Below are 144,179 nucleotides of genomic sequence, written 5' to 3'. Positions count from 1 at the left end.
GAAAGTCACCATTCTGCAACCCGCAATGATTTTATAGGTATGAAAACTGTTCATTGAAGGCTGCCACCATCAGTAAAAGAGAGAACTGACAAAAGACAACATCTCCTAGGAATTAGTCTAAAAATAATATGGGTTGGTGCATAATTGTAGTTTTTACCATTAATTAATTTTGCACCAACCTAATAATAGTAAATAAAACAGAACGACAAAACCACAGAAACTTTGGCCTACAGCAATGTTCTCAACCAGGTGCAATTTTGTCTCCAGGAGACATCTGGCAATATCTGGAGACATTTTTTCACTGTCACAAATGGCGAGGTACTAATGGCATCTAGTGGGTAGAGGCCAGGAACGTTGCTAAACATCCTACACAGCACAGGAAGGCCACCCACAACCAAGAGTTATCAGAATCACTTAATTTTTAAAAATGTCAACAGTACTGAGATTAAGAAACCCTGACTCAGACCTATCAGTTTGCAGAAAATACAGAATACAAATGGTCATATTAAATAATACACTGTGGGTGCAATGAGCAAAATGTGAACCTAGGGAAACTGCAGGGCAAATGATCTGGTTCTAGAAAATGTGGCACATATACACCATGGAATACTATGCAGCCATAAAAAAGGAGGAGTTCGTGTCCTTTGTTAGGGATATGGATGCAGCTGGAAACCATCATTCTCAGCAAACTATCTCAAGAACAGAAAACCAAACACCGCATGTTCTCACTCATCGGTGGGAATTGAACATTGAGATCACTTGGACATGGGAAGGGGAACATCACACACTGGGGCTTATTGTGGGGAAGGGGGGGGTATGGGGGAGGGATAGCATTAGGAGATATACTTAATGTAAATGACGAGTTAATGGGTGCAGCACACCAACATGGTACTGGTATACATATGTAACAAACCTGCACGTTGTGCACATGTACCCTAGAACTTAAAGTATAATAAAAAAAAAAAAATTAGGAGAGAAGAAAAGAGAGAGGAGGTATGATTTTGTAACTTTAAGGTTTAATAACTGCCCTATTGGATTTCAGATTTGCATTCGGCCTGTAGCCCCTTTGTTTTGGCTATTTTTCCCATTTGGAATGGGTTTATTTCCCAATGCCTGTACCTCTGTATCTGGGAAGTAACTAAATTGCTTTCAGTTTTACAGGCTCATAGGCGGAAAAGACTTGCGTTGTCTCAGATGGGGCTTTGGACTTGAACTTTTGGGTTAATGCTGGGATGAGCAAAGACTGTGGGGACTGTTGGAAAGGCATGATTGTGTTTTGAAATGTGAGGGCATGAGATTTGGGAGAGACCAGGAATGGAATAATATGGTTTGGCTGTGTGCCCACAAATTTCATCTTGAATTGTAGTTCCCATATTCCCCACCATTATGCCATGATAATGTCATAGGAGGGAACTGGTGGGAGATAATTGAAACATGGGGGCGGTTACCCCCATGATGTTCTTGGGATAGTGAGTTCTCACAAGATCTGATGGTTTTATAAGGTGCATTTCCCCCTTTTCTCAGTACTTTTCCTTCCTATTGCCCTGAGAAGAAGGTACCTTTCTTCCCCTTGACCTTCTGCCATGATTGTACGTTTCCTGAGGCTTACCCAGCCATGCGAAAGTATAAGTCAATTAAACCTCTTTCCTTATAAATTACTCAGTCTTGGGTATTTCTTCATAGCAGCATGAAAATGGACTAATACAGGCAGAGAGGGAGAGACAGAGACAATCTATAGATTAATAAGGTTTTTGAGACATCACTAGATCATGATCTATGACTTTTATGCATTCTGATGCATAAAACCACACTGTAAGAGATAATATTAATGGAGTAATTGGGTACATTAGATGCTGGCTAGATACTTTATAATGTTAACAAATTATTTAATACATGACAATCGTGTGAATGTTTAAAAATATATAAATCCTATGTTTCAGAGATGACATTGAAACACTTAAGGATAAAATGATATGTCTGAAATTTTCCTGTAAATCCAGAGATGGGAGAAATAGTGTGTGTGTGTGTGTGTGTGTGTGTGTGTGTGTGTGTGTGTATATATATATAAAAAATTCATGAGTTGATAATTGTTGATACTAGATAATGGTTATCTGGGGATCATTAAAATATGTAGTGTTTGCAATTTCTGTAATATTTTAAAGAGCTATTGGAATAAAGTGATTATATCGCCATGTTGTAGTACAAAGCTCATAAAATAATTCATCCATTAATTTATCTTATTTATTTATATATTCAGTTGATCTAATTTACTAGAGGAAAACCTTTGGCTTTTGAGTCAAATAGCCTTGTATTTGAATTCCAGTTCTGTCATTTAGTATGTATCTTATGTGGGCAAATTTCTCTCTCCTATCATCAGTTTACTCTTTTCCAAAATGCCGGATTATATGGAGTTCCATTGTGTAATAGTTAACACACTAGACTCTGACAAAATGATGTATTATAATATCTAATGTTAATAGCAGTTATACTAGAAGTTATATATGAAAGTACCTAGCACATTGCTTGGTATAGAATAGGTATAGAATAAATAATTGCTAGTTTTATGACCGCAAACTTTTCAAGAAGCAAAGAAGTCAAGGTATTACCCTTAAAGCAATGTTTGCATGCTATTAAGTAGTTTGTTTGTCTTCACTGTATTATTTATTAAGGAAGTAGATTTTGTACTGACAAAATTGCCCTACGAATGATCAATAATACTAGAAACTCCTTTTAGTTGCATAGAACCACCCTTTCCAAGTCTGAATTTTCTTTGTAATTTATTCAGTGATTTGGTTTGACTCAGTAAAGCTGACTGTTTATGACTTCTACTGACCTTAAAATCCCTCAACTCTTCAGAGTGACTAATTATTGATTTTGTGTAAAGACTATTTAATTAAATAGATACCAAGAAGAGAGTGTTTCTGTATAGAGAGAAATGGCTGAAGGTGATTATTAAATCTGTTTGCCTTGTAGAATCTTGATAAAGTCATTGTTAATTTATATTTTCTTCCTTAGGACATACCTGTCTATTCACTTGACTCCTTTTCTGAGATTGTCACTCCATTGGGAGGATGCCTGTTTATTTGAGATGCCTGACATTTCTCAGAGTTGATTTGACATGAACACTAATAAAGCTCAATTACGGAAAGATTAATAATTCATCGAGAAAGGTCATATATGAGCAAATGACTTATGTTTTGATATTTGAGACTTATTTAGGTGGTTAAAATAAATTAGGCTGATCCGTGTCTGCCTGTACACAATACCATGATCAACTCAAACACTATTAAATGCTGCACATTCATATATATATATATATATATATATATATATATATATATGCTTTCATTAAAAACATTCAATGTTTTTATCCCATAAGCAAAATATTTATGGAATGTTTTTTGGATTCCAAGCACTGTGCTATGGTTTAGGATATTCTGGTGAATAAAACTCAGCGAGTGTCTTCTCTTAACGATTGTGCAGATGCATGGAAAGTGTGGTACAGTCAGAGAGCACATCGTGTAGGTGGTGAGGATACAACCCCAGGCAGAGTAGTGACCCAGAGAAGGAGCACACCTGGGGACTGATAATGTAAAACATCACTTTATGGGTCGGGTGCAGTGGCTCATGCCTGTAATCCCAGTACTTTGGGAGACCGAGGCAGGTGGATCACAAGGTCAGGAGTTCAAGACCAGCCTGATCAAGATGGTGAAACCCCATCTCTACTAAAAATATGAAAATTAGCTGGGCATGGCGGTGGGAGCCTATAATCCTAGCTACTTGGGAGGCTGAAGCAGAGAATTGCTTGAACCCAGGAGGTGGAGGTTGCAGTGAGCCAAGATTGTGCCACTGCACTCCAGCCTAGGTGACAAAGCAAGACTCCTTCTAAAAAAAAAAAAAAAAATTCACCTTGTGATAAAAACCCTCAACAAACTGGGTAGTGAGGAAGCATACATCAAAATAATGAAGGCCACATATTACAAACCCACAGCTAACTTTCACAATCACTGCAAAGTAAAAAAGTAAATTTTTTTTTTGTGGCTGAATAATATTCTATTGTGTATATATGCCACATTTTCTTTACCAATTCATCCACCGATGGGCACTTAGATTGATTCCATATTTTGGTTATTGGGAATACTGCTGCAATAAACATGGGAGTGCAGATATCTCTTCAATATGTTGATTTCCTTTCTTTTGGATATACACACAGTAGTGGAACTGCTGGGTCATATGGAAGTTCTGTTTTTAATTTTTTGAGGAACCTCCTTACCATTCTGCATAGTGGCTGTACTAAATTACATTCCCACCAACAGTGTATGTGGGTTCCCCTTATTCCACATCCTCACCAGTATCTGTTGTTGCCCGTCTTTTTGATACAGGCCATTTAACTGGAGTGATATGATATCTCATTATGGTTTTGGTTTGCATTTCTCTGATGATTAGTGATGTTGAGTGTTATTTCATATACTAATGGCCATTTGTACATTTGCTTTTTAGAAATGTCTATTCAGATCCGTGGCCTACTTTTATTCAGATTATTCATTTTATTGCTATTGAGTTATTTGAGCTCCTTATGTATTCCAGTTTTTAATTCCTTTTCAGGTGGATCACTTGCAAATATTTTCTTCAGTTCTGTGGGTTGCCAGTTCACTTTGTTGATTGTATGCTGTGCAGAAGCTTTTTAGCTTCACATATCCTGTTTCTCTATTTTTGCTTTTGTTGCTTGTGCTTCTGAGGTCTTACACAAAATTTTTGCCTAAGATATTTTCCGAAAGCTTTGTGCTACTAGTTTCCTATGTCCTGAGGTATTTTCCAAAAGCTTTATGGTATTAGTTTCATAATTTCAGGTCTCAGATGTAACACTTTTATCCATTTTTATTTGATTTTTGTATATGGTGAGAGATAGGTGTCCAGTTACATTCTTCTGCATATGGTTACCAAGTTTTCCTAGAAATATTTGTGGAAGAAATTATTGTCTTTCCATTTTTCTTTGTTTCAAAAAGTTTTTAATTTTCCGTCTTAATATCTTCATTGACCCCTTCACTGTTCAAGAGAAGGTTGCTTAATTTTCAGGTGTTGTGTAGTTTCTGGGTTTCCTCTTGTTATTAATTGCTAGTTTTATTCCATTGAGGTCAGAAAAGATAATTGGTAGGATGTCTACTTTTTTAAGTTTGTTGAAACATGTTTTGTGTCCTAAAGTATGGTCTGTTCTGTAGAATGGCCCATGCACTGATGAAAAGAATGTGTATTTTGCAGCTGCTGGGTAAAAAGCTTGATAAATGTCAGTTAAGCTTATCTGGTCCAGTCTGTAGAATAATTCCAAAGTCATGTTGGTTTGTCTAGATGATCTGTTCATTACTGAAAGAGGCATGTTGAAGTCCCCTATTATTGTTATATTGCAGTCTATTTCTCACTTTAGATCTATCAATGATTGCTATATACATTTGTGTGCTTTAGTGTTGGGTGCATGTATATTTATTATTGTTATATCTTCTTGCAGAATTGATCTCTTAATCATTGTATGATGACTTTCTTTTTCTCATCTTATAGTCTTGAACCTGTAGATTTTTTTCTAAGTATAGCTACTCATATTCTTTGTTTTCTACTTACGTGCAATATCTTTTTCACTTTCAGGGTATTTGTGTCTTTATAAGTGAAGTAGGTTTCTTGTAGACCCAGCTCATAGTTGGGTCTTACATTTTTATCCATTCAGACACTCTATGCCTTTTCATTGAAGGATTGTATTCATTTTCATTAAGTGTTATTATGGATACTAAAATCTTACTCCTTTGTTAATTATTTTCTGGTTATTTTGTAACTTTTCTATTCCTTCCTATCTTCCTTGTGGTTAAGTACTCTGGTGGTATATTTTAATTCCTTCTTTTTTATTTTTAGTGATTCTATTATAAGTTTTTGCATTGTGGTTACCATGAGGTTTGCAAAACCATTTCATAGATACAACAAGTATTTTTAAAGAAATGACAAATATTTTCCTTTTGTACGTTAGTGTTTTGTTTTGTTTTGTTGTTTCTTTCAGAATGAAGAACTCCTTTTAGCATTTCTTGGAAGATAGTTCCGGTAGTGGTCAATTGTCTCAACTTTTGTTTATCTGGGGAAGACTTCGTCATATTTAAAGGATAGCTTTGCTGGATTTTTGGATGGCAGTTTTGTTTTGTTTTTTTTTCTTTCAGCACTTTGAAAATATTGTCCCAGTCCCTCCTAGCTTGTCTGGCTTCTATTGAGAAGTCTGTTGCCAGATAAATTGGAGATCTTTTTAATGTTATTTTCCTCTTTTCTCTTACTGCTTTTAGAATATATTATTTGTCCTTGAGGTTCAAGAGTTTGATTATTTTATTCAAGAGGTGTAATTGGCTCATTTTTCTGTGGGTTGAACAAGCATAGAGTTGGCATCTGTTTGGCATCTGGGGAGGCCTCAGGAGCTCTTATTCATGGTGGAAAATGAAGCAGGAACAGGCATATCACATGACTACAGCACAATCAAGAGAGAGTAAAGGGGAAGATTCCACACACTTTTAAACAACTAGATCTCACAAGAACTCACTCACTATCATGAGGACAGCACCAAGCCTTATAGAAGGGATCTGGCCCCAAGACCTAAAGACCTCCCACCTACCTCCAACACTGGGGATTAAATCTCAACATGAGTTTTGAAGAGGGCATTCAAACTATGTTATTGGGTTAGTCTTATTGGGGTGAAATTTGTTTCTCCGACCTTACTGTACTTGAATATTTATCTCCTCAAGTTTTGGGAAGTTTTTTTTTTTTTTTAAAATAAGCTTTCTATTCCTTTCTCTTAACTTCTTTCTCAGATGTGATCTTTTCAGGCAATTTTTTTTTTTTTTTTTTTGTAGTGGGGATGGAGTCTCACTCTGTTGCCCAGGCTGGAGTGCAGCAGTGCAATCTCGGCTCACAGCAGCTTCCACCTCCAAGGTTCAAGTGATTCTCCTGCCTCAGCCTCTCAAGCAGCTGGGATCACAGGTATGCAGCACCACACCCAACTAATTTTTGTATTTTTAGTAGAGATGGGGTTTCACCATGTTGGCCAGGCTGGTCTTGAACTCCTGACCTCAACTGATCCTCCTGCCTCCGCCTCTCCAGGTGCTGGGATTACAGATATAAGCCACCACACCTAGCCTGAGGCAATTTTCCGTCTTGTAGTGAATCTCTTTCCTTCTCACTTTTTTTTTTCTCCTCTGTGTATTTTAAAATAGGCTATCTTTGAGCTCACTGATTCTTTGCTGGATCTATTTGGTTGTTGACAGTCCCTAATGAGTTTTCAATTCAGCAAATGTATTTTTCAGTTCCAAGATTTCTGGGTAAAATCTTTTTTATTATTTCAGTTTATTTGTTAAATTTCTCTGATAAATTTCTGAATTGCTTTACGTGTTGACTTGGAAAGCACTGAATTTCCTTAAAACTGCTATTTTGAATTATTGGTTAGAGAGCTCACATTTTGCCATCTCACTCAGGCTGGTCACTGATTCTTTGCTTTGTTTGAGGAGATCATGGTTTTCCTGCTTGCTGTTTTTTTTTTTGTTTGTTTGTTTGAGGAATGTCTGTCTTTGCATTGAGGGACTAATTATTCATTCCAGTCTGCTCTGACTGTTTTGTTTATTGGAAATATTTGCATAGAGAGTCTTTGTAGTTTACCTATTGAATATCCCTTTAATTTTTGTTTCTGCTCGCTCGCTCGCTCTCTTTGGCACTAGATGGCACCTTAAGCCCAGGTTTGTTTCAACTCTATTAAAATATCAGAATACTGCCTGTCCAGATTGGGGAAAGGTTCCTGAGAAGATATGACAGCAGTTTGGAAGAGTTGGCTAGAGGTTTGTGCCCAGGGGACCTGTGGAACCTACCCCCTACAATGCAGTGCTACTGCATAACCACTCTGATCTGAAATCTTGGGCTGAGTTACAGAGGAGAGATTCCAGGCCTGAGGCTGAGGGTAAGGATGGTAGTCTCACCTCCCTTCTGTCTCTGGCTATCATCAGGGATATTTCTCACGTAAGTTACTTGTGATGCTTCCGTGGCTTGAGGCACAGGAAACCCAAGACAGTGGGGAAGCAGGGTTGTCTATCTCAATCTCATTTATTTCATTGTAGAAACCATATATTATGGGAAAATTTTTCATGTGCTTGGTGCCAGGCAGATGGAGGGTGGGGTGTTGCGAATGAGGAAGTCTGATTCTTAGAGTTTGTACACTTCTTTGTGGCCCTGCGAATTGTTTCATCCTCATATTTGAGTTGGATATTGAGATATTGCTGCTGATAATCTCAGCACTGTGTGTGTGTGTGTATATATTCATTCCAATATACATATTTGCGTGTATATATAACATATAGTGTGTGTTATTGTGTGTGTGTATATATATATATGTACATATACAGATAGATAGATATAGATATATATTGGTATGTATATGAAGGTAAGGGGAGTGAAGCCAGCTTGCTTGATCCCACCATTTTAAACAGCACTGATTGTTTCTCTTTTGTGCTGCTTTGATTTAGCATAATGATTTCAAGAATTATTCCTCTTGTAGAATAAATCGTTACTTCCTTTCTTTGTATGGCTGAATAATATTCCATTGTATGGATGTATCACATTTTGTTATTTTTGTTTCAATTTATGAACAATTGAGTTATTTCCATTTTGGGGTATTTATGATTAATGGTGCCATGAGGATTCACATACAAGATTTTGTGTGGACATGAACATTCAGGTCTCTTGGGTATATATCTAAAAGTGAAATTGCTGCATCTTATGGTAATTTCTTTAACTAGTTGAGGAGCTGCCAGGCTGTTTTCCAAAGTAGCTGTGCCACTTTATAATTCTGTAATCAAAGTATGAGGGTTTCAATTTTACCACATTCTTGGTATTATTTGTAATTGTCTTTTTGTTTTAACCATCCTGTGGGTGTAAATTAGTATCTCATTTTGGTTTTGATATGCATTTTCCTATGGCTAATGATGTTCACTATCTTTTCATGTACTTATTGGCTATTAGCATATCTTCACTGGATATTGTGATTTTAAAAGCAATTTTAAATTTAGCAACTTATAACAAATCTTGGTCAACATACATTTTTACATATTGAATTTCATCACCATGAGATTTTTGTTTAAGACATAACTTATTAATGAATATTCTTCATCTTTCACTAGTGCTTGTGGGGAGCTGACATTTATTAAGAATAAGAAAAATAAAATAGAATTTAAAGACAGAGTTTTCTACTTTGACAATAATGAGAATATTTATTCTTTACACTTTATCAAGTTTAGCTGAGATAGTAGCATTGTATAATGATGGAAGAAAAACAAAAATAATTTTTGGCTCTTAATATTTTTCTCCCTTTAATTCACCTCTAGTAAACGCTTTTAAAAATGGAGGAATTTTAGGAAATAATCAAAAAAGTTTATGTTCATATTTGTCTACCCCCGTACATACTTAACAGCGTGTATTTTATTGAATAAACTATGAAAAATTTAAACAACAGAATAACAAAGATAATTATTTCATTCACAGAGCAAATGTTCTTTGGGTGTCCAGTAGTTAAAGATATTTGTATTAAGTACTTGGAAAGTAACAGTGAAAAATAAAAATGATACAATTAACATATATATATATGTTATATATATATTTATATGGTAAGATGTATAGAGTACATTGTAAGTGGAAAAATAAGTTTTAAAAATGAGTGTAACACCTGTATATTCTAAATATGTAACTAGATGTGAAGTTTATGTTTAATGTACCAGAGTATGAGTAGCATTCATTCATTGATGATAAATTATGGCTGGATTTTTTTCCTCATTTATAACATCAATTATATAAATATAAATTATAAAAATAAGTTTAAATTTAGGTAGATTTAAGTTTGAAGATATTAAATTGCTTCTTATCTGAAAAAATAAAGGTCATATCTGGATTATAGGGATAGTATAAATATCAAGTGGCATTTAAGGTAACTAAAAATTACCTAATAGTGTTTGTGCCAGCAAAAGTATTTAAGTGTGTATTCACATATAATTATCACTACAACTCTATGAGAAAAGAAAACCATCCTATATTTACAATAATTTATTGTAACAACTGTAAGTTCTTAGTCAAAGTCCCCAAGTTGGAAAGAGGCTTGATATTGACACAAACCCTAATGTTTGTCTTCGACGACTGTTTGGTTAAACTTCACCAAACCACAGTAAAAGCAAACTCTATTTGGGATCTAACGTAAATAATTCTTAAAGTGCTAACTGTGAAGCACTTATATGGTTGAGTGGTCACCAGTTTTTGTACCCTGTGTTCTCCTACACATAGTGTTGCCAGATGGGTAGAAATTAGCAATATTAAAACACCAGAGGCTTTTCACAAGAGGCCTTTTGTGCCTCCACTTAGTTCTTCCAAGAGTAGAGGCTGTCATGTACCTGAGCTCCGATGAGTTACTTTGCCAGCTGCAAGAGACTGACATATTTTAAAGGCATTGTTCCTGAGAAACCTAGGATATGATTTGAGAGGAAACTCTCTCTGTGCTTTCTCTCTAAACAGAAATCAGACAGAAGAGAGGGTTTTACCTTCCACAGAACTATACAAATATTGAAAGGTAATTTGTATTTGAATTTCATATCTCAAATATGAAATTCTGTTCTATTTTATTTTGTTTTTGTTGTCACAAAATAAAGTGAGGTGTTTTTTCATTCAGGTCCTCAGTTATCAACTTCAGTACGTTTTCTGTTGTTTTCTTAATCCTCCTATTTCTGCACTCAGTTTAGACAGAAAATGTCTAAAGTTTGATCTCCCAGCTCATTGAAACGGTTGAAAATTAAAGAATGTTATACTTTTATCTTCTATCATTCACATGTTTAAAGCTCTACCCGAGTTCTGATGTAGTGTACTCCATATGGATACTTTGTCATATGATGCACATAATCTGTTTTCATAACTAATTTATTCTCTTAATAGATTCAGTATTTTCTCCCTGTGTGTGAATGATAAAAGTATTTACCTTGATCACATTGCTACAGTTGGAAGAGCTTCTCTTAGGAACCTCTCTGGGAGGCTTATTATCAATAAGTTATGAATGTGAGTTCACCCTGAGTCTCTGACTCTCCAAGTCCCATTCTGTTGCTCTTTTCTGATAAGGTGATGAAATTCAGTTTCTTCTTGTTCCAAATTATTTTTTATTTATTAATGTAGACTCCCTATTGCAATCAAATCATAACCATTCTCTATACATAAGGCTCATCCATTCCCATATTCAAAACTACTCTCAACTCTTTCTTCCTATCATCGACTATTCTCCCTCTCCTCTTTGACCCATCCATATCCTAAGCAATTGATAAAGGTAAGTGCAATTCTTCCTTTGCAAAGCTACTTTTGACTACTGGAGTTCACAGAGCTGCTGTCTCTCCTGTGAATTACTAATCTCAAGGTTTCTTATACCTATTCAGACACAATTTTTCCACTATATAGTGACTGGAGTGATCTTTTAAAAAAAGTTATTGCGGTCATGTGACCATTGTTACTCCATATCATTCAATGACTTCCCACTGCATGTAGAAAAAATGCTAAAGTTCTTATCATAATCTACAAGACCGCTAAAATTTGACCCCGGCTTATGTCCCCATCTTTATCTTATTCCAGCTCTGTAACTCTCAATACATTCCAGCCACATTTACTCTATCAGTTATCTCTTACTACCTAACAAAATTACATAGAAGTAGCATCCTAAGGTAATGGTCATTTATTATTTCAGTTTCTGTGAGTCGGTAATCAAGATAGAGCTTAGCTGGGTTCTCTGCTGCAGAATCTCTCAGCCTGCAATCAACATTTTGGTTAAAACTCATCTGAAAGGGGTATCTTGATCAAGGAAGGATTTGCATTCAAGATTACATGGCTGTTGGGAGGAAGGAAGGAAAAAAGGGAGTGAGGGAGGGAAGGAGGGAGAGAAGGAAGGAAAGAAGGAATGAGAGACAAAGGAAAACGAAGGGAGAGGGAGAGGTAGAAAGGGAGCCGTAAAGAAACTTGTTATGACTCATTTACATTACAATAGTTCCCTCCTTATTCAGGACCCCTTGTGGATGCCTGAAGCCCAGATAGTATGGAACCCTATATGTACTGTGTTTTTTTCCCCAATAAATTCATACATATGGTAAAGTTTAATTTATAAATTAGGCACAGTAAAAGATTAACAACAATAATAAAATAGAACAATTATGACAATATACTGTAATGAAAATTATGAGAATTTGCTGTCTCTCTCTAAAAGTATCTTACTTGACTGTATTTACCTACCTTCAGGCCATAGTTGACAACAGGTAACAAACTGTGCTGTGAATAAGGGATGACTACTGCCTGTGTAATATAATAATTCTAATTTTTGTCATATCAGTATGATGATTCAACATGCTATAAGCCTAGAGTTAACTATCATCAAATTATGTATACTATTAATATTAATAACTATATTTAACTAACTTATTGAATATGTAATTTATTTCCAAAGGAACCAACATAAGTATTTTAATGTCTGGATAACCACATGATTCATTTAAATAATATTTACAGATATCATATCTATCCTCTGCTCCCACAAAACATATTGTCCATTAAATTACAATTAAGAATAGTTTAAGCATAGTTCTCTTTCTAGTATCCTTCCATTTGTGTTCTTTTATTCATTTTCCTTCATTCAATATTTTGTATGTCTTAATTAAAATAAGACATCTAAAGTCTAAAATCCTGTTTATTTTTAAATTAAATTTCAATTTTAATTATTTTTAGTATTTAATTTTTTTTTTTTTTTTTTTTTTTGAGACAGAGTCTTGCTCTGTCACCCAGGCTGGAGTGCAGTGGCCGGATCTCAGCTCACTACAAGCTCTGCCTCCCAGGTTTACGCCATTCTCCTGCCTCAGCCTCCCAAATAGCTGGGACTACAGGCGCCCGCCACCTCGCCCGGCTAGTTTTTTGTATTTTTAGTAGAGACGGGATTTCACCGTGTTAGCCAGGCTGGTCTCGATCTCCTGACCTCGTGATCCGCCCGTCTCGGCCTCCCAAAGTGCTGGGATTACAGGCTTGAGCCACCGTGCCCGGCCTAGTATTTAATTTTTATGGGTAGATGGTAGGTGTATTTATGGGGTTCATGATATATTTTGGTACAGGCATGCAGTGCATAATAGCACTTTCATGGAAAATTGGGTATCCATCCCCTCAAACATTTTTCCTTTGTGTTACAAACAATCCATTTATATTCTTTTAGCTATTTTAAAATGGACAATTAAATTATTATTGAGTATAGGCCCCCTGTTGTTCTATCAAATACTAGGTATTATTCATTCTTTCTATTTTTTTTAACCTATTAACCATCCCCACCTTGCCCTTATCCCCAACTGCCTTTACCAGCCTTTAGTAATCATCCTTCTATTTATCTCCATTAGTTCAATTATTGTGATTTTTGGAACCCAGAATTAAGTGAGAATATGTCATGTTTGTCTTTCTGTACCTGGCTTATTTCACTTAACAAAATGACCTCCAGTTCCATCTATATTGTTGCAAATGACAGGATCTCATTTTTTTTTAAAATGGCTGACTGGTACTCCATTGTGTATAAGTACCACATTTTCTTTATCCATTCATTTGTTGATAGACACTTAGGTTGCTTCCAAATCTTAGCTATGGTGAACAGTGGTGCAACAAACATGGAAGTGCAAATATCTCTTAGATATACTGATTTCCTTTGTTTTGGGTATATACCCAGCAGTGGGATTGCTAGATCACATGGTAACTCTATTTTTAGTTTTTTTCAGGAACCTTCAAACTGTTCTCCATGGTCATTGTACTGACTTCCATTCCCATCAACAGTGTTCAAGGTTTCCCTTTTCTCTACATACTCACCAGCTTTTGTTACTTTTTTATTTTTACAGAGTCTCACTCTGTCCCCCAGGCTGGAGTGCGATAGTGTGGTCTCAGCTCACTACAACCTCCACCACGTGGGTTCAAGCAATTCCCCTGCCTCAGCCTCCCCAGTAGCTGGGACTACAGGCACGCGTCACCACACCCGGTTAGGTTTTTGGATTTTAGAAGAGATGGGGTTTCACCATGATGGTCAAGCTGGTCTCGAACTCCTGACCTCGTGATCCACCTGCCTCAGCCTTCCAAAGTGCTGGGATTACAGGTGTGAGCCACTGCGTCTGGCCCAAAAGGCTTAAGTATTGCAGATTTTTAAAAATATTATTTATTTATTTTTTCAGCTTTTGTTATTACTTGACTTTTGGATATAAGCCATTTTAACTGAGGCAAGATGATATTTCATTGTAGTTTGCATTTGAATTTCTCTGATGATCAGTGATGTTGAGCACCTTTTCATATGCCTGTTTGCCATTTGTGTGTCTTCTTTTGAGAATATCTATTCAAATATTTTGTCCATTTTTAAATAGGATTACTGGAATTTTTCCTATAGAATTCTTTGAGTTCCTTATATATTCTGGTTATTGATCCCTTGTCAGATGGATGGTTTGCAAATATTTTCTCCCATTCAGTGAGTCATCTCTTCACTTTGTTGATTCTTTCCTTTGCTGTGCCAGAATCTTTTTAACTTGATGTAATCCCATTTGTCCATTTTTGCTTTGCTTGTCTGTGCTTGTGGGGAATTACTCAAGAAAATTTTGTTCAGACTAATGTCCTGAAAAGTTGCCTCAATGTTTTCTTATAGTAGTTTCATAGTTTGTGGTCTTATATTTAAGCTTTTATTTCATTTTGATTTTAGTTTTATATATGGCAAAATATCGGGAATTAGTTTCATTCTTCTGCATTGTGGATATTCAGTTTTCCCAGCACCATTTATTGAGGATATTGTCTTTTCCTCAGTGTATGTTCTTAGAACTTTCATCAAAATTGAGTTCACTGTAGGTTGTAGATTTGTTTCTGGGTTCTCTATTTTTTTTACATGTGTTTGTATGTCTATCCTTATGCCAGTATCATGCTGTTTTTGTTACTATAACTCAGTAGTATAATTTGGACATGATTCCTTGAATTTTGTTCTTTTTTTCGGGATGGCTTTGGCTATTCTGGGTCTTTTGTGATTCCATATAAATTTCATAGTCTTTTTTTTTTTCAATTTATGTGAAGAATGTCATTGGTATTTCAATAGGGATTGCATTGAATCCGTAGATTGCTTTGAGTAGTGTGGACATTTTAACAATATGAATTCTTCCAATCCGTGAATATAAAATATCTTTCCATTTTTTGTGTCCTTTTTAATTTCTTTCATCAGTGTTTTATAGTTTTCATTGTAGAAATATTTCACTTTTTGGTAAATTCCTGGGTGTTTAATTCCTGGGTATAAATTTAATTAATTTGTGACTATTGCAACTGGGATTACTGTTGCAATTTCCTTTTCAGATTGTTCACTGTTGGCATGTAGAAATGCTACTTACTTTTGTATGATTTTGTATCCTGCAACTTTACTGAATTGTTTATCAGTTTTAATTTTTTTGTAGAATCTTTAGGTTTTTCAGAATTTAAGATTATATCATCTGCAAACGAGGATAATTTGACTTCTTTCTTTCTAACTGGGATACCATTTATTTCATTCTCTTGTCTAACTGCTCTAGCTAAGACTTCTAGTACTATGCTGAATAACAGTCGTGAATGTGGGCATTCTTGTCATGTTCCAGATATAAGAGGAAATACTGTCAGTTTTTCCACATTCAGTTACATCTTAGTTGTGGGTCTGTCATATATGGCTTTATTATGCTGAGACATGATCTTTTTTTTTTTTTTTTTTTTTTTTGAGATGGAGTCTTGCTCTGTCACCCAGGCTGGAGTGCAGTGGCTGGATCTCAGCTCACTGCAAGCTCCGCCTCCCGGGTTCATGCCATTCTCCTGCCTCAGCCTCCCGAGTAGCTGGGACTACAGGCGCCTGCCACCACGCCCGGCTAAGTTTTTGTATTTTTTAGTAGAGACAGGGTTTCACCGTGTTAGCCAGGATGCTCTCGATCTCCTGACCTCGTGATCCACCCGCCTTGGCCTCCCAAAGCGCTGGGATTACAGGCATGAGCCACTGCACCCGGCTGACATGTACTTTCTATACCAACCTTTTTTTTTTTTTTTTTTTTTTTTTAATCATGAAGAGATACTGAACTTTATCAAATGCTTTCTCAACATCAGTTGAAATAATCATATGGACTTTGTCCATATGATTCGCTGGGATATATCCCAGTTGATGATGGTGAAAGAGCTTTCTGATGTATTGTTGGAAAAATTTATCTGATAAAATTTTGAATGCCTTCTGTAGGTTATCTTGAATTTCTATGAGTTTCTGCAAAACAGCTATTTTGAATTATCTGTCTGAAAGGTCATATATCCCTGTTTCTCCAGGATTTGTCCCTGCTGGCTTATTTAGTTTGGTGAGGTCATCATGTTTTCCTGGATTGCGTTGATGCTTGTAGATGTTCTTTGGTGTCTGGGCATTGAAGAGTTAGGTATTTATTGTAGTCTTCACAGTCTGGGCTTGCCTGTGCCTTTCTTACTTGGAAAGGTTTTCAAGGTATTCAAATGCACTTGTTCCCCAAGCCTAATAATGCTGCGACTTTGGCAGACTTGTAGAGGGTATCACCTTAGTGGTCTTGGATAAGATCTTAAAGAATTCTCTGGATTACCAGGCAGAGATTCTTGTCCTTTTCCCTTATTTTCTTCCAAACGTATGGAATGTCTGTCTGTCTCTGTCTGTCTGTCTGGCTCTCTCTTTCTTTCTTTCTCTCTCTGTGCTGATCCACTTGAAACGGGGGGTGTGGTGATGCAGCACCTCTGTGGCCACCACCACTGGGACTTTGCTGGGTCAGACCTAGAGCCAGTACAACACTGGGCCTTGCCTAAGGCCCTTTCTTGAGGGTGGTGAGCTCCCCCAAGCCCCAGTGATCAGAAATGCTGTCTGGGAGCCAGGGACTGGCGTCAAAAACCTCAGCAATTTACCTGATGTTCTCTTTTACTGCAGCTAAGCTGGCATACAAACCACAATATAAATTGCTTTCCACTCTTTCCTCTCCTTTCCATGGACACCAGAGCCTCATTCTGTGGCCATCTCCACCACTGGCCCATGGAAGGTTGGGGGGCCCACCAGGCTCCTACCTTAAGAACTACTGCCAGCTCTTAAATGCAAGAGGTCTTCAGTCAGTTTGCAAGGCCTGGAACTCACCTTTGAGAGCAGTGGACTCTCCCCTGGCCCAGTGTAGATGCAGAAATGCTGTCCAAAAGCCTATACCTAAACATGGGGACCTCAAGAGCCTGCTTATTGCTCTAACCCACTGTGGTCAAGCTAGTATTTAGCATGCAAGACAAAGTTCTCTGTAGTTTTTCCTCTGCTTTTCTCAAATAGAAGGAGACTTTAGCCACTACAGCCGGGAATGTACTGGATCTCCTCTGGAGCCAAGATATCTCAGAGCCCAAGGCCCATGCCATCCTCCCTGGGTATAGCTGGTGATGATTCAGGGCCCAAGGGCTCTTTAGTCAGTGACTGATGAATCCTGCCAAAATTGGGTCCTTCCTTTCAAAGCAGTGGGTTCCCTGTTGGCCCAGGATATGTCTAAAAATGTCATCCAAGAGCTAGGACCTGGAATGTGGGCCTCACAACTCGACCCAGTGTCCTATCCTGTGGCTGAGCTGGTATACAAGATGCAAGACCAAGTCCTTTTTACTCTTCACTCTGCTTTTCTTAAGCAGAAGGAAAGAGTCACTTTTATGGCTAAGAGCTGCACTACTTGGGGTTGGGGAAAGAATGGCGCAAGCCCTATCTTACCTGTGTCAGCTGGTGTCTCCCTAAGTCCCAGGCCACCCTAGTCTACTGGCTCTGGGCCCAGCTCATTTCTGAAGTTGTGGGAGGGACCCAGTGGAAGATGATTGAATTATGGGGTGGGTTTTTCCTGTGCTGTTGTGATAGAGGATAAGTCTCATAACATCTCATGGCTTTAAAAATGGGAGTTTGCTGCACAAGCTCTCTCTTTGCCTGCCGCCATCCACATAAGATGCGACTTGCTCCTCCATGCCATCTGCCGTGGTTGTGAGGCCTCTCCAGCTCTGTGAATCTGTGAGTCCCATTAAACCTCTTTCTTTTGCCCAGACTAAGGTATGTATCACAGCAGCGTAAAAACAGACTAATACCATCACATTGTACTTTAATATCTATATATATAGATAAAATATAGACCAAAAAGCAGACAATTAAAGTCTGCTTTATATATATAATATATATTTATATATTATTTATTTTATAATATAAAAATATTTATATATTTGTATATATTTATAAATAACTAAATATAAAAGTATATTTAAAATATATGAAAATATATATAAATGTATATTATATAAAAACTTATATAGTCTATATATGTCTATATATGTAGACAAAATACTCAATCCATATTTCCTTTTGTCTGCAAACTTTTAATATCTATTAGGTTTAATAGATATTAGGTTCTGTGTTTCACCAGGGAAAAATCACGATCCAAGAGGATATCACAGTCTTGCAATATAGTAGCCATTTAATAAATCTTGGTTGAAATTGGGCAAGAGTGTGTGTTTGTGTGTACGTTTATGCACATGCACCTGTGGGTATTAAAGTTCATCTGTTAAGTAATAAATTCTGGATAACTGGAAATTTAACAAGTGGAATACTATCGCTTTTATAGGAGGTGAAAATGACTTCCAAATATATAACTTTCTGAAGTATTGCTCATATATCCTATGTCTTTATATCTCCAAAAGAATATCAAAATTAGCATGTTAGAGGAAGAACCACCAATTTCCCCCTGAAGTGCTCCTCGTCCATCTGTCTCTGAATAAGAAAATGATGCTGTCATATAACCATAGGTCTCTTGTTGCCATTTCTCTGTCACTTACTCTACACCCAATTCATGAGCAGGTAGAAAACTCCACCTTTAAAACACATTTTATCCTTGTTTGTTTTTGTCTCTCTGTATTTGTCTCTGTATATTATTTCTCCCCATTTGGATTTTAAGCAACATAATATAAACCACCTTTATTACTTACCAAGTTTACTCAGTAACCTGGATATTATTCTGCTCAGGCTGCCATAACAGAATATCACCCAGTATGTGATATTCTGTTAAATCAACAGAAACTTATTTTCTCACAACTCTGAAGTCTCGACATCTAAGGTCAAGGTGCCAGGAAGGTTGGTTTCTGCAGAGACCTGGTGTCCTTGCTGCAGACGGCCACCTTCTCACTGTGTTCTCGTCCTCACACAGCCTTTCCTCTGTATGTTCCTGGCTTCTCGTGTGTCTTCTCCTCTCATATGTTCACCTTTCCTTTTGGATTAGAAGTCTACTCTTTTGCCCTTATTTAACCTTAGTTATCGTCTTAAAGGTCTTATCTCCAAATACAGTGACCTTGCCATTTAGAGCTTCAGTAGATCAAATGGGAAGGGGTACAGGTGTCACAATTCATTCCCTACAGCCTTGTAATATGGCTCCCTATTTTCATCTTTAACTCACGCAGCCCATTGTTCATTGGGCATACAGGTGATTTTCTTAAGACTTAATTAGATGATATTATTTTTTAATTAGGCCCTCCAGACTTTTCAATAACCCTTAAACTAAAACACTAATATCTTGGGCTGGCCTAGAAAGCCCATGTCACTTCTTCCTAACTCTCTAAATTCATCCTGGACTACTTTCTCCTTTATTCACAGACTTAACTCATCTTTGCCTCGGTGCTTTTCTAGTCTGGTCCCCATTTCCAAAGCTCTTCACCCAGACCTTTTGGTTTTCAAGTTTCAGCGTAAATATTACTGCTGCGCTTTTTCACCTCCTTATGTAAAGTGGATACAACCTTGTAGAATAGAAGCCATTCTGGCCATGTTTCAGATGGCACGTGATTTTATTTGTCGGCAAGCTGAGGACTGGATGATACAATCCTGAGAGGTAGTTTTCAACTTCAGAGTCAAATGTTTTCATATTGTTACCAAGAAAACAACTATTTCTGAATAGATGTTTCTATTCTGCTGAAATACATCCCATCTAAGTAACAGAAGGTAATTAGCAAAGAATCTAATCAGCAGCATTGCTTTAGTGCCCATCATTAAAAAGCTTAACTGTTGCACCATTTTTCTTTTCTGCTTTATGAAGAACTCATTTATGTACCATTTCAATGCTATTGTAATTGTGAGCGAGTTTTATGGGGGGATTAAATTACTGGCCTCAATTTTACAACACAAACATTACCTGGAGCCTTCTATAACCCAGTCACAGGAGAAAATGGAAAAAAAAAAAAAAACAGAAAATTATCATAAAAATACTGATGCTGGAACTGAACTTTGATGCTTATTGGTTAGATTGATCTGCGGCACCACATTAAGATTTCAAGTCATGTGTTATAACACATCCTTTTTATTTCAATGGCTTTTTTTTTTTTGCAACTGAATCTTCATAGCTATACACTAGGGAGGATGCATGCACCTTGAAAGACTGAATATTTAAAAGACACAAAATGTCAATTCGTAAATATTTGAGCATTTGGTTGACATCTCATTTCAAGAATAGAGTTGCCAAAACTGCTTTCACTAATGAAAAAAAAAAATCTCAAGTAAGTCACGTAGCTGGAGGCAACTGCAGTTATCTTTGTAGAGAAAGGTCAGTGTCTTAAGACGAATAAAATTCACTCAATAAATTATTTATTCTCAATTTTTTGTTGTAACTATATTAAATACATGTGCAAATCATGTGTTTCAGGGTTTTTTTTTTTTTTTTTTTTTTAAGAATGCAAAGGCAGACTTTTCTCAAGAGCTGCTGATTTCAATCTACTCAAACAAAACAAAAACAAAAGCAACACAAATCTTGCCCTTTCCCCATCAAGTATCATTTAATTTACAAGTTTAACTATTGTGGGCTACACATAGAATACTTTTTTCCACTGTCTTCGTATTTTTCTCTGTCTCTCCTTTCTATTTCTTTGTCTCTTTCTCTCATTCTTTCTCTCATTCTTTCTTTCTCTCATTCTTTTATTATTAGATTAGAAATAGATGTTGATGATAAAATACATCCTCAAATGTAGGACATAGTTTATTTCTCCATTTTATAATTTACATGTTATTTTGTTTTACATTCATTCTTAATGCAATCTTTTTAACCCATTTAGTCAGAAGTCACTGAGCCTATCTCTCAGTTGAGGAAATTAAGACTCAGAAAGGTTAAATGACTCATGCAAGACACACAAGCATTTAGTTATAAAACCAGTTTTGAAAGAATTTTTCTATGGGGACCTCCCAAATCAACTTGCAATAAAGACAAAATTGCCAGGTGAAATATAGATCCAGGAAAAACAAAATATTTGTCAATGATTACAGCTCACTTAGATGATAACTGTATGATAAATGCACTCATGGAAGAGAGTGAAGAGAGGATTTCTGAGACAGGGAATATAGTCTTCAAGGTGAGGAGAGGCAAGAGTGTGGATTCAGGAAAAGCAATTTCTGGGAATTAGCAGATATATTTGAATGAACCATAATATCCTTTTACTGCTTTGTGTGGACTTGACTTTATGGTATCAAATTCTTCCCTTGCAAAATCAAAGGGCTACAAGAAACAAGGGAATCTTGATTACTGGAAATGGTGAATGGGAAGGAATTGGCTGAGGAGATAGGCAGAATTCAGGTTTGGGAAGGCATACTTAAAAGTTCAGCAAGTTTTGTCTTCTAGAGATGCTGTTTGAAAGGGTCAGGGAGATTCAGAACTGCACACAATACTTCAAAAGTTTTACAATAGGGTGAGGCATTTCTCATTACTGAGGAGAGAAAGATTAAAGCAATTTCATAGAACAATTAAGGCATTACATTACTGAAATGCTAATGAAGTTAGCCAGTAAGTAATTCAGTATACAGTCTAGGATGGCTAATGTTTAGTTCCTTTTAAAAAGATATTGCTCTTTTCAACTGTGAATTTATGCGTTCACATACACATACACAAAAGCATGTACATTTTAGTATACCCTCACCTATTTTTTAAAAGATATCAAGTTAATAAATGCATAAATTAAGGCTAAGTAGAGACAAATTAAGTACTCTGTTAAAGAAGATGAAATTGTTAGCATATTCAAAGACTGTTGTTAAATATGAACATCAAGAGAAGAAAAGCAGAGATGAACTTTGTCAATGTAAGTATAAATCCAGAAGTTTAATTTCTAACAGGAGATAAATATGTTCCCTTGTAACTCTCGCAATGTGAATGGAGAATAACAGTCTAATTTATGAAGCTAGATTATCATTCCAAATTTAATCATTGCTATCTTTTTGCTTCCTATTCTGAAACCTGTCAAGTACTGAATGGAAAAGGTGAAGAATGAATACTAAGCACAAAGATGGTACTTTGGGAGCCAAAATGTAATACTTGCATTGTCATCTTTTTTTCTTTCTTTCTTTTCCAATGTGTTTACAACTGGCAGGGGTCGGTGAGGGAGTCAGGGGTAATCTGATAAAATAAGGCTGTCATTTAAGCTATATGTGCAAGGGATATATGGAATTCTGCTAATAACTTTGGGATTAGGACAGAAACTAAAGCCAATAATCACTTCCTTATTTTCTAAGGAAGTATTTGTAAAGTTAACTTATGAGTGTATCTGTATGCACTTCAACATCTTCCTGTGTGAGCGTTTCAATTCATCTAGCTATCCATCCATCTTCCCATCCATCAATCTATCCATCAATCCATCCACCTATCCATTAATTAATTCATTCATCCATCTATTTATTCCATTAGCATCTCTTCAATATCTGTTGTATTTTAGAAAATCTTTCGGGCACATTTCTTTAAATATGGTAGCAATTCAGGAAACTAGGTATTATGATCCTAATTTCAATGATGAAGAAGAAACTAATGGTTAAATAACCTAATTCTTAGCAGGACAGTTGGTAAATGACAGAGCCATAACTTAATCCTATTTATGTTTGTTTTTGTTGGTTTGTTTTTGTTCAACAAATACATTTTTTCTGGGGACAGCAACAATGCTAGGAGTTTGGCACCACACAGAGTTTGGGGTATTCATGGTTCCTAATCTTGTAGAGCTTGCTGTCTACTAGGCTTGTTTGGTGTCCAAATCTCTTCCCTTTCTATTGCTTGTTTTCTAAATGCAGCCAACAGATAATTAAAAAGACATCCACAGAATACCCATCCTGTGTATGGCACTAATACCGGAGCTAGAAAGAAATTATTTAGGCAGATAGGGTAAAAGAGACTTTGGTGGAATTTCCCTTTTTAACAAAAGGTAGTTCTCAAATCATTTCTTTTCTAACAAACAGAAGTCTGAAAAATTGAGCTGCAGACATAGATAAGCAAGCTGGAAGCTTATATGGGTAAATGCCAGCAGCTGTGCCAATAGAATAGGGCTACCTGAGGTCTGGGCATGTTCAACATGGAGACTCCATCTTCCCTTTTCTTTGTCAACCACATGTACAGTAAAGAAGCAGGCAACATGGCACCAGCCAGGTAGAGAACCCCATCTATGTAAATGGCACACCTGGTCCGAACAGAACAATCTTTTGTGCCCTATGTAAATCAGACACCACCTTCTCAAGCTCATCTATAAAATCCCTTGCATTCCACCGCCAAACCAGCCACCCATTTATCCACTACCCCTCTCTGCTGCAGAGAGCTCTTCTCTTTCGCCTGTTAAACTTCCGCTCTAAACCTCACTTTCTGTTTCCGCGTCCTAGCTTTCTGTGACCGTGGGAAAAGAAATCTCGGGTATTTACCTGAGACAACGACGTGGCTTCAGCTCCAGCTATGTTTCAGTTTCTATAGCACCCACATATCCCTGTCAACAAATCTACTTTACAGTGCACCCTGTTTTAAAAATAATAAAACAAAGATTTGTTTGCAAACAATATTATCAGGTGCAAGGGCAAGTATGTGTAGGGTCAAAGTATCTCAAAATTTGGAGCTTACACAAAGGTCATGGAGAAATCTGTGTTTATTTACCTTTCTCTATCCAAAGTAGGAAAGTGGGTACTTGACTTCCTTGTGAAGTTTCTACCACATAAATCAAAACACTCCAGGATTTTCTCTTGGTATAAAATTTAGTTGAGGCACAGTGAACAGAAAATGCATGCACTCACAAAGCTAGAAAAGATAAACATCCTTAAGACCATACTGACGTTTTCTTGCTCAGAGAGTTGCGCTATGAACCACATATATATCTTACAAAATGATATTAGATACAAAACTACACGCAAACTCATACTTGGGTAGAAGTAAAAGGAAGAAGAATAAAGGACTTTAGCATAATTGTTTCTTATGGGATAATCCTTCAGGTTAGACTAGATCTCATTTCCTACAGCCCATGTCTAGAGAGTTCCTAAAAAAACACACCAGCCCTGGGACTTAGAATAGCTTGCAATTAATTATCATAAAAATAATAATTGCAAACGAATAGTAATAATATGTCACAGTTAAACCATAAGACAGAAGTAAAAGGCATAAATATTTTACATTGTGGGGAGTTGGAGGATATTTTCATTTTTTTGAAAATATTTACAGAGAACAGTAGAATCATGCACAAAAGTGAATTAAAAGTGTGCAGAATGTACAAGGGTACAAAAAGGTGTAGATTAGGAAAAAAGATAAGAAGGATATACAGGTGGATGTAAAACTGGGAAATATGTAAGTGATTTCCTCTAGCTTTTCTTTCCATGACTAATTTCATGGCCATTGTTGACCTAACTCACCCTGAAAGACAACCAAGCAGTTTTCTCCATATTGCAGTAAGTTGGGAAAGGGAGATGTAAACTAAGGAATAATCAATTTAGGATTGTTTTTATATCCTGAGGATTCCTCTAGGAATACAGCTGAGAAAAAGAACTACCGAACTGTGGTTCTGTTACAATAAACAAAACAATGCATGCATATAATTTAGGGGAGGATGTAGAGATATGGGGAGTGCTTTAGACTGAATGTTTATTCCACCCCCCAGTTCATACACTGAAATGCTAACACCCAATGCAATGTTGTTATGTGATAGGACCTTTTGGAGGTGAGTAGCTCATTATTGCACAGCCTTTATGATTGTAATTAGTGCCATTATAAAAGCTCCAGAGAGCTCCCTTTTCCCTTTCACCATTTGAGGACAGTGAAAAGATGGCCATCTATGAACCAGAGAGAAGGTCCTCATCAGACACTGAGTCTGCTGACACCTTGTTCTTGGACTTCCGAGTCTCCAGAACTATGAGCAACAAATTTCTGTTGCTTATATGCCACCATTCTGTAGTATTTTGTTATAGAAGCCCAAACAGACTAAGGCAGGGAGATAATAAATTTGTCCGTCAAGAACTCACAATCCAGTAAAGCAAACTGGAACATGAGACATATTGTTCTAAGTGTCTCATTAAAGATATGAAGGTTAAAACTTTTAATGAAAGATCAGGAGAGAGGAAAATTTAATTTGAACTAGATAGGTCTGAGAATTGGAGTTGTAGGCAAAGAATTCAATCAACAGGTAGGAAAAAAACGTCATGGACATCGTTAACTTGTTGATGAAGCATATGTGGGTTCACAGAACATGTGGGATGCCCAATAACACAGTAGAAAAGTGCCATCAGTTTGGAAAAACAGATCTTGGGCTGATCAATGTCTTTGAGAGTTAGGAAAGCCACTGAGGGATTCTCAAACCTTCTATCTTAAATCTCATAAAGATTGGCTTAACAAAAGTGGGCAGAGTGTTTTGAAACTAGAATGTAAAATCCAGGGAGTCAGCCTGAGAAATTACTGAAATAGCTCAAGCAAGATATAGCAAAGATTTTTTTTTTTTTTTTTTTTTTTTTAATGAGACGGAGTCTTGCTCTGTCTCCCAGGCTGGAGTGCGGTGGCGGGATCTCAGCTTACTGCAAGCTCTGCCTCCTTGGTTCACGCCATTCTCCTGCCTCAGCTTCCCGAGTAGCTGGGACTACAGTCGCCCGCCACCACGCCAGGCTAATTTTTTGTATTTTTAGTAGAGGGGGTTTCACCATGTTAGCCAGAATGGTCTCGATCTCCTAACCTCGTGATCCGCCAGCCTCGGCCTCCCAAAGTTCTGGGATTAGAGGCATGAGCCACCGTGCCTGGCCAGCAAAGATTTTTTTTTTTTTTTTTTTTTTTTTTTTGTGGGCCAATATACTCACACATAAAAGTGCTCTTTATACATAATGTAAAAAGACTAGTCACAGTATGTGCTCAGTCATTAGAACTTCATTATGTCAAACTGCCAATGTCCTGATGACAAATTCACATGCATTGAAATCTGTATGGTGTGGAAAAATAGGACTTACATCAGTTGGAAAACAACTAGCAAAACAAAAAGAAATGCAGCATCAAAAACTGAATTCAGTTTGGCTATTTAAGTTCAAACATGGCTATTTTCTTTACTCTCTGCTTTCTATCTCTAAAAGCACCTGCCATAATGTTAAGTGTACATTTATTTTTTCTGCATAAGTGAAAAATTGACTTTTATCTTCCTTAGTGTAAAATGTTATGTACTCATGCATTAATATGACAACTGATGGGAAACAGAAACACTCATCCGGAGAGCTATTCAAAACCACCTTTGCCCACCCCGCAAAAAGGGCAATACCTTTGCTTTCCAGTGTTGATTTTCCAAAAAATAATGGCTTGTATTTCCAAAGATAGTTTGTACCTATCTATATTCTGCGTGTTCAGAACCTGAAGCTGATTTGTGATTTGGGGGAAATAATACGTAAGAAGGAAGACTGATTCCACTGCCATACGAGAATGCATTGATCTGAGTTCCCGTTTCATTTTGCTGGGCTCAGAAGATAAGGAATAATATACTTCAGAAATGGGTTTGGCTTAGGAGATCCTTCCCAAGGTTCTATACATCAGTACCAGTTCGTGGCCTGATAGGAACCAGGCTGCACAGCAGAATATGAGCGGAGGGTGAGCAAACAAAGCTTCAGCGTTATTTACAGCCGCTCCCCATCACTCACATTACCGCCGGAGTTCTGTTTTGTCAGATCGGCAGTGGCATTAAATTCTCATAGGAGCACGAACCCTACTGTGAACAGCACATGCAAGGATTCTAGGTTGCGTGCTCCTTATGAGAATCTAGCATCTGATGATCTGTCACTGTCACCCATCACCCCTAGATGGGACCATCTAGTTAAACAAGCTCAGGGCTCCCCTGATTCTATATGATGGTGAGTTTTATAACTATTTCATTATATATCACAATGTAATAATAATGGAAATAAAGTGCAAAATAAATGTAATGCACTTGAATCATCCAGAAACCATCCTCCCCAACCCCAGTCCATGCAAAAATTGTCTTCCATGAAACCAATACCTGGTGACAGAAAGCATCTATTAAATACACTCTGGGTTTAAAATGTGTTGTCACTGCTCAGAGTGCATCCCACATTCAGCCTATGCTCAATTAATTGCAAAATTTCAAGTGTGCTGTGTACAATTCTCTCTCATTTCTGCATCCTTGCATCATATTCCTATCACTGATTAGAATGTTCTTTCCCATGTCCATCTCCTTTCTATTGCTGGCTAACTTTTCCTTATTGTTTAAACCTCTATTCAATTGTCACTTCCTCTAGAAGAACTCCTCAAATTTCCAGGATGATATTGTCTTTTGGGTCATCAGAGTCCCTTGATCTTAAATCAATTGTAGCCTTATTGTTTTCCTATTAGAATTTACATCCTTGAGGTTAGGGATAAGGTATGTGTGTGTCTGGTGGGCAGGGGGCCATGAGAGAGAGAGAGAGAGAGGAGGTGGAGGAGAGACAAACTGTAGTTCATGGGAAGATTTTTATTCAAAGGGTACTCTGTCATTTTTAAAATTAAATAACTGAAAATAAATGTAATGGGATGCATGTAAACAAAGATCATTTACTCTGTGAGATCATTAATAGAAATTAAAGAAAGTGTTCATAAATCCAAAAATAAAAAAGTGGTCAGAAAAAAAATGAAGGTATAGTTATCATTCTTCTCATTAAAAAAATAAAAATAAAGGAAGAAAAAACAGGGAACTGCCAGACGTCCAGTTTTCAGACCGGCATGTAAGGAGCTTCAAAGTCACCAATCCATCCTAACCACAAGTAACAAGTTGGACAAACTGGAAAATCAGAATCTCTTTTTAGATCTCTCAGAAAGGTAAGGTCACAGGGCAAACCACTGGTCAAAAAATTGGACAGACAGGCAGGTGCAGAAAATCACAGTTTACCTGAGCAACAACCTCCTCGAGAATCAGTGCTGGGGTCGTAAAATTTGAGCTGTATTTGACACATTGCTGGAGGCTCAGTTTGGACAACTCTGAGAGTTAGAAACTCCAAGGGGGTCCAGTCATAGAGAGGCTCCTACATTATTGCAAATTTTACCACCCAGGAGCTCTTCTAGTTCCCCACAGTGAATATTAGAGAAAAATCTCTTGTGCTTCCAGCAGGGGGAAGAAAAAAGATGCCATTATGAAATATACCAGAGCTTTCTGATCTTACTTAACAAGGCCTTTCATCAGGAGAAACAAGGTTCGTCAGGGTCTAACTTTCTGGGGTTTTGTCAGAACCTAACCTAACTAAGGGAAGAAAAATAACCCCAGAATTTAGATTTATGTGGGGGAAAGAAAATACTCAACTCCAGCTCACTCCAATTATCTTGTCTTACCTAAGGTGATGAAAAACTGAGAAGCACTAGCAAAGTCCACAGGTTATAAACTATTGGAGTTCATAATCCTACAATTTAATCATAAGACTATAGAATGCTTCTACTCCCCAACACCTTACCACTACATAACTAAAGGCCTGTTTTCCAGATTTTCTTCTATCCAGAACGTTGTGTACACCTTTCAACAAAAAATTACAAGATATACTAAAGGGAAAATAACAGTTTGAAGAAGCTAAACGAACACCAGAACCAGAAGAAAATGTGGAAAGAATGTTGGCTTTATCAGACCAAGAATTCAAACAAAAGAAAACAAAAAAGTAGAATTACTAAGCTGAGGGCATTAATGGAAAAAGCAGACAGTGTGCAACAACAGATGGATAATGTAAGAAGAGGGAGAAAAATTTTAAGAAAATATCAAAAAATGCTGGAGATCTAAAATGCTGTAACTGAAATAAAGAACGTCTTTGATGCACTCATTAGTAGGTTTGATATGGCTGAGGAAACAATCTCTGAGCTGGAGGTTGTGTCAATAGAAACTTCACAAACTGAAAAAACAAAAAATAAAACTAAAAAGAAATCAGAAATCTCAGAAGTGGGATAATTACAAAAGGAATAACATATGCATAATGGGGATTACGGAAGGGAAATACAAACAAACCAAAAACAAACAGAATACTTGGAGCAATAATGACTGACTTTACATTATAGTGAGTTGTATAATTATTTCAAACTTTACCAAATTAATAACAGACACCAAACCACAAATCCAGGAAGTTCAGAGACCACCATGCAGAATAAATGCAAAAAGAAAAGACTTTACATCTAGGCATATATTATTAAAACTTCATAAATCACAGATGAAGAGAAAATCTTGAAAGAAGCTTGGTGTAGGTGCAGGAAGGAAAACCTTACCTATAGAGAAGTGAATATAAAAATTAGAAAGGATTTTTCCTTAGAAAACATGCAAATGACAAGAGTATAGAGTGAAATATCTAAACAGTTGAGAGGAAAATAAACAACTAGAAGTCTCTTTCTTGATACGATAATCTGTGAAGAATAATCTTCAAAAGTAAAAATAATAAAAGACTAAAAACTTGAGGAAATTTGTTTCCAGCAGACCTGCCTTGCAAGAAATGTTAAAGTCCTTCAGAGAGAAGAAAAATAATACAGGTCAGAAACTCAGATCTATATAAAGGAAAAAAGAGCATTAGTAAAAGTGAAGTTAAAATAAAGGGATTTTTTACATTCTTAATTGATCAAGGAGATAGATCAAGCAATAATTATTTGATTATGCATTTTTATATATACATATATATGCTTATGTTAAGTGAAATGAATGATATCGATGCAAAGGAGAGAAGAATGAAGAACATTATGTTGTGTTAAGTATTCACACTAGTGTTATTTGGAAGTAGAGATGAAAGAATGTATATTGCAAATTCTAGCGGGACCACTGAAAAATGCTGGAAAGAATAAGAATAATTGACATGCGAAATAGGAGAGAACTGAATAATATAACACGCTCACATAAAACCACAAAAAGTAGAAAAGTGTGGAAGACACAAAAAGGAAAAAAGAACAGGACAATAAATTAGGAAAGACTAGTAACATATGATAGATATTAACCCATCTACATCAATAATTAATTTAAACATCATGATCTAAATACCACAATTAAAAGATATAGATTGTCAGAGTGAATCAAAAAACAAGACTGAACTATATGTGGTCTGTAATAACCCCCCTTAAATATAAAAGCACATAAAGATTAAGACAATGGACAAGTATAACATGCTAACATTAATCAACAGAAAGTGGGAATAGTTAATGAATCTCAGACAGCACAGGAATCAGACTAAAGAAGGTTATCAAGTATAAAAGTGAGCATTACACAATGAGAAAGTGATCAATGCTCCAAGAATCCATGCAAATCCTTAATGTTGTATTCACCTAACAACAGAGCATCAAAATATGTGAAGCAAAAACTATTAACATTGTGAGGAAAAGTAGATAAATCCACAAATATAGTTGAAGATTTTAACACCCTCTCCCTTAGAAATGTATAGATTCACTAGGCAGAAAATCAGTAAACACATACTTGAACTCAAAAGCATTATCAGTTACCTAGATATAATTAAAACTGTTGACTACTTTATCCAATAACAGCAGATTACATATTACTATTAAGCTCACACAGAACACTCACCAAGATAGACCACATCCCGGGCCATAAAACACACCTTAACAAATGTAAGAGAATGGGAATCATATAATTCCTGCTCTCAGAACACAGTGGAATTAAACTTGAAATCAATAACAAAAAGATAGCTGGAGAATCCCCAAATACTCATAAACAGCAGAGTTCTAAATAACAATTTGTCAAAGAAGAAATCTCAACTGAAATTACAGCATGTTTTAAACCAAATGAAAATGAAAACACAATAAAGTTTGAGATATGCAGTGAAAGCATTGCTTAAAATAAAATTTATGACATTGAATACATATCTTAGAAAATAAGCAAATGAGATCTTAATCATCTAAGCTTTTGCCTTCAGAATATAGAAATGGCAGAGCAAACTAAATTCAAAGTAAGTTACATGAAAGAAAAAGAGCAGAAATATAACATAGAAAGTCAACAGAGAAGACTGACAAAAACAAAAACTGGTTTTTTAAAGATCAATAAAATCTGTAAGACTTGAGCCAGGCTAACTAAGAAAGTAAGAAAGAAAGTCTTACATTCCTAATATCTGTTGTGCATATAAATTAAGGCAATTATTATTTCCTACCCTCGATTCTTCACAACCTTCCAAGAAGAAAGGGATACTCTGAATAGACCTGAATCTATTTTAAAAATTGAATAAACAATAACTTTCCAAAACAGAAAGCACCAGGCCCAGATGTATTCACTGGTGAATTCTGTCAAACATTTAATGAAGAAATTATAGCAATTCTATGGAATATTATTCAATGCTAAAAAAATGAACTATCAAGCCATAAAATTATATAGAGGTAATTTAAATGCATATTACTAATTGAATAAAACCAATCTGAAAAGACTATATACTGCATGTTTGCAGCTACATGACATTCTAAAAAAAAAATAAAACGACAGAGATAGTGAAACGATTAGTGTTTGCTATGGGTTAAGGAGATGGAGGGATGCATAGGCAATACATGAAAGATTGAAAGCAATGAAATGATTCTGAAAGATACTAAAATTGTGGATAAACATCATTATATATTTGTCAAAATTCATGAAATGTACATCATCATCAGGAGTTAACCCTAATGTGATGGAGTTTGGGTGATAGTGATGTGTTGTTGTAGGTTTATCAATTATAACAAATGTACCACTCTGGTGGGGTGTATTGATAGAGAGAGGTTGTGTGCATGCATGAGGAGCTGGGGATATCATGGGAACTCTGTTCTTTCTGCTCAGTTTAGCAGTGAACCTAAACATTTCCTAAAAATAAAATTATTGGGGGAAAATAAAGACTGCCATTGTTGATTCCCAATTTCATATCCGGCAATATAAAGAAGCTCTTTCTACATATCATTTAATCTTCATACTTCTAAATATATCTATATATTATTGTTTTCATGTAAAAGATGAGATAACTGAGGAGTCATCTATCCATTTATTTACTCATAGTTTTATTCTTTCATTTTTTCCTATATGAATTGAACACCTACATTGTGAGTAGTAGCGGTAGCCATTGTAGACACAGCAAGAAAAAAAGAGAAAACGCTGACAAACTCACAAAGCTAACAATTTTAAAAGATAAAATGGCATTAAATGAGAAATTCTTCATTGCATTATTTTGTTACAATTATAAAAATTTCGAGGAAAAAGATATAGATCTCATCAGATCGCAACCGGTGGGTGGGATCATGGATAAGTTGGCCCTTTCGTGATCAGGTAACTTTTGTCCTGAGATCTGAAAGATAAGCAAACTTTTTTCAGGTTTAGATGAGAGAGTATGTGACATTCCATGCAAAAGAGTAATCCTTGCTGAAAACTGAAATGTTTCCTCCAGTACAGTGCATATTCTCTCAAAATTGGATATACCACCCCTAATTATCTACTTGATTTCCCCTAGCTTGAAATAAAACTCACTGTGTAAATGGGACTTTTCTTCACTCTATCATGCGCTTTCATTGTCGTTTCTAGATTGAAAGCACATGAGCATAATTATTTGGAAATTTAGGGGATTTTGTAAAAAGAATGAAATAACTGTTTTTCAAGGTTGTAGAGATGATTAAACATCATTAAGTGTCTGCAAACCTTTATTTCATTATCTAACACATAATAGGTATCTGATATATATCAGTGGTCATTTCTTTGTCGTTCATTATGGTTTAGATAATATAACTGCAAAATAAATGCAAGAAAAAAGATATCTGTGTTTCATCAGCTGGAAAGGTTTATTCTCCATTCTCTGATTGGCTTTTGTTTGAGAAGACATTTGGGGTGAGGACAGTAAAGAATGGCAAGCATACCATTACAAAGGTAGAGGAATATTTCAGAAACTTTACCTTAGTAAGGACTGAGTCACAACTACATGGTAAAAAATATCAAGTGGAGTTCTAATCAGTCTTCTTTAGGCATGTCAAAGAGTTGTCATGGCTGGACTTTAATTTCTCTAGCATCCAAGATAGACATCCTTCAAAGAGCAAGGAACTCAACACTGCACCAGTGTTAAGGGCACTGCAAAAGACTACTCAGTTTTAAATTTTTTGTTTTTTAGAGATGCAGTCTTGCTATGTTGCCAGGTTGATCTCAAACTCCTATGCTCCAGCAATCTTTCCGCTTTGGCTTCCCAAAGTTCTGGGATGACAGGTGTGAGCCACCACACCTGGTCCCAGAATACTCTTTCACAGCTGTCCCTGGGAGATACTGTCAGTCCCCTAAAGGTGACATAGTGGGTTGTTATTCTGTCTTCAAAACTAGCTTAGTCTTTGAATGAGGACATTGAGGAGGTGACCATATAACCACCCTGGGCAATGAGTCAGTGGCCATGATGACATTTACGTCAAAAGAAAGAGCAGGAGCAGGTGGTAAATACTCTGTGAATTCTGTGAAATTGATTCTGTGAAAATGAACACCAAGACAACCAAAAGTAAACCTCTGCAGAGTCAGTCTATGATGGTTCCGCAGGGGAGGCGTACACTCAATAGTAAATAAAAGGTTTTGTTTTCTGAGGTTTCCTAAGAACAGACAGATTACGTTATGTACATGACAGACAAGAAAATGCATACATTATTCTTCAGGATATAAGGAAACAGTATTAAAAACAAAAGGATGCATGAGGAGATAAATACATTTTAAAACGCTATGTTCAATAAAATTAACTTTTTTTTTCTAAACTAGTCCTCAGGATTTTTCAGATATGTTAATCTCTTGATGATGATAGCTGTTTTTCAAAGATGGTCTGAAAACAGTAACATCACTGCAATATATTTGATTAGAAAATAGATTAGCCTTAGATTTTTTGTGTAAATGTTGTCCCATGGAATACAGTTTATCAAATGCACATATAAAACATTCTTATTAAATAATCTCAACCTTACCATTTTTTAATTAAAAGAAAATGTAACTATGAAGCAATCAGAGATAGATAAATGGTATCTAGATGATACTTAGATAAAAATTAAAAGAGGCCAAAAAACAAGCCTTGGCAGATAGACTTACAACAGGTAAATGATTAGGAAGATGCATTTGTACTTGAGAAATTTAGAGATTGACATCATTCATGCTGAGACTGCAAGACCGTTCTTTTATGCTTCTCTGAGCTAAAGGTGAGGCTGGAAGTTTTGAACATGGATAGATTTGCAAGGAGATCTGCCAAGCCAGACATCTTCTAAGTAAAAAAAGAGAAAATAATTCACCATTGATCTGTGGCTATAAGGATAATTTCCTTCCAATATCTGTGTTTTTGCTTTCTTATCTGTAAACTGAAAAGACAAAGTCCCTTTTCTTATAGGGCAATTGTGACAAGAATATGATGTTTGAAACTACTGAATGCAGATCTTTGCACATAGTAGTACTCAATTTATATCAGTCGTTGTAGCAATCTGTTTAGTTTGTCAATTCCTCAACTACTCCCCTGGCATGAAACCTATGAGCAAGTCACGGCCCAGAAGGTATGATATTTGATATAAAGAGCTTGGATTTTGATTCAAATTCAAAGCTTCTATTTTTAGCTTTTAATGGCAAAATATCTTTGAGTAGAGTACTTATTTGATTATCAATATCCATGCAATGTTAACTGTTGTCCTGATGACTCCCAGGGTTGCTGTGTTGATGTGAGTTGTTTGAATCCTCCATGAGTAGTACAGTCATGTTTTTCCAGAGATTAATATAAGCATGATCAATGTCATATCATCATGCATGCAAAAATGCTTTGATAAATGCCAAGTACCCCTTGGGCATAGGGATTATTGTCAATAGAAGTAATTCGGCAAGTGGAAATTAAGCTATGCAAATGATTACAAAACTTTTTGAGATCTGTCTGTAGGAAATAAGTAATATTTAAGACATGTTGACGTATGTATTTAATTTTAGGCTGAGATAAACCCATCAACAATTTTATTCAAGCACTGATATTTTGAAGCAAGAGGAAATTTATAGAAAGTGTAGAAATGTGAGCATTTCTCACTGTTTGGGGCTACTAGTACACTATAGGATGTTAGGCTTCCTTTCTGTGCTTGATTTAGAAATATATACTTGGCTCAATAGTCTATGGAATTGTATCTTTATTTAGTTACTTGGTTCACTGAGACATGCCATTAAACTACACTTGTCTGAGTCCATCAGTAAATGGGGAACACCATTTGGCTAAGAATCCTAAACTGTCCCTAGTTAAGCAATAAATAAACTCTCTCCACTCCAGTTTCTTCCTTTTTCCTTTGCCTCACACCCCCAGGATACACCTACACTCTCCGCTGAGTGTTCTTCCCCAGGCCCAACTTCAGCATAGTGAGAAATACTCCCAGCCATTCCTTCTTTACCACCTTAGAAGACAAATATAGGAGTTCTTTCCATCTGAATCACGTTTTTGTTGATCACTAAGGGGAGCCCATCAGGGAGATACAAGTCAAAAGAAACGTAGGGCATGTACAAAGTTGAGAATTTTGTTGTAGTCCTGCTCCCAGGTGTCCGGTCCCTCACTGCTCCCTAGTAGGATAAATAAAACCCAAATACGCCTTTTGCTACACGAAAGCTCAGTAGTGTGCCTGACTGTTCTTTTCAGTAAAGGATTTTTGGTACTGGTTTCCCAAAATTACTGTGAATTACAATCACAGGGGGAGCTTGTAGAAAGTACAAATTGGTTCAATTAAAAGCATTAAGTTTTTCTGTGCTTTTCCTCCAGTGTCACATGAAAAAAAGTTTATTAGCATTAAGTATTGTCCCCATCCCTTCAAGAAGTGTATTAGTATTAACCTCCTACTGAGATCATCAAATAGGTTCTTAAAATCTGAGATATACAAATAATGTGAAAAGGCTCAGCTAATTTTGTAATTTGCAAAGAACATTCATAGAATATTACTGTATATCTCTTCAGGATGAGTATTTAAATGAAGAATAAAGCTTTTTAAATTTTCTTTTGTTACTACAGTCCCATTCCACTCTGACCTCATCTAAAGGAAAAGAAAAAAAAAACTATTTGGTATGATGAGAAACATAGAAATAAGCAGAAATAGAAGTTTTGCTTTGTCTTTAGGAGCTGATAAGGGGTAGCAGTGACAAACAGATCAGATAAGTAGAAAGAGCCCCATTGTGACCAGAAACTAAAGGGAAGATGATTCCTGGATCTCCACGCAAGATATATTAACTAATGAATGTTAGATAACTAGACAGAAACATTAAATATTTTATACCATTCCTTACATGTGAGTCTTTCTGGTAGTAGACCCTCTCTATATCACGCCCTAATTACTGTGGGTCTAAGTCAGAAATTACGTGAAAATAAGAATGCTTTTAATAAAACAGGTAACATTCTGGGGGATAAAAAAGTCAATGAGGCTGGGAACGGTGGCTAACGCCTGTAATCCCAACACTTTGGGAGGCCAAGTGGTTGGATCACGAAGTCAGGAAATCAAGCCCATCCTGGCCAACGTGGGGAACCTCATCTCTACTAAAATACACACAAAAAATTAGCTGGGCATGGTGGCGCATACATGTAGTCCCAGCTACTCAGGAGGCTGAGGCAGGGGAATCACTTGAACCAGGAGGCAGGTTTCAGTGAGCCAAGATCGCGCCACTGCACTCCAGCCTGGTGACAGAGCAAGATTCCATCTCAAAAAAAACCCAAACAAAACAACAACAACAAAATCAGTCAAAATGCAGCGGCCTTTGGCGATTGATTGGTGAAGAGTAAAAAAGCAAGAGAAGAAAATTTAGCATTCTACAAAACAAAATACAGCCATAAAATTGGAGGAACTACTACTTTTCCTCCCACCAACAAAAATCCACTAATGTATCTAGGCTTTGCAATACAGACAGAAGAGGGTAATATTTAGCAATTTTATAAAATCCTAAAATGCCACATATATGAACGAGAGGAATTAATAAGTCCACGCAGAAGTCTTGCCAAAAGAAGCCAAAAGAAAGACTATCAATATAAGAAAATTCCTGGTGGGGGGGTGGGGGGGACGGGGAAGAAGAATTAAAAGTGTCATCAAGCAAACATTTGAGAAGATTAAAAAGAAAAATTCTGAAATTAAAATACTAAGAACATTAATGGATTTTTAAAAGCAGAGAAAAATGAAGAGAACTGACTGAACTTAGACACAAATAAAAGAAAAGCAAAATTATCTCAGAAATGAGGTACGTTGTATTATGAGTTTGAATAGACTCAAATAAAAATTTAGTAAGAATGGAAAACTGAAAGTACAACTAAGTGAGTAGAAATGAATTCAACAAAATAGGTCAAAGGCTCACCAAAAATATACTGGAAAATATATTTCTACTGGAAATGGAAGACACACAAGTAGGGACAATGTCTATGGTCTTATAGTCTCTGCAAAAGAAGAACAAAACAATCTAATAGCACTAAAACTTAAAATTGTATTCAAAGAAAAGATTACAAAAGAAGAACACTTCAATCTCTAAAGTGTTCATAGGATACCTTAGATAAAACGCTTTGAGGCGATATTAGGAAGGGATGAAGGTAGTCCTTCAATAATAGTTTGCTTTGAATCCTATGTCCTTAGATACTCAGATGTCAACTATATTATACTGGACAACTTAATTGCTAAGTGAAAATTCACTTTTATTTTCTATCTTTTTTATATTTTTAAAAATCTATTAAAGACAACTGAGTGATAACTTCTGTTCTCATTTACTGAGGCCTCATCAATTATTGGTGATAATTATCTGAGGCGATGCCAGAAATGAATTAACTTGAAAGCATGGAAAAACTAATTATGAATAAACTTAACCAAAGAGGTATAAAACCTCCAAATGAAAAAAGTGCAAAACATGGCTGAGAAAAACTAAGACCATTAAATATATGGAGACATATACCATGTGAATGGATGGGAGTTTTGCTATTTTTAAGATGATATTCTCCGGAAATTGATCTTTAAAACCAAAATAATTCCAGTTAAAATCGCAGCATGTAGTTTGCGAAAATTAACAAGCTAATTCTAAATTTTATATGAACTTTTTTAAAAACCTAAAATAGCCGATGTATTTTTGGAAAGGAAGAACAATTTCAGTTGTTTATGCTACTTGGTTGCAGAACTTAGTATAAAGATACAATATATAATGCAGTGCATTATCATCGTAAAAACAGGAATGTAGAGAGCCCAGAATAGACTGACACATTTATAGTCAATTGATTTTTGAGAAAAGAGCCAATATAATTCCAACAGAGAAAGGATAGCTAGATTTAATCTGTAAACATTTATATTGGATCTCACAAAAATATGATTTGTAAATTTTTTGAAATGTACCCTAAAATGATTATAGTAAAGTCATTTGTAATGTGAAATTATACTGGAAAAAATATTGAATTCAATACACATTTAAATGAATTCATAGAAAAAATTACTAAAAAAGTAAAAACATTCTTATAGCTCGTGGATCTATCAAAAAATAAAACTGATTTTATATTGTTAACAAATGGTATTCTCTTCACTATATGTCAAAAATAAGATATGCAGTCTACAAGGAATTTATAAAATTTTAACATTTAAATGATAGTAAGACAATAAGAATAAAAACAGATTACTTACAAATTATGCTCTAAAACATAGTAGACAGTAGTCTTATTAATGGAAAACAAAAGCAGCAGAAAATAAGGACAGTACAACCAAAAACATATGGTAGTGTAAAAGAAACACAGACATTGGAAATAGCAAAATTGTTGCTCTTCAAGGAAATAATCATCAATAAAGTAGAAAAGTTTCTAGTAAATACATCAGGAAAAGTGTACACAAAAATAAGATGCAGAAATACAGATACAGGAAGGCTTTTTAAAACTATAACCAACCACTATATAATTGCTTAGAGTAAAGGATTACATCTCTAAATCATTCTTCATGTTTAGAAAAATGTAAAACATCCAGCCTGTATCTGGAAAATTTAAACAGAAAAAGACCTGGAAAAAAGAAAACAAGAACATAGTTAACAAACTGTCTCCACCCACCAACCCACATCCACCCACCATACATACTCCGAGAAAGAATATTACCTACCTACTTGTATGCCTGCTTACCTATATCAATCATCTGGTGCAGAGATTTTAGCAGGAATTCTTTCAAGAAATAAGTAAGTCAGATGATCTGCTCATAACACTTCTCTACATAAAACCTTGCAATGGGCTTCCATTGTAGCTAGAATAAAAACATAACATCTTACAGTAAATTGCAAGCCCTTGAATCCTATTTAGTATCTTCAGGATTCTTCTCTATCCTTATCCCAAGTCAGTCTTCCTTTCTCACCAAACTCTAGCCACACTGGTTTCTTTATTAGGTACAGTTGTCACACTCAAATTTTTAACACAGGATCTTCATTTCTTTCTTAAGTCTTAACGTTACTGGCTTATTACTTTGGGTTCTCGTTGTATAATGGGAATGACCGTATATAGTACAGAGACTGGAATATACCAAGCTATTAGAAACTCTAGATATGGAGATTAGAAATGTCTTTTGTTTCCTCATTCTAGTTCTTGCTCCATCCAGCTCTGTGCCCTAGAAATCAGGGCCTCAGAAAGAGTATCAGTGGACTTTCCATCCTCTGGCTTCAGGTTACATGGGTAGAAAACAGTAGGTGGCAGGGATGGCATAGGGGAATAATTCCATTGACTCCCTTCATACAATGTCACTGTCGGTTGACTGCATCTTTCTAGTAAGGGTCACACTTCTTGTCAAGCAGTCCTGGCCATGTAGCTACCCTATTTAACCCTTTTTGCTTACCCTTCCAGCCAAGAGATAGTAAATGTTATCCACTATCACTAGTCCCATGGTACAACATTGCCATTTTCTGGTTTCCTTAAACCTGACTACAATTTATAGTTTGTTTATTAAACTCTGCTTTACTATCCAATTTGAGTCTATACTTGTACAATGAATGAGTAAAATATAGGTATCACATTCAAGAGTAGTTTAACATAATGACACCATTTAATCCATCAAAACAGTGGGTCAATAAAAATAAATCACTTGAAGAGAGATATTAAAGACATTTTTAAAATTCAAAATCCATACTTACTATAAAATGTTAGTAAAGTAGTAATCTTCCTTAACGCAATAAAAATGAACTTTAGAAAAAGAGAAGTTGAAAAAACAAGCATTAATAATATTATAATAAAACATTAGATTAAAAGCATTCTTTAATGCAAATAATCAAGATGAAAATGACTGATACCATCATTATTACTGATCTACATTCTATACATAATCTTCAATTAAACCAGAAAAGGACAAAATCACAGGTTGGTTGGTTGGTTTTTTTTGGAGTACAGTTTTTCCTGTTTTTGAATTACATGACTTTTCACCTGGGAAACCCAACAAAAGTAGCTGAAATAAAACAGGCAAAAATAATCCAAAAACCCAGTAATGGAATTGATAGCAAAATTAACATAAAATTAACAACTTTCCTATTTACACTCAAATAACTGGTTAGGAAATGTTATGTAATCCCGTTTATGATAGCCGTGATCAAAACAGTGCCATACAGTTCTGGGTATAAAATCTTAAATAACTACCAATGAAAGATTGAAAGAAAATGCATTAGAATATTTGAGACTGTGGAGTAAAGATGGGGGGGAAGCTCCAATACCAGTTGATAAAAATTTAAAAGTTGGAGGTGGAGTGACTTTGTCAACAATAAAACACTTTAATGATTTGCTCCACAAAGTTATCTCTATAAGACCATGAGACTTGGCAATCAGAGGCTACTTTTTGCATTATGTGTTCCCAGAATCTAGCATCTAATATAACGTAGAAGCTAAATGTATGTTTGTTGAATTAGTGATATATGTGAATTAGTAATTGACTAAATGCATGCATGTATACTGAAAGAGTGGCTACCATGGCAGATGTTCAATTTCCAGTTCAATCTACCTTTCCCCAAAAACAGAAATTGTATACAAAATAATTACTGCATAAATATTTGAGATTGTACAGCTCTACCAAAAATAAAAAAGGACTTAACAATGGTTGGGTACTACCTCCAAATGCTCATACTTATCACTAGATTGAAATCAGGATATCCCCAGAAATGTAACATGCAAACTTCATATTTAGTAAGACTCAGAAAACTCATTCAAACTCAGTAGTGTTCGTTTCTGATTTCCCTTCAGAGTCCTTTTGGGAGACCAGATGCAGCTGGAAGGCACTGTAGATGTCAGAGTGAGACAGTCCCTTGAACTAAATGAGGCTAAAAATAAAGCAAATGGTGCTTCCACGTGAAGGATTAGCCATAAAGGACTCAGGCTTCCCTAAGAATTACTGTTATCTCTAAAACTGTTTGCACTGATACTATAAGTGGGAAGAAATTCTGACAACATATCATAAGGGATTTTCATAGAGAGATTAACTGTATTGGTTCATGAAACTCAGATATTTCCACTGGGTATAGGAAAGGTTAGTGATTTTAGGTTTTATTGAAAAGAAAACTTGTTCAAAAATTAGACCCAGGTGTGTCAAAAGGTGAGCGATTTAGGAATGAGTAATTTATTAAGTCTTAGAGTAGGGTGAAGTTTAATATATACTATGGTAATCATAATGTTTTGGAACTAAAAGACCAAGTACAAAGTCCTGCCTCCCCCACTGAGCTATGTGGCCTCTGTTAATTCACTTAACTATCCCAAGTTTTGCTTTTCTTATCTATCTGATAGAGTAATAATGCTACATCAGTTATCTTAGGACAGATTGTTCAGAGAATTGTAAAAGAATAAACAGATTAAACATTCTTTCTAGAAAAGGATGTCCCTGCATTCCATTACATCGAACATGATGGGCTTAGAAAGAATTATAGATACCAGCCCCTGCCTGCCGGGGTCTTAACCCTAGTTTGGAAAAGCACATTCCCATTTCATAGACCACCCTACCTCCTTTCTCCGTCCTTCTTTCCCCCTCCATTTTCCTGCTTCCTTTCTCTACTCATGAAAACATTTATTGAACACCTGCTGGATCCTGAGCAGGGTGAACAAGGCACGCCCACATTCACATCCAAAGCCTCTCATTCATTCCCACCAAACAGTGTGGGAACCTAGTTCATCACAGTGTAATTCCAGCATTTTCTTAAGCCATTGATAGTAACTCCTAAAGTTCCCCCATCACCCTCTTTTACATTTCTATCTCATGTTCTATATCCTTACAATGTATGTGTATACCTCATGCATATTTCTGAATATATAGTACATGTGTGCTAAAAAATGAATATGGAAATTTCCTAATAATTTGGCATCAAGGATAGTATTGTGTCTTCACATACAAGCATCTCATTTTTGTTTGAATAGTTGGAGAGGCAGTAGAGTTTGATGCTTTATAAGGTAGACTTGCATCAAATGATCTGTCTCTGAATCCCAATGATATCATTAGCAGCTGTGCGACCTGGAGCAAATTATTGAGCTCCTCTCTCTCAGGTCACTTAACAGAAAATAACTAGGCACAGTAACAGTACCTAAACCAAAGAACTGTTATTAAAGTTAATGGATTAATATCGCTAAACAGCAAAGAATAGTGTTTGGCAAATAATAAAAACAGGGATTAATTATATATACTTATTAGTTATATATTAAATCTGAAGTATCTGTGTTTACAGTATATATGCATATGTACTTTTCCCTGTATAAATAGAAAAAAAGGGAGAAAGCAAACAACTATATAAGGTAATGAACATCATTTTCCAATAGAAGAAACCTTCATTTATGTATTACAGAATTATTTCCTGAGTGTATACTGGGTGCAAGCTATGTATCTAGTGCTAGGGATACAGGTATAGACAAATAAGATGTAATAAGCATGCAACTGTGACAATGAAGGATTAAATTCTGAGAGCCAAACAAGGAAATCAAGCATGCATAATTAAGGCTGTTAACTAATTCCTACATTTTATTTGCACTTTAACTGTTGTTTTTGTACAATGGAGAAGCACTAAGATTAAGTACGAAGATCTACTGTGAATCAGCAAAATGCAGGGAACACCATTATATGAAGAAGCATTTTCAGCCATCTTTCCCATTTTAGAAGACATCACTTTACTACTTAATGAGCAGTTTTAAAGGATACATGAGATTATATACTAATGTTTTAGCTCCCTAAAAAAATCATTATCAATGCTAAATCCACATAAATTACTTTAGAAGAAACAGAAGAGAAATGAGGCTAGTGGTTACCAAAGTTAATCTGGGTACAGAATTTGGCATCTATAAAAATGTATATAATGAGTCCTAAAACTCTACCCTTCTCCCCAAATTGCCATAACAGACATCAAACTTTTTCAATAAAGTCCATTAGCTAGATCTGTAAAACCCTCTTAGGAGAAATACTGATTTTTCAGTACATTTCTCAAATTGGGTAATTTAAAGGGTAATTTAAGAGTTTTGAATCATTAAGACTACTTAATCCAATTATATAGTGTCTGCTTCACAATTACTACTTTAAATTTTCTTTTGCCTATTATAAAATGTAGCTTTTATCTATATTATTTATATGTGTAAATAAAAGCAAATTAACAATTTTTTTCTTCTTTCGGGGCCTTGCTTTACATAAGTAAAAACATGCTTATTTATTGATCACCCCATTTGCAATTTGTAGAAAATAAAAAGGAATACTTTTCATAAGATACATATTCATAAAATAGAGATCTGGTACTACAACTTGACTAAATTTTTGAATCTATTCTCTGCTTCTAAGTATCTATAGAAAATCAGGTACTGTTTTCTTTATAAGATTGTTTTCTTTGATCATGGCCCTATATTTTATCCTGTGGTCAAGTTGTTTTCTTAGATTTTCTTGTCTGCTTTCATTTATCTAATACCCTGCTGTTTGCTTCACTCTCATTAAATGATGCTGGTTCCTAAAATGCTGTGTTTACTTCACTTTGGTTTATCATGGTCCTAAGCTAGCTTTTTTCTTTCTTTCTTTCTTTTCTTGGTTTTTCTCTTTTTCTCTTTTTATATACTGAATTTCTATTTGCTGAAGAACAAAATTAGAGAGCATTTCCAAAAATGCTCCCTGCTACTTATCAAGACATCTAAGTTAATGTCCAGTTAATTTGATGAAAAAAGTCAAATAATTTTGCAAATGCGACGTGTAATGCAAGCTCCACTCCCCCAACCTTTTGATTCTTTTTGTGGTGAGAGTTTAGGGGGAATATGGAGGGAAATTTAGGTTACTGCAAAAAGAAAATTTTGGCAACAGATACATAGAGACTCAAATTCCTGAAATGCATTGACACTTCTTATTAAGATGTAAACAGTCATAAGTGCCCATTGCTTCCAGCCTAATCACAGGGACAAGTCTGTTATGTTACAAAACCATGGTTAAAAGAAATCACAGCTTGGAGACCTAAACCTAAGTGATGAACACTTCTTGGAAAAGAAGAGATCCATAGGTGTTTTCTTGTCTGGTAGAGTGGTAACAGGTAGAGAAATGTGCTATAGAAAGTGATTGGAAGAAGAACGCCAAGCTTTGATCAAACCTTCATGGCAACATGTGAGCTGACATGCATCCCTAGGAACCTCAGCTGAGGAGCAAGCCTGTAAATATCCACTGATTCTTTCCCATGCTTCTTCACTGAATCCAGGGGGGTAGTATGCAAAGTATGGCAGGGGGAAAGAAACTGAGAAAGATTCCCACCTGAGGCATAAGGAAGCTTCACAAAGCGGGAAGGCGATAGGCACCTGAATATTGGGAGGAAAGTGAGAGAGCCCAAAGAAATTCTTCTGAAAGCTACCAACGCTTTGTCCCTTAAAAGGCCCCTTAAAGTCTGGATAATAGATCAGCAAGAGGTCCATGGATGTAGAAATGCAAGACGTAGAAACGGATGTAGAAACGGAAATGGATGTAGAAATGGAGAAAAGGAAGAATTCACCAACATTACAAAAATACGACATCTGGTCTATAAAGCAGAAAGAGATTTCCCGTTTTGGAAACCCAGTAGTTGTGAGGTAACACGTAAAGACATACCCAAAGTTGTGCCAGTGCTCAGATCTCATGCCCAGCTAAGGAAAAGCACTGTCTTCAAACTATTTTAGCCAGTAGTAAGCTGAATGTAACTAAAGCTGCCAAAAACTCTACATGCATCTCTAATATAGATTAGATTGAGTCAGCCTACATAATAGCAGCCTGAAAGAAAACAGAACTACAATAGCTCCTACCCCTCAATGGGGTTAAATCATAAATACTTCAGTCTTTACTGTTTTCTTAACACATTCTCTCTGACATATAAAAAAGAATGTCTGACAGAAAACAAATAGTCAGCAGAATTTGACTCAAAGTCAAGAGAGTTTACACAGTAAATAAAAGTAGACTTAGAAATAGCCAGATAAGAGAATTATCACAGTGGAATTTCAAAATGAAAAATATATTAAATGATCCAGGAGATGGTAGACCACATGTATGAACAGATAAGAAAATTTCAGATGGGGGCACAAAACAGAATGTTATAAATTAGGATATAAGATGTTAACTAAAAGGTATGTAAGGCAGGTCTCAATTGAGAAATTTATTTAGCGAAGGTTGAGGATGCTCCTGGAAAAAAGTGTGTCACAAGAACATCTGTGACCTTTCCAAATGGAGTTTTGGAAACTTTATTTTTTTATTTTTTGAGACAGGGTGTCACTCCGTCACTCAGGCTGATTGCAGTGGTGCAGTCATGGCTCACTGCACACTCGACCTCCTGGGCTCAAGTCATTCTCCCACATCAGTCTCCAAAGTAGTCGGGACTACAGGCATGAGCCACCACACCTGGCTAATTTTTTACTTATTTTTTATTTTTTGTAGAGACAGAGTCTCACTAGGTTGCCCAGACTGGTCTCAAACTCCTGGACTCGAGTGATCCTCCTGCCTCAGCCTCCCAAAATGCTGCAATTGCAGGCATGAACCACCATGCCCAGCTATGGGTTTTCGTGGGTTTGTTTGTCTGTCTGTTTTGAGACAAAGTCTCACTCTTTTGCTCAGGCTGGTCCCGAGAGATCTTCAGTATTTAAAAGGGAAAGAACAAGGAGAGCCAAGAGGATTTAAAAAAAAAAAAAAAAAGAGGGAGAGTAGGTATTGAGGCAGATGGTTACATTTGTATGAGACTGATTGGCCTAAGTAAACTGACATTTTACTTGTGAAATGAGGAAGCAGGAAAAAAGTCAATTATCCATTGTCTCACTCTGTAACTCTACATTTTACATAAGATAAAGTAGGCATGCTAAAAGAGGGAGTAGAGGGAAAAGCAAATCATGAATTTGTCTCAGGGTAGGTGGAAGAATGATTTCTAGTCTTATCCTTGTCTTATACCTATGAAAATTAACTGGTAATTGACATTGTCAGGGTGAGATTCAACAGAACATGGTTTTAGGGCTGGTTCCTAGGGGAGATGTGTATCCTGAAAGTTGCAGAGGCTTACCAAGGTACTTTCTGGTGAGAAGTTTGTGAGGGAGAGCATTTGGGGAGGTATGTGGCCTTCCATCACTGTGGAAACCTGGTTTATGGATGAGGCTATGACACAGAGTTGTAAAATTACAGCTGTCTGTTTGGGGACAGAAGGAAAGCGGTATTGTGAGACTCAGTTCTCAAGCTTAAACTTTATTTTTGTCATAATAGCTTAGGGTCCGAGATTCTATTTTCTTTCACGGAGGTATCAGAAATGAAAAACTCATTTGAGAGATTTAGCATCATATTGGATACAACAGAGAAAAGAGGCATTGTATTCATTTTCTATTGCCATGTAACACTTATTACAAATTTAGCTGCTTAAAATAACACACATCTATTATCTCACAGTTTCCATGAGTCAGTAATCTGAGAATGGCTTAGATGAATCCTCTGCTTAAGGGCTCACAATGCTGCTGTCAGAAGCTTGACTAAGAAAAAGATCTGCTTCCAAGCTTCTTCAGGTTGCTGGCATAATTCATTTTCTTGCAGTTATAGGACTCATGGCAGCTTGCTTCTTCAAAGCCCACAATCAGCAATGAATGGAGGGAAGGGAAGAAAGAGCGAGAAGGACACAGATGGAGGAAGAGAGACAGGAACTCCAGCACAGTGGATAATAGAATCTTATGTGATCACATTTATGTTGGTTAGAAGCCAGTCACACATTGTGTTAGTCAGTTTTGCATTGCCATAAAGGAATACCTGAGGCTGGGTAATTTATAAAGAAAAGAGATTTGGTTGTCTGATTGTTCTGCAGGCCATACAAGCGTGATTCCAGCATCTACTCCTGGTGAGGCCTCAGAAAGCTTACAATCAAAGCAGAAGGTGAATGGGAAGCAGTGTATCACATGTGAGTGAGGGAACCAGAGAGAGGAGGAGGCGCCAGGCTCCTTTCAACAGCCAGCTCTCCTGTGAACTCATTATCATGGGGAGGGCACCAAGCCATTCATGCCAGATCTGCCCCCATAACACAAACACCTCCCACTAGTCCCCGCCTTCAACACTGGGGATCACATTTCAGCATGAGATTCAGAGGAGACAAACATCCAGACCATGGCACAGGTCCTAACCATACTCAAAAGCTCAAGGAAAGGGGTTTACACAAAGGTGCAGATACCAGAAAGAGGAGCTCCTGAGGACCATCTTCAAGTCTGTCAAAGCCGTCAGTGAACTTCAAGAGGTCGATTTAAAAAAATCCAAATTGAAACAACAATATGAAACTCTTCAAGATCTGCAGAACAATGTTAAACTATATAGCAAATGTGAAAGTAAAACTCCCAAATTAGAAGAAACAAAGAAGAGAGCAGAAGAAATAATAAAAAGATAATAAAGTTTCTAAAACCTGAATGATTTTTAAATGTCAATGTACAAACAAAAAAAAAAAACTCATCAAATATCATTCAGGATAAACACAAAGATAAAGAAATCTAGTCATACCATCTGTAAGATGCTGAAAGCCAAAGATAAAGAGAACATTTTAAGTCAGCCAGAGGGTAAAAAATGAGCTATTTTAATCAGGGAAGCAATGATAAGAATGGCAGCTGACTTTTCATCAAAGACAAAATGTAGGACAGAAGATAATGGAAGAACATTTTTAAAGTACTGAAAGTAAATAAAAATGACCTCACAACCTGCAATTCCACAGGCAATAAAAATATACTTCAGAGCTGAAGGTGAAAAAAAACATATTCAGAATCACCAAAACTAAGAGAATTTGTCTTAATTACAAAAAATAGAGAACTTCTTTATTCTTAAGGGATATAATATCAGAAGTAAGTCCCAGTCTGCAGAAATAAAGAGCATCAGAAAAGAGAAATAAGTAGTTTAAAAAACATGATTATTTTTTGTATTTTTAAACTTCATTAAATGACTGTTATCTGTTTAACAGAAAAAGCAATACCTATATCTTACAAGATTTATAACATATGTAGAAATAAAATGTATGCCAAAATGGAAAATTGAGAAGAGAAATTATAATTTGTAATATCTCAACATTGTTCATGAAGTAGCAAAATATTATCTGAAGATAGTGTGATATGTCAAAGATGCATATTGTAATCTCTAGAACAGCCACTAAAACAGAATAGTTTTAGCCAAAATGTCATAGCAGATCTAAAATACAAAGGGTATATATGTATATCTTTAATTGATGTATATCTTTAATTGATTGACCCAAATGAAGGAAAGAGGGACCGAAAAATGAAGCAAAAATAAGGCATATAAAAACAAATTACGAGGTGGAAGAATTATGCACAAACATATCAATAATTACATTGAAGGATAATGGACTCACCACAAAAATTAGAAGGCAGAAATTACAGTCAGTATAAAGAGTAAAACTCTACTATATGCTGTGTACAAGATCTACAGTTTAAATATGAAGACACAAAGAGATCAAATGAAAAATATGACATTCAATAAACTAATCATAAGAAACCTGGAATGGCTGTGTTAATATCAGATAATATAAACTTCAACACAAAGATTAGTACAAGAGAAAAAGGAAATTTTATAATGATAAAAGAGAAAGGTGGCTGGGTGCAGTGGCTCACGCCTGTAATCCTAGCACTTTGGGAAGCGAAGGTGGGTGGATCAGCTGAGGTCAGGAGCTCGATACCAGCCTGGCCAACATGGTGAAACCATGTATTTACTAAAAATACAAAAAAAATTAGCCAAGTGTGGTAGTGGGTGCCTGTAATACCAGCCAGTCAGGAGGCTGAGAGAGAAGAATCGTTTGAACACAGGAAGCAGAGGTTACAGTAAGCTAGGATCGCACCACTGCATTCTAGCCTGGGCGACAGAGCGAGAGTCTGCCTCAAAAAAAAAAAAAAAAAAAAAAAGGTATAAAAGGGCATAGCAATCGTAACTGTGCATCTTAGTTATGGCTGTTATAACAAGAATACCATAGGTGGCCTAAACCAGGGGTCCTCAACCTTTGGGCCACAGACCAGTCCCCATCTGTAGCCTGTTAAAAACCAGGCTCCACAGCAGGAGGTGAGTGGTAGGTGAGCCAGCAAAGCTTCATCTGTATTTATAGCCACTCCCCATGGCTCACATTACCGCCTGAGCGCTCTCTCCTGTCAGATCAGCAGTGGCATTAGATTCTCATAGGAGCACGAACCCTATTTTGAACTGCTCATGCGAGGGATCTAGGTTGTGTGCTCCTTATGAGAATCTAATGCCTGATGATCTGATGATCTGTCTCCCATCACCCCTAGATGGGACTGTCTAGTTGCAGGAAAGCAAGCTCAGGGCTCCCCACTAATTCTACATTATGGTGAGTTGTATGATTATTTCATTATATATTACAATGTAGTAATAATAGAAATGAAGTGCACAATAAATGTAATACACTGGAGTCATCCCAAGACCATCCCCCAACTCTGGTCTGTGGAAAAATTGTCTTCCAGGAAACCAAAAAAGTTGGGGATCACTGGCCTAAACAACAGAAATTGATTTCTCACAGTTCTGGAGGGCAGGAAGTTCAAGATCAAAGTGCCGGCCCATTCAGTTCCTAGTGAGGGCCCCCTTCTTGGTTTGAAATGGATGCCTTCTTGTTCTTTCCTCACATGGCAGAGAGAAAGGTCATCTCCCTGGTTTCTCTTCTTATAAAAGTATGAATCCCATGAAGAATATACCCTTATGACCTAATTACCTCCTAAAGGCCCCACCTCCAAAAACCATCACATTAGGGATTAGAGTTTCAACATAGGAACTTTGGAGAGGCACAAAGATTCAGGACATAGCACAGTGTAAATAACGAATACCACTGATTAAAAATAGAGAACTAAAATTGGTAGATATAAATACACAAATCAACCATGACAGTTGGAGATTATAATAATCTTTGTCTTTCAGTAATTGATAGAGAGGTAAAAGAAACACCAATAAAGATACAGAAGAGTTGAACAACACTATTTTAAACTTATGTGATATTTATAGATACCATACCCAACAGCTGCTGAATACACAGTTTTTTCATGTGGAAATAACAAAAAGCTGAAATACACTTCGTAATGATTCTTCAAACAAGTTTCAAACATTTCAAATAATTAAAACCACAGAATATATTCTCTGACCATTCCACTATTAAAGTACAGATACAAAAGTAATAGTTAGAAAGTCCCCAAATACTTGAATATTAAGCAATACACTTAAGTAATCTATGTATTGAGGAATAAAAATAGAAATTTGAAAATATTTCAAATATTTCAACCTGAATAATACTGGAAACTCACCGTATCAAAATTTGAGAAAAAGTGGTAAAAGAAATACGTTGAGAAATTTTTTAAGAATGTAAATGTTTGTATTTGAAAAGAAGGGTCTAAAACCAGTAACTTAAGCTTTTACCTGGAGAAGATTTTTTAAAAAGCCAATTAAAATCAAAGTAGAAAAAGGAAACATTAAAATCGTTCTATCTGTGCCAAACATGAATTCATACCATCTCCAGCTGTAAGCCAGTAACACAAGCATTCATTCTAACCTTCTCCCCTGACTTATTCGTAACTTCTCTTCTTCCTCAGTGAGAAACCAGGTTCCACCCCCACTATTCATTTACTTATATTGTCAACCCTAGTGCACATGTAACATAGCTCAGAATTGTTGACCGATAGTTCCATGAGAAATAAATCTGCCAACTAGAGTACAATGTTTATACAGTTTATTTTTTCTTAAGTCCTACACAAAATCTTGTATACAATCCAACATTCAAAGAAAAACCTATCTGCTTGGGAACAGAAGGAAAATAACTTAGGAATTTAGGAATCCCCTAAGTTCCCTAACTCTGGAAGCAATCAAAATGTCCTTCAAAGGGTGAATTGCTAACCAAACTGTTGTATCCTTACAATAGAATACTATTGAGTAATACAAAAGAATAAACTGCATGGATAAACCCAAACATGGAAAGACCCAAAATACATTTTATTAAGTGAAAAAACCAAACCCCAAAGTAAATACATTGTATGAGTTTACTATCATGACACTCTAGAAAAGGGAAACATAAAACAGATTTAGTTGCCAGATGTTTCCAGTGGAGGAGTTGTTGACAACAAAGGGAATGGACAGGGAACTTTTTTGGGTAATGGAACTGCTCTGTATGGTGCTGTGGTGGTGGATACATGACTCTGCACTTGACAAAATTCGTAGAATCACAAAGAGTGAACTTTAATTTATGTAAATTTAATAAACAATCAACCAGGATGTCTGGGGGTTCTAAGGCTGAATAAAGACTTAGACCACCCCACCCAAAAACATTCAACTATATTACAAATTATATTAGTCGGCTTGGGCTGCCATAAAAAATACCACATTCTACCTGGCTTAAATAACGGAAATTTATTTATAATAAGTAAATTTGGAGGCTAAGAAGTAAAAAAATAAGGTGTCCGACAGTTGGGTTTCTCGTGAGGCCTCTCTTCCTGGCTTACAGATAACCATCTTCTTCTCTCTGTGTCCTTACATTGCCTTTCCTTAGCAGTGTGGAGAGAGAGACAGAGAAGTGTGTGTGGGGGTGGGGGTGGGTGTAGGTGGGGAGACAGAGAGAGAGAGAAAGAATGTCTCTTTTTCTTCTTACAAGGCCACCAATCCACATCCTTTGACTCCATTAAACCTTGATTACCTCCTAAAAGCCCTACCTTCAAATATATTCACATTGGAGTTAAGGCTGCAGCATAAGAATTTTGGGGGTAGGGGGGACACAGTTTAGTCCAAAGTACAAATGTATGACCAACCCTCATTGAAGGAATTGGGGAATCAAGAGCTGACCTAAGTAACTTTGGAAAATGATGTTTGTGCTCTTTGACTGGAAACAATAAGTTCAAAATTAAAAATAATTTAGTAATTGATACATAAATTTAACATGTTCCTTCATTTTCTGCCTTCTCTCCAATTGTGATTAATTTGATGGTGCATCTTAAAATTTATGGCATTTAATGTCTTACAGAGATTAATTTTATAACATCTTTAAAGCTTCTAGTACATCCTCTAACACAGAATTACCACTTAATTAATAGTAGCTGTTTACACTTCTTAAACCTTTAATGTAGTTAAAATCATAGTGTGTATACAATTCTGTACTCTGCTATTTGCTATATTTGAATGTCTCTTTGTTTTGATGGTGATAATAGTAATAATAAATGTTATGTTATAGGTTTCCATAGAGTTGATGCACCATTATTTATTTACCTCTTCCCCTATTTTCAGACATTCAAATTACATCCAGTTTTATGATTTATGGCAATTTCCTTGTGGATATATAAAACTGTTTCTGAGTACCTAAGCTTAAATGGAACTGAAGCATCAAAAACATGCAATAAATAAATAAATTTATTTTTAAATTTATCTTAAAAGTTAATTTTGAAAATAATGACAGATGTGGATAATTGTTACTTCACTAGGAAATAATTCTCCTGGTCTTTTAAGTGAAATTCTTAATATTTATCCTATTTTGCCATAGTTTAATCAATCTCTATCTCACCTCATTAACCACTTATCATAAAATTGTTATTCTTTGTTTTCTCTACTTCTAAAAACAGCTTCATTGAGATACAATTCATGTATCATACAATTATCCCCATTTAAAGTGCGCAGTTCACTTAGTGTGATGGCTTATGCCTGTAATCCCAGCACTTTGAAAGGCCAAGGTTGGGGAGGATCACTTGAGGCCAGGAGTTGGAGAACAGCCTGGGTAACATAGCAAGACCCCATCTCTTTAAAAATAAATAAATAAATTTAACCGACTGTGGTAGCACATGCCCGTAGTCCTAGCTACTCAGCTACTCAGGAGGCTGAGGTAGGAGGATTGCTTGATCCCAGGAATTTTAGAGGAGTTCTAGGTTGCAGTGAGCTGTAATCACATCACTGCACTCCCAGCCTGGGTGACAAAGGGAGACCCTGTCTGGAAAAAAAAAGAAAAGTGAACAATGCAATAGATTTTAGAATATTTGCTGATATATTGTAACCATTACCATAGTAAGAGTTATTTAAGTATTATGAATACATGTCTTATCAGATATATAATTTGCAAATATTTTCTCCCATTTCATGGGTTGTCTTTTCATTTTCTTGATGGTGTCCTTTGACTCACAATAGTGTTTACTTTTAATAAAGTTTAATTATCTATTTTTTTTGTTCCTCATGATTTAGATGTCATATCAGTAAATCTTTTGCCAAATTCAGGAAGATTTTCCTGTTTTCTTCTAAGAGATGTATATGTTTAGCTCTACTATTTAGATATATCTATTTCGAGTTATTTTTTCTACATGGTGTGAGATAAAGGTGCAACTTCATTATTTTACATGTGGCTACACAATTGTCTTAACACCATTTGCTAAAAAGATATTTTTACCCACTGGATGCTGTTAGCACCTTGTCATAAATTGATTAACCACAGATGTGTGGGTTTATTTCTGGAACCTCAATTTTTTTTTAATACTTTTAAGTTCTAGGGTACATGTGCATCTCAATTCCGTTTCATTGATACGTACGTCTACTCTTGAACTAGCGCTGTCTTGATTATCATTGGTTTGTAGCAAGTTGTGAAATAGGGAAATAGGACTTCTGTTTTATTAATCTTTCTCCAGGATTGTTTTGGCTATTCTGGATTCCTTACCATTACATATGCATGTTAGCATCATCTTGTAAATTTCTACAAATAATTCTACAAATCTTTATCAGTTTGGAGGAATATTGCTAGTTTAGGTATGAATATGAATACTGAAGACTTAAGGCTTCAAATTCTTGAATAAGAGATGTTTTCCCAATTATTCAGAACTTCTTTTATTAAACAATATTTTGTAGTTTTCAAAGTTCGTTTTGCATTATTTTGGTAATTTACCAAATATTCTTTTTGATGCAATTATAAATTGAATTTTCTTCATTTTTTGAATTTTCAAGTGTATAGAATATGATTAATTTATACGCATTGATTTTGTACCCTGAACATTTGCTAAATGTGTTTATTCTAATAGTGCTTTGTAAATCCTTTGGAGTTTCTAGATGCAAGATCGTGTCATCTTTGAATAGAGGTTGTTTATTTTTATTTCTTTCAGTTTGGATGATTTTTTTTTTTTAACCTGATTTTCTTGGCTATAATCTCCAGTACAATGTTGAATATAAATGGCAAGAGTGGATTTTTCTGTCTTACTTTTGATCTCAGGAGGAGAGTACCTCGTCTTTCACCATTAAGTATGATGTTAGTTGTGGAATTGTTATAGATGTCCTTTAGCAGATTGGTGAAGTTCCTTGTTTTCTATTCCTAATTTGTTGAGTAAATGTTTATCATGAAAGAATGACTGTGTGATGTTTTGCTTTATTCCATTAATATAATGTATTAACTGATTTTCAAATGTTGAACCAACATTGTGTCCCTGGGATAAAGCCCACTTACTCATGGCGTATAATGTGATTTATATGTTGCTGGATAGAATTTGCTAACATTTTGTTGAAGATTTTGTGTTTATATGCACAAGATTTATTGGTTTGCAATCTTCTTTTATTGTGATGATGTGAGAGGAGAGAGAGAGAAATCAAGTAGGCAGATAGTTAGGGCAAGGGTTCTTGATAGAATTTTCTTCTAACAAAAAGCAGCCTCTCTTCTCACAAAAAGCAGCCCAAGAGGTCACTTTTCCCTCAGCAAAGAGCAGCCTGAAAGATAAGGCTGCAAACACAAGGAAGGCAAGTTCTAACACAGAAAGGGGCCTCCTGTGTGACAGACAGACAGACAGTGGGCCCCAGTAAGCACAGTCCCCTCTTTTCTTGGAAATACTCAGACAAGGAGGCTTGTGCGGGGAGAGGGCCTGCAGCAGCACCCCTAAGAAGAGTTACCCTGAACCAGGCACATCCACCTCAAAGTGTTCTGCTCCGACGGTACCTTTTGTTCATTTTTTACACATGAGCAGCAGGAAGAGAGAAACAACACAGACTAAGAAGCCCACATGCGCACTAGAAAAGGTGGAGGTGGAAACGCAGAAATTCGCACCTTATACAAATAAAACACCCCTCCCCTCCAGCTTTTCTATAAAAACCCTTGCACTTCACTGTAAAACGGCCACCCATCTTTCTGGAAAGCCTCTTGGCTCCAAAGAGCTTTCTTCCTTTCACTTATTAAACTTCTGTTCTAACCTCACCTTTAAGGCATCCGCGTCCTTAATTTCCTTGGCCATAAAACCAAGAACTTCGGGTGACACCTCAGACAAGGAGGCCAGTTTCGGTGGCTTTGTCTGCTTTTGGTATCGGGCTAATAATGGCTTCATAAATGAATTTGGGAGTGTTCCCTCCTCCTCTATCTTTTGGAAGAGTTTGTGAGGAATTGGATTTGATTCGTCTTTAAATGTCTGGAAGAATTCAGTCATGAAGCCATCTAACCCTGGCATTTCTTTGTTAGTAGGTGGTTCATTTGTTTTTTTGTTTGTTTAAATTTTATTTTGTAATAGATACTGTGGGTAGATTTTTTTTTTATTAGCGCTTCAATTTCTTCACTTGTTGTATGTTTATTCAGATTTCTCCTTTAGTTTCTGTTTCTCCTTACATTAGTTTCAATAGTTTGTGTCTTTCTAGATATTTTGTCCATTTATCAAACGTGTTTCCATACAGCTGTGTATAGTATTCCTTCATTATCTATTTTCATTTTTGTAGTATCTAGTAATAAGTTCTTTCATTTCCAATTCTAGTAAAATGAGTCGTTTTTTTTCAATCAATCTTGTTAACGATTTTGCACTTTTATTGATCTTTAAAAACAGCTTTTGGTTTTATTGATTGTCTCTATTGTTTTCTACTATTTTATTGATTTCTCCACTAATGTTGATTATTTCCTTTATTTTCTTGCTGGAAATTTAGTTTACTGTCAGTAAGTTATTGAGTTGAGATATTTCTTATTAATACAGATATTTATAGCTATAAAATTCCCTCTAAAAACTGCATTTACTGCATTTCACAAGTTTTGCTATTTTTTGTCTTTATTTTGACATCTCAAAATGTCTTCTGATTTTTAAAAATTTTTTTCTCAGTGGGTATTAATGCTTTAAGTTTAATTTATTTGTGAGTTACCCAGTTTTTTTCAGGCTTTTGATATTTAATTCATTCCATTGTGGTCAGAGAAATACTTTGCATGATTTCAATTATTTTAAATGTAGGATTCTTGTACGACCTATTATATCGTCTGTCCTAAAGATGTTTCAATGTACACTTGAGAAAAATAAATACTCTTTATTTGGGGATGGGGTTTTATAGGTGTCTGTGAGATCTAGTTCTCTAATAGTGTTGTATAAGTCTTTTGTTTCCTTATTGATTTTTTTTCTAGTTGTACTATCAATTATTTAAAGTGAGAATTGAATTCCCCAACTATCATTGTTGAATTGTCTATCTCTTCATTCATTTGTTTGTTTTCAGTTTATTTCAGTGCTCTGTTTTTAAGCTCATATGTTTATCATTGTTTCGTCTTTGTCACAGAGTGACCCCTTTATCATAATAACATTTCCCTGTTTATACTGAGTTTTTGGTTTTTTAAAGCCTAAGTTGTCAGGTATCAGTATAGCTACTCTTGCTTTTTTGTGGTCCTGTTTTCTTTTTTTTTAATTTTTATTTTTTTGAGATGGAGTTTCACTCTGTCACCTAGGCTGGAGTACAGTGGGATGATCTCGGCTCACTGCAACCTCTGCCTCCCAGGTTCAAGCGATTCTCCCACCGCAGTTTCCTGAATTGCTGGGATTACAGGTACACACCACCATGCCCAGATCATTTTTGTATTTTTAGTAGAGACAGGGGTTTCACCACGTTGACTAGGCTGGTCTCAAACTCCTGACCTCAAGAGATCCACCTGCCTCAGCATCCCAAAGTTCTAGGATTATAGGCATGAGCCACCATGCCAGACCAGATTGTTTTTATGTGGGAAAATTAGCTACTGTGGTTATTTTTGAATCGTTTTTCTGCCTCTTTCTCTCTTTCCTCTCCTCCTTGTGCGTCCATGGTATGTAAGTTGATGTAATTAATGATGTCTCACATATCTGTGAGACTGTCTTCATTTTTGCTTTTCATTCATTTTTCTCTTTGTTCTTCAACTCACATCATCTCTGTTGATTGATCTTCTGGTTTGCTTATTCTTTCTTCTGCCAGTTCAAATCTCCTGTTGTGTCCCCCTAGAGAACTTTCCATTTCAGTTATTTAATTTTCAACTCTATTTCAATTTGAACTCTACTTCAGTTTTCAAATTGAACTCTATTTCAATTTTCATAATTTTTTAAATATAATTTTTATCTTTTTATTGTTGTTTTCTAGTTCATGCAACAGTGTCATCATACCTTCCCTTCTTTCACTTTAGTTTTCTTAACTGTGAACATATATCTATATAATGGCTCATGTGGAGTACTTTTCTGTTCATTCTGATATAGTTTCCCTCACAGGCAATCTTTGTTGCCTGTGTGAACACTGAAAATTTGAGCCAGGTCTCAGTTAATTAAGAAAGTTTGTTTTGCCAAGGTTAAGGACATGTCCCCGTGCCACAGCCTCAGGAGGTCCTGATACAGCCTCAGGAGGTCCTGGCTATGTGTGCCCAAGGTGGTCAGAGCTAGTTTGGTTTTATACATTTTAAGGAGACATGAGACATCAATCAACATATGTAAGATGAACATTGGTTCTGTCTGGAAAGGCGGGACAACTCAAAGCAGGGAGGGGCTTCCAGGTCATAGGTAGATAAGAGACAAATGGTTGCATTCTTTTGAGTTTCTGTTTAGCCTCTCCAAAGGAGTCAATCAAATATGCATTTATCTCAGTGGGCAAAGGGGTGACTTTCAAAAGAATGGGAGGCAGCTTTGCTCTAAGCAGTTCCCAGCTTGACTTTTTCCTTTAGTTTAGTGATTTTAAGGGCCCAAGATATTTTCCATTTATACCTGTTTTTTTGTTTTGTTTTGTTTTGTGCTGGTGTATGGGTAGTACTTTTATATTTAGTTAGATGCCTCACATTTTTGTTGTTGTTGTTAGAAACTGGATGTTTTAAGTAATACATTGTAACAGTTCTGGATATTGCCTCTCTCCCATGGCTTGTTATTGTTTCTGTTTGTTTACTTGTTTAGTGACTGAATGGGTTATTTTGTTAAAATCTATTCCCCCCACCCCCACATACCCACTGTATTCAACTTTTTATACTCCTCCGAAAGGCCCAGCTTTGTGTGTGCCCACATCACCCTAGAAAGACAGTGGGTTTGAAAGGGCTGTCTTCTCTTGCTCAGCTGTTTTACTCTATTAACTGTGGGCTAATTGCTCTATTGTTATCAACAATGCCCTGTGGCATACATTGCTGTACAAACAAATCCAATCCAAATCTGGCACTTTTAAAGAAATAATGTCTTTTTTTATTTAATTTATTTTCAGACACAATTTCACTCCGTCAGGCAGGCTGGAGTACAGTGGTGTAATCTTAGCTCATGGTACCCTCAAACTCCTTGGATAAAGTGATCCTCCCACCTAAACCTCCCTGAGTAGCTAGGACTACAGGCTTGCACCACGATGCCCATTTATTTTATTTTTTGTAAGGGGGGGGGGTGTGTCTCCTTTTGTTGTCCAGGTTTGGCTCAAACTCCCAGTCTCAAGTGATCTTCCGACATTGGTCTCCCCAAATCCTGGGACTACAGGCATGTGTAAAACACCAAGTTAATTTTTTAATTTTCTGCAGAAAAAGGATCTCACTGTGTTGCCCAGGATGGTCCTGAACTCCAAGCCTCAAAAGATCCTCCTGCCTTGGACCCCCAAAATGCTGGGATTACAGGAATGAGCCTCGGTGCCCAGCCCTGAAGGAATAATTTCTAAGCGCAATGTTTGATTTTTGTTCTAACCCCATGAAGTCTCATCTGAACTGTCTTGTTACCTGATTTTTCTCTGCAAACTATCAGACCTATAGTTTGGCTTGTATCTTGAATCTGGTCCCAGTTGCCTTTCACCACAACCTCCACTGTTTTTGAGAGCACCTTTAGGCTCGAAGTTCTTCACTCTCTGTTGCAAATTAAATCAGGTCCTTTGGGAACAGAATAGAAGCTAACCTTTCTATAGACTCATTCTTCAGGAAAAATCTCTGGAATTCAGAGTGGGAAGAATAACAAGCTTCTCTTTAAGTCAAATTCTTACTCTATAGCTGAGTACTGCACGGGGAGAAACTGGAAGCCTGAGTCTCTCTCAGCTTGTCTCTTGTGGCACGGGATCACTACTTCATGAGCTGGGTAAAGAGTAAGTGAAGACCAGTGTTATCAGCACATTCCATCTAATATGGAAACTTTTGTTTTCACAAGTTGTGTCTGGAAAGAAGAAGGCAGCCCCCAATGCTCAACTATATTCCCCTGGGACTTAGCTTCTACAACATGTAGTGGGGATAGAATAAGAAACACGGACATTCTGCTTCTCCCAGGAATTAATACCTTGTTCTGATTGTTGCGGGGAACGAGAAACCAGTGTAGTCTTAATTCAAATACTACAGACTCCTGCATTTTTTGCCTATTTTCATGTATGTTCCTGAACAGATATTTCTTCATTTGCTGTTCACCTTTAGGGCCACTTTCAAAAATAGTTCTCACCTGTTGCACTGGGGAGTGTAGCTCTTCAGGCTGCCGTTCCAGAACGCTTGCCCAAATTTCTGTTCTTGAACAGTATGTTAAAGGGATTCCCCCCCCCCACCTCCCTCTGATAATAACGTGTATCCCTTTTCTGTTTCCTAACATAGACCAACTATCATCTGGGTCCTGTCAAATTCCAACTTTACGATTTAATAGCTACTTCTTTTTAATTGAATGATACTTCTGTCCTTCATTTTCGTCATCTGTAAAATGGAGAACCACTGCAAAAGAGAACACTAAAGAATCCTATTGATGAGACTGAAAGTACATTCATAAATAATATTGAAATCAGGGCAAAGAAAATAAAGCAGGCTCAGAGATCTGTGCCTGTGGACCTTGCTGATCTGTTAAAAGCTGTTTTGATTGACTTTGGCTGAGCACTAAAGTGTCTTGTGTTTTGAAGTAGATTTGTTGCTTTTCAACTCCGTAATACTGGGAATTGACCAAAAAAAAAAAAAAAAAAAAAAATTGGTCCAATTACTATAACAAAGACCTAAATTCTTTTTATTTTGGTATGATTTATTGGAAATATATAAAAATCAAGCAGGTGGATACTAATTCTCTTATATTGGAGTTTTAAACTCCACATAATTTATCCCAATGTCACTCAAGAAATCTAATTCTTGGCTGAGTGCAGTGGCTCACACCTGTAATGCCAGCACTTTGGGAGATTGAGGCGGGAGGATTGCTTGAGGTCAGGAACTTGAGACTATCCTGGACAACATAAAGAGACCCTGTCTCTATTAAAAATCAAAAACATTATCCAGGAGCGGTGGTACGCAGCTGTAGTCCCAGCTACTCAAGAAGCTGAGGCAGAAGGATCAGTTGAGCCCAGGATGTTGAGGGTACAGTGATCTGTGATTGTACCACTGCGCTCCAGCCTGGGCATGGAGTAAGGCCATCTCTAAAGAAATTAAAATGTAAAAAATGTCTTGTTTTTCTTATTAAAGTCAAGGTATATGGAATTCTCTTCCACTTTTTTTGAATACGAAATAAAGACATTTCTGTCACAAGGTATTTCATGTATTTTAAGAATACATAGCTGCTAATTTAAATGAGAACACATTAAAATGAGAGATTGCAAAATGTAAATTATTATGGTCAAATGAAGTATTTGTGATCGCACAGAACACTGGATGGGCACATACTCTTCTTTGTTTGCTAGAGCTTCAGTAGTTGTTTCTACTCATGTGTTAAAAATGTTTGTGTATATGTCTAGTTGCAGCTTCTTTTCCATGCAGTACTCCAGACATCACACAAAATAAGATTACTAGTGAGTACTCACTGTTGAACTACAGAGTGCATTGTAAACCAGATTCACATTTTCTCCCATGCCATTCCTTCTGCAGGTTTTTCTAGATTCCTTGTTGGATACTTGTATCTTGTGTTTATTTTCCTCTCCTGCCTGGGACATGATACCTGGTGCTTACTTTTTAATTTTTTTATTTCTTACCAGAAAGTACTGAGCTCAACTTAAACAGTGATTTTAAATAAGCAGTGTTCATGGTTTTGTTGGTTTGTGTGTCTTTCATAGTTTCTTGCCCATTATTGAACTCCTTTCCTGGTTTTACTATGAACTTTAAGTTTGATGGGAGAAGGATCAAAGAAGACAAAAACAAAACATATTCCAGTTAATTCAAACAGTATTTTCGTGAGCACATCATGAACCTAGTCAATGTGATGATCATCAAAAACACGTCTTCAAATAATGCACAACTAGTCCTTTGCCCTGCCCTCAAAGTGCTAAGATCTGACAAGATGCTGTGTTGCAGGCAGCGGGAATCTGGAGTTCAGAACAGAGGTCTAGACACAGTGGGAGTTGACATGAAAAAGGTGAAAGTAGATATTATAAAGACAGAATAGGAAGATAAAAAGCCAGAGAAACCTGGGAGCCAAAGGCACATGAAGCTACCATGGTTGACCTGTGCACAGGAAGGGAAAATGCTAAACAATTGTTACATTAGCATATTCAGAGCTTCAGGGAAATAGGCACCTTACAATCTCTCATAATAGTCGTGAATTTACATGTAATACTCTAGTTGGGGACTGAAGGCTTTCTTGGCTTCTATATAAACATACACATTGTCAACTCCCCCTCTCCTCCAATTAATGTCATCTCTTAAGAAAGGAAAGCACACAGGTCAAACTTTAGATGTCTTTGCTCACTTGTTCCCTGGGGCTAAGTAACTATATATATAGTTTTTACAATAAATATACTATATATGTGCGCGCGCACACACACACACACACACACACACACACACACACACACACACATTGTTTTTCCAGTAAATCTCTGGAGCATCTCTGATGGGCCATGCCCTATGCAAAGTACTAAGTATATTAAAACGAAAAAGATGTTGCGGCCGAGCACGGTGGCTCACGCCTATAATCCCAGCACTTTGCGAGGCTGAGAAGGGTGGATCACCTGAGGTCAGGAGTTCGAGACCAACCTGGCCAATATGGTGAAACCCAATCTCTACTAAAAATACAAAAATTAACTGGGCGTGGTGGTGGGCACCTATAATCTCAGCTACTTGGGAGGCCGAAGCAGGAAAATCGCTTGAACCTGGCAGGCAGAGGTTGCAGTTAGCTGAGATCTCACCATTGCACTCCAGCCTGGGCAACAAGAGCAAAACTCCATCTCAATAAAAAAAAAAAAAAAAAAAAGATGTTTCTTGCCATCACAAAGCTCACAGAGCTGTCCAAAGAAGTACACGTGATTGAATTGTGCTTTATTTCTGCTCTCCAATATGGTAACCACATGCCACATGTAACTATGAGCATTTAACATGTAGCCAGTGCAACAAAAATTATGTTTTTTTAAAAAGAAAAATTGGTTAATTTAAATGTAAATAGCCACATGTGACTAATGACCACCATATTGAAAAGTAGAACTACAAATTTGTTTAAGATACCTGCGGCTATACCATAATCTAGAGTACGGGCCCTTCAGTTGGATTGCTTAGAGCCCTGATGTTTAACCTCTATTAAAGTCCAATATAGGAGATAAAGGAAATTCATGGCACAGGACTCCAATCCATTGCTGCTTCAAGAGGAACATGCCTTCTTTTTGTTTACATTTATAGTAGTTATATTTCATTGAATAAAATAACTTTAAAAAGATTTACTAGCTAATGAGCTTGAAGTAATCAACCGTGGTCTAAATTGGACCTCGATGTCCTGATCTTTAGTGCTATTTAATGAAGTGAGTGTTGTGATTCTCAAGTCAACCTAGCCCTAAGAATCCACTTAAAATCTATTTATTGGAAATGTAGTAGTTAACAGTGGTGAGTAGGTATAAAGCGTACTATACCTAGAATTTACGTATGTGCTACTTCTCACCCTATAGATTTTCAAGCATTGAAACCCATAATTTAGTATGATTTATATAAATTCAAAATGTTTTTTATTTAATTACGCAATTTTCCATCCTTGTTGTGTGTATAAATGCATCACTGTATAAAAATCATGTCATTACATGAGTTTCTGGCAACAGAATCACTGATCCAAAAAATAAGACAAGCTGATTTATGTCTTCCTAAAGTGTCCATGGGCATGATACAATAACAGTCATTTAGAAATAACTTTATGGTTGTAAAATACCATTAAGGTTAATCTTCAACTTTTCTTCAAAATAATTGTTTGAAAAACTAAAACATTTTCTGGAAAAAAAAAATACAGGGACTTGGATGGTATTCAGGGGATTCCTGGTAGCTGCTGCTATTTTAATCAATTAATTGAGAAAAGTAGGTAATGCTTAACTATAGAAATGGCTCACACAAGTATTATTTCAATGATGTACTAGCCTTGCATAGAGCAAATATATATTGCTGGGAATTATTTTTAAAATAAGACAACTGTCAGGAAACCAGACTAGAAATCTGTCTTTTTCACTTTTATTTAAAATGATGTTGTAAATTAGGCTTACTCTGATAATGGAAGCATATACTCAATTCTATTAACATGTACAGAAAAACAGTATTATCTTCATGATAATGTTTAACCCATTATATGGGGTAATGCAGAGTCCAAAAATTGAGTTCAGAAAATGCTACAAACCAACTTGGTTATTTCAGACCAAAAACTTAAATTATCTCTATTTGTTCATGCCATTATCTTTCAAGTAGGCAGTTTTATTTCCTTGAGAATGGAGAGCTTAAGAATAGAAGTGATGCTCATTGAATATTGATGATTGATATATATATATAGTCCTTCCTCTTATGTGATCTTCCTACCTTTTCTAATCATACTCAACTGTGCTGTTCATGCCTCACAAGTCTGTTGAACCACTTCCTTACAGTGGTTTCATATCAGCATTGATAATACTGAATTTCTAGAACTCAACTTCATGTTTTATCCATAAGTCTCTGGATTGAAAGAGAACAGAAAAGGGGGAGAGAGGAGATGGGTGAAAGAAGAGAGAGAGAGAAGAAGAAGAAGAGAGTAGAAGAGTGGAGAGGAGAGGAGAAGGGAAGGTGGGGGAAGAAGAGGAGGAGGAGAAAAATAAAAAGGAATAAAAGATGGAGAAGGAAAAGAAGGAAGGAAGGAAGAGAGAAAGAAAAGGAAAGAAGGAAGGAAGGAGAAAAAGAACAGAAAAGAAAAGAGAGAAAAAGGAGGGGAAGGGAGAAGAGGGGAAGGAAAAGGGAGCGAAAGGAGGAGGCGGTGGAGGGAAGGAGGCAACAAGGAAGAAATTCTGTAGAGTCAAGAAACCAGAATTGGAAATAAGCAAAAGTACACAGCTATGGCATACTATAAGAGCACTGTGGCTTTCGGTGAATTTCTTCTCTGGGAATATGTTGCATGCTGAGATGAAGGCACTGTTGTGTAGTGGCTAGGAAAGTTTACACTAGACACAATTTCTTCTTGAAAGATATGTACCACATCTTAGTTCTTAACACATTAAAAGAGAACAGAAAAAGGAGAGGGGAGCGAGAGATGTACACAAGGCTATGATCGTAGTGAGGGCAGGATGTCTGTCTAAATTTTTGACAACTGTATTCCCAGTTTTTAGCACAGATACTGCTTCATACTTAACAAATATGTGTTAAATGGTGACTGTTGACTAAATATTTCTTCCGAAATAGGTGCAGAGATCAGTACAGTGGAGCAAGAAATATTAAGGAGATTTGTTTTGTTTTGTTTTGTTTTTTTCTTTTTTGTTGGTTGGTTGGTTTGAGATGGAGTCTTGCTGTTTTCTGCCCAGGCTGGAGTGCAATGGTGCAATCTCGGCTCACTGCAACCTCTGCCTCCCAGGTTTCAGCAATTCTCCTGCCTCAGCCTCCTGAGTAGATAGGATTACAGGCACTCGCCATCACACCCGGCTAATTTTTGTATTTTTAGTAGACACCATTTTGGCCAGTCTGGTCTCAAACTCCTAACCTAAGGTGATCCACCTGCCTTGGCCTCCCAAAGTTCGGGGATTACAGGCATGAGCCACGGTACCCTGCCAATGAGAAGTTTTTGAATGGACTATATCCAACTACATGAGGTTAATTAGCTATGTAAAATATCATGATGGCATTTATATTCGAATCTAGTTTTTATGACTGCAAAGCAGTGAAACAGAAATGCAATTCAAATCAACGAGCTTTAAAACACTCTCTCCTTAACCCTACTTCTCTCCATCTTCTTGAATATTTGTTATCTTGATACCTCACCTTTAAACTCCCATTTTTTTTTTCCAGGTCTTGATTTAGACAAAAATCCCATCATCCAAAGGCCATTCAATTCAATCATATTATCTTGAGACTGGTTTCTGAATATTACCTGGAATAATATTAATAAAGAAATTAATACAATATTGAAAATGTATTAAGGAGAATAAAAGTTTGTTTAATGAAGTATTACTATATACAACAATATTGTCAAATCATTGTCATTAAATATTAACTTTATATATACATGTAAGCCATTATTAATGTAATTTGGAAAAAACTATAATAAATTTCAAATTGTTACTATTATTAAATACTAGAAAAATTGTGACATTGCTATTATTAAATATACAGAGATAGGTAATTTGGAACACTGTCTTAGCCATTCTCCCGAATACTGTCTGCTAAAAACTGATAGATATTATTGTACTTATCTATATAACCAATACCCTTAATTTTTATAAACACTATATTAACTATAAAATGAGACTATTCATGACCACTTGAACTAATTTTTAAAAATTTGTTCTAGGGAAGTCACTGTCCCTGGACTGGAGTGGTAAATTTGACTGTGATTTTGTTCATTTTGTTCATTGCTCTAAAGTATTTGAGCTCTGCATTGCATATGACTCTTCCAACTCTTCACTGTGAGTGTTTACGTGACTTCACTTTTCGTAGAACAAGGCCACCAACTCCGTCCATTATATTCCAACTTTCAAGTACCAAATGTATTTGCAGAAATATTTAGTTGCCTATAAAATATTCTAGCTTTTAATATTGACTGGTGGACATGCTTGAACATACTAGAATATGAGCATTGAATGGGTAGACAGTGATGAAATTTTTAAATCTATTTAAGAGAGTTACCTTTTTCTGCAAGCTTTATGATTGTTGCCTGTTTATAAAAGATCATCTGTCAACAATACAGGCTGGAAGAAAAATACTCTTGTGAGAGTTATATCTCAAATTCATTAGATGCATTTTCATGATTAAAATTATTTCCTATTTAATGGTCAAACTTTTATTTATTAAACTATCTTAGATTTTGAGTCTGTGTTACCAGCTCTGTGTTAAATCATGCATTGAAAACTATTTTTAGACAATGCATAAAGCAACTGCAAATGATTTTCTGAGAACTGGCTAACATCCTTGTCTGAGTACAGTCTCCCTTTGCAACACATCAATCAGATAGAAAATACAAATTTCAACTTCTTGAGCTGAAAGTCATAATTAGTATTTTTAAAATCCTAATCATTCAGAGAGAAAGTCTTTAGATTGAATCATGCTTATAAGTTCACAATTATAAATACACATATATACACTGACGTATGTAATACATACAATATAATTGTAATTATGATATACAATATCATATACATATATCTTCATACACTATAAATTCAGAAAAATCTACATATTCTTATAATTAGGAACTTATTAAGTTCCTACTGTGTGCCAAATTGTAAGGACAGTTGATATCATTTAGTGGAACAAGCACTGTTGGGAGCCAGATGATCTGATTTTGTCTGTTTTACTGTTCACTATATTTTAGTTCTTGGAGAAGTTCCTTTAGGTGTTTGTACCACACTTTAGTTTCCCTCTCATGTGAAATGGGGCTAATAAGCCCTACCTCAAGGGTGTTTTCATAAGGATTAAATGAAATGGTATCTTGTTAACGTTTTGCAGAGTAAATGGCACATTGTAAGAACTCAACAAATGTAAGCTTACTCCACTCAAGAGTTACAGGGCAATCAATACTATATACAAGACATGGCTTCTGGCTCAAAGAAATATACTGACTACTGATAACAAAAGTCAAGGGAGAATCATAGAAGAAAATGAAAAGCCACTCAGAAGGGAAAAAAAAATCTTATGCCATTGTCAACTTAGGAGTAAAAGCTTCCTTCTGTATTAGGAATTAAGGGGAGGAAGAAATGGTTTTCTAGAATAGCTTGGGGTGGCCCACTGGTGGAAGAATTTAGTAAATGGGTAAGATTTGGGTAGGTAAAAATAAACAACAACTGAAGTCACACATAGGAAAATTAGGCCTCCATTTTTGTTTATAGTCATAATCGTCTAGTAACTTTTACCTATTGAGAAGTAAAAGTTAAAAAATTTTTGCAAAATAAGTTGGAAGAAGCTGTTTCTTTTGAAAACGTAATACTGGAGAAGTCCTTGGCAAATATTACATTCATAGCCACATTCAATAAGGAAGAAAGAGAGCAAGTAGGAAAAAGTCAGTGGAGATTGTTTGCTGATAACATAATTCTGTGGATAACTCCTGATTAGACCTGGTATCCTCCCTTAGCCACACGTTATCTAATGACAATGATAATGAGCTTTCTCCATCTGTAAGGTACAGATTCAATCATCTGTAGAATGATGTGGTTGCATTTCAGAATATTTGAATCCCTTGCAGTTCCAGTATACTTTCAGAACAAGCCCAACTCTTATTGCCAGAAACTCTTGGCTATCCAGTGAGTTGTGGAAAGGAAACCTATTAGAAACTAGAACACAGGAGAGAGGGTGAGATAATTAGATGAGCAAGTGTAACAGGGAAGAGTTAATAAGAAACGCTGTGCGTCAGAAAGCTGGAATTTAAAACCATGAAATCAGTTCCGAATTAGATAGATAGATAGCCTTTAAAACAGGAAGTAAAAAGATGTATCTGTTTCTAAGTTTACCATTAAAATAAAGACTCACTACCTCTTTTCAGGATTCTTTTTTTCTTTTCTAGGACACTTTCTCTTAGTTAATAGATTGGCATGATTAGATTTGGCCTCTGGAGAATGACTTAGAGGTTGCTATCACTGCGAGGGGAAGGAGGACTCCCCCATCTCTTCCCCATTTCTCACCCTCTTAGGAACAACCTTGAGACTATTTTCAAAACCACACAAACTACTAACATTCTAGGGAAGTCTACTTAATAACCACAGTTAACTATCCCCCATATAATAAGAATTTGTTTTATGGGCTATTCAAATGCTTTCACTTAACTCTTCTCCTTCAACTGTCCTGTAAAACTTACAAATTGCATTTATCTTGGTCACACTGTAGATACAATTAAGTGAAAAGAAAATGGTAAAACTCACTTAATGACGATTATTGTAAATAAGGTTTCAGTGGCAGCATGGTGGTTCTGAATGTCATTAGACAAGCTTATAGCTCAGGTCATTATATTCTCTTTTTAATATTCTTAGATTTTAATATTCATAAGTATTGATGTTTCATATCAAGACAAAGACAATGCTCCTATATATGGTTTTCGTCATGGTAGAAATGGTTTTACTGGTCTTTCATTTTGTTATCCCCCTCAATTTGGGAGGATTTAGTAGGAAAAAGTTTTGCGTTCTGATTCCATTAATTGGAAGATGTCTATTTGACATTTTGTTTTGGGTTTCAGTTAATGTGAAAATACTGAACTTACTATGCTTCATCTTCACGTGAGCTACTATAAAGGTTCTTGCTGGATTTGTTCTCCACTTGGTTTGTTTCGGAGTAGGGTGAGCCTCAAAACAGCAGCTTGAAGAACAAGGGGTTATTTATGTTTTTCTCATGTACTTGGACAGTTGAACAGGCCAGGTCAGTGGCTTAATTGCAATCCTCACAATCATTCAAGGACCCAGGCTCCTTTTAGTTATTGATAAACCACACATAGTTCCAATAGGATTATTGACGTATTTGAAGCAGAGTCATTACCATGTCCAATTTTCAGCAGCTGAGAAAAGGAAATCATGGGGAAAATGGTGCAGTGGTTCATGCCTATAATCACAGCAATTTGGAAGGCCAAGGCAGTAGGATTGCTTTGGCCCAGTAGTTCAAGACAAACCTGGGCAACACAGCAAGACCCATCTCTCCAAAAAATAAAAACCTTAGCCAGGCAGGGTGGTGCACAACTGTAGTCTCAGCTACTTAAGAGGCTAAGATGGAAGAATGGCTTGAGTCCAGGAGTTTGAGGCTGCAGTGAGCTGTGATTGTGCCACTGCACACTGTACTCCTGCCTGGGTGACAGAGTAAGACCCTGTCTCAACCAAAAAAAAAAAAAGGAAGGAAAGAGAGAAATAAAGAAGGAAAGAGAGAAAGAAGGAAAGAGAGAAGGAAGGAAGGAAGGAAAAGAAAAAATGGAACGGAACAGAAAAAAGAAAAGAACAGAAAGGAGAAAGAAAGAGAAAGAAAAATCAAATCATGGGAAATTTAGTCTCATTGTCATAAAGTAGAAGTTTAAAACTGGCACACGTTACTTCACACCAAATCCCATTGTGAAAGATCACCACCTGTGATCATATGAAGATCCCTGGACTGGGACTATTGAATGTTGAGAGACCACATGGACACAGGCAACAGAGAAAGTTGCTCTGACAATTGCAAATACCTACAGCCAGACCTATTACTAAGGTCAACTTGGATCTTGTGGCCACAGGAGAACCTCCAGAAAATTTCATCCACATCACTGATCTCAGATGATACCAGCAGACATCAACCTAAATTTCAGAAAGGAGATTGGGGAATAATGCTGATGGATCTAGCTAAAATTCTCTGTGAACGATGTGGATTTTTATAGATGATTAATAGTCTCTACCTCACATTCCATAACCGGGTAAGTTGGTAGTAAAAGTGGTTCTGGCTTTAGGCTGCAAGGGAAGGGATTAGGGAATATTTTCTGATTTACTAAGCTGATGAGCTCTCTCTTGTAAATCCTAGTTTCCAGAGAATGTTACATTCCATTTGATCTACTAGACAAGACTTAGCATTGAATCTATGCATTAAAAAGCAAAGTAGGAAAAGTTTGGCATAAATTGGCTAATATGACCACAGAGGGAATTTGTATGAAAATAGAAAGGATATACACAGAATTCAGTCTTTAGGAAACTAGTTGGCTCCTGGGTGGGATGATCATGGCCAAAAATTATCTGTCATAGGACTATGGGTCAGGGTTTGAGCATATCTGGTAGGAAAATGCAAAACACACAAGCAAAAGTGGGGCTGATACGTTCTTGGACAGAAACTCAAAATATGCATCACTTGTGAGTAAAGAGTGGAGATGACATATGATAAGAGAGGAGGGATTTAGGGTCAATAATGAGTGTTGAAATTGTCCTGTTGGGAACTTTGTGGATATTATTGGTCCGTGTTGGTAGCAGAACACAACATCCTTGGCTAAAGTGTGGGTGTGTACATCTATGTATTATGTGAGTGGCCTGTGGATCTGTTGAAGTGTATGTATCCTTTCTTATGTGGACAGAGAGAAAGGAAAGGGCAAATGGACCTTCCATTTTTATTAACTACTACTCTGGCCTTAGCACCATGCTCAATTATTTTTATAGAAATCTCATTTAATTCATACAAATGAAAAAGTAGTATACATTTCTTTATTTCCCAAATGAAGTTATGTGGCCGAGGTCACTCAGAAGTCAATAATGGCCCTCTGATGCCAAAGCTTATGCTTCTTCAGTTCTAGGACACAGGCCCATGCTTGTATCGTTCAGTCCAATAATTTAGCCTGAAGAAGAGATGTCTAGAGATGCTAATATACAAATAGCATGGACACTAGAATTAAGGACAACAAAATAGAGTGCAGAGAACAAAAGCAGAAGAGCCATATTTGAAAACAAAAACGAAAAATATTACTAAGGATTTAAGAAAGCTGGCTGAATGCAGTGGCTCATGTCTGTAATTCCAACACTTTGGGAAGCTAAGGCAGGAGGATCACTTGAAACCAGGAGTTGAAGATGAGTCTGGACAACAAAGCAAGACCCCATTTCTACAAAAAAATTAGATTTTAATTTGAGCCCAGAGATCGAGGGCACCACTGCACTCCAGCATGGATGACGCAGAGAGACCTTGTCTCTACAAAAAATAAAAATAAAAATTAGCTGAGCATGGTAGCTTGTGCCTGTAGTCTCAGCTGCACAGAAAGCTGATGGGGGAGGATTGCTTGAGCCCAGGATGTCTAGCTGCAGTAAATAATAATTGTGCCACTTCACTTCAGCTTGAGTGGCAAAGTGAGACTGTCTCTTAAAAAAAAAAAAAAAAAAAAAAAAGAAAGCATCCTATTTGAGATAGCATTTTAACCAGTCTCTTACGATTGATATCTGCATTTGACGGATCTAACACCTTGTTCCATGTTCCATGTTCCTTGCCCAAGGCCATACTTGACTGAACACCGAGGCAAAGATTCAAGTACTAACACCCGAAGTAGCTGACTCAAAAACTTCTTTGTCAGTAAGTCGTATGATCTAAATCGGATGAAAATATGCTTTATACTTCAAGCACAGGAGCCTCTTGAAAGAGTTAATTTACTGTAGTGCCAAGAAGGAAGCAGGGCTTCCAAGCCAACCTTTATAGGAGACATATGTGAGGTGAAGTCTGACCTGACTTTGGGGCAAGTTTAATTGATCTGGGCATTTGTCTTTTAATTGAGAAAATGGGGATGATAGCACCTTATATAAATGCCTGTGAGGATTGTCAAACATATATACGCTGGCTTTAAAAACTGCAAATATATAGAAGGCATGAAAAATAGTATAATTCATATCCATTTGATTAATGTTGCTATTTCAAGTACAAAATCAGCTCAACTTAGCGTTTTCTAGAATCTCTCTAATAGTCAGGAATAATGAGTAATGTGAACTCTTGATTCAAATTAGCTGACTTCAAATACTGACTCTTCCCTATCTCTCTGACATAGGGCAAGAAGACACTTTGTCTCCCATGCTTCACTTTACTAGGCATAAAATGGGGATAATCAATATTTATCATATCATGTGGCTATGAGAAGGGTAAAGTTCATATCATCATGTTTATCACATAGTAAGATCTATAACATTGGTATACTATGCCATTTCTTTCCAGTGTTAGTTTAACTAAAGGTTCAAGGTCACCATCCAGGCTGCACATTTAATCATCTGGAATGTCTTCTTCTGATGCCCAGGTATCACTTCCAGAGCAGGGCTATCTAATAAAAATATAATGCAGGTCGCATATGTAACTAAACTTTCTAATAACTACCTTAGGAAAAAAGTAAAAAGAAACAGGTGATTAATAATACGTTTTATTTAATCCAGTATATTCCAAATATCATATAAAAATATTGATTTTTTAAAAATATTCTTTCATATTGTTAGAGAAATTCTTCACTGGAAACTTGTTAAAAAGAGAAAGATATTATTCAAAAATATTGCAATAAAGAAGGAAATGAGCTCAACTCTGAATACAACCTAGACAGCTGATGCGTTATAGCCAATGAGCAGAAATCGAGGGGTCAGTAGATAAACAATGTTGAAGAGGCAAAGTCAAGTATAGAGGGATTCTTGCTAAACTGGTTCAACAGGATCCTTTCTAAAGACAGGCCAAAGACATTAAGGGTAGAAGGTGAGAAACTTGATCAGAAATCAAGGGTGATTAGCTCCCGTCGTCGGAGAGATTCTTGCTAAATTAAATTAGTAGGATTTTTGTTAAAACTGGGCCTGGCAGATTGATTAAGGATAGGGCTCAAGAACAAGACCCAGTTGAAAAGATTGCTCAGAAGAGCCTGTGTAAAGGTTGGTGAAAGTCTTTATCAGTATAGAGTCTCTGTTAGTATATCGGTTGGTTTCAGAGTAAATATTTGAAATCTAATGTGAATTTTACACTTACAGTGCATCTTAATTCAGGCTAGTTACCTTTCACCTGTTCAGCAGTTGTCATGGGCTAGTGGCAACTGTATGGAACAATGCAGTCCCAGAGAATCCAATTCATGTTTATGTAAAGTAGGTCCCAGACATTCTTACTCATTTATTTTTTATTTATGTATATTTTTAAATTATTGAAGTGATACATGATGCAGACATATTGAAGAAGAAGGATTTGCTCCAGGTTGCATTCTTCACTGTTGCTTTTATGAACTTTTGGGTTTTGCTAGACCCAAAACATCACCAAGAATTTCGTAACCCAGTTTGGCACTCCGTCCTGTTTAAAACCTTCCTGGCCTGTTTAATGACAGGTGAATTACATAGGAAAGTTCTATTATAAATGCAGTACACAGGTTATTTCAGGAAATCAGCATGTCCTGAACTTTTTGAGCTCTGGCAATGAATCCTGTTGATATTTAAAACCAAGCCTGTGTTCTCAGAAAATAAACTAAAACTGCAGCTTTGAGAAAGCTGATAACTTCGAGTAAATCCACTGTTATTTATCAAAGATGAAACTCATCACTACATTTTACATATCTAAAATACCCTTTTAAATGAATCTCGATAGTGTTAAATTGAGTTTAGCCTAAAGTTGCCTTTTTACATATTTTATGTTCAGCCTAAAGGTTTCTCTTTACCTAGTGTACTGTAACCAAACTGGATGTGTCAACAGATTGTAACCTACCCCTCTTTTTTTCCAGAGATAGAGTCTTCCTCTGTTGCCCAAGCTGCTGCAGAGCAGTGAGCAGGTCATAGTTCATTGCAGCCCCAACTTCCTGAGTGATCCTCACACCTCAAATTGTAACAAGTAGCTTAGTTTCAGCCAATCACAGCAGCCGATTTTTGGTTAATCACAGGGTTCCACTGTTCAAACCATATTCAAATAAGGCAAACTCCAAGCCGTAACTAATCCAGCCGTTTCTGCTCCTCACTTCCCTTTTCGGTGTGTAGCTTTCCTTTTCCTATCCATAAATGTTATTCAGCCATGTAGCGGCTCCTGAGTTGTTCTGAACCTATTCTGGTTCTGGGGGCTGCCTGATTCACGAATCATTCTTTGCTCAATTAAACTATTACATTTAATTTGTCTAAAAGTTTTTCTTCTAACAATAGAAACCTGAGTTTCAACCCAAGTCATGTGCTGCACGACCCATGAATGAGAGTTTCAGTATGTACTACTTTTCAGACTTTCTAAGTTTCTGTTAATTATTCTGGTGTAAATTGGGCTATGTCATAACCACCCCTGGAAAGCTCCCTTTTTCTCCCAGAGCTGGAGTTGCATTTCTCAATCACAAGCCCAAAGGCTGTTTTATACACAGGCTACTCCTCAACTATTGTGTAACTGTACACAAAAGCCATTAGTATTCCAGAGGGAGGATTTGTGTTTTGTGTTCGAGGAAGCTCACATTAGACTCAAGGTCTTACTACTCGTTTGAGGCATCTGAGGCCCCCATGGTGACTCGTGAAAAGGCTTTTATTTCTTCAACATATGTAAATTGCAAAGGGTGAAGTCAATGTGATTTAAAGCTAACATCTCCTTAAGAGTTCAGAGGAGACAAAGGCTTTATGAAATGAAATAGTAGAGAAAATTGAAGTTCCAACATTTCAATATAATGTGATCATGAAGATGGAAAATAATATTTAGTGAAATTAAAAGTTCAAGCTCAGAATGCACATCGCTCTTAATCTACATCTGTTCCTTCCATTTAATTTATCTGACATGCTTCGATTCTTTCAAGAGAATTCTCAAACAAGATATATTGGATAAAGGGATATTAGTGAGATGACCTTGGGGGTCATATTGCAATTTATGCAACACTTTTTAAAGAATGTTTGTCAGGCTTAGATGAGAGCATATTTTAAAGGTTTATTAGATAAAGGTTTATTTAACACACTTAAACCTTGACCAAAGCTTTGCATTGTCATTTGGCGTAATATAATCATTTATAGTGATAATCCTCACTTTGTTATTTTAAATTTCCTCAAATAGAAGAATCGCTTTTCTTCTTAAAGATTTAGGTGGTAGATAGATAGATAGATAGATAGATGGATAAATATATCATAGCTGTGAACTACTCTCATTTGAGAAAGTAATTGTGCTTAACATTCAGTGAGAAAACAGCAAAATGTGTTTTCTTTAGGTTAAAATGTGTTTTCTTTAGGCTTAATGAGATGCTAGTGTTGATGTATCATCTGTACTTAGGCACTGTGTCACAGGTCTGCATTGCACTGTATTCTTAAATAGAAATCCAAAACTAGCAGCAGTGTGTTTGCATTGCTGTGTTGTGTGTTAAAGAGGAATGCAAGCCCTTTCCTTTGTTCCGATTGTATAAAAACAAAGCAAACAAGGAAAAAAATGGATCTGCTTATATAGAAATGCCCTTCACTCAAATGGCCTACAAATAAAAAGACAAACTGTATAGAGCACCCTCGACATAACTAGCTCATCTTAGAAAAACACTCCATTTTATATTTCATAGGGCATTTTGCCAACAAGAATAAGACTTTCTGCATAATAAACAAAAAAGATTGCATCCAACCAGATAAGGCCACAAACAAGCACACTCTTATCACCAGTTCTCTGAGAGGACTCCGTGACTGTAAAAGAGCCAGGTCTTCAGCAGCTAAAAATGGTCATCTTAACTGACACCATCTTGTAGTCACTTGTGATAAGAGTGTGGCATCTGCCACCAAAGGCTCTGCCACCTCAAACACTCTTCCCTGAAGACCAACGGATCCCCTGGCCCAGACCAGGACTCCTTTTGTCTTCTTAGCTTCCCCTGGACTGGTTTATTAACCCTTTCTCCTATCTCCTTTTCTCTTGACTTTAAATGTTGCCTTGCTTATTGTGGAATGTCTATAATATTTATACATGAGTTAAGTATACTCTTACGTGTGGTTTGCAATATTGACTAACTTTTGGAGTGTCTTGGACGTTCCTGTGGCTCTGACTCCTGAATGAATGGGAAGTACTAAGGAGAATTTTGCCTTCTTGGAAATTCCATGTTGCTCATGGCTTTTGTGATTGGAGTAGCGTTAATAAGAGCCTGACATTGTGGCAAGTGGCAAACAGGCATACACCTGGTTATCTCTAACTTTGCACCTCTCGTGACACAAACACTTCCAAAAAGTGGGGAGGGGTGCACAGTAGAATCAGTGATGTGTTTAGAAAACTAGAAGTTTTATAAACATACCTGACTAAATTCAATACTGTAATTTTTAACCCACATTTACTACATATGAAGATGTTACACTGGTTCCAGTATGATTTATTTACTTATTCTTTCATTCTTCTAAGAAATATTTCATGTATACCTACTATGGGTCAGACCCAGGACCAAGTTCCAGAGATTGAATTAAATGCCCACCAGAATAAAGAAAATGTGGCACCTAAACACCATGGAATACTATGCACCCATCAAAAAGAATGAGTCCATGTCCTTTGTAAGGATATGGATGCAGCTGGAAACCATCATTCTCAGCAAACTAGCACAGGAACAGAAAACCAAACATCTCATGTTCTCGCTCATAAGTGGGAGTTGAACAGTGAGAACATATGGACACAGGGAAGGGAATATCTATCACACATTGAGTCCTGTTGGAGGGTTGGGGGAAAGGGGAGGGGGAGAGCATTAAGACATATACCTAATGCATGCAGGGCTTAAAACCTAAACCTAAATGATGGGTTGATAGGTGCAGCAAACCACCATGGCACATGTATACCTATGTGACAAACCTGCACGTTCTGCACATGTATTCCATAACTTAAAGTAAAATTTAAAAAATTGTAAGTCCACCGGACAAAATCCCTGTCTTCATGGAGCTTAAAGCCTAAAGCAGGAAAGAGCCATAAGAAATATGTAATTTAAAAAATAATAAATAAGACTGGGTGTGGTGGCTCATGCCTGTAATCCCAGCACTTTGAGAGGCTGAGGTGGGCAGATCACCTGAGGTTGGGAGTTTGAGACCAGCCTTGTCAACATGGTAAAACTTTATCTCTACTAAAAATACAAAAATTATCTGGGTATGGTGGCATGCACCTGTAATCCCAGTAACTCTGGAGGCTGAGGCATGAGAATCGCTTGAACCTGGGAGGCAGAGGTTGCACTGAGCCAAGATTGCACCACTGCACTCCAGCCTGGGCAACAGAGTGAGACTCTGCCTCAAAAAAAGAAAAAATTAATAAATATAAGCACCTGAGACTACAGGTATAAAAGGTATAGGCTACAAGCATAAAAGGGCTTAGCTTACCCTGGGGAAATCAGACAAGTCTTCCTTGAGGTAGTGTCTTCTAAAGTAAGTGCAAAAACTTGAGTAGGAGCTTTCAAACAGCTACTTATGAAGAGATATTTTTCAAGGCCCAAGGTTCAAGGCTGATGTTAACAAAAAAAGCCAAACTGTAAAATATTTAGAGGTTTGTTCTGAGCCAATGAGTGACCATAACCCAGGGAATAATCTCCAGAGGTCCTGAGAAAGTGTGTCTTAGGAGTCAGGTTCCAGTTAGGTTTAATACATTTCAGTGTGAGAAAAGATATAGGCAGACACATAAATCAATACATGTAAGATATGCATTGGTTTGACTTGAAAAGGTGGACATCTTGAAGAAGGGGCTTACAGGTCATAGATGAATGCAAAGATTCTCTGGCAATTGTTGGAAGAGTTAAGCTTTGTCTAAAGAGTTAAGGTAAATGTTTGAATGAAGGTAAGGGGGTTTGTGGAAGCCAAGGTTCTTGTTATATAGATGAAACCACCAGGTAGCAGTCTTAGAAAGAATATGGTAAATGTCTGTTTTCAGACCTTAAAGTGTCAAACTCTTCTTTAATCTCTCCTAGATCAATGAAAGACCTAGAAAGGGAAGAAGATTATAGATTCAAATTTATCATACAAAAGATGGCTTTGCAGGGTTATTTCAAATGTGTCAAGAAATATGCTTTGGGGTAAAATGTTTTTATTTCCTTTAGGGTTGGCTTTCTTTCCCGTGATGCCACACCAGAGTTAGATTGGAATTTGGTACCAAACTCATTGCTACAAAGAGTCTGTTTTTATCAATTTTATGACCCCTATGTCATAGTAATGCCTTAACATAGAGATCATAAGACTGATGAAACAGACTGTCTTAGGTTACTTGGGCCTAAGCCCAAAAAGGGAGAGGGTATAGTGAGGTGTGTCCACCTCCCTTCCCATCATAGTTGGGAATTCAATTTTTCAGATTTTACTTGGCCCAGACTGGGTCCATTCAGTCAGTTCAGGGATCTTAACATTTTATTTTTGGTTTACACTAAGTGCAATAAAGATGATGACTTTTTTATTTAAAGACTAAAAAAATTTTAAAAACCCAGCATTTCTTACTGCTTTAAACACATGATGTTGAAAATCTTCCCTAAAAATATACTTTCATAGCTGTGTTAATTTGGGTATTTCTATCAGAGCCATCTAGTTGACATTGTGTCCCTTGCCCAGATTTCCCTATAATGCAAAATTATTTAATTTGTCCCATTTACATAGACCTCTCTTCCTCTTTACAAAGTCATTAATAACTTAACCAACTAGGACAATATCTCAAAGCTTGTGGAGGAAATTAAATGGTTCATAGAGGCATAGATATTATTTTAATATTACACACGCTAAATTTTCTTGAAGAAATCTTTAATAAAATGCTACTGCTTATTAGGGAGTTTTCTAAAGGATTGTTTGCACATATTCAATAAACTGATACACTAAACTTAAGATCCCTGAACCAAGTCTGCTAGATATTAGGTTTTAAAATCTTTATATGAAAGACTCATTCTTCAGCCTAAATGTGCAGTTCTAATAACATTGTCCATGATAGGTCACTGCTATTAAGAAGGAAGATACAGAGTCCTGTGAAAAGTGAACACATGGTTTATTAAAGTTTAAAGTAACTTCTCTTTGGAAAAAATTGACATTTTAAATGTTTACAGAAATAATTTCATGATTTTCATTGGTGAGACATGAAAAAGATATGAGCACCGAGAGCTGTATATTTATTCAAATTTTATTCAAACAAAATGAAATTTATTTTCAAATAATGTGTTCAATGATTTAAAATAGAAAATATTTTAGAGATCATCTGTTATAAAGTCTAACTTCCTCATTTTGTACACAAGCGCTTGGCACAGATAGGTTTATGGCAGGTTTGAGATTATTCAGCTGATGAATAGTGGAATCAGGAAGAGAATTCTCTTTTTCTGTCAGTTTGATGCTCTTTCCACCTCACAGCACAACTGTCTTCTCTTTATTACTTGGTCCATATTTCTAGGAGAATAACAATTGCTTAGAAAGAGGAAGGGTAAATTATTGATCTATTTGTGCATATTCAACACAGTAAAATCAAGCAATAGTGTCTCTAAATAAAACAGAAAGTAAATGTTCGTGTTGCGTTAAAAAAGAAACTAAAGATTTGTGTACTTCTTTAAGAATCCTCTAAAATACTCAAAAGAATTGACAGTATTCTCTTCTTTTTAGTCTGTCGATCCTGTCAGGAAACTCAGACAATTTAGATAAACATTATGGTTCTAGAAGATTGCAAATCTGTATTGCAGGGCATTTTCGCAACAGGAGGTTTAGTGTTGCTCAGAATTTAACATGTAATTGGATGAATATGTTTAAACTGTCAAAGGCAGTCCTGTCTTCTTTACCAAAGAAGAGGATAAATGGAGCTATGTCAAGACTATGTTCAGGTAAAAGGCAGATCCAAACTAAAATCTCCTTCATTTGACCTAATCCTATATGACTCAGAGAAATAAGCATTTACTTTACTGACCATAACCCGGTGCCTCTCTAGCTCTCTTCCCTCCACTCCCATTCAGATGTTGTCTGGTATTTTTTTGTTTGTTTGTTTTGTTTTTTTCATTTTTTACATTTATAACATAAATCTTCACTCTGACCTCCATGTCCCCCTCTACCTTCAAATATGCACACGTGTATCTCCATGAACTTTACAACTTGGTCTTTTGCAGGCAGCCCCTGCCTCCCCGTGCATGGACAAGTACTTCCAGAAGTTGGCTCTCTTAGTGCTGCCTAACTCTCACTTTAATACCTTGTCCAGAGGACAGTCTAAGCCAGTGATGAAGTGTGAGATCTAGAGCTGGGCCATGCTGTTCTGAATGTCCACTCTACCTGCAGTGATGAGCTCCTCAGCAAGAGGGTTAAATAAGAAAAAGCTAGGTTTACTCACCTGTGAAACGCACACTTGAAGTTCTGGGAATGGATGACAGGATGACCACTAATTGAATGAGATTACAGCAGCTTAATACAATGACAGTAAATATCGGTTATTTGTTATAATCTTGATATAATCCCAATCATTTATCAACTCCTTTCTATGCATCACATTTTATAGAACTCAGATCTACCCAACCCTCTTCACACAAATCTAAATTTTGAATCTTGGACTTTATTATAAAGCTTCTTATTTAAGCACATATTTCACGCCCTCAGTTGAAACCTACAATAGACCATAGTCTTTCTTTTATAGGTCTATGTAAAATATTTTAATGATGTTGGCTCGGGGAAAAAAATGCTTGTTGTGATTCAGACTTTCTCAGGTTGTGGTCAGATCCTTAAGGTGTAGTACCATTGAAGAGGACACTGGTTGGTATAGAGAAGCAAACATATTATTTCTCATTCATCCTAGATGTATGGCTGAGGCCCCTCTGGCAAAAGACATATTACCAAGAGAAAAGCATACACATTTATTTAGTATAGGTTTTGCATAGCACAGCAACCTTTGCCATGAAATGAATACTCAGAGAAATGGTAAACCTGTGTATTTTTTTTACATTTGGTTTTGTGAAAAAGTAGGTAGTCCTGTGATCACATAAAATAGTGTAACGTAACGGTAATAAACTGGGGTGAGGAATTTGGCAAGGCTTGTTTGTTCAAATTCTTCTTTGTGTCGCTGTATCTTCAGATACATAAATGTGCTTTTCCTATGGGTATGGGGAGGGCACCATTCACATGAGGGTCTTACGATATCCTTCACAGGAAGGTAAGAAAATTGCTCCTAGGTTTCATGACTGCTTCATGAGACACACGTGGAAAAAGGCCAAAGAATGACCCTCTGGCTGGCTTTAGCTGCTTTCTCAAATGTCAAGGTGTCACATTTTGGGGGTAGTAGTATTTTGGTGCATGAGTAATTGAGGTTTTGCCATTACTTTTAACTGCAATTACCAACCTAGTATGTTTCGAACCAACCTAATATGTTTTGGACCCCATCATTAGAGACCATCCTACGTCAGAAGTGATAACCTGATGTCACTTAAATGTAAAGAAAGGAGTGGATATGTGATTCCATAAAAGGAAGTTTTGTTTTGCCTTTTTAGAATACAAGGCCACCCCTGAGCACAATAAATAGGAGGGATCAATAGTGGAGTCAAGCCTCTGAACTCAAACAGGAGGGCCAGTGGTATAAAAATATAAAATCTAATTATAAGATTTCTCAACCAGATTAGCTGTATGCATAAAGTGCTGTTTCATTTTCTTTGTGTTTTGTTTTTAATTTGTTGTTGTTGTTAGTGGTGTTTTTTTTTTTTTCTTTCTTTTTTTCTGGTTGCTAGCAACAGAAACTGACTGCGGCTAATTCAAAAGGGAACAAGAAAAGTAAACTAAAGAAAAGGAAAAGAGATGAAAGAAACAAACATAAAAAGAAAACAGTTCACCTAAGTTTATGGGAAAGTTCAGCAAGTCAAAGCAAAGCTAAAGAATCAGATCTGAGAAAGGACAGCAGTCAGGAGCTAGGACAGGTTGGGGATTTAGGGTGAGTACACCAGGGACAGCCTTCTTAGGGACCACCTGGGATGGAGCAGCTGCAACACACGTGGTCCTTAATACCACTGCTTAAGGTTTACATTTCTGGGAGAATGAATCAAATGTTCTAGTTATAAGTCACATTGCATAAGTTTGACCGAGGAAAGTCTAAGCATTTTGATTGCCTTTTTCACAAAGAAAGTCAAGCAAGTCAAGTCTTAAGCAAGTCAAGAAGAGAAGCAATTCTCCAATGGAGAATTGAGCTGCTGATATCAGAAGAGAATAAACATAACCTAAACCAGCCAAATCAACAAATTAACGCAATGACCTTTCACATAGGGATCTGTACATTCTGAGAAAATTCACATGAGATAATTCTGCTGGAAAAATCAGTGAAACATTACACTGGCAAAGCTGTAAAATTATTGTTGAAGGGTGGGACCACCATTAAAAATCACATTAAAGCAGATCAAACCATATAAAGACACTGTAGAAAACATTTATATCGCCTCATTATCTCAAAATTAATATGCTCCTTTAGGTTGTAGTTTTAACACACCCAATGAACACAAAACATCACGAACGTCTCTTGAATATTTATGGGGTGCCAAACTTGTGATCTGCAGGGACTGTCACCACTGGCATGTCACAGTTATTGTCCAGGAGCCTGTACCAGCTACCTGCCTCTCTACACACACACACACACACACACACACACACACACACACACACACACATTCTCTTTCAGATTAATATACATAAGATTTTCCTACTTTGATCATTTAAGCAATTTGAACAAAATGATTCAATTGTTGCACTGTCCTAGTGCTTAGACACTTCTGATGATGAGACTAAATTCATAACATTAATCTTCAGTTTGACATGCTTAATCCTGAATCATAAAATCACCCATATGTTATTTTTATGTGTTATTAAGGTGTGTGGGGCTGGATTACACACCATCTACATTATTTTATTTTTATTTGTCAATTTTTTGTCATTTCCATTATTGAGTTTGTTTTATAATTTATGTATTTTATTATGGACTTTTATTTTCCTTGTATTCTCCAGAATAGTTACTGGAGTCTACAACGTGTGTAAAATTGGGGTGGAGGGAAATGTAATATTTGACAATTTTTTGTCATATTGCCATTACACTGGTAGAATAGTAAGAACCCACAAATAATTATGTAGGGACTCATAAGACTAGGAGATAGAATAGTGACTTTTGTTACACACATACACACACACACACACACAGTCTATGTTATTCGGGCAGATAGAACTCTCAGTTCGCATTTTCAGACACAAACTAGATCTGATATTCTAGCTATGCAAATTTAAACTTTATGATTGAGATGTTATTTTTCCTATGTGTAACATAATCATAAGTAAACATTTTCTAGCTACATGAGCTAACAACCGAGGATTCAACAATCTCACAAAAAGGGACATGTTTTTTGTAAAGTTCTGGTCACATATTAATTTTAGTACTACTGGACTTCTTTTGACATTTTGTAAATGAGTGCCAGACTAAGAAGATAGAATTTTACTTGAATACATTGTTCAGGTTTCAAATTCAAAGGTTTAATTTGGAAATGATTTTTCCCTATGTGCATAACACCTTTCCTTCCTCCAGTCTAATTCCTACTCAATTATTGAAGTTTCACTAAAATCCAACTTGTATACAGTCTTCTCTATTTCCTTCATGTTAAAGTGATGGCTCCATGAGCTTGCTTTGCACATATTGTTAGGGCTTTCAAGTGATAATTTTATGACAGGTAGTCTAAGGACTGAGGTAATCTGTGATTTCAATACTTTGAACAGACATAGAGCATGGAAAAATTCAGGACCCAACACAATGGAAATCTTAAAAAAATGATTTTATTTTGGAGACCGGACCAACTTCCATCATTCAGAGAGACATTGCCCAAAATTTAAATCTGGCTGGAGTATTATTGTTCAGGGAAATGTTGATGTCATGAGTTCTCATATAACAGCAGCCAGACAATCAGTATTTGCTTGGACAGTACCCATAGTTCCAGGAGACATGCCTTTATGGAAGGCAGATGGGTAGATTAGCAGAAACATGGATGCTAAATTGAGACACCACCAAGTTTAAATCCATTGACCATTCTTGAGAAGTTGTGGATGACTTGACCTCTCTTAGCATTATCAGTATTAGCTATAAAATTGGGATAATTCCTACTGAATATGCCTTAAAATTAATGGAATAATGTATAAATAGATAATACATTAAAAAATATTGATCCCATATCTTCTTTGTATACTACAAAGACATAGAGACCTGGGTGATATCGAAGGATGCATCTCCAGGCGTAGAAGATGAAATGGAGAGTGCACCTGAAGAACCAGTGCCCCATATTAAGTGGGCTTTTTCTAGGGCTACTGTCAAATTGTTCCTTTATTTAGCGTTGCAATAATTTATGTCTTGTCTTCTCATGTAAACTCTAACACACTCTAAAATGATCTTTCCCAGTAATCAACCTTCATTTTTTTATGAGTTGTTGTTTATATAGTAATTCTGTCTTCAGAATCTACCTACATTATGCCAACATTGTGTTCAATGTTATAGAAAATTTGAAGATAGTCTGTACTCTTTTATAAGCCACTTTTATTCTCACCGCAAAGTGAACAATGATGCATATCAACTAGCAGAAATATATTTAAATGTTAACTGTTTCTTTAATTTGGAAGAGATGAATTTTTAAATAAATTTTTAATATAAGCAAAGGTGGTATCCAAATAGGTAAACAAGTATCCTCAAGATGACAGGGTAAGTAGTTTGAGCTCTTGAAATATTGCGTGTAGATAAATATGTTCACTTAATGTTATTTGGACAATTAATATACATATAAACCCTTTTGGAAAGCATTGTGAAGGTCTAAAACATGAAAGATTGAAACATATTTTATATATTTTGATCGACGATAGATGCAAAAGACATGTATGTTCTTATTTAACATATAAAATTGATTAAAGTTATATATCTTTCAATCATATATTCACTGCTCAGAATACTATGCAGCTGCTAAAATGGTAATTGTAGGTTTGAAGCAACTAGGAAATAATGTACGATAAAAATTTGCATATTTTTTTCTTGAACTTGATGTTCTATTTCTGCCTGTAATTAAATTGTGTGCTGTAGTAGTTTTTAAATAATTGCCAGACATTCTTTAGAAAACAATCAGAAAATAGATTTAAAAATTAAATAGTGTCATTTTGTATCAAGGCTGTTTGTATTTAGCTTTATACTTAATATTATAAATGTGTTTTCTAGTTTATCTGCAGAGCACTTAAAGTATAGAGAGTTATATCAAGGATTATACAAATGATATTCTTTCATTAGCTCGGCATCAAATGGTAAAGAGATGAGCTTCTTCTAAGATGTGTTATAACTAAAATTCAGAGAGAAATTAAATAAGTCTTATAAGGTTCACAGCAGAGCCCAACTTTTTGCCTATAATCAAACGCTTTGAATGCAGACACATCAACCAAAATTTGCTCTTCAAATTGCAGTTTTTTGCTAAGTCCCAGAATGCAGAAATTTGTGGCAGAAAATGCGGGTTTTCATGTAAGATAAACCTTGCAAATCATGAAAGGCAGCAATGAAATCATTAGTCGATTTGCATTCTAAGGCATTAGACATTTTCCATGAAGATAACTTACACAATGTTGTGATATAGGAGTTGAAGTGTTTATTAATAATGATGAAATGAATAATCCCTTACATTAATACAGCACTTTACAGATTACAAGGCACTCTCATATTTTGTCTTTCATTTAATTCTCTTAAACACCTTATAAAGGAGGCAGGATGAATTTTTATTATCCCTATTTCATCTGGGTGCAAATTCAGGGTCAGTGAGGTTAAGCTGATGCCAAAGCTTTCAGAGAAACTGGAGGGGTTGGCACTTACTCTTGACCTTTGAGTTTAAGAACAGTAACTCTTCTTCCTACTACAATAATATTTCTCAAACTGGGAATGTTTCTAAGAGCAAAAATAAAATAATGATCTATAATTGTTTCTATATTATTAAAATATATTCTCACATAAACTACTTTAAACATCTTAGGCTTTAGCCTAAATAAAATTATGTATAAAATACTAAAACAATTAAAAGATTCTCACATGTCCAATGTACCCCAAAGTATATATATATTAAAAAAAGGGTCATAATTTACTGGAATTAAATTATTACCTGGAATGCAAAACTAACACCAACTGCTAACAATAAAGTTTCTTTGAATTGCATAGCATGTATTATTATGGGTGTCACATAAAGATTTATTTCTTCCTGATATTGTCTCTTTGGAAATGTTGAGAAAACTTCTTTGGTTGAATTCATTCTGTTCTGGTTCTGGCTTGACTGCATATGATTGTAACACCTTTGCATTAAGTTTACTTCAGCTTTTTGTGCATTAACAAAATAGTACTATTTGATATAAATACTTTCACAAATCCAAATGCAAATTTACGCACTGAATTCTGAGGACAATATTCAGTTATATGGTGGGTGATTCATAGAATTAGGATATGTTTATATAGTTTATCTGATTACAATTAAAGTGAGTAAAACAAAATCAATTTACAGTGAATATTTATACTTTGAAAAACATTTGTGGAAATCTTCTGAAATTAATATATGTTTTTAGGAATGTTTTATATGCAGTATCTCCTTAGGGTAGAACAAATATTCACTAGCTACAGTGAATTTTCCCACCAGCTATCGTAACTTGTGTCTGAGTTCTCACACCCCTTAGTGGAATAAATATTATCTGAATCTTACCAGTAGATGGAATGAGATTGAGAAAAGATAAAGCACATGCTGAAACCAGGGTGTTAAGCTAGATTTATGTGTGCCCCAACTACTTTCCTTCATCCATGTGCCTCTAAGTCTGGGAATGATCTCTGTTTAATTGACCAAGAACAGTTTTGATTTTAGCCAACATCTAACAAAACATTCTTAACATACAGCAAAGAATATCAAATATTGATTCCTTACTATTAGATACTACTTCAGTAAATTATAGTGCATATAGACCTCAAGGCAACTTTCAGCATGAGATATAGTTTTTAAGTAAAGTCAAGGTCAGTACTTATTAATGCTTTGGGACTATGTTTCTTTGAAACACAAGTAGTATGTCTTGATGTTGCTTGCTGAAATGTTCGTTTCTATATTGAAGGAGAATATGACGTTCTCAAAATGTTAAAAAGCGTGCCCTGTAGGTTTGCCAGAAATCTATGGATGTTAACAACATAAAACTTCCAAATTCAAGGTAATAAATATTCCAATACAGTAACACACAAGATAGGACAATGCCCCCATCGGGGACTTATAATTTTTGGTTAGAATTTTAAAATCACATGGGATGTCTATATTAAAAGGATACAAGATTACTTACGAAAATATTTATATCTAATATTTATGCTAAATGAACATAAGAAACTTGGGCTACTAAAATCTAGCTTTTTTGTGCATAAATCGTCATTAAGTCAGTCTTTCAGATAATTAATTTTCATTTAAAGTCCCTTTATTTAAAGCCCCTTCATTAGTATAAACTTCAATTATAAAATTATATATATATGATATCCTTTTGTGTATATATACAATATATATTGCATATGTTGTATAATTATAAAATTGCATATATGTATGATTGTGTATATATATACATATATATATTTGCCTGTCTTCTTTATTTCACATACAGATTACAAGGCATTTGGTGTTTGTTTTTTTTTTTTTCTTTTTGTTCTGGTCTAGTCCTATTTCCATATGGCTGATTTCTTACTGATTTTATAACTCATAACACTGATTCTTACTAAGCAGGTCTTCGCATGACCCTAGAGACACAGGAAAATGTGATACCCACTCTTACTATAGATTAAGAGAGTTTTTTTTTTTTTTTTATCCTTTCTCCAGCAATCAAATATTTTAGCCTTGCTTATCTCATTCCTGGATAACTTTTCATAAGCACATGCTGTTAACATTGTTTACATACATTTTAGCTTTTTCTCCTCAAAATTCATTTGATTTTTTCTCAAATCACATTGCCAGTGTGTTTACTCTAAATCTGTTATACTGTATACTCAGTTTTCCAGTTCTCAATTTCAACTTCTCTTTTGCTAATTATTCCAAGTAATTGGTGTGCCATTTTCTCTTAATAGCATCAAAAGTCTATTCATACAAATGGGAATTTGGATTTGATGCTACTGAATATTGGAAAGTTATTTTTCTTATAGATAGGAAGATATTCAGTTGGACTGCAGATTTTACGTCCCACTGGTGCTGATTCGTTAATGGGCATTTTGTCTCACTTTATTGTGAAATTAACAGAAGCAGGTACTATGCCTATAGTGTTGGAGGCACAATATTGAGTCATACTCAGTATTCTGTAAAAACTATTTTTATATAAACAAATGACTGCTATTTATTAACCTATTCATTTGTTCAAGCTATTAATCAAAGCTTCATTTATGTTGTTAATGTCTTTCAATTGATAATTAAGTCTAGCTTAGGTTCTTCGTTTTGAAACTCTGTGAAGTTTGTTCTATTCTGGAGTAACTCTGGCAATAAGAGTCTTGTTTTTTCTTTGCCAAAATCTGGCATGCAGTTTCTGCTGATTAATAGTATTTCTAAAATTAAATAATATTTCTAACATCATATAATGTTGAAGACTTATTAGAGCTTAGAAATTTCTAAGGTGAAGAAATGTTCAATTTCCAACTTTTTTCCAGGGTGAAGATTTTTGGGATTTTGATTTCTAATTCATTTATAATTATCATAATTTTAATCTGATCAGGTTCTAAATTAATTACATATCTCTTGAAAAGTCCAAAAAGTAGCCTCCCTCTTCCAGCAAAAGTCTGTTTGATTGTCATATAGAAGACTGGACTCTCACCTCCAGCATTCTGGACATTATATTATTTTAATCTAATATTTGTTCTACTTTCTATTCTATAACAATAGTCATGTTTATCCCTTATAGGGTCATCAATTAATGTTCCTCAACCAGATGCACATACCAGTAATTTTGTAATTTTTAGTATATTATGTTAAAACTTAATACAGAAACTAATTCTTCGATTTACTCCATTATCCTCTATGACATGCTATCCCAGTCATACAGAAAATGAAGAATAGTTTAGAAATTAATCCTGAAATATTTTTGAAAACATTTTAAAAAATGATAAATTAAGTTGTCATAGACAACACCAAAGAAAAACATAGTTACCAGATAATGTCTAAGTATTAATTTCTTTATTTTTATTTTACCGTATGTGCTCCTATAGGATTCTTTAATTTTGATGTTTGCTTTCATTCATTCCATTTTGTATTCTGGTTAAATCTGGCTCTGCCTAAAACATGAAAATTGTGTTTTAAAGATAAAAATTATGGTATCATTTTACATTCTTTACTCAAATTGCAACTTTAGTACTTTCTAGTTATACATATATGTCTGATATTTTATCAAGCCTCAGTGTAACATTTCCAAATGACATTGGAAAATGTTATACATCAGACAGCATCAGAATCACATTGTGCCACAAATGGATCCTTCATATTAAATGTCCAACTATGAATCTAGAATATAAGGGATTTAATACCATTATTTAATGGTAATTCTTCCAATGTTCACTGAGTTACAAAGAAGAAAATCAGAATAGAGAAAATCAATGATGAGTCAACATTTTACTGACATGGTTATGTCTATGTTGATATTTAGTGATATGTGTATTTACTTATCTATGTTCAAGAGGACAAAAAAAGAGCTGGAGTAAAATCTAGAGAGAGACATGTGTAGAGAGAGGGATTGAGATTTTTGTCCCATATACATTTTTCTCTTAAGTTTGGCCTGTTGTAGAGTAGCAACATTACAGCCTTGGAGTCGGAGAAATTTGAGTGTTAGTCTCACCTTTGTGTGACTACTTCCTTTACAATTGCATGGCTTGTGTAGGCTTTATAAATAATTTATCCGAGATCCTCTCTGCCCATAATTAAATTTTAAAAAGAGGACGGTGAAGGCTAATACTGTGAGAAGTATTAATTATATATATTTCCTATCTACATATTTCATAATGTATCCTGAATATAGTGTCTGAAACGTTGTAGATACTCTCTTTGCTTCAAGTGCTACTCTGTTTTGTGCACATCAGGCAGTGGTGTTTTTTCTGAATGTTCATCGCCTGTGATGTTTCCTGAGCCAAAGAGGATATGAAGTATGTGATATTTACATCATCTAATGTATTTAGATTTAAGTTAACTTCCTAATTCAGGTATAAAGTTAGCTCACTATGAATCAATGGAGAATTACATTCATGATCTCGGATGTCCCTTGGAAATCTCTTGAGGATTATCCTGTTTCCATACTTTCTCCTCCTCCTCTTCAGCATCAAGTAGAACTGGTTCACTGAACGTAGCTCTCACCTCAATTGATAATTCTAAAGTCTGAGTTGTAGAAACATTGAAACCACTATTGCAACATCAATCTATGACTTACAAATTTTGTCTCCCATAGACCCTCAAATTATTTATATTTGTTTTGGTTGTGATCATACTGTAGACCATCTTATTACAGATGGAGTCACAAGTGGGATTTCTGGGTTTATATAGTTTGGTTCAATTGTCTTGACTCAATCTCTGGATCCTTTTAATATTGTAAATGGATATAGAAGGCATTCGTCTTTGTATTAATTTTCTCTCAATTCTGACTACATCTCAAGTTAGGTTTCATTGTGCTTTCCAAAATTATTTAGACTATGCCTCACATGCTAAGTGGAATGTGAGAATACAATGAAAAGCAGGTCCCTGCAGTCTTAGCAGTTAATATTCTAATGTATAAGTATACAAATCAGTCCATAGTCACTAAGATTAACATGGTGAAGTAAAAGCATTTTTCAGTGAGACTGTATAACAAAAGGATCTGATACAGATGGGGGCCTGAGGAAAGTTCTCTTGAGACAGCTATGTTTTATCTGTTGTTCAAAAGACGAGAAGGTAACTAGGCAAAGATGGGTGGTGCAATGGAAAGAAGCATATTAAAGGTAAGATATTGTATAAAGCTTCCAAGGCAGGTGAGTGATCCTATGCATGTTACAAGAAGTAAAAGAAAGGGATGTACCGGTGGGTAGAACTGATGTTCTAGGAATACTCAATGGATAATGGGAGGATTAATTAAGCCATGTTAAAACGTTGAGATTTTATCTAAAGACCAATGGAAAGACATTGAATGATTTTGTGCATGGAAGTGGAATACAGGGATCTGCATGTTGAATAGATATTCGATAGGGAAAGGGAAATGTGGTCCAGAAATTGATATTCAGGGAGGCAAGTGAGATAGAGGATGTGTATATCTAGGAGATAATTAATCTTATTCTGGACTAAGATGATGACAAGAAAAATGGGAAAAACATCACAAGTAAATATACACTTTAAATCATTATATGTATTTTAAAGTATTGGGAACATCTCTTTGGAGTAATGATTCCACCTGTGAACAGAACACTAGTGATACCATACTCAAATTTTGCAGCCTGGTGACTACTACAAATAATATTTTTTTGTTTTTTTCTGGAATGGCCCTAGACCTTGAAAACCTCTAGAAAGCTTGAACAGCATCTCAGAATGTGCAGAATCTTGAAAATTTTGCACTGTGCACCTCATAAATAAGTTAAATACTGTCTGTAGTTGATGAATCAGGCATGCCACATGTCAGGTTCTGTCAACAGCAAAGACGACTATCACTTCCTCCCTCACTGCTTAAATAAGTTTAACTTGAATGGAATTTTAAAAGCACTAAGATGAGGTACATTGACTGGAAACTGTAATTGAATCATTCCCATAAATGATTAAGGCAATGGGAAACAAAAGGGAAAGGACTGAAGATTTTATAACCATTTTTGGATGAAATAGAAGCAGCTACCCCTGCCCCCAACTGTCTGTGTTAGTCAGGGTTCTCTAGAGGGACGGAACTAATAGGATAGGTGTATATATGAAGGGGGGTTTATTAAAGACTATTGACTCACAATCACAAGGTGAAGTCCCACAATAGCCTGTCTGCAAGCTGAGAAGCAACTAAGCCAGTGTGAGCCCCAAAACCTCAAAATAAGGAAGACCACAGTGCAGCCTTCAATCTGTAGCCAAAGGCCCGAGAGTCCCTAGCAAATCACTGGTGTAAGTTCATAGTCCAAAAGCTGAAAAACTTGGAATCTAGTGTTTGAGGACAGGAAGCATCCAGCACAGGAGAAAGATGAAAGCCAGAAGACTCAGGATGTCTCTATTCAAATTATCCTGACTGCTTTATTCTGGCTGCGCTGGCAGCTGATTAGATGGTACTCAACCAGATTGAGGGTGGATCTGCCTCTCCCAGTCCACGGACTCAAACATTAATCTCCTCTGGCAATGCCATCCTGACACAACTAGGAACAATACTTTGCATCCCTCAATCCAATAAAGCTGACACTCAGTATTAACCATCACACCCCTACAGATAGTACCTTATAGCCTCATCCCCAAATAATAATAATTGTTGACATAAAACAATTGTTTACTCTGTGTCAGGCACTGGGGTAATCTCTTTACATAGATGATCTTAATCTAATGCTCACAAAAATCCAGTGAAGTAATTTTTAAAGCTACTTTTTTTAGATGAAGAAAGAAGTCAAATGGCTTGCCTAAGGTCATAAAGTTTGTAAGCGATAGAGCCATGAAGGCTCATTTTTCACACTTAAGCAATACTGCTTTGCGTTATGTGGTTCAGGAGTTCTGATGTCTTGCCATGCAAGTGAGCAGTCTCCATGAGGGAATGTATAGTGTGTATTTGTGGCATCTGCTCATTCAACAGTAACTGAGTAAGCACCTACCATATGCCAAATACTGTGTTCATGTCTGCTCATGTAGTGAGCATGACAAGTGTAAAGTCTGCCATCCTACCACTTGTAGACAAGCAGGAAAGGCAGAAAATTGAATGAGGATTAATTTTTAAATATAATAAAGGCTATCAAAATGAAATAACAGAATACCCTAGAGATTTATAGCAGGACCGAGTATCCTACCCATTTGGAGAGAAATTTTGAAAAAGGAAATTGTAGACAGACACTGGAATGGTAACCAAAAGTTGGGCAAGAGACAAATAAGAGAGTATTTGTGAAAGTTTTCAGGTGAGCAAGAACAGGGCATGTTTTGGGAGTAAATGAGTACATTGTGGCTAGGGAAGAATCAGTGAGAGAGAGCATTAAGTGGTTTGATAGGTAAACCAATTCAAGACCATAGAAGAAAATGTAAGTTATATTAAGAAGGTTAAATTTTATCCTAAGGACAGAGGGAAGCCACTGAAGAAGAAATAATAGGCATAGAAGTTTAAGACTTTGGCTGGGTATATTGTGTCCAATGGATGAGACTGAGGGGAGCCTAGATAACCAGTTATTCGGGTATGCAGTAGTTACAGGATGAAGGTGGCAGATTACAGTTATCTTGGACAAGAAACTGCTAGTTAGGCTGGAAAGAAACAAAATTTGAAATCAGCAAGTCAGAATAATAGTTTTATGGTATAGAATGTGTGGGCTAAGGGAAAGGAAAGGCTCAAAAAAGACGTAAAGCTGTCTGTATTGGGTAAATTACTAGATGGTGGAGCTATGCTCTGAGATGAGAAACAAAAAGTATAGGGGAAGTGATGACTAATTTCTTTTTCGATCACCTTTGTTTAAAGTACCATGCCAAATGGGGGTATATCTCCAATGGGCATTAAATAATAAGTCTGGACGTCAAGAATGAGGCTCTTTCTTACCAGAATTGAGAGATGCCTAATGGATCAGGTTGCAAGCTAAGATTGTGACTAGGACTATAGCTAAATGTTTTAGAACCAGGCACAGTTAGGGTTCTGATTTTCCATAAAGAAAACAGATGGTACAGATGTTAGCCTTTTGGAAAAGGTAGAGTACAGACTTCAGTTACATAAGGGAGTCTTAGAAGGTAGAAAGGGAAATAATAATAAATGTGGCAGAAATTAAGACCTATGGGTTGCTCCAACTGTGGAAAGAAAAAGGAAAAACACATTAGGGGATTAAATGGTTAATTTTTGGGAACGTAAGGTAGTTTTACCGCAAAGAAGGCTTGGGTAACAATTTGATAGGGATATGAATAATACTTACTCCCACTACATTTCAAATATAGGAGAGAACCATATTAACCCTTGGGTATGGAGCACACTAAGCCTTTGAATTTGAGTATTAGTATACATACTACTACTATGCATGAGTTGCGATTCTAGTTTTGAGTTTGGGCACTCAGTGAGCTTAGATTAGAGAAGGCTGGATATGGCAGAGGGAAGGTTGTTATCCGGGAATCTGGCTATATCTGGTCATTATGTACTAGTAACTATGATTGTCTCATGTAATATTCACACATAAGACAATTAGCCCTGAGAAATGAAGGAATTTGACCTAAGTTAAAGTGTTTATGAATGACAGAGCAAGATTTTGGCCTGGGTGGGGACTGGGAACCAAGACTGGCAATATTTAAAGCCTGATCTCTAGGACAGATCAGAAGCTGTTTTTCTTGGAAAGTTCCTCCTCACCCAAACAAGTGGGCTTCCTTGAAAACTTAGGTGATATTCCTTAAAGCTAACATTTCTCCATATTAAAGGCAAATTGCCAAAAACCTGATACATATATAAGTCATTTCTTTCCAAATCATGTTTTAAGCCTCATTCTATGGTGTTTTGTCAATGATTTCCCTCTGGCATCTTTTTTCTAGGTTGGAATATTAAAAATAATAAACAAGAGCCAAGTCATACCCTAGATAAAAAGGGTAGAACGTCTAACTAAAATCACCAATATTAATATTTATGGAGAGCTTTCTATCAAAACACTAGCTGATTGACAGGACTTATATTTTATTATGTGACAGATGAAGATACTGAAGTTCAGACACTTAATTGATTATATATATTTTTATAAGTAAAATAAAGTGGATTTTTCATCATTTGCACACATCATAGAAAAAGAAAAAATTCAAACAATTTTACCCATTTAGAGATTATGTTTGGCATGTCTCACCCAATATGTGACAAACTGGCAGAGCCAAATTTCACTTTGGCAACTGTGGCTGGGGGAGATTTTGTAACTACTGGATGGGAATTTTATACTTACTTATAGCACGCCAGCTATCCCTGAGTATTTTCCAGCTTCCCATGCAGTTGGGTTAGAGCCATGCAACCAGCTCTGATTCATGCAATGTAACCAGAAATAATTCAAGTCACACTGGGACAAAGACTATTTAGAGAAAACTCGTCTTCTCCATCTCTTTTCCTCCTCTGTCTCAGTAACCTTGGAAGCTCTGCATTACAGAAAATACTAATTACAAGATGGAGTCAGCCTAGATAATTGAATACACAGTTTGAGGAGAGTGACAGAAAAGCATATCTCTAGTCTGAAAAAAATAAAAATAAAAAGATTAGTTGTTTAATTAAATGTTACACTCTTAAGCCACAGAGATTTGAGGATTCTTTGTGTTGCAGAGTAGGCTATCCTATGTTGATGCAAACTGTAGATACAAAGCAGCTTAACCTGAGAGACCTTAGGAAATTATAGCGAGTTTCAATGAAGAGAGCCATGCTGTGTATATTCAGACACCAATGGGCAGAGAACAATTATGCAAATGTTGCAAATAAGAGCCTTGTGTTCAAAGTCACAGAGTTACACGATATTAATAGTAGATATTACACACTGAGTTCTTCAAGAAGTTGATTCTTAGATGGATATTTTAATGCAGTAAGTTTATTGAGTGTTTTCAGGATCAACATTGTTGAGGAAGTAATAAGGCATGATTGAACAAAGAGAAATGTAAACTGAAATGCAGTCATAGCATTTTCCTGAAATTTTTTACAGGGCTCTCGAGCTGAAATGGATTTCCAAAAATGTCTTGAATCAGGTTATGGGCACCAGGCCTTTAGACCCCACATAGACCAGTAAATTGTTGGAGGATGCTGTCAGAAAGAAGTCATGACTTTGTCAAGGCAGCTTAATTCAGCTGAGGTTGCATCCCCAAAAAAGGGGAATTAGCTGAGATTTGTCCACTGTCAACACTCGTCTCAGCAGCCCCAGGAGTCACTGTTGCAGTGTTGGAGGAGCACGTATGCAGGGAGGACCAGGGAATCCAATTCAGTAGGCATTGAAGTGAGGTCAGCAGGCTTCTTACGTGAGCATCCTATGTAGCCAGGCAAGTTGAAATGCAAAGATGCCTAGTAAGTCTGTAGGGTTTTGTTTGTGTTTCTTTTGTAAATCTAGACAGAGTATTTCAATGCTGTAATGTGTCCACAACCTTGTAATGGCTCCATACTATGATTAGAGAATTCCTGGCCCAGTCAGCTCAGTCATTTGGAGACGATATTGACTTTTCATTTAATTCCACCACATAGTTAAACACAAGCCTGTGACTTTTTGGTGTACGAGAGAAAGGAGGCTCAGCATGTTTTCCTTAATGAACCATTCTCTTCAGTTCCTCATTCTAACCGTTGATGCAGATCACTGTCCCTCCCTTCTACCATCTCTTTAGGATAATAAATCTCTCTTTCTCTTTGAGAAAAGTATTAATATTTAATTGCAAAAACTCTTAAAATGTTGGGAAAATATTAAACTAAGCACTAAATAATGCCCAGGAGAGTAGGCAGCTTGATTTGTGCAGTGAAGTTTAGTTGTTCATTTGCATTTTTTTCTAATAACAGTGACCTACTAAGTGGATCTTTTTCATGTTCTTTTTCAGAAGTAAAGTTCTATTGAGTAAGAAAATAAGTAGCAAAAGGGAATGTCGGTTTACATTTCTGTTCCAAAGTGCCCTTTGAAACAGTGCTTATTTGAACACAATAAATTTGTTCCAAAAGTATTCGGGTCATGCATAATTAAATATGTAGCTTTTAGCAATTTTAGCTCTTCCAAAATATGTTGTATACTGCATAATTCGTACTTTTTACTAAGTATTACTGTTTCATCCTTCCAGATGTCTCTGTAATTTGCTATTCAAAGGTTAATTTTATGCAAGTAATGAAGGTCAAGATTTAGTGGAATTTTTAATGATAAAGTGTACGTGTTTCAACGCATACCATTGTAAAAAAGTTGGACACAAATATATTCAAGGGACGGCTCAAGATTAAAAAGGATTAGGGCCATTTTAACATACAAAATTTAATGTATTGTATTGATTATACTGAATTATTTATATCACCAAGGTTATGAGTGCAAAGAAAGAGCATAAGTTCTGGAGGTCACTCGATGTCCATGAACAGTAGATTTTTTTACATATCCACACAAAGATTACTCCCACATTTCATCAGGAATTTTTGGTGTGTGGTGATGATTTATTTAACTTATACAAATCTCTGAATAGGATATGCAATACCAAAAAAATCTCCCTATAATAGTAATAATAACAACAACAACAATGATAATTGTGCCTACTATGTTCATGTAGTATTTCTAGTATATCCACATATTTGTCTTCCTTTGATTCTCACCAAAAATAACAGGTTTGCTTCTTGTCCTAATTTTACAGATGAAAAGTCCCAGACAGAGAAAGGCTCCATAAGTAGCCTGAGGTTACATGTCTAATAAGAGGCATAGTAGAGTTTTCTTTCCTCACTATTACAGACTAAAGATTGTGCTCTCTGCCCCAGATTCATATACTGAAATGCTAGCCTCCAATATAATGGTATTTGGAGGTTAGGCATTTAGGAGGAAATTAAGTCATGAGGGTAAATCCTTCATGAATCATTGATGGGATTAGTGTTCTTATAAATGAGACTCCAGAGACCCCCCCCTGACTTCTTCCATCATGTGAGGACCTAGCAAGAAGATGACAGTCTATACAACCCCAAAGCAAGCCCTTACCAGATACCGAATCTGCTCGTGTCCTGATCTCAGACTTCTCAGTGTCCAGGACTGTGTGAAAAAAGAAAACAAAAATGTTTGTTGTGTAAGCCATCCCCCAGTCTGTGGTACTTTTGTTCTAAGAGCCTGAGCAGATTATGACACTGACAAAGAATAACCTTAACTTTAGGACAACTCGCTGATTTGTATTTCCTTAACCCCTAAACCCAGAATAGCACTCAATATTTCTTTATTATTTTTCCTCTCCTTTACAGTCTTGATAGTCACTAGCAGCCCATAAGGGCGAGTGGAAGCACAGTAGATACTAGGAAGGAAGTGACACAATGTGAGGGACTCCAGAAAGATCATTCCATATAATATTGGTTATTTGCTACTTCAATTATTATGTTACCATAATAAAATTATTTTAAAAATTATCTCCCAAAACGAATAGAATCTTGATGTATGGTGTCACAATTAATGTTACTTTCTTGAAGTACTATGGTTAAAGGTTATTTTTTTTAAAATTTCTTTATATGGGACATCACAGAATGACACTGAGAGTTAATAAAGGAAAAAGATAAAGATGAGCCCAAGTCTGATCATATGGATTACGTTCATCTTTCTGCCACTGGCCTAATTATAAAGATCTACACCAATGTGGACTCCCATGAAATCAGGCGGTCGACGGCAGTGTAATTCATGATATTTTAAAATAAATATGATAATGCACAAGCACATATGTGCACATGCAAACACATGTATACACATTCTCCATATGTTCTTTGTAAAGTAGAAAATACATTTTTTCAAAGTAGAAAATAATTTATTGCATGTATTTCTGATCAAATAGGAAAGATCCACAAGCTTCCTCCAACATTGGAAGCAATACTGTTTCTTTCTGAAGGCGAAAAAAATCACAACATCTGTATAATCAAAATATATTTTCACCCTGAGGGAAATATGGATTTATTATAACAGAGTTCAAATGAAATTCCCAATATCCAATTAAGGCAAACCATGCCTCATTAACTATTAACTTTCACCCATTGATTGAAAATCAAATTGATCAACGATTAGAGTGACCTGTGATTTGGAACTTCTGATCACCAGCATATCACTTGTCAAAAACATGTATATTCAGTACCCAGCCCTTTAGGGTTGCTTGGATTAAAGTTATTCAATGCAATCTGTGTTCTCTGTAGTTGCTGCTTAACATGTTTCATGTGGCTGAAACATGCATGTGTTCCATACTTTGAAAATGAGTTTATCACAATTAGACATATAACAATAATTATTTGGATTTTAAATTTCTTCTTTTAAACAATTAAAACAACAAATTTTTCTTTACAATTCTAACACAAATTGAACAACATACTAGCATCCTGTCATAATTCAGAACATGATTTTTAAAAAATGTGCGAAGCTTGCTTGATCAGGAGGTAAATAGCTGAATGAGCACAACCTCTTTCTACCCTCCTTCCAGTTCTCTGCCTTTCCTCTGCCAGCCAAAAGACTCTAGAAACTCTTACATGTTTACATATATACACAAGTGGAAATGGGTCAAACAGCCAGTGACAGACAAAATTCCGGAAACAAGTTGATATGTATTTTCAGGAAGAGAACAGAAAAGAATACATTTAGGAAATGAGGAGTAGGGTAATGGAAATCAAGAGCCAACACACACTAGGTTTTAATAGAGGTGTGTGAAAATTTGGCCAAAGCAGGTAGAGATGGAAATGTGAATGGTGGTGGTAAAAAGATTAAGGACAGCATTGTCCATGAATTGGACTTGCAGAGAGGGAGAAGAATTTTTAAACCATTGACTTTTCCCTGTAAAGGGAATTCCTTACTTGTTTTTCCTGAGGGATTACTTTGAATATTCAAACTCATTTTTAGCTTCTCTAAGATTGTCAGAAATGATGCATCAACTTGAGTTTATGAAGTTGCAAGTCAATCTTTATCTAATATTTACCTGGCTTATCATCTTTGGCCACTAGAGTCTTCAATGATATAGTCAGCTGGGATACATTAAATCTAGACATAACTTTTTAAATGTTTTTGTATCTATGCTCCTAAAAAGTATCCCAGAGGTTGTGTCTTCATTAATAAACATTATGTAGATAGAAAGGAGGAAGTATTAAGCTAAATAAAGTTAACTCCCAACAACTTTGCTTGATGTAAGGGTTCTCAGTAATTTTCATATATCCTTGGACATTGCAAATCTCTAAAAAGCTAAGAAAATATGCCTCATTTCTCAATGATAATTATCAATTATTGCAGCACTGTGTGTGTTCATGTGCATGTACATGTGTGACACATGGCATTAACATATGAAATATAGTTGGGATTGTCTAAATCAGCAAGCACTATTTTTTTTGTGAAAGACTCCAGTCGTATCCCAGACACTAACTATAATTGATTAATGAAATATAAGCTTGAACAGCTTATATATGTGTGCATGAACACATAAACACACATACACACAGGAACAATGCAAATACTATATCTAATACTGTTCTTGTATCAGTTTTCAACATCTAATAACTTGGTGAACTTCTTAGCATGCACCACTAATTGAAATATTTCTCCCATGGTCTGGATTACTTTCTTGGGTTCTTGCAATCAACACTATGCATCAATTTCTTGATGTGTTCCAAAGCCAATTTTGGAGGAACTGAACTTTGCTTAAACGTTTCTCTTCTTTTTTTCACCTGAATCATTTTTTGTCTCCAAATATGGAATACTCTTAGTCTATCTTCCCATTTCAAACTTTCAGACTTAAAAAGCAAAGGTTGTGTCTATTGTTTCATTAATTTTGTTTGCTTTTGTTTGAATTTACAACAGTCTTTGCGATGGTACTCCATCTAGTAAAAAGTGGAATATTTCTACTTTTTTTTCATCTAGAAACATCTCCCCTTTTCTGTTCTGTAAAACATAGGCTGCCGCTTTCATCTGAATGCTATAGGTTATAGTTAGTTTAACTCGAATTCAGATCATTTTAAAGGGTGGCATGTTTTTTCCAGATTTTGCCTGGAGTAACAGTAGTCTCCTGGCAAGAGAGCAGCCTGATAGAAACTACACTGGGCACTCACAGACTGCCTATCAGTGAGCATCATCTCTTTCTAGCTAATTCAGGCATTTCTTAAAACACACTTATGGGTTGACTCATTAAATATGTTCAATTAGACAATTATCAAATTTGGAGAATTCACATTTAATAGTTTCTAAAGTGGTGGTGGGTGGAAGCAGGGGTTATGATTGCAAAGCCTACATAAAATAAAGCATTAGTTTGAAGTACATTTAGGTACTTAAAATAAAATTGTGGTACAAATTAAAAGTTATCATAATTTAGGCACCAGAGATAGGTTAAAATTTGAAATCCAAAGAAACTAATCTCTTTTTCTCCCCCTCTTTTTTCCTCTCTCCCCCTCCCTTTTATTTTCTCTGTCCAAAGTCACATAAATTCTTATGCAGAAATCGTTATTTTATAATGTTTTACTGTTAATTTACTCTTATTATAGAGAAAATTTGGTTATCAGATATTTGAAGTCAAGAGGAAATCCACAGATACACTTTTGAACAGAGTTAAATAAGAACTCAAAAGGCCTATTCTAAAAGAAGACATTATCTTCAGCACAGAAATTCTGAATAAAGGATTAATGCATGAATAAATGAATCACTTGGAGGAAAGTTTATATAAGGACATGGTTCAGGAAAATATCAATAAGCCTAAATATGGAATAAATTAAAAATAGAAGATTAGAGAAATTTAAGGCATATACAACCTAACAAGGAAAAACTTCAGTAGTTTAAGCAGTTTATGAATCACTGATTCTTCATTGAGAAAATAACTTTGTGTATGAGAAATCTGCACCTCTGAAGTGGCCAAGTAAGCTCCTACCAAACCACCATTCCTACATTTAGAGACTATAAACTCTGAATGAAAATAGAAAAAACAACTCAAACTACTGGAGAGCTAGATATTACTGACACATTGCAGAGAGCACTGAACACCTGAAACAGGAAATAATTGGGAGGAGTTTCCTCTTTTAAATAAGATTTAGCCTGGGGACAGGTCAAAATCAGTGCTGCTTGGAGGGGCTAAAATAGAACACCAAGTATCTTTCTGTTCTGGAAAACAAAAACAAAAACAAACGAGAATAGAGTTCTGGGTAACCATAACTACCGACCTACTGACAGCGAGGGAAGGGAATCCCAGGAAAGAGCAAGCCAGAGGCAAGGAACAAATTCTGATCTCTGAAACCTGCATTTGTGAGGTAGATTCCAAACAGCACAGTTAAGGATTAAAAAACTGACCTAATATTCAAATGATGTCCAAAAGGGTTTGCAGTTCTAATCCAACCAAATTAATTGCCTATTAATACAAATAAGCAGAACAAAACACACATTTTTTGGGGGGAGGGGGGTTATAACAGTATCCAAAGTTTCTATAACACAACATTCATAAATACAACCCTACACTGATCAATTTTTCATCAAGTGATTTTTATGCAAAAATTACCTCAAAAGTAATCAAGAATTTAAATGTATGAGTTAAAAGTATATGATATTTGATATGGTTTGGCTATATCCCCACCCAAATCTCAACTTGAATTATGTCTCCCAGAATTCTCACATGTGTGGGAGGGACCCTAGGGGAGGTAATTGAATCATGGGAGCTGGTCTTTCCCATGCTATTCTCATGATAGTGAATAAGTCTCACAAGATCTGATGGGTTTATCAGGGAATTCTGCTTTGCTTCTCTCTCTTTTTCCTCTTGCTGTCATCATGTAAGAAGTGTCTTTTGCCTCCTGCCATGATTCTGAGGCCTCCCCAGCCATGTGAACTACAAGTTCAGTTAAATCTCTCTTTCTTCCCAGTGTTCAGTATGTCTTTATCAGCAGCATGAAAATGGACCAATACAATTATTTAAATACATTAAAAAACTTTGGGAAAAAAACACCTGTTCATGAAGAAATAAGCAAAACCCTGAGCAAGTATAAGATGGAAGTGAACTTTCTTGATCTGTTACAAGGACATACACAATAGCCTCAGGTGACTGAAGTTACTTAATAGTGAAATATGCAATGCTTTTCTGGCCAAATTTTAAAAAATGCGTGCTTACTACCCCACTTCTATTCAGATTTGTATAAGTTGGTCTTAATTATTAAAAAATAAGAGAATAAACTTAATGTCCTAAAGATGTGAAAAGAAAAAGTAATATCATCTCCATTTGCAACTGACATGATTACTTGTGTAGAACATGTTAAGAAATTCACAAAATCTTATGACTCACAATGAAATGTGTCACGTCCTAAGTTACAAGTTAATGTATATAATTATTACATTTTTGTATTCTGGCAGCAGTCAGAAAATAAGATAAAAATTAAACATTTCTACCTAAAGTATCATAAATAATTCAGAAATAAATTTATCAAATATATGAATATCTTTAGACTCAAAAAACAAAATAAGTGAAAATGAATACCAAAGTGAACAAAGAGATATACCATGGTCATGGATTGAAAAACTTAATATTGTCAATATGTCGATTCTTCCATAATGCCAGCAGCCTTTTTCTTTAAATCAATTTAAAAGCTTATTTTAAAATGTATTGCAAGCACTAAGGGCATAAATTTTTTTTTTAAAAAAAGAGAAGAGCAAAGTTAGAGAAATTATACAATCTCAAGATTTAATATGAAGAAAATGTAATTTCAGAACCACAATATTAGCATAAGAAAAAATAAATAATTGAAATATAATAAAAATGCATCCCCCCAAATAGTCACTTTGTGTTACTATTTAAATTTTCACCAAGAGCACCAAAGTAATTCAAGGCGTAAAGATAGAGCCTTTCAACAAATCATGCTGGATGAAATAGATGTTCACAGGAAAAAAAAAAATAATAATAGTCTTAATCTCACCCTCACATGATACATAAACTTAATTTAAAACAGAAGATAGATCTCAACATAACAGTTGCAATCATAAAGATTTTGAATAAAACATAGGCCAATGTATCCATGTTTTTGGGATACTCGAAAGTTCCTTGAAAGGACACGGAAAGTAATCACCATAAAAGAAAAAAGAAATAATTTAAGTGTCATAAAAACACTTCTGTCCATTAAAGCATAACATTAAGAACATAGGTAAGTCACAGGTTGTGAGAAATATTCACAGTCTATATTTTTGGAGAGAGACAAAGGACTGGTATTCAATCTGTATAAAGAACTACAATTCCATAATAAAGACAATTGAATAACAAAAGAGCAGAGATTTGAACAGATACTTCACAAACAGTTATGCAAATGGCCAATAGGCATATTTTAAACAGCATAATAGCATTTGTTATCAGGTAAGTACAAATTAAAATCATAATGAGATAGCACTATTTATCCACTTAAATAGGTAAAATTAAAAAGCCTGAGTTGCTACTCAAAGTCGGCAGGAATATAGTATGACTAGAACTCTCATAAATTGTTGGTGGAATATACAATGATGCAACCACTTTGCAAGCTGGAAATTTCTTTTCAATATTATGCACACATTTCTCTATGTAATAGCCATTCTTCTAGATATTCACCCAAGAGAAGGCAAAAAAAAAAAAAAAAATCATTGGCTTAGAATTATGAAAAGGTGTATAATGCTTTATGCGTATTAGCCTTAAATGAAAAATTGCCCAGGTAGTCATCAATAAAAATAATTGACTAAAAAAACACATATTCATACAATAAAAAACTATCAGCAATGCAAGGGAATATATTACTGATACACACAATGATATGAATAAATATTGTGGTAACTGAAAGCTGACTTACACATTAAGCACATAAAGTATGATTCTTTTTATATAAAATTCTCTATCAAATAGAAATCACGTTAGAAAAATTCAGAATGGTGGCTGTTGCTGAATCTTTAGGGCATGTGTTAAGAGAATTTTCTTGAGTGATGGTAATATTCTATAATTTGATATCCACGTATGCATTTGTCAATGCTGAGTAAATACTTAAGTTTTAGTTTCATAAATTTATCTACAAAGTAAAAATACTGTAAATAAATATCTTACACTGAGTAAAGATGTGAATCCTAAAGTATTTAGTGTACTAATGTAACAATTTACACTGAAATATGTCCAAAAAAAAAAAAAAAAAACCAAAGCAGATGGATTCATGGATAGTTAAAGAAATTCATAAATTGATTAATATGGTGTTAATAAAAGTTATAGTAAAATTGTAATTGTAGAATCTGGCTGGTGGATATATATGTATTCACTATAAATTTATTTCAACTTTTTATGTATTTGAAAATGTATAATAAAAAATTGTGTGTATTTTAATGATACATTTTGGTTTTAAAAGGCATGTCAGCAGGAGTAATTTATTATATATCATTCATTTACACTGGAATTTTAAAACGTCTATCTTTTAGGGGAAAAGTAAAAAATCTGCATTAATTTCTGCTATCAGTTGCTACAGAAAACCAACTTTGTGAGAGACTACACATAAACCCAGCACACTATTCTCAACCTTCAGTTTGGGAAGAATCAACAAACTCTGGTTTTCAAGTCCTGAAACAAAATGCATCAAGTATCCTAAGTATCAAGTGTGAATCTTGCTTTTCCTGATGCCGTTTGAATGAAACTTCTCTAACAAACAAAATAGCATCAGAAAAGTACAGAATTTTATAAACAGAAATAACAGTAGAAATAGAAATGTATACCATTAAAATCAGATTCTCTTGTTGACTTGTGTTAAGGTTTGGGTAGGGACCCTCCATCTGGGCCCCTAACTCCTTCCCCCACTGTGGCTTCTAATGAAATCACAGTAATTATCAAGAGTTCTCTACATCACACATAGAAATTACAGATCCAGTTTTATTCCCTTGTATTAAACAGAACACCAAGGCTCAGAGAAGTAAAGTGACTCACCAAGTTCACAAAATGTAGTTCTCTAATTGCCAGTTGAACTTTCAATTAAAATAATAATTCACACTAATATGGTAACATAGAACAGTTGCTTGTGGGATTCAATTTTCACTTTTTTCTTGCAATTATTGGTAGACTAGAAAACATACAGTAGCTTTTCTTCTTCTATTTCCTGAATAACTTAATAATTTTGAATAAGTTTAGAATAAATTAAGAATAAAAGGTACTCTTTCCTTGTGTTGTACCTGTGAAACAGTTTCAGTGAATTTGCTTAGATGATGCCAATTCCTCTGTATTGCTTTTAATCATCTTTTTTTTTTTTTTTTTTTTTTTTTTTGAGATGGAGTCCTGCTCTATCACAATCACACAGGCTGGAGTGCAGTGGCACAACCTTGGCTTACTGTAACCTCTTCCTCCTAGGTTCAAATGATTCCCCTGCCTCAGCCTTCAGAGTAGCTGGGATTACAGGCGCTCACCATCACACCCAGCTAATTTTTGTATTTTTAGTAGACACAGGTTTCACCATGTTGACCAGGCTGGTCTCGAGTTCCTGACCTCAAGTAATCTGGCCACCTCAGTCTTCCAAAGTGCTGGGATTTCAGGTGTGAGCCACCACATCTGGCCTAATAATATTTTCAAATACGTTATTTCTTCATGCCTAATTAAGTCCTCATATATGTTATTCCCTCAAAAGTTGTTATCGTAAAAAGAAAATGGTCTCAAATATCTAAGGCTCAGCTCAGCTCTCGTCTTCTCAAACTGAATAACTGCTAACATATTAAAGGGCTACCTTTACTTCATCTAGTTGCTTCTTAATCATTATCAGTTACTTAATATGATAGGACAAGAGTACTGCCATCTTCACAACACCCCACCGTCTTAAGCTTTACGTTTCTATTTGGCCACCTGGCCAAAATGGCAAATGTTAGCCCTTTCCATAGCTTCAACAGAGCATAAGGGCCCTAATCCTCATAGAACAGCCAGCACTTTCCTAACCCCTGTCTAATAGAATCTTGCTTCAAAGCACACTTCTCCACTGGGCCCTTTAAAAAAACATCAGGCTGTAAGAGAAGCTTGCTCCTGACCTTGCTGGCCAGAAGCCCTTCTCAGGTTTACTCGCAATTAGCCTGTCTCAACTGTAGAGCCACCTTCTCGTCTCTTCTTCCCTCTTCTTCCCTCTTCTTCCCTCTTCTTCCCTCTTCTTCCCTCTTCTTCCCTCTTCTTCCCTCTTCTTCCCTCTTCTTCCCTCTTCTTGTCTATCTCAACATAATATGCATAAAGACTTGAAATTTCAGCTATCAAATAGAAATGTAGGAACGTAAGGGTTAATTTGAAAACCTTGAGAACACACTGTACAGATACCAACACATTTCTACCTAAGCAACCGAGCTATCTGCCTTTATCTTTCTGTTAGGGAAAATGCTGGCAATTATATATGATGGAACAGCCTTTTGGTATTTCTACTCTTCTATTATAATTATTGAAGCTTCACCTTTGAAATCTGACAGGAATGGTCTTAATTTCGAGCTTAGAAAAACACAGAACCAAGTCTTTGCTATTGTGAATAGTGCCGCAATAAACATACGTGTGCATGTGTCTTTATAGCAGCATGATTTATAATCCTTTGGGTATATACCCAGTAATGGGATGGCTGGGTCATATGGTACATCTAGTTCTAGATCCTTGAGGAATCGCCATACTGTTTTCCATAATGGTTGAACTAGTTTACAATCCCACCAACAGTGTAGAATTGTTCCTATTTCTCCACATCCTCTCCAGCACCTGTTGTTTCCTGACTTTTTAATGATCACCATTCTAACTGGTGTGAGATGGTATCTCATTGTGGTTTTGATTTGCATTTCTCTGATGGCCAGTGATGCTGAGCATTTTTTCATGTGTCTGTTGGCTGTATGAATGTCTTCTTTTGAGAAATGTCTGTTCATATCCTTTGCCCCAAATGTCCATCAGTGACAGACTGGATTAAGAAAATGTGGCACATATACACCATGGAATACTATGCAGCCATAAAAAAGGATGAGTTTGTGTCCTTTGTAGGGACATGGATGCAGCTGGAAACCATCATTCTTAGCAAACTATCACAAGAACAGAAAACCAAACACCGCATGTTCTCACTCATAGGTGGGAACTGAACAATGAGATCACTTGGACTCGGGAAGGGGAACATCACACACCGGGGCCTATCATGGGGAGGGGGGAGGGGGGAGGGATTGCATTGGGAGTTATACCTGATGTAAATAATGAGTTGATGCGTGCTGATGAGTTGATGGGTGCAGCACAGCAACATGGCACAAGTATACATATGTAACAAACCTGCACGTTATGCACATGTACCCTAGAACTTAAAGTATAATAATAATAAAAAATTAAATAAATAAATAAATAAAAAGAAAAACATAGAACCTCACTTTAGCATATATTCACCCTATTTTGAGAAATTGCCCAATAGATTAAAAAAGAGAATGAGTGGTTTTTTTTGTTGTTGTTGTTTTGGTTTTTTTTTTTTTTTTTTTTGAGATAGAGTCTCACTCTGTCACCAGGCTGGAGTTCAGTGGTGTGATCTCGGCTCACATCAACCTCCAATTCCCTGGTTCAAGTGGTTCTCCTGCCTCAGCCTCCCGAGTAGCTGGGATTATAGGCCTGTGCCACCACGCCCAGCAAATTTTTGTATTTTTTAGTAGAGACGGGGTTTCACTGTGTTTCCTAGGATGGTCTTGATCTCCTGACCTTCTGACCTTGTGATCCTCCCACCTTGGCCTCCCAAAGTGCTGAGATTACAGGCGTGAGCCACCACACCTGGCCATGAGTGTTCTAATGTACATGTTTCTATACAAGTATTCTGAAACTTTAGGTTCTATCTAAAACACCCAGAGGGTTTGATAAATCACAAATTCCTGGGTTCCAACCTTAGAACTTATTCGATAGTGCTGACTAAGAATTTAAGAGCAGGAATTTGCATTTCTACCAAGTTCCTCTGGGGAGGTCCCTGTGATCAATACACTTGAGAACTATTGCTTCACACTAATCACTCTGTGAGACAGATTTGAGTCATTAGATTCTCTTAAAGAGAATTCCAGAAGATTTAATGAAGTTCAAGGTTATAGAATTTTTTTTTCTCTATTATGCTCCATGCTCAAGTTACACGAATAGGAAAAAAATAGAGCAAAATGTGTAGAATATATGAATTAAATGTCCATTTATAGAGATTCTATTTGATATTTGAATCCCAAAACATTTGATAACACTGAGATCTAATTATTTTCACTGATTTTTTTTCCAATTTTTAAAACATTTTAAACAATGTACAATTTGGGTGTTTTTGGTTTTTATTTTCTTCCCTCTTTCCTTCCTATAAAATAATTAAATACATAGGTTTTTTTTTAATTTTTGTGTTTTGTTTTAATATTCAGACCAAAGCTGAATCCCATTTACAGGGGTGTAGCACAGGAATATAGCTTGTAGGTGCTGGAAGTTGGATATTATTACAATGTACATTCATATCCTCACTTGTGAGATTTAACACCTTCACAATGCCAATGGGAAAGCACTGAACAACTAATGAGTTACATACATATGGAAACATGCCACAGTACTAGTTGCCCTGAAATGGAATAAACACCATAAATGGGGCTTCAAATTAGATGTTTTGAAAAGCGTAATCTTATATAAAACCCTCCATGTCATTTCACTTTGCTTGTGACTTGGAAACAGGCGAGCACAGAAATGTGAGGAGGTGGGAAATGTAGAGATGAATTTCTCCCATCATCTTCCACCCCACACTGTAAGTCTATTTTAGTAAGTTTGCTTCCTTTGGAAATGTAAACGAAGAGCTGGTGAGGCTTGGCAAACAGTATAATTTTCCTTTGTTTCTTTCTTGCTAAAAGTTCACAAGAATAAATATATAGTTTAAGTCTTTTTTTCTTTTATGAGACGGAGTCTCACTCTGTTGCCCAAAGCTAGAGTGCAGTGGTATGATCTTGGCTCACTGCAACCTCCGCCTGCCAGGTTCAAGCAATTCTTCTGCCTCAGCCTCCCACACAGCTGAGATTACAGGCACCTGCCACCACGTCCAGTTAATTTTTGTATATTTAGTAGAGACAGGGTTTCACCATGTTGGACAGGATGGTCTTGAACTCCTGACCTCAGGTGATCCACCCAGCTCGGCCTCCCAAAGTGCTGGGATTATAGGCATGAGCCACCACACCTGGCCACTTAAGTCTTTTTTCAAAAGAGCTGGGATAAAATATAAATAAATATATGTGCGTGTGTGTGTGTGCATGATGTACATGCATTATATAATGTGTGTATATGTGTATATAAAATAATACTATCTTTGCAGTAACAAGTGTTTTCTTGTTGACCCTGAATATCAGTTTTCTCATCTGTAAAAAGGATATAGGAGTGGATTAAATAATTTCTATCTCTTGCATAAAATATTTTAAATATTTTAAATACTTTCCTCTTAAAGCATGGCAAATAATGGTAAATAAGATACTGGGAACCCATTTAGTCAGTTTGTTGAGGACGGTACTGAACCCATCTGCACATATTTATATCAGGTACAGAGCAGTAGCTCCTCACATGTGTGGTTGTTATGCACCTTATTTCCATGATGGCTGTCTAGCAAATAAAGGCTTGTGATTTTTTTTTTCTTCCCCAGATGTGACTTACATATACATTTTTCCACTACATGTTTCTGGAAAAAAAAAAGTGCTATTCTTCACAATAATGTACAAGTGCCTGAAACAATGGAGAATGCTTCTCTATTCTGACACAGTGTGCTCTCATCTTTTGGCAAAAATCCTACATTCTTGGTACTACTCAATTCATTTTAGCCACGGCTGTACTGCTTTTATTTTTTTACTGATGATCCACAACCTTAAAAAAATGTAGAAGAATTGGAACTAAAATACTTGGCATGTTATGTGAAAACAACTGATGAATGTGACTTTGGTATTCAGTTAGAATTCTAAATTTTAATATATGTTCCTGAAATTTATTAGTTATATCCATAGCAGGATCAGATTCTTGCATGTTGTGGCATTATTTTACTTATTAATTTTTGCTCTTGAAAAATAAAGAATCATGTTTTTCAGCGTCCAACTTTACAAATCCCTGATGAGGTCAGTGCTTTCTAAAGTAGAAGGCAGTTTTATACACCCTAAATGAACAATTAGCATAAATTCATCTTTCTTGCATAGGATGAATTCTCCATTTAGAGCACCATGGTTTATTTTAACATCTTCTGCACACTTCAATAGCTTGAAGAATTCTGCATGCTATTATCCCAAAATGATTTTTGGTTTTCAAATTGCTAAACTTAATAAGATGGGCTTTCTTCATCTCCTGTATTACCATATCACACCTAATGAAATAAGATTCAACCAATCAAATTCTTGGAGTAGTGACCTTTATTAACTGTAATTCAGAAACATGATTTCAGAAAGCTCTATCTTATAATGAAAAAAAAAAATTACACAAGTAAGATTGCCTCTCATTGGCCAAGGAAATAAAAGGTCCTCTGGAGACCAGTCAAAATTAAGCTTCAAAATATGACAGAATGATAGAGAAACAATGTGTATCCTTCCATAAGATGACATTAATTCAGCTACTTTAATTATATGGCTTTATGTCTATTGTGTTTTCTTTATTATCCTTGGGTAATGTCAATGTATGCTTGAAAATCGTGATAAAGTGTTTATTATATTGACTCTATTCAGTCTTTTGCAAGGAAATACACTTTCTTCTAAAGATATTTCTTTCAAGACACAATACACGATGTCACCATTCTTTCATCAAGCATGTTTGAATTGTATTGTGTATAAGTTACTATATGGGTGTATAGGGAATGCATTCAAAGCTCTTTACCAGTCACCTTCTTTTTGTGAAGGACTAATGTGAGCACTGGAGGTACAGAGAACCAGTCTGTACTCTCAAGAATATACAGTCCAGGTTGAGAAAGAAATTGCCATGTTGTGCTTTAAATGGTAAGACAGAATAAATCATTGTTTGTAAGCGGGCACATTCTCAGGTTGCAGTGTACTTTCTTCTCTTGTTCTGGGCCACTGTGACACTGCTGTACACCCTATTCTTCTTCCCCACTTGCATTCTGAGTGAGTAGTTTTTTTGTTTGTTTGTTTGGTTTTGCTTTTAAGCCAAAGATTCCCTAACATTAGCTAGTTAAAAATCGCAGACCTTTTTGGTTAGTTTTAGGGATTTTATTATAAATTGCTACACAGATAAAGATCAAACACAAAAATTTTAAATATGGAATATTGCTAATGTTTTGTGACTTTTAAATTATGTATAATCCTAGGTATTTATCAATGAATAGGAATACAAATCTGGCACATATCCTGTCCCAAAAGTAAATTTTTAGGTGAGACAAAGTGTCAATATAAATAAATTAGGTGTATCAGTTAGGGATCTAGCAAGAAATGGATGATACACTCAGACTGAGTAATTGAAAAACAGTTTGTAAAAAGTTATTTATTTAAATAGGTGTACAGGGATGTCCCCTTCTAAGAAGATAGACTAGACATACATTTCCTTATTCTTTTCTCTAAGATAACTAATAACCTTGGGCATTAAACCTAAAACAAGCATAAGAAGCCTCGAGAAGGCAAAAAGAAGGCGGCTCACAAACTACAGAACTTGGGACTAAAGGAACAGCACAGTGGTGAGTTCCTTTGGTTTTCTCCTTGCCTCATATATTCCCATACTTAGAGGAGAAGAAGCCAGCAAATCAGAAATGCCAATCAGCACAGAAGAAAAAATACTATAATAAAAGCCTGCTCTTCTAGCCAAAGGACCAAGAAAAGAGTAGCTTAGCAAAACCATATTTACATAATAACTGGTTTACTTTAGCCAAACACCAAAGGAAAAGCTGTGGCCCCACCCTTGTTCACACCAGAAAAGGCCCAGCGGAGAAACTAGACATCTGTCTTGTTAGGCTGTAGTGAGGTTTCATAGCCCTACTGCTGGAGTGGGCATCAGAAAAGCCATGTAGACAGCAGAGACTCCCATCCCCATCTGACTGATGTTGAAACCCATACCCACACACCATGTGGGTATATCAGAGGAAGCCTAGTGATGAATGTGTGTGGGTTTCCTAAATACCAGTTGGGGGTGAAAGTCCTGGCTGCTTACATGCCTTTCTGACACTATCCTCGGTAGCAGAGTTAGATGCCTGTTTCAGTTTGGCACGGATAAAAGTCTAGGTTCCTGAGAACTTTCACTACTGCACAGTGCTAACAAGGCAGTGCTCTCCCACCTTACCACTGGTGTCAGTAGCGATTACATGGGTACGAGTAAATAAAGTACTTTTACCTTTTTCCAGCCAAAAAGTATCAATGGGAATCCAGATGGCATACCCCAACCCAATGGTAATGAGGAACAGCCTCTACAGTATCAATAGAGGCTGACTGGGAAACCTGGAATTCTACCCCACCTGATTGTATATGAGGAGACAACCACCCTTTCTTTGCTAGAGCTGTGTCAGGAGAAGCCAGTTAAAGTTTAAATAAAATCCAGAATCTCATAAGACCCCAAATTTTTAGATTTCAATTAAGCACCACGCTTCATACCAGGAATCAGAAGGCCTTTGAGAAAGAAAATCAATAGATGCCAACACTAAAGTAATAGAAATGTTAGAACTACCTAATAAAGATTTTAAAGTGGCATACTTAAAAGCAAAGTGCTTCAAAAAGCAAGTGGCAAAGTACCTGAAAATTTTTTTTTAAAAAAGGTAATTGCAGCAAGCAAATGAAAGGTTTTGGCAAAGAAATAGAAATTATAAAAAAAAAAAAAAGGAAATTTTAAAACTGATTAATATGGTAACCAAAACAAAATAGTGAATGGGCACAGCATAAGAATGGAGAGGGCAAAAGAAGGAATCAATAAACTGAAAGAACAAAGAAATTAAACAATCTCAACAATAGAGAGACTAAAGACAACAAAAAAGACTAGAGCATTAAAGATCTGTGAGACTAATATGTAACATTTGTGTCAACAGAGTATTTAGATAGAAGACAAGAGTCTTTAGATAGGAGAAAGAGCTGAAAAGTACTACAAATTATAATATCTGGTACCTTTCTAAATTTGGTAGAAGACATAAACCTATAAATTCTGAAAACTGAGCAAATCCCAGTTATGATAAACTCAAATGTACTCCAAGGCACAACAGAATCAATCTCTGAAAATCAAAAGACAAAGAAAAACGAAAGAAAAGAGAAATTACACCTTATAGGGCAAAAATAATTAAATGGCAGAGGATTTATTACTAGCAATAATAAAGCCACAACAAGATAAAAGTGGCAAAATGATTTTCAAATGCTGAAAGAAGACTATAATCCAGAATCCCATGTCCGGTAAAAATATCCTTCAGGAATGAAGAGAGAAAACAAGATATTTTCAAATCTAGAAAAACCAGGAGAATTTATTACCAGCAAATCTATTCTATAACAATGGGTAAGTTCAGTTTTATAAAGAGAAGAAAATGACTGTATTAGCCTGTTCTCACACTGCTAATAAAGACATACCTGAGGCTGAGTAATTTATAAAGGAAAGAGTTTTAATTAATTCACAGTTCCACATGACTGGGGAGGCCTCACAATCATGGCGGAAGGCAAATGAGGAGCAAAGTCACATCTTACATGGCAGCAGGCAAGAGCACTTGTGCAGGGAATTCCCATTTATAAAACCATCAGATCTTGTGAGACTGATTCACTACCATGAGAACAGTGTGGGGGAAATCACGTCCATATTCAATTATCTCCACCTGGCCCCACCCTTGACACATGGGGATTAATACAGTTCAAGGCGAGATTTTGGTGGGCACACAGCCAAACTATATCAATGACAAAAGGAGTAATTCTGAATATCAAGAAAGAATTAAGATCTTGATAAGCAAAATATGGACAATGCATTAATGCATTAGACTATTTTTCCTTAAAATTTCTATGTGTGATAATTGAACCAAATATTACAGTACTTTTGATGTGGTTTTAAAGGTATGCATAGAAAATACTTAAGGCAATTACATTATAAATGATGGAGAGTAAAGGCACATAAATGTAGGTAATTTTTCTGTGTCAAGTGTCAAGATACAAAATCAAGGTACAAAAATCAGTAGCATTCCTATACACCAATGGTGTCCAAGCTCACAGCCAAATCAAGAATGCAATCTTATTTTCAAAAGCTACAAAAAGGATAAAATACCTAGGAATACAGTTTACCAAGGAAGTGAAAGATCTCTACAATGAGAATTACAAGAAACTGTTGAATCAGAGATGACACAAACAAATGGAAAAACATTCCATGCTCATGGATAGGAATCAGTATTGTTAAAATGGCCATACTGCCCAAAGCAACTTACAGATTCAATGCTATTCCTATGAAACTACTATTGTCATTTTACACATAATTAGAAAAAAAAACTATTCTAACATTCATATGGAACCAAAAAAGAGCCCAAATTGTCAAAGCAATCCTAAGCCTAAAGAACAAGGCTGGGGGCATCAAAATACCCAACTTCAAACTACTATTAATACCAGGCTACAGTGACCAAACAGCATGGTAGTGTTACAAAAAGAGACACACAGACAAACAGAACAGGATAGAGAACCCAGAAGTAAATCCATGTACCTACAATCACCTGATCTTCAACAATAACAAGCAATAGGGTAAGAACTCCCTTTTCAATAAATGGTGTTGGAATAACTGGCTAGCCATATGCAGAAGAGTGAAACTGGACCCCTTCCTTTCACTATATACAAAAATTAACTCAAGATGGATTGAAGAACTGCATATAAGACCTATAACAATAAAAACCCTAGAAGAAAACCTAGTAAATAATAATCTAGACATTGGCTTTGGCAAGGAATTTATGACTAAGTCCCCAAAGGCAATTGTGACAAAAAACAAAAATTGACAAGTGGGACCCAGTCAAACTGGTGTCATGTTGGCAGGCAAAAAGTTTCAGATTCTGGAGCATTTCACATTTCAGATTTTCAAATTAGAAATGTTTAACCTGTACTGAATAATCTATGGCTCAAATAGAAAGTCTCAAAAAATTTTTAAAATACATGAAACAATAAAAATGAATGTGATATATCAAAATTTGTGGAACTGTATAAAGCAGTGCCGAGAGGAAAATGTGTAGACAAAATGTATACATTACAAATAAAAGTTTTAAATAATCTAAACTCCCACATCAAGAACCTAGAAGAAAATAAACCCTAGCAAACAGAAAGAATGAAATTAATAAAGAACAAAGACAATAAAATGGACAGCAAGAATGATAGAGAAAAATCAATGAAACAAACAGCTAGATCTTTAAAAGCTTAATAAAATTGAAAAATTTCTAACAAGAGTGATTTAAAAAAGAGTAGACACAGATAACTAGGAATGAAACAGAACACATTATTACAGACTTTGCAGACATTAAAAGAAGGAAACTACTATGAGTTTCATGACAGAGGTAAACTTGGCAATTTGAATAAGATGGGCTAATTTCTCAAACAAAACAAACAAAATATCATAAGCTACCACAATTCACTCAACGTGAAACAAATATTCTGAATAGTCCCCTATTAAAGAGATGTAATTCATAATTTTAAAACTTGATAAAAAACATTAAATAGTACAGCTAATATTTTTTTTCAGTGGTGAGATTCTTAATGCTTTCCCACTAAAATTAGAAACAGTGCAAGGATGTTTGCTATTGCTGTTTTAATTCAGCCCAGAGCTAAAAGCTATAAACAGGCCAATAAGGCAAGAAATAAAAGACATACAGAAATGAAATAAGGAAATAAATCTGTCTCTATCGCAGATCACATAGTTGTCTACATAGGTAGTTCCAAGAATTTAGGACTAATAAATGCACTCAGTAAGAGGCAATTTAAAAATAAAACTCCCAGAAGTAATAAATGGGCTCAGCAAGGTCACAGGATATAAGAAAGCAAAAATCAATTGTATTCATATATACTAGTAATTAACATGGAAACACATATTTAAAAATATAGCATGATTCACATTATTTCAAAAAATAGGTATAAATTTAACAAGACATGTTCAGGACTTGTATGCTTCAAACAATAAAGCATAAAACTTTGGTGAAAGAAGTTTAAAGGTCTAAACAAATTAAAAAGTGTACAATATTTATGGATTGTAAGTCGCCATAATAGAGATGTCAATTGTTCCCAAACTGATGTGTAGATTTATGCAAATTCTCCTAAAATGCCAGCAAATTTGTTTGTTTATATAGGCAGGATTATTCTAAAATTATACAGAATTTGAAGGAACTAGAATAGGTTAAAAAAGCTGTGAAAAATAATAAAAAGGGATAAATTGTTCTACTAAATTTCAGACTTCTTATATAGCAACAGTAATCAAGACCATTTGATTTTCATGGGGGAATAATAAATACGTATATCAGTGGAAGCCAGAAATAGACACACACAAAAGTGCCCATGTGATTGCAAAAGCAATAGAATGAAAAAATAGTCTTTGTAACCAATGGTGCTAGGCACACACATATACACACACACAATTCTCAACCTAACTCTCATACCTAATACATATATTAACTCAAAATAGATTATAGATTTAATGTAAAATATAAAACTGTAAAACTTTTGGAACACAAAAAATTGTGGAAGCAATCCATATGCCTAGCAATACGTGAATATTTAAACAAACTCCGGTTTATCCCATGGACTACTACTGGGTAATAAAAAGGAACAAGCTATTGATACATGTAACAACATGGATGAATCTCCAGATAATTATGATGAATAAAAAAGTCAATCCTGACAGATTAGGTACCATAAGTTTCCATTTATGTAACATTCTTAAATCACTAAAATATACAGATGGGAACATAATATTAGTTGCCAGGGATTAAGGAAGGCATGAGGCAGGAAGGAAGTGGTTGCGGCTTTAAAAAGACAACATGAGGAATTCTTGTGGTGATGGAAATGTTCTTTGACTCGAATGTATCATTGTCAACAACCTGGTTATAATATTGTACTATAGAAAGATGTTATCGTTGGGTGAAGCTGGATAACATCACAAATCTTTGTACTATATTCTAAAACTACATGTGTATTTACAGTTCTCTCAAAATGAAAATGTCTAATAGAAAATTAATTTATGATGAAAAAACAGAAAAAAACAAAATAAAAAATAATATAGTGAATAACCCAAAACTAGTGAGAACAGAGAGCTTGCTATGTGTCCATTCTATGCCCCTAGGCTCAAAACAAAGGAGTTATTCAAACCAAGGAAAGAACTGTATTAAAAAGTCTACACCATAATTAGTATGGCTCAATGAAAGAATATTTCAGGGAGGGAAATGGGAAAATACAGATTCCAGCTTCCCTTTGCTCCCATCCAGTGATATGTGGACAGAATATCCTAGTGGGTGCAACAAATTGAAATATAAAAGGAAAATGAGTCTATTGTACTAGACTGGGACAGAGAAGCAGGGGGTGTGTAAGCTCAAGTAGACTTTGGAAAATCTTGATGCTTTCATTCCAGGAAAAATTTGTTCAGAGATAGGCTTTTTGAAATTGTTGTCCACAGGTCTTGGATATACTCATTATAATGTGTAGCTTTTAGGTGCACATAGCAAAACTCAATTCTTTACCTGAAAATGGGAAATACTCATTTCAGTCTCCAACATTGTAATGGATATTAGATGAGAAAATAAAAACTTTTAAAATATCACCTGGAGCAACAAAAATTACCTAATTTTTTTCTTTTATAACCTGTTCCCTTGAGTCTCTTCTCATCCTTTGTCTCTTGCTTACACATAAGTTAAGATAGTGAAAATTAATGTATTTTATTCTACCTTCATGTTTATTTTTGCATAGTCTCTTCTAGACCTTGTTTAAAGGCATCTACGGTGGTACATAGTGACGGGTATATTGTTTTCAGAGACTGGTGCCCATATAAATAACAACAGATATTCTGAAGAGAAGAGAGATTGACTGTTCAGACAGACTCTTGGTGGGTAGCAACTCAAGCATTATGGAGTTCAAGGCCTGGATTTAATTCTGCAAGGAAAACAAAATTCCACCCTACTGGTTACCCACTAAAGTGGAACCTCATATAAATGTAACAAGCAGAGAGTGAAAAAAATGGTCTATACATGAGAGGCAGAGGCCCCAAGACACTAAAGTGTCAAGAAATGAAAGGAAGAGTAATATTCAAGACGGAAAGCATAATTAACTGTCTGAGATTCAAAGGTTGGAGACCAAGAAAATGACCACTGAATGCACTGAAAAAAATATTGATGGCCTGGCTGGGTGTGGTGGCTCATGCCTGTAATCCCAGCACTTTGGGAGGCCAAGCCGCGGGGATCAGAAGGTCAGGAGATCAAGACCATCGTGGCTAACACAGTGAAACCCCGTCTTTACTAAAAAATACAAAAAATTAACCGGGTGTGGTGGCGGGCGCCTGTAGTCCCAGCTACTTGGGAGGCTGAGGCAGGAGAATGGCTTGAAGTCGAGAAGTGGAGCTTGCAGTGAGCGGAGATTGCGCCACTACACTCTGGCCTGGGCACAGAGCAAGACTCCGTCTCAAAGAGAAAAAGAAAAAAATATATATATATATACACACACACACATATACATATATATTGATGGCCTGCCAGGAGGTAATTGAGTTAGAGGTTACATGAGATTATATAAGAATCAATGAGATTTATATCTCTAAAGAAATAAACAGCTTAATGTGTATATTTGCTGTATCATTATTGATCATGATGATCATAATGACAATAATAATGATGATGTTTTATATATGAAAGTAAGTGTAGTACCGTTTGTTCATTCTTAGAGCCCATAACTTATCCTCTGATTTTTGGTTTATATTGTCACTTGTTACTATGATAACTTAGGGAATACCAGTTTTTAAGAACACACCCTGAGAATTGGGATTCTCCACACATAAATATGAAATTTTTCCAGTTTTTAAATATTTTCTCTTAAAAGCATTTCTTTCAATATTTCTGTCATGCTATATAAGCAAATTACAATTAGAGCTGTTCTCTAGACTCTTATTAGTCCAGTTCCACTTTGAGGAATTGTATTTATAGTTGGTGGAGGGGTTGGATATTTTCAAGAACTTTTAAAGCATGTATGTGAACATTTGGTGTACAAAGTTCTTTAATAAATTAAGCCTAAGAAAAAAATCAAATGGAGTCACAATTATGTGGAAGTCTAGTGGATTTGGGATAAATGATCCATCTTACTACTTTTATACTTTTTATACATTTGTATATGGTACCAATGTATTCATTAACTTATTCAACTATTCACTAAATTGTCATCACTATGGGCAAGCGCTCCCTTGGGATTTAGGGGGAAGCTACTTAATTGAGCTTATACTTCTGAGAGAGAGAACATTACACATTTCTAATGTAGCGATAAATGCTATGAAGATGAAGTAAGGGAAAGGTCTACATAGAATAGTGCAAGCAATTTAAAGAGACTATTTTAGATTGGCTGCTGAGGAAGAGCCCCTTACAGGAACTGGCATTTCTCTGTATATATGAATGAATGGAGGGAGCATATAAAGGTATCTGAAGAGGGAAATATTCTAGGCAGAGGAAGTAGTAAGTACAAAGCCTCTGATAAAGACATGTGGTATTTCCAGAAGTAGAAATACAATGAGTATGGCTAGAGCTGAATAGGAGAGCAGGAGAGTTTCAAGTGATACAGTCGCAGTGATACAGTTAGAGGATTTATTATATTTGACTTAGTTAGCCACATAGGGAATTTTAGTCTTATTCTGAATGTGATGAGAAGACACTGGAGTTTTTTGAAAAGGTAAGAAACATTGGATTCACATTTAATGGATTCACCCTGGCTGCTGAATGGAGAATACACTGTAGAATAGCAAGAGAAGAACCAGAGAAACCAATTAGGCTATTGAATAGTTCAGGTAGGAGGCTATAGTGGATTAGACCAGGATTCAGACTTGAAGGCTATGCGTAGATATTCTCTTCTGTACATGGTTTGAAGTATGAATCCACATGACTTTCTGACTGATTAGATGGTTGTACAAAGAAAAGAGACAAATCATAATAGGGTTTTTGGCCTGAACAATGGAAGGAAAGGCAATGCCAGTATTTAGCTATTACTTGAAATACATGGTTTTTGTTTTAGCATCACAGTGGGTGATAATCATCTCTGAAAATCAAAATCATGTTTTGATTCTGAAAGACTGGAATGTATATGCCAAAATTTCTACATTATACATATGGGCAAAAATCCATACATTATGAGAAATGAATTCAGTTTATCAATATGGAGTTTCACTTTTTGTTAACTTTTGAGTTTGGGTTGATGCCTAAAGTCATATGCTTAAAAGATCCTATTTTAGATTCAATAGTGCAAGAGTTCATGATAGTATTTTAAGATCTTTAAAAAAATAAAAAAAGAAATTCCAAAATCTATTATCTTTTTATACTGCTTAATAATTATGACTATGACTCACTCAAATCAACCTTTCAAGTAACTTGTCATAAAATAAAGGACAAGTCACAGGTACATTAATAAGAAGTTAGTAAAGAGAATAAATGCATTATCCTGTAGCTTTCACTTAAGTTTAGAACCCTCCAAACTAATCATTAAAGTTAATTTCTGATAACATGTCCTAAAATTGCTCTTTCAAATTAATTTTCACCTTATACTTCATATTAAATTCTAAAAATCCTTTTATGATGTGTATTAAATGGTTATAGCAATTCCATTCCAGGTTTTCATTCAAAAATCGGAAAGATGAGATGTGGTAATTTACATATGGCCATATAATTATCCTGGCACAGAGATTCAGAAAAGACAGATTCCAACTCAGTGTACAATGACACAGAAATGGAAAGAAATGACACACCACGTAGCTTTAATAATCACTTCATTATCAATTAGTGTCATGAATAAATTACCTTCTTAAGTGAGAAATTATAGACAGCCTTACATAGCCGAACAAATCTGGCAGTGGATGTCTTCTGCAAATAAAGTGGAAATACTGTATTTAGTTAGCTTCAATTTTAGGAGCTGTTATGAAAATAGGATTAAAAAAAAAAAAGACAGTTGAGTATAAAAACATGTATCTGGCATGTATAACGACACACCTACCAAGGCACCTGGTGTTAGCCCCAGGGAAATACCTTAAACATTCCTTGATTACATTCCAAAGTCTTTCCAGAAAGCTTAATTTGAAGATTAAACTTGTTTGCCTGAAATGGTTGAACAGAAGGATGGAAGACTGGAAAATATAGAGCATGTTTATCAGGCTCAGGTTGTATCTTGATGGCCCATTCTGATGATATATGAGTTTAAAAAAAAAAAACTACAAAATGAAAATAATCACAGAAAGTAGCTACAACTTTATTGTAAGGCATCTCTGAGTTAATACATATCACACATTTAGATATTAATTTTCCTAATTATAATGCCTTTATGCTGCATTCATAAACAAGCACAGTTTTGAATACCATAGCAGTGTATATCACTCAGCACAATTAATAGCTTAGAGTCCTCTGTAATGTTCCTGTTTTAGTTCATGCCTCTTTCTTCTAGGGAATATTCCGAGGTTGCTCTAGGAAGTAATGATCTTTACTCCTTCAGGACTAGTCCTTAATATGCAGAGCCATATAGTCTCCATGTCAAAAAGTGTTTTAATGGTTACACTGCATGGCCTCCCTTTAGTAATTTCCCCTCTGTGATGCCTCTGCAAGTAATCACCGGGTCTCTACCCTTCTAGAGCAAGAGAACAGGTTCCATCTGATGTGGTGGTGGAAAAAGAGCACTAATCTAGCAAGCAGAAGTGGCTCTTCTCTTACCAAGTGATATGGTTTGGCTGTGTCCCCACCCAAATCTCATCTTGAATTGTAGCTCCCACAATTCCCACATGTCACGGGAGGGACTAATTGGGAGGTAATTGAATCATGGGGGTGGGTTTTTTTCCCATGTTGTTCTTATGATAGTGAATAAGTCTCATGAGATCTGATGGTTTTATCAAGGGGAGTTCCCCTGAGCAAGCTCTCCCTTGCCTGGTACAGCGTAAGGTGTTTCTTGCTCTTCTGCCATGATTGTGAGGCCTCCTCGGCCATGTGGAACTGTGAGTCAATTAAACCTCTTTCCTTTGTAAATTACCCCATCTCAGGTATGTCTTTATTAGCAGTGTGAGAACAGACTAATACACTAAGGTTCCTAAGGTAGATCTCTTTATTACTGTAAACCTCTTCTTCATAACATTTGAGGAGACTTCAAAAAGTTCACAGAAAAATGGAAATAAATGATAAAAATGAATAGTATAAACTTGATTTCTCAATGTAAGCTCCACCAAGGTCATGACACCTTTGTAAGCCACAACGTCAGCCATTTAGTTTAACCCTAAAGAACTGAGAGTTCTGGGAGTTTAACCATACCAACGAAGTCTTTTATAAATTATTAACTGAAAAAAAAATGGGTTATCTTTACATTGAAAAAAATATTTTACCTTTTATTTTGGATTCAGGGGTTATGTATTAGGTTTGTTACATGGGCATATTGTGTGATGCTGAGGTTTCTGGTACAGTTGGTCCCTTCACAAAGGTAGTGAGCAAGTACACAGTAAATAGTTTTTCAGCCCATGCCCTTTTCCCCTCTCCCCCCAGTAGTCCCCAGGGTCTATTGTTCCCATCTTTATGTCCATGTGAGCTCAATGTTTACTTCTATTTATAAGTGAAAACACGTGGTATTTGGTTTTCTGTTCCTGCATTAGATTGCTTAGGATAATGGCTTCCAACTGCATCCACGTTGCTGCAAAAACACATTTCATTCTTTTTTATAGCTGCATAGTGTTCCGTGGTATATATGTACCACACCTTCTTTATTCAATCCATAATTGATCGGCACCTAGGTCAATACCATGTCTTTGCTATTGTGAATAGCATTGTAATGAACATACAAGTTCACGTATGTTTTTGGTAGAATGATTTATTTTCCTTTGGGTATATACCCAGTAATGGGATTCCTGAGGTGAATGGTAGTGCTATTTTAAGTTTTCTGAGAAAACTCCAAACCCATTTCCGCAGTAGTTGAACTAATTTGCGCTTCCACCAACAGTGTATAAGTGTTCCCTATTCTCCACAGGCTTACTATCATCCATTATTTTTTGATTTTTTAACAAATGGTGCTGGGATAACTGACTAGCCAGATGTAGAATATTGAAACTGGACCCTACCTTTCACCATATACAAAAATTCGCTCCAAAATAATCAAAAATTTAAATGTGAGACCTCCAACTGTAAGAATCCTAGAAGAAAGCCTAGGAAATAACCTCGTCATCATCAGCTTTGGCAAAGAATTTATTCTTAAGTTCCCAAAAGCAATTGCAACAAAACAAAAATTGACAAGTAGGACCTAATTAAACTAAAGAGCTTCTGCACAACAAAATAAATAATCAACACAGTAAAGAGACAGTCTAAAGAAAGGGGAGAAAATATTTGCACACTATGCATCCAACAAGTCTGATATCCAGAATCTACAAGAAACTGAAACAAATTAACAAACAAAAAATAAATAATCCAATTAATAATAGACAAAAGGCAGGAATGGACACTTTAAGAGACACAGTAGTGGCCAAGAAACATGAAAAAATGTTCAACATCACTAATCATTACAGAAATGCAAATGAAAACCACAATGAGATACCATCTTGCAGCAGTCAGACTGGCAGTTATCAAAACGTCAAAAAATAACAGATGCCTTTAAAGACTTGTTAAGCTTAGGAAGCAAGAAGTAGCCAGAAAGAGCCAAATCGAAATTGTAAGATGGATGCCTAATGATTCCTCATCAAAACTGTAAAAACATCACCTTTGTTTGATGAGAGGAATGAACAGGAGCATTGTTGTCGTAGTGAAGGACTCTCTGATGGAGCATTCCTGGGCACTTTTTTCTGGTAAATTTTTGCCTACATTTCTCAAAACACTCCCATTATAAGCAGATGCTTTCATTATTTGGCCCTCCAGAAAGTCATCAAGAAAAATGCCTTGAGCATCCCCAAATTCATTGCCATAACCTTTGCTGTTGACCGGTCCACTTTTGCTTTGACTGAACCACTTCCATCTCTTGATAGTCATTGCTTTGATTATGCTTTAACTTCAGGATTGTACTGGTAAAGCCATGGTTTATCTCCTGTTCTAATTCTTCCAGGAAATGCTTCAGGATCTTCACCCCACTTGTTTGAAATTTCTATTGAAAGCTCTGCTCTTATCTGTAGCTGATCTGGGCACAAGAGTTTTGGTACCCATCCAGTGAAAAGTTTGCTCTACTCTAATTTTTTGATTAGAATTGTGTAAGCTGAAACAATTGAGATGTCTATGCTGTTGGCCATTGTTTGTACTGTTACTAGTCTTCTTCAATTAAGGCATGAACAAGATGAATTCTTGTCTTCCAAATTGATGTAGATGGTCTGCTGCTGCAGGCTTCATCTTCAGTGTCATCTAATCCTTCTTAAAATGAGTTATCCATTTTAAACTGCTGATTTTTTGTGTCATTGTCCCCATAAACTTATGAAGCATCATTCCATTCACCATTTTCCACCCAGGCTTCCCCATAAATGTAAGTTCTCCAATTTTTTATTTTATTTTATTTTATTTTATTTTTGAGACTGAATCTCGCTCTGTAACCCAGGCTGGAGTGCAGTGGCACTATCTCGGCTCACTGCAAACTCTGCCTCCCGGGTTCATGCCATTCTTCTGCCTCAGCCTCTAGAGTAGCTGGGACTACAGGTGCCTGCCACCACACCTGGCTAATTTTTTTTTTTTTTTTTGTATTTTTAGTAGAGATGGGATTTCACCACGTTAGCCAGGATGGTCTCGATCTCCTGACCTTGTGATCCACCCACCTCAGCCTCTCAAAGTGCTGGCATTACAGGCGTGAGCCACCGCGCCCAGCCCTGTTCTCCAATTTGAGTAAAATTTATGTTTCTCTGAAAGAGGCTCTTTTCAAACTAATATCTTATCCTTATTAGTGCCTCAAACTAGACCCTGTTCAGACATGTTATAACAAGCGTATACAACTTTATTTTGGTGCAAAAAATTTTGAAACTTATGCATAGTTTTATTATAATATGCGTTTTCCATGAACATTTTGAAGAACCCTTATATGCTTGTCTGTAGAAATGACCTCAAAATATTCCTTGAGCGCTATGATTCTGTTATCTTGAAGTATCTCATTTCATGTTTTATCCTCTGTTGTGTAGAGTTCTTTAAACATACACAATCAATAGTGGAAGAAATGACTTACTTTGATACAGCATTAGTGAGCTATTGTGCAATCAACAAAATGACCATACAAATACACATAACAATTTCAGAATAAAACGTTGAATTAGATTTTCAATGATATGTTACAAATATTTTTAAAAGACTTGTTATAGAAAAGATTATAAAAGATCATGCAAATATGAACATGCTTATAGAGTGAACAATTATAAGAACTTTCCAAATTTTAAATGTATTTATATAACTTACATATAGCCCTTAATAATGTAGTACAAGGAAATAGACATATTTTTATATTGAGCCAAAATAACCACCCTGCCACTTTCAATAGACTCCTCTTTTCCCCTCATCCCCCCGAGAGAATCTAGTCTCTGTAACATCACCTTTCCAGTAATTTAAAGGTAAATTGCATACTGGTCTATGTTTTTTTTTTTTTTTTTCCCAAATGAAATCTCTGACTTCTTTGGTTATTTCTCTTAGGGCATTATGTTTAAACCAGCACCATTTTGTTTTATTTAATGTCCTTTTAAAAGTGAACAACAGTCTTCCTGTGGTCATCTGACAAACCCAGGGCTGTCATTATCCTAGTTCTAATGAGTATGCAATTTCTATCACTATAGCTGAAAATTAATTAGCATTTGAAGTAACCACATCACATGGTTGACTAGATTTACTGTCATCCTTAGTCCTACATTTTAAAACATGCATTGCTTCTCTGCTTTTTTCCCATCTCATATTTTACTTTATCGAAGTAATTATTTTGTATATATTTTGTACATATTTTTTCTATTTCTTCTTCCCAGTGGAGTCAACAACTTGACTAACTTTATATCCCCTACAAATGCAATGCAAATGGAAAATAAAAAAATGTTAAGCCACCGAAACAGAGGTTATCAAAATTTTGAATGAAAATGCATCAAATAAGTAATCTTTTATGCAGATTTTTAGGCTCAAGTTTAAGAGATTCTTATCAGTCTGATACATGTGGAGCCCTAGGAATTGCTTTTGAAGGCATTGCCAGGATGTTTTGAAGCAGGTGACTTAGGGATCCACTATCGAAAACTGTTATCGAAAACAACTATTTTCTGAGCTGTTCTCCGGCACTAATTATACTAGTTATTTAAATAGTTTTTAGATTTCACCAAAGATCCTGCTAAATAGATATTGCAGAAGAGCCTCCAAGTCCTGGAATTTTAGGATGAAACTTGCTCACTTAGTTTCTACTGCATACCTGAGCACAGAGAGGTCTGAAATATTTGATTGCATCAAATACTAAGGCTTTTGGTACCTATCTCTGAGGATATATACATCTATCAGTATATCCATTTGTTCATTTGTCTAACATTTATTCATTGAGTGTGTATTATGTGCCAGGTACTATGCAAGTCTATGACATAAGATGAACTCTTCTTATTCATAAACAAAACTAAACAAACAAGCATACAAAGCCACAGCTAGTCACCAGCCATTCTTAGACTTTATCACATTAAAGGCATAGAAATGTCCACTCTCGTTGTTCTTTGGGTATTATTATACGTTCTAAGCTTATTTCTGCTCTCCCAGTTCTGTCCTATATATTGTTTCCTTGTTGGCTCTTTCATTTTCAACAATCTCTTTAATTCAATACTGCCTTCTCAGGGCTCTCTGTGTCATTTTTTAGGGTTCTTCATGTATTCAAACAATGATCTATTTGGTCAGATACACCATGAATATCCGCATGCTACAGATCAGGACACATGGGTGAAGAGGAGGTAGATACCTTGACCAATGTAGCAAAGATACTAAGTAGAAGAAAAGTATTAGAACGATGCTCTTACTTTCAACCCAGTCTATTTCCATTTTCTCACGCTGCTTTCAAAACTGCATGGTGCCTGGCACTTTTTCACTTGACAGATGCTCGTGAGAAAAAATGATGCAATTTGATATGCCCCTGACAATACTAGGCAGTTTAGTGCTAAGACTTATTCCAAGTGAATATTGATGGCTCGATTCAATGTATAAGGCATTGCATTTTGAAGTCCACACAATAAGATGCAGGTGATAAGAATCCAGAGAACTTGGAGTGAATGAGACAGAAATAAGCAAGCATATAATATCCCTACAGGACCTTTGCCTTACTCTCAATTGAGCCTAACCTTTCATGCTTATTAAGCTATAGCCACACTAGCTTCCCTTGTAGTCTAAGAACTTTGGCTATGCTCTTTTTCACCTCAACACTTGGAGGTACATTTGTTTCTACCTAAAATACTCTCAGACCTCTTCATCGGATGGCTTCTTGTCATTCAGGCCCCCAAACAAATTTCACCTTCTAATTGGCATCCTCTTTTGCCTATTGATTCCCTCTGTTGTTTCCTTTGTAGTACTTTAGAATGTCTGAAATACGCTTTATTTATTTGGTTATTATCTATCTCCCTCACTAGAATATGGATTAAGAAGTAGAAATTTTTGATTTATTTGCAAGTATAACTCTTTAAAAACAAAATCTGCTGAGCAATAAGCACTCAAATATATAGGTGAATGAATTAATGAATATGAAGCTGTTATATGCAAATAACTATGTGTGCTCAGAGACAGAATAAGGTGAACTGGAAGATCACTATATCCATTATCAGAAGTTGTATGTGTGTTTCATTGAGATTGTTCTGAGTTATCGTAGGATGAGTAAGACTTGCATAGTAATTATTAAATCCCATAATGGCTATTTACTTAATCTTTGATTAGAAAAATAAAATATACTTAAGGATACACTGTATTTCAAGAATATTCCTCCAAATAAGTAACTACTACATATTTCACATATATTACAATTTTTCATTGTTCAATCTGAAAACACTTTTATTCTCACCTCTAAAAAATATGTCCCTGAATGGCATTATCTGTCACTATTATTCCTTCTAACAGATCTTTGTCATTGTTTTTTCCACTGGTTTCAACCACCAGGAGCAACTAGAAATGATGAATGGTAGAAGAAAATCTGGCTGCATTCTCTTTAATTTCCTGAGTAGTAAAGTAAGACACAATACTTTTGTTTCTTTCTTCAACAAAATTGTTTCTTTCTTCTTTTTCAGTCCCTTTTCTTTTCTTTTCTTCTTTCTTTTCTCTTTTCTCTTCCTCCCTTGCTTTTTCCCTTTTTCCACTTTATATTGACTTAGGATACTTTAAGCTTTGGAATGAGATGCATTTACAGAATACAATATTAAAAATTTGCTCATGATATTATGGCTTGCTTATTCAATAGGTTATTTATTTATTTATACATCATCCTCGGGAAATACCTCTCTTGGAAACACTCACCTTCCAATAGTGAGAAACACCATTCCATTTGGCTTTTTCTGCATATGGTTCGATAGAAATCCCTTTCAAATTTAGAAAGTCAATGCATTATTTTTTGGGAAATTCTCTTTGGAACTCGGGGGATTTGTTAAAATTGATTGGATTAAGTGCCAAGAAAAGAGAATATGATTTTCTACACATATGGTTCCTTCCTGCTTAAAAATACAGAACGGAGTGGGGACAATACATGTCACATTCTACAATCCTGCTTTCAGCTTTGAACGTAATTACCCATTTGGTCATGATCTTGGGTTGTTTATTACTCTCTCTCAGCCACGGTTTCTCCACCTTATACTAGTGAAAACACCTCAAGCCTGCTATTGAAAGGATTAAAGGGAATAAATAAGCATTACATGTACTAAAAGCTTTTGTTTTTCCTTTTCAGAAAGGATCACATGGTTTGGAAATCATTAAAACACACACACACACACACACACATAAGAACACCCCCCACAGGCTGGGTGCAGTGGCTCACGCCTATAATCCCAGCACTTTGGGAGGCCGAGGCTGGCGGATCACAAGGTCAGGAGATTGAGACCATCCTGGCTAACACAGTGAAACCCTGTCTCTACTAAAAATACAAAAACAATTAGCTGGGTGTGGTGGCGGGTGCCTGTGGTCCCGACTACTCAGGAGGCTGAGGCAGGAGAATAGCGTGAACACAGGAGGTGGAGCTTGCAGCGAGCCAACATCATGCCACTGCACTCCTGCCTGGGCGTCAGAGTGAGACTCCGTCTCAAAAAAAAACAAAAAACAAAACACCTGCCACATACATACATGCACATAAATATACACACAAGAAATGCAATTTGTTTAACAGTCACTCTTTGAAAAAAAGTCTTCCAATTGGTTCCAATTTTATTGATTACGCTTGTCTCAGTCTTCTTACATTAAAGGATCAGGTGCTTCTATTTTTCAAGGATGTGGTTAGTATTACAGTATTATTTTATTCTCAGAGTAAAACATTTAAGTTGTATGTGGAAACTTATGAGAAGATACTGAACACCACTCTAAGTAGAGATAAGCCTTCTTCTGAAAGACCTCAGATGGAAGGAGACCCAGAAGTGGGTGTTTTAATTGAGGATTTTTAAGATGAAGAATGCCTCTTCAATGATTCAGAGAAACACAAGATGAATATAGTAATTTTATGACTTACGGGTCTTGGGAGTTACACAGCATGTTTGGAGGCCACATACATACTTGGTTCCAGGGCATTATCCAAACAGGTTTTCTGTGGGAAGGTTTAATAGATGGGTTTAAAGCAAGAAGGCATGAGTTTTAGGTGTTCACACTTTAACAGTCAGGTGGTCACAGATGTCTGTCTACACAGTCCATGTGGTCTGAGAGGGGCCAGTCAAGTAGGTTATATCTAGTTGTTTCATGGGGAAGTGACCACCAGGAGGAGTTTGTATTAGGCAGATACCTAGATTGACAACTCTGAGGAACTGGGAGGAAGTGTAGAACTAGCCACAGTGCAAAGGATGACTGACCCCTGCTTCTGGTCTGAGAAAGTTGAACTTACCTTTCCTTTTTTTTTTTTTTTTTTTGTTTTTTTGAGATGGAGTCTTGCTGTGTTGCCCAGGTTGGAGTTCAGTGGCTGCGATCTCCGCTCACTGCAAGCTCCGCCTCCCGGGTTCACGCCATTCTCCTGCCTCAGCCTCACCAGTAGCTGGGACTACAAGCGCCCGCCACCACACCTGGTTAATTTTTTTTTGGTTTTTTTTTTTAGTAGAGACGGGGTTTCACCATGTTAGCCAGGATGGTCTCGATCTCCTGATCTCGTGATCTGCCCGTCTCAGTCTCCCAGAGTGCTGGGATTACTGGCGTGAGCCACCGCGACCGGCCTGAACTTATCTTTAAAATGGATGTTGATGAGATGGGTGCAGCTACCAAAGCTAAGCAGATCAGGGAGCAACTTTAGTCAGAAGATGAGGGGGGTGAAGAGGATATCACAGCAATCTAAAATTATAAGAATTCCCTACAGTGAATTTCAAGTGGAAAGTTTCAAAGTCAAAGAAGAGTTGTTTGCTACCGGGTGCGGTGGCTCATGCCTGTAATCCCAGCACCGTGGAAGGCTGAGGCGGGTGGATCATGAGGTCAGGAGTTTGAGACCAGCCTGACCAATATGCTGAAACCCCATGTCTACTAAAAACAAACAAAAAAAAAGTTAGCCGTGCGTGGTGGCATGCACCTGTAATTCTAGCTACTCAGGAAGCTGTGGCAGGAGAATCACTTTAACCTGGGAGGTGGAGGTAACGGTGAGATCAAGCCACTGCACTCCAGCCTGGGTGACAGAGGGAGACCCTGTCTTAAAAAAAAAGAAAAAAGAAAAAGAGTTGTTTGCTCTAGTGAAAGACTATTGTTGCAAATAGAGACTAGAACAATCAAAGGCACATATATTTGACAGTTGTTTTGTTTATTATTATTATTATTAATTTAAATGAAGATAGGGTCTTGCCATAGGTTGCCCAGGCTGGTTCTGATTGCTGGCGTCAAGTAATTCTCCCACCTCAGCCTCTCAGAGTGCTGGTATTGCAGGCGTCAGCTACCACGCCTGGCCACATGTATTTGAATTTAAAAGAAAAAACAATGAAATTTAAATATCCTAAATAAAACAAATATTTGAATCAATACTTCTGGTCTGAGACTTGAGATGTCAGAGTCATGCAGAGTGAAACTCGTCAGCAGATGAAATTGTTTCAAATAGGTATTTCATAGTAATTGACATAGTTCTCTGAATGTAATAAAAGTGAATGTCAACAAATAGATTCCCATGACAGTGGCCTGCCGGCATACGGATGCTGTCTTGTGAGGGAAAGTTTGAGTGGAGAGGAACATATTGTGATTCCATTTGGGAGCCAGCAGGAGACAGAGATCCTTTGAAATGCTAAGAATAAAATAGACATTCTCATTAGGAGAAAAGCGAGCTTTGACTTGGAAGTTTTCACTGTTCTCACCCAATTCAAGGAAGAGAGACAAGGATATAGAAGAAGAAAAATGTTTCGTCTGACTGAACTCAGATTGATATTTAGTCTCACTGGAAATCATAATGGAAAGTAACAAGTGACTTTGGGCTCCAGCTTCCTGAGGTATAAAGTTTAGCTCTTACACTAACCAGTTCCACAGATCTCTACATATATTTTCATTGGATTTCACACATCATTATAAATCTATTGTAATATAGCATAAGGTTTGTTATTTAAATAACATGTAATAGCCAGGCACAGTGGCTCATGCCTGTAATTCCAGCACTTTGGGAGGCCTAGGTAGGTAGATCCCTTGAGCTCAGGAGTTCAAAACCAGCCTGAGCAACATGGCAAAACCCTGTCTCTACCAAAAATACAAAAAGTTAGCTGGGCACGGTGGTGTGCACCTGTGGTTCCTGGTACTCAGGAGGCTGAGGTGGAAGGATCGTTTGAGTCTGGGAGGTGGAGGTTGTGGTGAGCTGAAATTGCACTGCTGTACACCAGCCTGGGTGACAGAGCCAGACCTCATCTCAAAAATAAAATAAGTAAATAACATATAATAAAATACACATTGATTTTATTTACCAGTAAATATTTTTATATAAATATTCCAATATTTTTAAAAAAATTGGTAGCATTTCTAGGCTCACACGTCATACTAAGGTGCTCAAAATTTGCAATATTAATCAAACAGGTGGAAAAGTAATGTTAAGTAGCTGTAGAAAAGTCTTCATTGTAAAAGGTGATACTGACTTAAAAGTTTCCCATTTGAGGAAGTCATCATGCAGACAGAATTCAAGCATTCTATGAGAAATTGACTTGGCCTTTTGGATCTTTCTCATGTCTAATATTTTGTGCATGTGAAATTACAAACATTTTGTTAAGAAATCGTAATCACATGTAATTATGGGGTACAGAGTGATGTTACGATGTATGTACACAGTGTGTAATGATTGAATCAAGCTAATTAACATATCCATTACCTTAAATACTAATATGTTCCTCCTGTCTAACTGCAATTGTGTACCTTTTGATCAAAATCTCCACATTCTCCCCACCTCTCAGTTGCTGATAACTACCACTCTACTTTTAGTCTGTATCTATGATTTCTACTGTGTTATTTTCCACACATAAGTGAGATCATGTGTATTTGTCTTTCTGTGCGTAGTTTATTTCACTTGGCCTAATATCCACTAGGTTCATCCATGTTGTCTTTTGTGTATTTTTTATTTAACTTTTATTTAAAGTTCAAGGGTACATGCCTGGGTTTCTTTTTTTTTTTTTTTTTTTTTTTCTTTTTTTTTTTTTGAGACGGAGTCTCGCTCTGTCACCCAGCCTGGAGTGCAGTGGCCGGATCTCAGCTCACTGCAAGCTCCGCCTCCCGGGGTCACGCCATTCTCCTGCCTCAGCCTCCCGAGTAGATGGGACTACAGGTGCCCGCCACCTCGCCCGGCTAGTTTTTTTGTAATTTTTAGTAGAGACAGGGTTTCACCGTGTTAGCCAGGATGGTCTCGATCTCCTGACCTCGTGATCCGCCCGTCTCGGCCTCCCAAAGTGCTGGGATTACAGGCTTGAGCCACCATGCCCGGCCCATGCCTGGGTTTCTTATACAGGTAAACTCATGTCACGGGGTGTATGGTGTACATCTTACTTCATTACCCAGGTATTCAGCACAGTACCTGAGAGGTATTTTTTTTCTGATCCTCCCTCCTCCCATTCTCCACCACCAAGTAGGTCCTAGTGTCCATTGTTTTCTTGTTTGTATCCATATGTTCTTACTGTTCATCTCTCACTTGTAAATGAGAACATGGGATGTTTGGTTTTCTGTTCCTGCGTTAGTTTGCTGAGAATAATGGCCTTTAGCTCCATTCATGTTGCTGCAGAGGACATAATCTAATACTTTTTTATGGCTGCAAAGTATTCCCTGGTGTATATGCACTACATTTTCTTTATCAGGTCAACCATTGATGGGCATTTAGATTGACTCCGTGTCTTTGCTATTATGAATAGCACTGCAATGAATGGACATGTGCATGTATCTTTACGGTAGATTCCTGTGGATATATACCCAACAATGGGATTTCTTAGTGAAAAGGCAATTCTGTTTTAAGTTCTTTGAGGAACTGCCACACTGCTTTCCACAATGACTGAACTAATTTATACTTCCATCAGCAGTGTATATAAGATGTCCTGGTAGTCTTGATTCTACTTTCATTCATTCAATATATATTGTTGTAATCCATACCGTCATGAAGTTTATAATCTACAAGAGAATATGGTTAAAAGTACATTAAAAAATATAATTAACTAATTTCAACTTTGGCAAGTGCAAAAGAGTACAAGTGATGTTATAACATAACTCAGGCAGGCAATTTTGTTTAACCTAGGAAGGGCATACAAGATTAACTCTAAAGTATAAATAGGTATTGGTCTAGAACCATGTGTGCAAGGAAGGATAGAGGAAAATAAGTTTAGTCATGAAAGACAGATGTTTAAAAATTTTAAACTGAGAAAAATAAAACTTTCTGCAGCAAGGTAAAAGATAACTACCTGTTGCACAGAAAATAAAAAGACAGAAAATATCTCTAAAGGTCTCCTAAGTCATAGTGAGGGGTTTGGAATTTATTTTAAGTTCAGTGGAAAGCAATTAAGTAATATTAAGAAAGAGAATGATATAACCAGGACTGAATTCAATACATTCTATTAATGATTAATTGACAGTCATTTCTCCTCTCTTTTTCCATTTCCTCACCTGTAAAATGAGAACATATGGTCATTTTTAATAGTTGCATTTTTTATAGTCTATTATGCCGTAGATTCTTTTCTGGACACACACACAATAAATCAACCTATCCAGACACTGGGCATTTTATGAGTCATGGAAGAGATGTGACATTTAAATTTCATTCAGACCTGCCCATTAGCAAATGTAGTAAGAGGGAATAGTAGCTTCCCACTCACTGGCTATATGGGGGCCTGGGAAGTTTCTCAACTGCTCAATGTGCAATTGCCCTATTTTTATATTTTTGTTTCATTTGTTAAGTGGAAGGATAGTAATATTTTACTGGTAAATTTCTGCATACACCAAGTGATTTTTTTAATGGCTTATCTCGTTCCCTTCTCTGAGACATTTGAAAAATGTGATTCAGTCTCAATTGGAATTATTTCCCCCTTTCATCCTGCCTCCTGCCAATGTCTACCATTTATTTTTTGTCAAACCAAAGACACTTCCAAGCCTTCTAAGAATAAAAATGGTGTCACATACTCACATGAAGCCTAGATGTTTAAAAATCTTAAGCTGAGAAAAATAAAACTGTCTATAGCAGGATAAATAAAAAAGAATTTGACTACCTGTTGCACAGAAAAAGCAGAAAAGAATCTCAAAAGGTGTCCTGATTCATGGTGAGGAGTTTTGCCTGTGAATATGATGGAATTTGATGTCATTCATACTTTTGGTGAAGTAAAGCATAGGGGAATTCCAAATATTTATTTAGGTTTTAAAAATGCAAAATGAAAAAAAAAAGAAAGGTGAAGTTAGTCATTGCCTAACTTAATAGTCTCAACCTTGAACTGTGCCAAGGCACTACTATTTTTTACTATACCAGTGCTTGTGTGTGGAGCCTGAGGATATCTGCACATTTCTGTGCAGTTTGACACTGATTCTCTCTGATCTGAGCTACCATGAAACCCACAGGGCCATCTATGTGTCCTGTTGACATGCTGGAATAAAAGCCTCGGCCCAGGTTAGGCACCAGCTCTTTTTACTCCTGTTCAAATAGGTTTACAATGGCGATTCCTGGTCTTTTACCATTGCCATTTGTTTTCATAAAAAGTCAGAGGCTAAAAGAGATTTCTTCCACAGCTGACATGATGTAATTATTTTCCCCTAGTGTTTCATGGTGAGAGTTTGTCTTCCATTTACTGACTTACAGCTCTGGTGGTTTGCCTGGTTTCACTTAAAGATGCACCTCAGTTTTGTTTTCAGGGTAAAGAATAAAATACCAGACACAGTGAAACATTAATCACTTGCCCCAAGGGGAAATGCGAAGGACATTTTGGGATCATAACACTAAATAATGTTTGTTATATTTTTTGTGTGTGATAGTAATAAAGCTCATGATACATACATAAAAATTTAAATAATTCATTTTCTTCTCAAACATCCTCAGAGAGAAAGAACATCAAAAGCTGACATCTCCTGAACCATAGCATATTTATAAAATGTACTAATAATTAATAAACATCACTGAGATATGTTTTCAACAGTTAGGACGTCAGCCCTTTATGTTTGTGCATGGCTTTGTGCCTGTATTCATTCCCTAGGAAGGCTAAAAATATTATTTGCAAAAACTGCTTCCCCTCTTCCTGATATATTATTTTCGAGAGAGAGTCAGATAAAGTAGACTTTAGAATGGGTTAAGAAAAGAAAGACATAAATTTAAGGGTTAAGAATGAAAATATATACATTTGAGGGCCAGATGTGTTGTAAACCCTTTGGAAAGACAGTCTCTTGCTCAATCTGGCCCTCACTGGTGTCATTGGTGACTGTAGAGGATTCAGCACATGCTCTAAAAGATCCTTTCTCAATTTGAATATTTACTATTTTTTTTTTCTTGTTTAATCTGTGAAAACCTCAAAAAAAAAAAAAAACACAACCAGAGTAAAATATAAGAAACTTAATTTACAAGAACGTTCTGATGAATTTTATTTGTAATTTGTTCTAGACCAGTGTTAATTTTGAAGCATTTAAATGTTTAACTCTCATAATGTTTTACAGAAAAGTATTAAGGTTGCTGAAACAACCATTGTCAGAAATAGTAAGTTTTCCATGATTTCATCATGTTTTCTAAGAAGCTTATTGAGATTTGAGAAGAAAGATACCTCAGCCCACAAAATATATAGAATAAAATATAAACCTCATTCTACAGTATTATGTATTCTATGGGCTAGTATTAAAAATCCAATAAAAATAAAAGGTGAAATAGAAAATAAGTCATGAATAAATTCAAAGGGCATCAATGTGTTTACTTGTGAACTACCACAATAGTCTCTGAAGATGCTGGCCCTTAAAAAAAAAAAAATATATATATATATGTGTGCACATATATAGAGAGAGAGCATATGTATCTATATATATCTAGAGAGAGTATATAATATATAATATGCTGATAATGATATGGACAGTGAAATTCAGGCTTATACAGTCTCAGATGGAGATGAGGAACCTGTTGGGGAACTGAAGTAAAGGTGACTCTTGTTAACATTGTAGCAAAGAGACTGGCTGCATTTTGCCCCATTCTAGAGGTTTGTGGAACTCTGAACTTCAGAGAGATGATTTAGTGTATCTGGGGGAAGAGATTCGTAAGCAGCAAAGCATTCAGTAAGTGACTTAGGTGCTATTAAAGGCATTCAGTTTTATATGGAAAGCAGAGCATAAAAGTTTGGAAAATTTGCAGTCTTACAATGTGATAAAAAGGAAAATCCCATTTTCTGAGGAGAAATTCAAGCCAACTGCAGAAATATGCATAACTAATGCGGAGCTGAATGTTAATCCCCAAGACAATGGGGAAAGTGTCTCTGGGGCATGTCAGAGACCTTCACAGCAGCCTCTGCCATCATAGGCCCAGAGGCCTAGGAGGAAAAAGTGGTTTTGAGGGCTGGGCCCAGGGTCCCCATGCTGTGTGCAGCCTAGGGAGTTGGTGCCCTGCATTGCAGCTGCTCTAGCCATGGCCGAAAGGGGCCAATGTAGAGCTCAGGCCATGGCTTAAGAGGGTGCAAGCCCCAATCCTTGGCAGCTTGCATGTGGTGTTGAGCCTGCAAGTGCACAGAAGTTGAGAATTGGGGTTTGAGAACCTTTGCCTAGATTTCAGAGGATGTATGGAAATGCTTGGATGCCCAGGCAGAAGTTTGCTGCAGGGGCGGGGCCCTTATGGAGAACCTTTGCTAGGGCAATGCAGAAGGAAAATATGGGGCTGAAGGTCCCACACAAAGTCCCTACTTTGGGCACTGCCTAGTGGAGTTGTGAGAAGAGGGCTACCATCCTCCAGACCCCAGAATGGTAGATCCACTGACAGCTTGCAGCTTGCTACTGGAAAAGCTGCAGACATTCAATGCCAGCCCATAAAGGCAGCCTGGAGGGAGGCTGTACCCTGCAGAGCCACAGGACAGAGTTTCCCAAGACCATGGGAACCCACCTCTTGCATCAGCATGACCTGGATATGAGACATGAAATAAAAGGAGATCATTTTGGAACCTAAAGATTTGACTGCCCCACTGGATTTCAGACTTGCATGGGGATTGTAGCCCCTTTGTTTTGGCCAGTTTCTCCCATAGGGAATGGTTCTATTTACCCAATGCATGTACTCCTACTGTATCTAGGAAGTAACTAAGTTGCTTTTGGTTTTACAGGTTCATAGGTGGAAGGCGCTTGTCTCAGATGAGACTTTGGACTGTGGGCTTTTGAGTTAATGCTGGAATGAGTTAAGACTTTTGGGGACTGTTTGGAAGGCATGATTGCTTTTGAAATGTGAGGACATGAGATTTGGCAGGGGCCGGGGCAGAATGATATGGTTTGGCTCTGTGTCTGCATCCAAATCTCATCTTGAATTCCTATGTGTTGTGGGAGGGACCCAGTGGGAGGTAATTGAATCATGGGGGCAAGTCTTTCCCATGCTGTTCTCATGAAAGTGAATAAGTCTCACGAGATCTGATGATTTTATGAAGAGGAGTTCCCCTGCACAAACTCTCTCTCTTTGCCTGTTGCCATCCACGTAAGACATGATTTGCCCTCCCTTGCCTTCCAACATGATTGTGAGACTTCCCTAGCCCTGTGGAACTGAAATTTCATGAAACCTCTTTCTTTTGTAAATTGCTGAGTCTCAGGCATGTCTATCAGCAGGATGGAAATGGACTAATACAGCTTTTCTTTTTAAACCTCCCTTATAAAATAGGGGTAATTACTCTCTTCTCATGCTTTCACCTTCAAGTTATTTTATTTTGGCTTATCATTGTATGTTTAAATGTATTTGTTTCTACACCAGCTCCATATTTTGTCTGTGTTACATGTTAAGTTAAATTTTAATGTATTTAAAACTTAAAATAGGTGAGATGAGAACCTAAGAGTTGTTCATATTTACTTAACCCTTACTGTGAACTGCAGACTATGTTGGACACTATCCACTATTAACCCATGATATATGGAGTGACCCAAATTTGTGTCCTATGTTATTAGGAACACAATGATTAAACACACACACACACACACGAGGAAAAGAACATTTTTGTTATTGTTTACTTAGCCTTTCCTCTGATAACTAAGCTATCTTTATGAGATGTATATCCAATTATAGGGGCTGGAGTTAGTGAAAGTTTTTAGGGCATCCAAATAAATGAATAACAACAACTTAAAATTATTAAAATAAAAGGATTGAAAACCTCACATAGAATATAACATAAATTACATTCATATAAATTTTACATCGTCCCACAAATACACCTAAATGCTAATGGTAACACTTACTTTACTTTGTGTGTAAATGTCATGGGATCAGGAATTATATTTTCTCTACTCTTCTAAAATTTTTAGCATAGTTATATTACTTTTACTATTGAAAAGTAATTATTTTAAAATAACTTAAAAATCCCACATGGTTAAATGATTTCCTTGGTTCAGGAAAAATGTTTCTATTTAGTGTGGTTAGCAATTTTTCTAACTGTGTTTATCCATTCAATTTTAGGTCTGTAGCTGTTCTTTTTTTCAAACTAAACTCTTTCTCAAGAATGGCCCCAGTTTAGGTCAAATCAAACCATCTGAGAAAAAGGTTTACACTACATTATAGTAGGCCAGTTACAAAACTCCCTGGGTTTTTCCTTGTGGCTTCTATTGTAGTTTACTCCCTATGGTAAACCAATCACTCCACACAGCCCAGCACATCAAAGAGACCTACACAATCTTCTTCTGCACAGTCAGGCTTCTCAGGTAGAAGAACATGCCTGTTGGCCGGGCGTGGTGGCTCACGTAATTCCAGCACTTTGTGAGGCCGAGGCAGGCGGATCATGAGGTCAGGAGATCGAGACCATCCTGGCTAACACGGTGAAACCACATCTCTACTAAAAATACAAAAAATTAGCCGGGCGTGTGTTGGGCGCCTGTAATCCCAGCTGCTCGGGAGGCTGAGGCAGGAGCATGGCATGAACCTGGGACGGGGAGCTTGCAGTGAGCTGAGATCGTGCCACTGCACTCCAGCCTGGGCGACAGAGCAAGACTCCGTCTCAAAAAAAATAAAAAATAAAAAAGAACATGCCTGTTGAGCAATAACCTCTGCAGATATTCCAGAATGTCATAGAGACCTTCCCCATCTCTTGCTGCAAGAGGCAGATTAGAAAACCTACCTGTGAACATTGTCAAATTCAATTGTTTTTAATAAGCACGTGTGTGCTTTCATGTTAACACCTTATTTTTTTAAAAAAAGTGTTATTGGTGGAAACTAATTTAAAATTAAAGTCACAATTATGGGAAAATTCCACCTGCCTGAAAATACATAAACACTCCACCAGGCTATCTGCATTTTCCATGTACAGACAACAGCATGCAGAGTTGACAAACCATGGACTTTGGAATTAGAAGAAGCTAGATTTGAGAGACATGGCATCATTTAGCAACTGGTTATCTTACGTTAAAGGTGCCTCAAAAACAAGACTCTGGAATCAGTATGAGAAAGAATAGGTAAATTTATTTGGAAATGACTAACAGGACACATCAGATGGGAGTTGAAAAATGACAAACAAGAGGAAGAAAATAAGTTCAGGAGCACAGAGAGGCACAGATGAGTATTAAAGGCAACTGGGGCTCTATTCCATTGGAAAATTCAGGGAAGCATTAGAGAATATGTTTTTAGAGCTACCCCTTCAAAAAAGCAAGAAAGTGCATTACACTTATTCCTATCACTAATTGGTGAAGATAAATAGGGAAGCTATTGAGAAGGTGCTTAGTGCATGTGAATGCTTCCTGGCATATAGTTTGTGATATGCAGAGGCAGGTGTTTTTTTTGTTTGTTTTTTTTTCTTCCATTTCAAGGTGTTGACTCTGGACATTGTTCAGAGAAATATCTCCTTTCCCTTATCTTAACTGCTCATTTTTGTCTAATTTCTAACTGAAAATCTTTGATTGAAGAAGGCATGTCAAGTGTTTCCTAAGTAGTACATACATCGAGTGTGAGTTCAGGACAAGCCAAAGCTGCTCATGAATGGCAAAGATTGCTCAAAACCAGTTTGGTGGGTCAGAGTCAGTCATGGCCAATCAAAATCAGTCAGAGCCAGTCAAGGCTGGTCATAACAAGTCATAACTGATCTAGACTGGTCAAAGTTGGTCATAACCAGTCAAGACTAGTCAAAGCCAGTCATAACAGGTCTGGATTTCTCAGAAACACTCATAGCCATTGAAAGCAAGTCGTAACTGGTATAGATCAGTCAAAGATTATCATAACCAGTTGTCAATTAACTGGACCAACCAGAGTCAGACATAATAGGTCAAAGCTGATCATCAACAACCTAGACTGATCAAAGTCATTCGTAACTGGTCATTACCAGTCAGAGATGGCCATAGCTATTTATAACTGGTGTAGAGCAGTCAAAACCAATTATATTTATGTGTAGCTGGTCTAGACCAGCCAGAGTCAACCATAACTGAGCAAACCCAGTCATAATCAGTCTAGACTAATCAGTCTGTCATAAATCATTCATGGCCTGTCAAAGCCAATCATGTCCTGTCTAGACCCATCAGAGATGGTCCCAGCTGGTCAAGTTCAATCAAAGCCAGGCATAACTGGTCAAGACTGGTCTGCCCTGTTCAAAGTCAGCCAAGATGGATCATAACCTCTCATAGTCATTCAGATCCCTAAGATATAATAATCCAGAAATCTGTTATTTTCTGTGTTATTTTCAATCTGTGAATATTAAAATTTGACAAATACTTTGCATAAATAAAGTTTTATGTGAAGTGGAACTGTATAAGGTCAATAAAATAGAGATTGTCTACTTTAGGCAGGGGTGCAGCGGTGCAGAGACATAAATCAACACACACATGTTCCCCATTACCCTACACATGGACCCTTCAGGTACATTTGAGAAACTCTGGAACCCTGGAAATTCATTAAAGTAGGCCTAATCAGCTGGGCTAGTCCATGGCTTCCTGAAGGTGAGGGCAGGGATGGAAGCAGGCATATGCATTTCTGAATGGCATTCTTCCTGGTACACAGTGCAGTACATCTAATTATGGCTGACACAACTCTCCGGTGAAGGAGGTCCTATAAATCTCCTTGTGGGCTTTCATAACACAAATCATTTTGGGTTAAAGTTGTTCCAGTAGGATTTAGAGGCAAGAAAAAAGCACATTTCCAACATGACTGTGAAGATGAATTGTTCCAAGCAGAGGGATGTGGTCTCAGATATGCAAAATCATAGTATACAGCCTCCAAACAGTATACTACAAAGACAGACCACCAAAAAGCAAACAGAATAGGGGGAAGAATTGTTTTATCTGGAAAGCAGAGAATGTGAGGCTAAATAAATAAATAAATAATGTGAAATATGGTAAAAGGAGAAGAGGCCATTACTATATTATGGTAACTATTATCAATGCCAAAGTTGTAAAAAGGGAAGAAACCAGTATTTCAGATAACACAGCTGCTACTTCTGAATTCAACATTTATAGAGTTCTAGATTGTACTCTATAACTCAGAAAAGGCAGTACAACAAATTTTTTGTGCCCTGAAGTTTTTGAAAGGGGATTTATATAACAGATAAAATGGCACCATAAAGACAGTATAAAGTAGTTCTGCATTATTTTTTCTTCCAAATGGCAACATCACCTATATTTTAATAAAAACCCAACATTCAGTGTTTTCTCAAAAGCCCAATCACTTTTGAGTCTGATATAGGTTCTCAAGATTCAATACTTTATTGTTGTCAGTGGGTTGATACCTTTCAATTTCTCATTAGTTTTGTGAAATTTAGTTCTGCGTAATTACACAAAAAACATAAAGTTTTGATTTTTCACATTTTGAAATCTAAAGGTCTGTATTAATTACCAATGGCCAATACACCTCAGCGTTACCAATAGTTTTGAAATCTGTTTAAAGTTTCAAACTAACTTGTTTGCCTTCATTTGACATATTTATCATTGATTTGTATGATTTGCATGTAGAGAAATGATTGTTCAGATTATCATGTATTAAATTTCTTTCTTGTATCAATTATCCAACTTATTCATTTAATTACTTATTCCATTATTTAAATATGTGTT

The sequence above is a fragment of the Macaca fascicularis genome, chromosome 20, assembly GCF_037993035.2.
Source record: "Macaca fascicularis isolate 582-1 chromosome 20, T2T-MFA8v1.1".
Classification (NCBI taxonomy): Eukaryota; Metazoa; Chordata; class Mammalia; order Primates; family Cercopithecidae; genus Macaca; species Macaca fascicularis.
This window is presented reverse-complemented; position numbering follows the sequence as displayed.